Raw genomic sequence first — 144179 nt, 5'->3', positions numbered from 1 at the left:
TTAAATACAACAACCCAGATGGCATTTCTGACATCCGAGAAACAATTACAGCTGGCCTAAACTTTCAAAACCTTGGCATCTCTAACTCGGCTATCTGCAAGGAAATTCCTGCAGGCTTTGGGTTACATGGCCTCCTGCATCCTTCTCATACCATATGCAAGACTACATATGAGGAAAATACAGTGGTACCTAAAAAGTGTATGGTCCCAGCATTGCCACAGTCTAGACACACAGATCACCGTCCTGCCTTGTCTACAAAAGGAATTCCTGTGGTGGACCAAGGCATGTATTCAAAACAAAGGGAAAGCCTTCAGTCTGCCTCCAGCCAGCCAGATACTAACCACGGACGCCTCAGATTACGCACGGGGAGCCCATTTGCAGGGAAAATGTCTGCAGGGCCTTTGGCAAAGGATCAGAAGCACCTGCATATCAATTTAAAGGAAATGTTAGCTGTTCAGAACACTCTATTGGCCTTCAGGAAGCTTCTACAATCAGGACAACTACTGATACGGACAGACAACACCACAGTTATGTGGTACATAAACAAACAAGGGGGGGTCACACTCCTACCCCCTCTGCAGACTAGCCATGAGTCTATGGAACACAGCTCAGGCTTGCAAAGTGGACCTACAAGCTCAGTATCTACCAGGGAAACAAAACATCCTGGCAGACAGTCTGAGCAGGAACCTGTCAGACCCACACAAATGGATGCTGGACACAGAAATATTCAAGATGATTACAGCAGTCTGGGGATGCCCGCACATAGATCTTTTTGCATCCCACCTTAATCATCAACTACAGATTTTTTGCACAAGGACATTCCACAAACTAGCATGGAAAGTGGATGCACTCTCATTCAGTTGGAAAAACCTCTCGGGGTATGCCTTCCCACCTCTACCTCTTCTTCCACGGGTGTTATTAAAGATCAAGCAGGACAAGCCCAAGATGATAATTTTACTGGCCCCAAATTGGCCTCGACAGTTTTGGTACCCGACACTGAAAAACTTTTCTCAGGAGCCCCCTTGGGTTTTACCTCAGACTCCGAACCTTCTGTCCCAACACCAGGGTCAGGTTCTGCACTCTCATGTCAAAACTCTCAGCCTGGCTGCCTGGTTAATCCAGGGTCTATGATTCATTCTCTCCTACCCAAGCAGGTTATGGATGTCATTTTAGAAGCCAGATGCCCTAGCACTAGAAAATCTTATGCAGGGAAATGGAAAAGATTTTGCATCTGGATGCATGCTCAGGATTCGGATTCTCTTATTCCTAATATTCCTCTGATTTTACTTTACCTGACAGACCTATTACATAAGGGTTTCTCCTTCTCTTCCATAAAGATATATGCCTCTGCTATTTCTGCTCATTATAATACAGACCCTCCAATCTTTTCCCACCAGCTCATGAGACAGTTTCTCAGAGGAGCTAAGAATTTAAGGCCCCCTAGATCTCCACCCATTCCTGCCTGGGATCTCAACTATGTTTTGGAAAAACTCACCTTACCTCCCTTTGAGCCTGCTGCCACATCTGACATCAAGTTTTTATCATGGAAGACATCCATCCTGTTAGCTCTGACCTCTGCCAGGAGGGTTTCGGAGTTGCAAGCTCTCATGGCTGTGGAACCTTATATTATTTTTCATCAAGACAGGGTGTCTTTAAGTACTAATCCTACTTTCATGCCTAAGGTGGTTTCCAAAGTGTCTTTAAATCAAACTATTCACCTGCCAACCTTTTTCCCCAGTCCTCAAAATAGGGGGGAAAGGATCTTGCATTCCTTGGATGTACACAGACAACTACGTTTTTACCTGGACAGAACCAAGAACATCAGGAAATCAGAGCAATTGTTTGTTTCTTATGCTTCAAGTTCCCAAGGCAAAGCCATTTCAAAACAGACCATTTCTAAATGGATCGCTCATGGAATCAGATTTTGTTACTCTCACCATAGAAAGCAAATCCCAGGAAGTATTAGGACTCACTCTACCAGGGCTGCTGCCACTTCAGCTGCCTTCCTCAGGGGAGTTCCTACCAAAGACATTTTGGAAGCTGCAATTTGGAGTTCAGTGCATACTTTTTCTAAGCACTACAGTCTACCTTTCTACTCTAAGTCTAGGGCAGGCTTTGCTTCTGCAGTTTTGCAGGGCCTTTTAGCCGCCCCCTCTACTTTATGACCACCTCCCTTTTCTTCTGCTTTGGGATTCAACCCTACAGTGATGACTGCAACAGTGAAACACGACGAGCATAGTACAGTTGTGTACACCTACCATAAATGTAGATGTTCGAGTGTCTTCACTGTTGCAGTCTGGGTTACCCTCCCTCCTGTCCCCTCTAATTTTTTCTTTTGTGTGGTTCCCTTCTTCACCCTTCTTCTGAGGTGTATTTGCAAAGGGTATGGGGTTATACTCATTTTGGAACACCTGACATCTGGGGCAAGAAAAACTGGAGAACATGGCGTCGGCTGCCAGCTTTGTACTCCTGGCGCTCTGACGTCAGGGAGCATGGCTGAGCAGCCGACGACGGACCCAGACTTTGGGATTCTGGCTGACCGAGGACTGCCTGCCAGCAGGGGAGAACCCTACAGTGATGACTGCAACAGTGAAGACACTCGAACATCTACATTTATGGTAGGTGTACACAACTGTTATTTTTCTGAAGATCATTCATTAAGGTTACTGATGACAATGGGAAGAAATTTCTACTTTCCAGGGGATAACTCTTCATTATCCATGTGAGGCTGCCAGCCCAGCTAGCTGGAATTTTGTAAATTCTGTGTCATTTGTGCATATTAATATGATTCATATGCTTGTCTTACAAATGTAAGAGAACTATATGTTATGTGTATATTAAACTACTGATGTTGAACTGTATGTTATGTACTGAGCTTCAAGAATGTAACCACGGTGTACCCTTCAGGAAAAGAACAGAAATTTATACAAACTATAATTGGAAGATACAGAGTTAACTTGAAACCCTCAAGAAAATAAGTTGAGAAGTAAAAGAGTTTTACGACTGTGTTTCCGTGCAGCAAGCAGACACAATATCTAGAGCTAGTGGTTTTCCTATTGTCTTGAAACAGAAGTAATTACTAGGTTAAAATTTAAAGTGTTTTTATTGCTCAGTGAGTTCCTAGAAGCTGCACATCTGAAAGATGAGTATTTTTGACACAGAGGTGCTAAATTATAAGTATCTGGTTAGCCTGGGAACTGGAGGTAGATGACAGAGTGATGTCATCTAAAGCTGACCCAGCAGTAATGTTTTGATATTAATTTGGGAACTCTCTGAGACTGTGCATTTTGTATCTTGTCTTGGATCTGAAAACATCCATTTGGCACTTCTCATCTGCATTTGCCTTGCTCTGTAAGTACGATTTAGGTATACTATTTCTTTGAGATGGGTAGGAATATAGTAAAGATTAGTTTAGATGTTTCTGTATTTATTTGAGACTGTCCTGCAATGTTGCTTTAAAGTATTTTCTGTGATTCCTAACTCTGTAGTCACTGTGCTGAGTTATTGAGTATTGTCTTGTTCTTTTATTATTTTTTATTAAATATATTTAAATGTTTTAATTGTGGCCGTTTTTTTTTTAGAGATATTTAAGCTCTTGGAGTACTTTCATGTGTATGTGGTGACACTGTATGGACCACTCCAATAGCCTTGAAGGTCTTGGTCACAGGTACCATTTGGATAATAGTAACATCACACAGTAGGATCGGTCACCCTTTGGGAAGGGCCTTATAGTAGCTGATAAAGAGTTGGTTGGTGGCAGTGATAACTACCTTTTAGTCTGGGCAGAGGGGGTCATAGCTAGTAAACCTGTGCCAGCCTTTCCCAGGAGTGTGTGTGTTTGTATATAAATCAAATCTCAAGGAGTGTGTGTGTGTTTCTGCTATTTAGGCAGGGATATGAAGCACTGGTTGGACAGAGAGGGTGCTGGAGCTTTTGGCTTGACTGCTCAGATGAGATCTTAACCCTATAGCTGTGCCAGTGGGGAGTCTTATTGGGGATCTGACAAAAGAGGGAGATACCAGCCCCAGACTGACTGTGATCTATGTGTGCTCTTAAGGGAAATTGTACTTTACTGTGTGTGTACTTGTCATCCTCCCAATGTGCATGTCCCTCACTAGTGCTAGTGCTGAGTATTGAAGCTCCTTGATTACTGGGCCAGTGCAGGGCCGTCACATATTAATTGTTTGGGAGTGGTGGGATAGCCACATCACATATTAATTGGTAGACTGTGGTGAGATAGCCACATCACATATTAATTGACTTGTAGTGGCGTGGATACTGGATTCATGTAGCCTATGTACTATGGTCACTGAAGGTGTTTTGTACTCTAAATCACCCATGCAGTGAACATTCAGAGTTCATATCACAATTGTTTTATTTTTTTTTTTGATAGCTTAGTTAGTCAGGGAGAGCAGGCAAGCATGTCAGTAGAGGAGTATGGCAAGCTGAGAAGGAGCTAGTTGGCTGAGATGTGCCATGCTAAAGGACTGATGCATGCCAGCCTGACTAAAGCAGACATGATTGCAGCTTTAGTCACAGCTGCATCACAGAATAGCAGTGAGGAGGACAATCAGACTGGCCTTGGAGGTGTACAACTCTCAGAAAATGGACAGCTCAACCTTTCCATAGAGGACTTAAAAATCTATCTGGAGTTAGAGACTTAAGCTAGAGGCCAAGCGTTTGGAAATAGAAGCAGCAGAGAGACTGAGATGTCTGAAGGCTGAGGAGAATGAGAAACTGCGAAGCTTGGAAGCTGAGGAGAGTGAGAGGCAGAGACAACATGAAAAGGAGATGTTGATTCTTCACCAGAGTCATGGAGGTAATGAGGAAGGGAGTAACCAAACCCCAGAAGCAACAAAGGTCAGTGAATTTCTTCCACAATTTACAGAGGTGGATAATTTTGATAGTTTCATCCATGTTTGAGAGGGTGTGTAAACAGTATAATGACCAAGGGCTCTGGGTACAGTTCCTGACCCCTCACCCCATGGTAAAACTATGACTGTTCTTTCCAAACTGTCTGACACTGATTGTTTAAATTATAATATTGTAAAAAACTGTTTGCTAGAATGTTTTAAGTTAACACCTGAAACTTATAGGAAAAAGTTTCTTGAGCATAGATGCAAGACAGATGAAAATGTGTGTGAATATGTTGCTGAACTAAGCACTTATTTTCATAGGTGGGTGAGTGGATGTCAGGTCAACACTTGAAAGGCTGGCAGACCCTTTGGTGAGGGAACAAGCCCTTACCAGTTTGCCTGAGGACATGAAAATCTGATTTTTTAATGGACAATGCAATACTGTAGATGAGTTGGGGAAGAAGGGAGACCCATACCTAGCAAGCAGAGCATCACTGCACAGGAAAGGGATACCCAGTGCTGGAGTCTAAAGAAACCCATGGTTTTCCTGTTGTCTTGAACCAGAAATAATTACTAGGTTTATTGCTCTGTGATTTCCTTGCAGCTGCACATCTGAGATACGAGTATTTTTGACATAGAGGTGCTAAATTCTAAGTATCTGTTTAGCCTAGCAACTGGAGGCAGGTGACAGAGTGATGTCATCCAAAGCTGACCCAGCAGTAATGTTTTGATATTAATTTGGGAACTCCCTCAGAAACTGTGCATTTTGTATCTTGTCTTGGATCTGAAAACATCCTTAATTAATTCAGCACTTCTCATCTGTATTTGCCTTGCTCTGTAAGTAAGATTTAGGTATAGCATTTCTTTTAGAGATAATTAGGAATATAGTAAAGATTAGTTTAGATGTGTTCTGTATTTGTGAGACGGTTCTACAATGCTATTTTAAAACATTTCCTGTGATTCTGAACTCTGTAGTCAGTGTTCTGTGTTATTGAGTATTGTCTTGTTCTTTTATTTATTATTATTAAATATATTTAAACCTTTTAATTGTGGCTTGTTTGTTTAGAGATAGTTAAGCTCTTCGAGTACTTGCATATGTATTTGGTGACACTGTATGGGCCACTCCAATAGCCTTGAAAGTCTTGGTCACACTTGCCATTTGGGTAATAGTAACATCACACAGTAAGATTGGTCATCCTTTGGGAAGGGCCTTATAGTAGCTAATAAAGAGCTGGTTGGTGGCAGTGATAACTACCTTTTAGTCTGGGCAGAAGTGGGCATACCTAGTAAACCTGTGCTATCCTTTCCCAGGAGTGTGTGTTTATATATAAATCATATCTCAAAGTGTGTGTGTCAGCTACTTGGGCAGGGACATGAATCACTGGTTGGGCAGAGAGGGTGCTGGATATTTTTGCTTGACTGCTCGGCTGAGATCTTAACGCTATAACTGTGCCAATGGGGAGTCTTATTGGGGATCTGGAGAAAGAGGGAGAAACCACCCCCAGACTGACTGTGATTTCTGTGTGCCCTTAAGGGAAATTGTACTTTACTGTGTGTGTACTTTTCATCCTCCCAATGTGCATGTCCCTCACTGGTGCTAGTGGCAAGGATTAAGGCTCATTGATTACTGGGCCAGTGCAGGGGCATCACAATCCATATCAGACTTTCTTGTTTCCACCTGGCCTTCATCACATGCTGTTCCTGGGGTAATAAAACCAGTTCTCCTTTCCTAGTTGGGAAAGGGGTTTTATTCAAGGTTGTTTTAGAGCCAAATAAAGAAAATGTTTGGAGAAAATTTTTGGATCTTTCTTTCGTAAACCTGTTTGTGATAGTGCCTCAGTTCAAACTGATGTCACTTCACAACCTGTTACCTCTTTTTTCTTGTTCAGGTTTCCTGGTAACAGTAGATTTAAAAAATGCTTATCACATTCCTATTTATCCAGACTTCAGGCATTTCTTAAGGTTTTATATGTCTGAATCACATTATCAGTTCTCTGCCGTATACTTTGAAATATCCACTGCACCAAGAGTGTTCACAAAGTGTCTACTTCAAGTTATAGTCATTGCAGATTACTGTGTATCCACATTTTTCCATATTTAGATGACTTGCTTATCTTTACACAGTCTTTTTCAATGTTTTAGGAAACTCTTGGGTGAGAGAGATCTCAAACAAGCTGGGATTACAAGAGAGTATTCAATAGTCTTTCCTGACTACTACTCACAATATTGTGTTTCTGGGAAGTCCGCTAGACACCACAGTTTAAACAGCTTTTCTTCTGCAGGAAGATATATCTATCTCTATATCTAGATCACTTTCTAGGGTATTCTACTTTTGTCACTGTGAGGGAATACTTCAGGATTTTGGGTCTCATGGTTTTAACGATTCTCATGGTACCCCACATGAAAAAGATGACAGTAGTATCGGAAGTATGTTTGGTCCCAGCACCAACACACCACTTGTCTTTTGAGATCCCAGTGCTGTGGTTTATCAGAACAGAAATCACTTGGTGGAACAACAGATATCCCTAAATTCAGGTCTCACTTTCTCCTTCCCGGTTCCATAGCAGTCAGTCACCACGTATTCCTCAGACTTTGTTTGTGTAGCAGTTTCAGGAGCAATAAAACTGTAAGGTGTGTGGGACATCAAGGACAGACCAAGCATATAAATATAAAATAGATGCTTTCCTTGGTTAGGGCACTCATCTGTCTGAAGCATCTTTGGTCTAGTGGAGTTCAAGTTATTACAGACAATACCATAAGATTTGATCCAGCTTTGGGAAGCTCCTCAAGTAGATCTCTCTGCTTACTCTCTGACCTGTCAGATGGCAAGGTTCTTTTCCAGGACTCTTTGCAGGAAAGCCTGGAAGACAGATATATTTTCATTTCCTTGAACAAGAATGTTCCTGTATGCTTTTCTACCCTTTCTGCTAATATCCAGGACACTTCTGAAGACTCAGAAGGAATCTGCCAAGATCATTGTGTTGACAACCTTCTTGCCCAGATAACCATGGTTCTACCTACTTTTGGAAATGGCCATGGGAAATTAACACAAGCATCCTCACAGACTGGATCTAGTTACACAAGAACAAGGGTATTTGATACACCTAGACTCCAGTCAACTTCAGCTGATTGCCTGGATGATAGGGTCGTAAATCCATTCTAGGCACCTGTTTACTGAGGATGTGCAGCAGACACTAATGGAGGCAAGAAAGGCTGCTTCTAGAAAATAAGATATTAGCAAATGGAAAAGGTTTGTTAGTTGAAGCTGACGAAATAACCAGCACCCATTTTCTTATTTCTCTGTCAAAGTTCATTTATCGGCCATTTCAGCATGTCTGCCCATAAATACTTTTCCTTCAATGCATTCTCATGTCAAAATGTTTTTGAAAGGAGTTTTTCAAAAGTCGTCTCCAGGAAAATCAGTAGTCCGTCCTTGGGATCTTAATCTTTGCTCCTTTTAAACCAGCGAACCAGCTAACCTGGCTAACCTGAGGTGCTTAATATGGAAAACAGTTTTACAGATTGCTCTGACTTCCACAAGGAGGGTATCTGAATCAGCCCTCTCATTTTCCACAGGGACAGAGTTTTTTGAGAACTAATCCTCTTCTCTTATGGCTACAGTAGTATCAGAGTTTACTTAGCTCTCCATCTTCCCATTTTCTTTCCTGAACCAAAAAATAAGGGAGAAAGGATTCTTCGTACCTTGGATGTCCACAGACAACTCTGGTACTAGATCTTTCAGATCTGTGGATCATCTCACTTCTTATGAAGGTAAGAATAAAGGACAACCTGCGTCAAAGCGGATTCTTTCCAAATGGTTGTCTAAGGCTATTACCTTTTGTAAAACTCACCATAACCAAACATATCCAGGCAGGGTCAAGGTCTGGCGTCCTCTATGAATTTTTGGAAAAAGATGGATTCTAGAAATATTCTAGAAGCTGCAACTTGATCCTCTGTACAACCTTTTACAAAGCACTACAAGCTTGATTTCCTTCTCTAGGTCTAGATCTAGACCAGGTTTTAAAAGGACCATTCTCCAGCGGCTCCTGAAATCCTATCCTTCCACCTCCCAAATGTACTAATCTACCCATATGGCTTGAGTTACTGCAGCAATGATCAAAATGATGAACATAGTACAGTTTTGTAAGTAAGCTTACCATAAGAATAGATGGCATGGTCCACTGCTGCAGTAGCCACCATCTCCCACCTACCCCCTTGTCTTTTTTTTTTGGTGTATTGTATTTTATATCACTGGGGGTGGTTATTATTTTTTTTTTTTTTTGTTCTTCGTAGCATTATACTTTCTGGGCTCATCATCCCTCTCTCTTTTGACAGCAAAGTCTGAAGACCTTGGCACCCAAACTTGTCGTTTAGTCATCTCATTGTGCATCCTGGGGTGTCTTGCCATTAACTGGTTCCACCGGGGGGGGATCTGTGACCTTTCTTTTAGTATCCCCCCTTGCATTCTCCTGTTGCATTAGAGACATACTCTTCCATTGACCACACCTCCCTATAATGGAGTTCCTAGATGAACACCGTCTCTCCCAGGATGGGCACAGCTTCCTTCCATATCAGCACTTCAGACACCCAAGTCGCTAATCAAACTTTGGTAGCCTGAGCAGTGGTTAGGACTTTATCTATCAGAGATACTTTTGAATAACCATAGAACAGGATCAAGGATAAAGGAGTCTTGCTCCAGTCATAGAATGTGCATGGTCGTTCATTGCATTCACTTTGACCTGCAATCTTTCTAGGCTACAGGTTGCACAAAACAAAATCTACAGATTTATTACTGGAACACCTGGGAAGCAACATCATTGTTTGACAATCGATAAGGCTATTGACTTTGTGTTAGTCTTCGTCAACCATCATCATTATCGGTGTACTGCAGCTCCTTGTTTCACATTTGCTTTGACCTCATCGATATGTTTTGTAGTGTCATTAGTAGGATCTCACTACTTTTTATTCTACACTTTTTTTCTTTTGATAGCCAAGTTGTTTGGAGTCCAGTCAAAGTACAGTTAAAATTTTAAAACTAGTGATTTTAAAGGTACTGTCAGTGACATGCATATATATTCCTCTAGGTAGTAACCCGGCAGTTGCTGACAAATCATTCTTCTGGTTAAACACTTGTGTATGATCTGAGCAAGTCATCCTGGGATAAGTGAAAGTTGTCTGGAATCAGTCTGCTTATGGCCATACTGCAGGGGAGGCTCGTGCTATATAGGACTGCAGGACTGCACCCCCCCCCCCCCACTTGTAGAAAGAAAAAAGAAAATAAAACAAAACCAAAATCGCGAGTCTCGTAACTCCACACATGCGTGCTTGGAGTTCCTGGTCCTCACAGAACTCCAGACTGCTGTGTTAGGCAGTCCGGATAGGGGAGAAAGGCATCTCTGCCCTGTAGCCCAGAAGTCTGTGCGGTGATGACCGCATAGAACAGGACGACACCGGACTGCATCGTCTGCAGGCTGGAGCCTCCAGCCTACTTTCGCGGAGAAAACCAGCCAGCCGAACCGGAAACCAGCCGTTAGCTTGCACGGGCTGAGGAGACTGCTTTTACTGTGTAGCGGGACCTAGGAGACTAGAACTAATTCAGGACTGCTGCTTTTTAGCCGCTCCGTGAGAGACTGCGTTTTAGCCGCTATGGGACCTTTAGTGTGTGTGTGTTTGTGTGTGTGTGTGTTTAATGCCCCGGTTGCCATATACTGGTGGGTAAAGAATACTTCAGACTTGAACCCTATACCTTGGGTGCAGGTGGCAAGGGCCTGAATTCCATATCCACCACCATTTGTAAACAAATTGCAGATTTTTGCCTCATATTTGTTCTGTTCCTCATAAAGTCTGCGGTTTCTGTATGTTTGTTTTTCCTTGCAAAGTCAGTAGTGCAGTGGTGCACTGATAGCATTGTTGCCTGACAGCTACAGGTTCTCTGGTTTGATTCTTGGCTGGGGTGTCTTGTGTGTGGAGTCTGCATGTCCTGCCATCTTACAAAGACGTGTCTGGAGTGTTTCTCCCTGGGCCTCTGCTGAAAATTGGCTTTTGTTCCAAGTCAGACTTTCCTGGTTAATAAAATAAATAAAAATAACAGGCATTTGAATTTCAGACTTCCTATTCTTCAGAAAGTACACGGTAACACAAGACCTTTTATTCTAGCAATTTTCTAAGTTTAAAATGAAAAATAAAAAGCAGTGTCAGAATGAAGAATACAAACAAGTATATTGTTCCAAAGCCAATAGTACATTTTTTCTCAACATAATGTTTACCCATAGCATTTTTCATATCTGCATGTGTGATTGGATAATTGTGTTCATAGATTCTTCTACATACTTCTGTCTTGGTTCTCCCTACATAATATGATCTACATTCAAAACACATTAATAAATATACTACATTTTTGGCTTTACATGTGAACCTACCCGGGACTTGTACTACTGTTTTTCCCACTAACAGTTCACTACTGTCAGTAAATAAATATTGGCAGTTGTTACAGTTGTAACATTTAACCATCCCTTTCTTAGGCTCAACTTCCTTCACCTTATTAAATTTACTCTGGAAGTAGTCTTTATAATGCATGGCCCTTTTTTACACAAACCTGGGTTCATTTCCTATCTTTTCAACAATTTATCTGTTTCCTTTCAAAATCCCCCAATTTCTCCTCACAGTGTTTTTGATTGTTTGAATCTGTACTATTTTGTACTGCTAATGCTGTCCCAAAACTCTCTGCTATATTCCCATCTTCACTGCTATTGGTATAAACTGCATTGTTTTTTTCTTTTTTCTACTTCTTCTATAAGCAACCTTTCTACTGCTTCTTGAGAATATCCTCTTATTTCCATCCTTTTGCAGAAATTTGTAGCTTCTTGTTCAAACAACTTGTCTTTAGTCAAATTACTTATCCTTTTAAGTTGTCCCTTAACTATATTTATTTTAGTTTTCTTTGGATGTAGGCTGGAGTAATGCATATACATATTATTTTGAAAATCTTTTTTGTATATTTTAGAAATAAGTTTGTTTTCTTCTTTATATATTGTAAGATCTAAAAAATTAATTTTATCTACACTATAACTGTGACAAACTTTTATATAATAACAAACATTATTAATATAATTTAGAAATTCTTCCAACTCATTACTAGAACCATCCCATATTAAAAGAACATTGTCAATAAAACGTTAACATCTTTACTATATATTTATTAAACTCACTTTCTAATATATTAGCAGTTTCCAAGCCTTGCATGAAAACATTCGCATAACTTGGGGCTAGAGCTGCACCCATAGCAACTCCATTCGTTTAATAAATTTCTGCTCATAAAAATCTAAATAGTTATAGTTATATCACCAAAGGCGGAGGTGTGTCCATATTCATTAAGGATATCCACACCTCCAGGCTAGTTGCTCAGCATAATGCATCCGAGGTTATCCAAGTGCAACTAACTCTGGGCAAAACTGCAATCCAAATTGTAGCTTGCTACAGATCCCCCACCATGCCCCAGTACTTCTACTCCTCTTTTCTTGATGTACTGGAAAATATTAGGGTTCAACCAAACACCCTAATAATGGGCGACTTCAACTACCCCACCATTAACTGGGAAAACTTCTCGTGTACCAACTCCTTAGCTCAACGCTTTCTGGAATTCATAAACTCCAATACCCTAGATCAACTTATCCACACCCCCACCAGGGGCAACAATATCCTAGACCTAGTCATTACCAACATGAGTGACTGGTGTTCCATACCTGAAGTCAACTCCTCGTTGGTCCGATCTGACCATAAGCTTATCACCCTTGATAGCCACATCCCGCCCCCACCCCCCATTAAGGAAACCACAGTAAAAAATTTCTCCAAAGCCAACTTCATGCTTCTTAAGACAGAAGTGGTGAACTTCATGACACCCATGCAGATGGACAGTACAGTTACAACTGCTGAATCCTACACAAATGCACTCTATAAGCACTTACACGAGTGCATGGATCGTGCTATCCCAAACAGAACCAAGACGCTATCCCCCCAAAAAAGGAAGCCAATCTGGTGGTCCCCTGCCATAAACAAACTGTACAACAGAAAGAAGAAACTGTTGCAAAAGAGAGTAAAACTGCATAAGTGGAGGACCTCCCTGGTCAGCCTCAGTAAGAAGCTGAGATCCCTTATAAGATCCTCCAAAGCTAGCTATGAAAACAAAATCGCCACAAAATCCAAGGACAACCACAAAGCATTCTATAGCTATGTCAAGAATCTAGATGGCAACACCCAGATCTGCTCTGAGTTACAGCACAAAGTCACGAAAATTACAGAGCCAACTGATATTGCCAACATCCTGGCAGATAGGTTCAGTGCTAACTTTACCCCACTCACACCCCCTAAAGGGCCTGTATCTATACAGGAAGAATGCAGAGTTCCTGTAATCACAACTACGTAGGTAAAAGCTGCACACTCTAAAGCCAAAAACACAGCATCCATGGGACCGGACAACATCCCAGGCTGTGTTTTACACGAACTTCAGAACGAACTAGCTCCCACTTAAGCACCATGTTCAATAATAGCCTCGCATCAGGCTTTGTGCCCACTGAATGGCACACTGCAACAGTTATCCCACTCCACAAAGGGGGAGCCACCACTGATCCCAGGAACTATCGACCTATTAGCCTGATGAACCTGGTCTGCAAGGCCATGGAACGTATCATCAGGGAACACATAAACAAAGACATTGATAACCTCCAAACTATGGATCCCACCCAGTTCGGGTTTCTGAAAGGCAGATCATGCCTCCTGAACCTGATCGACGACTTTGAGGCAATCACCAAAGCTGTGGATGAGGGTAAGGTGGTTCACACAGCCTATCTTGACCTTGCCAAGGCTTTCGACACCATCCTTCATTCTGGAATTATAGCTAAACTCACTAAAAAAGGTATAAATCCCTACGTCACAAGATGGGTTGCCAACTGGCTCACTGACAGAACCCACACTGTAAAAGTTGCAGACTCCAAATCTGACCTCAAAGTACTGACAAGTGGAGTACCACAGGGTTCAGTCCTGGGACCTCTCCTGTTTGGTATCTACTTCTCTGAAGTACAGACTAACACAGAAGGCCTCTGGCTAATGAAGTTCGCAGATGGCTGCAAACTCGGAGCCATAGTCAAGTCCCCAAATGATGTGGACATCCTACAGAAGGGCCTCACTGAGACAGATGCCTGGTGTCAGAGCCATGGCCTCAAGCTCAATGCCAGAAGTGCAGTGTCATCCCCTTCGGTAAAAACTCTGTACCCATTAACTACCACATAGGCAGCAATCTACTTAACACCGAATGCGTGATAAGAGACCTTGGGACCCAGGTGGACAGTAGTCTCTCCTTTGATAGTCACATCGCCACAGTAGTCAGGAAGTCCTTCTACGTGGCACACCTCATCATAAAAGGGTTCTCATCCAGGAAAAAAGAGGTTGTTGTTCCCCTCTACTCGTCACTCATTAGACCCATTATAGAGTACAACACCCCTTTTGGAATGTACCTCACAAGACATCTGCAGCAGCTGGAAAAGCCACAGAAGTACCTCACAAAGAGGATTACTGGCCTCAAACAAATGCCCTACACTGACCGCCTCAAAAAACTCCAGCTTTACTCCGTAGCATATCACCTACTCCGAGGTGATCTCTGCCTAACATATAAAGCTATGTCAAACCCAGAGCTGTTGGACATGCTACACCTAAAGAAATCCCAATCCCTCCGAGCTACACGCTCTAAGGACCTAAACCTTGTCACCACAATAAACAGGACATGCTGGAGGGATAGATTCCTGTCCCAGAGACTTCCTGTACTCTGGAACAAGCTACCCATCTATGTCAAGCAAAGTTTTTCATTAGCACTCTTCAAGAAAAATCTTGATGAGTGGATGGGAAATAGGAAATACACCCTGGGGATCACTTCTGTGTCTCTGCTGGACAGTGACACAGGAAAATAATTTTCTTGGGTGGCGTAAGCTATGGAACCTTGCTGGCTAGGCTTAAGTAGGCCCTTGGGCCGATAGCCTAGTACGTACCTATGAACCTATAAGACTAAATCATCTCCATTAGCAGTCCAACAGTATTCAGGGAGAACTCTTTTGATTTTAATAATTCTATTCTGTTTCCATCCTTTCTTTGTTTGGAATCATAGTGTATAAAGAATTGATATCTAAAGTTGCTGATATATGTGAGTCAGATACCTGAATTCCTTCTATTTTCTTCATGCAGTCATAACGGCCTTTTATATAAGTTATACATTTCTGTACTGTCTTCTGTAGATGTTTATCCGCACACACTGACATTTCTTCAGTTTTGCTGTTCCTACTTACTACTATTGGTCTCAGAGGTGGTGAATCTAAGTTTTTATGGATCTTTGGAATTCCAAATATCTTACTTACTTTTGGGTTAGCGTTGGCTAGATTTAGTTTTGTTTTTTCATGTATTCATGTATAGAACCATTCTTCTCTACAGGAATCAATTAATGAATACCCCTTACTGGCCCCCTTCCACCTGTGTAGATTTAGCCAACTCGTTACCCTGGCAACTCGGATGGACAAAAACTCTGATCATGAACATATCTTTGACTGGGCTCTTATAGCAGTTCTTAATTAACATTATGTGGTGTAGAGTTATGGTTGACTGTATTGGTGACCAGCTGCATTCATTTGTTGTGTGGGGTCACTCAGAAATTCAGAGATCACTAAGGTATTATATGATATGGGTACGTCAGTGCTGCTGACTTCATCTCTGCCCTCAAGTCTGTATCCTGGTCACCTTTTTGCAGATCAGATATAGGAACATAAGTTACTAGGCAAGTAGTCAGCAGGTTTATAAGATGCCTATCCCTTAAACATGATTAAGAAAAACAAACTAATGGTAATGTTTTCCTCCTCTGTCTCACAAGAGAATGCAGTCAGTATTGGTAATTAACTCCAGTGGTGAGGGAAATCCAAACAAATTGACAGTTGTGGATTGTACAGTTATAGTTTAACAGCATCTTCATCAATGTCCTTACAAAATGGTATTTCTAAGGAAAAGATGGGCCTGCTCACTAAGTCTCTGTAGATTAACTCCGCAAGTAAAATACAAGATGAAAAAGAAGGATCGGTTGTGGTTTATAGTCAGGACCCCAAAAGTCACATACACCAGTCTAAATTTGCAGAAGTACATAACCGTATAAAGAAGGCAATATTTGTAAGCAAGACAGTCTTTTTATTTTCAGCAGTACCATAATAATAATCCTACTGGAATTTCACTTGTGGAATATTTTTCTTCCATCCTCCTCTCTACAACACTAAGAGCCAGATATGGGCAAACCTTTTGGCCCATCCTTCTACAGTTTAGACAAGAATCTGGTATTAAGACAACCATGATACAACTTCTGTTCAACCAAAAATTCCCTGATCATCAACATTAATAATAAAAACTGTTTCTGGAGCCACATTCCTTAATTATGAACAAAATTAATCTGGGATCTGTAGCCCTAGATAGTCTCACACTTGAATTCTTGAAAATAATAGCCAAACTTACTGCATATCCAGTCACCATCCAATAAATCTTTCCATAAAAGAAGTCTGTGTTCCATGCTGTACAAGGGCTTGTTGTTCCTTTTCAAAGGCTTTGAAGCTCTAGCAGTGAAGTTTTACTGTCTCATTGCATTAGCTTTCCAGACTATCAGAGATGTTAACAGCATCTGCTTAATGAAAACTTTGTCTCAGAATCCCAACATGACTCTTCCTCCGGCCATGATAAAGGTACTACCTTTCAAGATGAGATTGAATTCCCCTGCACTGAAATGGGAAAAGGTAAATGCATCTGTGCAGTATATTCTGACTTCTCAGAGGTAATTGATACAGTTAGCCATTCCAAGCTTCATCAAATAATGACTTGTTTTTGGACTCATCACAAGTATAGCCAAACTGTTCATTGATGACCTTTTCCAGTAGATCAGAAACTCTTAAGTGGAATTGCACCACTGTGCGTCATGTAATGGCTATTGATTGTGTACCCCAGGGATCAGTCCTGTGTCCCTTACTGTTTACAGTCTTTGCAAACAATATGTGCAGACACTTTGGCCAAGCCAAATGAAATCAGTATGTAGATGACTCAGACAACACCCTTTCTGAGAACTCCATTAACACTGTCAGTAATAAGCTGCAGCTGTGTTTTCATTTCTAATAGTCTAGGAAAGAAGACCTAAGGCTCTTAATGCTAATAAAACAAAGTCTAAGTTTGCCCCAAAAAGCCACCCGCTGTACCACAGTGCTTGCCGTAAAGCTATTGCCATCATGCTTCATCCAAACCTAATCTTGAAATTCACTGTTTCAGCAATTTGCCCAGTGAAGAATCTTCCTCAACTAAACTCCTAGGTGTCATCATCATTCACTAAATAAAATTTGATTGTACACATAAACAGTGTAGTATCAGTAACAAATCGGGGACCAATGGGTATTTGCACAAAGCAGGTCCAATACTGTCTCTTACCACAGAGTTATATACTGCACACATTTTTCCCCTCTCTGCTGTATTGTGCGTACCTTCTTATGGGTACCCAGCCATCTCAGCAACACAAAATGGCGCAAACATTCTAATAGGGTTGCCTACTTTGCTGTAAGGTGACAAAGGAAATCATAGTACTGTGTATCTCTTTGTATATTAAACTGGCTTGATTTTAATAATCATCTAACTTCTACACATTTACAGCTTGTGCATAAGCTACTTTGCAGGGATGATGGTCTCTTCATTATTATAAACTGGAGACAAACACACTTAAAGTAAGGACCACTACGAGTGACTTTCTTCATATCACCAAAACAAATAAGTATATTGACTATAAAGACCCTTTTTGTTGGAAGCATTGCATTGGCTTTTAGGGTGTGAGGAATTTTCGTCTAAACACAAGTTCAGGACCACAGTAAAAACTCACTGTCCAAGAAACTGGAACTGTGTTTTGGCATAATTTAAATTATGCATTCAGTGTTTGTACTAACCTTTTAATGGTGTCTGAAGTATGCAATCAGACTTGCTACTAGAATGTTCCTGCCTGCTGTACATTGTCATTGTGACAGCCTAAGTTCTTGCACTCAAATTCTTATTGTATATTTTTGTATATTAATGTTACTGCAGCTGTAAGACCTGTGCAATATTCTCTTTGCAAATATTTTGTTTTCAGTTGTACGTGTGTGATATATATATATATATATATATATATATATATATATATATATATATATATATATATATATATATATATATACCACAGGCAAAACTGATACTAGATTGAACATTGAAGTTATTGGCTGGGACTCCTTAAAATCAGGAAAAAAGAACCAAAAGCAAAAAGGTTGGCTACAGTTTGTAGTGCTTTTTTTCCTGATTTTAAGGAGTCCCAGCCAGCAAGGGTGGGAGACATCTTTATCCATTAAGTCTGGAAAACTATTGATGTTATGTTGTCCCTATCTCGCCTTCATTCTTGCTGGTTGGGTTCGGAGCCGATCCTCGGCTCTGACTCTGCCACATTCTAAAGCTTGAGAGCTTCCACTGACTCGAGGCTAGACCCTATCTCAGCATGCCTAGTGAGAGTTACCCAGATCTCGTTTGCCGCTTGAATCTTTGGGATTGCTGGCGGCTGGCTCAGGCTAAGTTGTACTGTCTTTTTTGCTTGTTTTATATAAAATATTGTTTTTTTTGTGGTATAGTTATCTCTGTAGGTCAGTAGAATCTGGTGTTTGTCTGTCCCTCTATCTACCGCCTTCTTAGTTGCTGTTTTTTGTTGAGGCAGTTGTTTTCTTCCCCTCTCAAGCCTACTATTCCCCTTCTACCTAACTAGCGAATCCATTTAAGTTAGAGGATTCAACCTTTATTTTCAGTCCGTTTAAGTTAGAGGGCATTCCCTTATCCCCCTTCTCTACTGTTGGTCTAAGGAGCTAGCCGTCTGAGTTAGAGGCATCACCTCAGTTGGAGAAGTTGTCTTTTGACTTAGAGACTCTCCTCCTTCCGCTACTCTCCCTTTCTTGCAAAAAAAAAAAAAAAGCCTTCACTGTCTGATTTTTGGCTGAGTGTTTCTTCCTTTTTGCTATTATTAGCTGCAGTCTTGTTATTGTACTTTGTTGTTGTCGGTATCTTTAATGCTGATAAATATGTCTAAGGAAGCATCGAAAGAATCCAAGCCTTCTGGATTCAAGAAGTATGATTCCTGCACCCAAAAATGTCTCTGACTGATGGACATACTAACTGTGTATACTGTTTGGCAGCTGTTCACCTGCAGGACTCTTGTTCCATTTGTCATGGATTCAGCTCTAGAGTCCTGCAGGAGCATAAGAATAAGCTAATTTTGAGAGTGTTATTGAAAGTGCCTTTTGAGGTATCGGCAGAAGGGAATCAGGCAGGAAAAGCTGACAAACCCTCCAAGTTGGCATCTTCGTCGGTTCCGACCTTGGAACCGTCGAAGGGAAAAGACCAACCTTCAAGTTCATTGGATCCAAAATCTGTTGGGTCTGACAAGGCTTTATCTCTTTCGGTTCCATCAGTGTCCTCGGAACCGTTTAGGAGCCATAAAAGAACCAGTTCTCCCTCCTTAGAACCGGTGCATTCCGTACCACAGTCCCCACTTCTCCAGTCTGTGGCGGGCAGTCACCGATCGTCCACCCATTCCTCTTGATCATCGAGGAGCCTTTCGGATGATGTAGAGAGGATGGTGAAGAAGGCTACTCAGGACACCGGCCTTGGCTAAAATTTTATTGAGCCCAGCCCATATTGAAGTGGAGCCGACTGTCCACCCTACTTTCTTGTCGATTCCTCCTTTGACTCACCTGAGTTCGGAGCCAGAGCGCATGGAGGTCATTGTGGTGGAACTGTCGGATCCAAAAACCTCCGGACTCTCAGGTCTGACATCAGCTTCGATCCCATCGATACCACCTTCTCTCGAGGGATCTGGGGGGAGACACTCCCTCGTCAGCTCTGGGGGGAGGGAGTGAGATCAGATCCTTGTCGGTCCTACTCTCCCACTCGGAGCTTCGGCGCAGGTGAGTTTGGTGCCTACATCGGTCTGAGAGCCATCACCCTCAATTTGGAGGAGATCTCCTGGCTCTTTTGAGCCGGAGACTCTATCAGACCGGGATTGTGGTGCCTTCGAGATGATTAGGAGTGTGCTGTCCTGTCAGACCGCTGCATCCTCGGCTCCAGTTCTCCTTCCGGGCCAGTGTCCACCTCTGAACCACCCCTCCTCCTCGTGTAGGAAACCAATGCCCCAGGACACCCCTTCGGGTGACCCCCCCCCCTTTCGAAACCTCTCCAGAGCACCCCCTCGGATGAGGACTTGTAAGAGGAAGCATTTGGACTCCCCTGAGTCTCTGATACCGGACATGGACTTGGAGGACTCAGAAGGGTCCCCACGGTCCCCTTCTGAGGATATCTCGTTTTCAGACATCCTGGAAATCTTCAAGCAGAGGGCTGGCTGGAAATCCCATCCCCCTTATGAAGACGAGTCCGTGTACCTGGACGCATTTGGTTCCTGACCCTCCACCTCTTGGGTGTGTCTGCCCTTCGACCCGCTGCTAGGTGTAGTAAGTCGAAAAGCGTGGAGCTCCTCAGAGGAGGCCCAGTAAGTTTATCACTGCACCAGAAGACAAACCTTTCCTGACTAAGGGCATGCCAGTTTATGCTATGGTGGTTGGGGCAGCCACAAAGAAGGAATTAGCAGAAACTTCTTCTTCTGTCCATCCGCCAAACAAGGAGTCCCGTACGATGGACAGATATGGGAAGCTTTTTTCTTCAGCGGCCTTTACCCTTAGGTCACTGAATTATTTGTTCCATTTTACTCATCTCCAGAGGGAATCTCCTGAAAGAGCTGGGAGATACCCTACAGGATCTTACAGCTGTGGGAGCTTTAGACAGGGCTCCTTCCCAGCTTGCAACCTTATCTTCTGTAGTTAACTTCTCCATACAGGTTATCTCCTACACAGCCGATGGAGCGAGCGGGGCAGCAGGCACAAGAATCACCTTACTGAGATATTCCTGGATGCACCTTTGTCAGTTTGCGGAGCCCTTCAAGTCCTCCTTTACCAATGCCCCATTTGATGGCTCGTCATTGTTCGGGCCCAAAGTAAAAGAGACTCTTATTAGGTGCAAGCAAGACTGCAAAACTCTCCCTGCCATGGGACTTTGTTTCTCCGCGTCTGCTAGATCTTATCCCAAAGGTCAAAAAGGCGGGAAAATGTGGTTCTGGAAATCCCAGGGAATTTCGCCTGATGCACTTGGTGACTTTTCCCCCAGGGGCAGAGGGGGAAACAATAATGGGAGATGCCACCCTCAAGCAGAGGGGGTCCGCAGAGTCAGGGTGATAGAGATACGTTCTCTAGTAGGCCCTTCCAGCACTCCTGTAAGGAGTCCTGCCTGTCCACTTCTGGAGGCAGTCGGGGGCAGTTTGTCACTGTACCCAGAAACCTGTCAAAGTATCGCAAAAGACACATGGGTACAGTGGGTAATATCCAGGGGATACAGTATTCCTTTCTCCATGCCACGGCTTCCCAGAAAACAAAATTCCATCCCTGATGTGTCACCCAATCTAAGGGAACAAGCAACCCTAGAAAAAAGGAGTCATCCAAGAAGTCCCCGCAGACCAAATCGGATCCGGAACTTACTCAAGGCTCTTTTTAGTTAAAAAAAAAAAAAAAAAAAAAACTGGACTGGAGGCCCATTTTGGATCTTAGCAGACTTAAGTCTGTCAAGAAGACAAAGTTCCAGATGGTGACACTTCAGTCCATACTTCCCTTTCTGGGAAAGGAGAATTGGATGTGTTCCATCGATCTCCAGGATGCATATTACCATATCAAGATGGACAGGCAATCCAGGAGATATCTACACTTCCGGCTGGGAGCCAGTCACTACCAGTTCAGAGCTCTGCCTTTTGGTCTCACCACAGCCCCAGGGTGTTCACCAAATGCATGGCAGTAGCCACGGCTCACCTGTGGTGTCTAGGATTCTGGGTGTTTCCATATTTAGACTGGCTCCTTACCGCCACCACCGAGCATCGACTAACCGAGGCAAGGGACACCACAATTTGCTTCTGCTCACAGCTGGGCATCACTATAAACTACGAAAAGTCTGCCTTGTTGCCCTGTCAATATATTACATTTATAGGGGTAGATTTAGATACAAAAGACATGATAGCAAAATTGCCTCAGAAGAGGGTGTCAACCATTCAACATCAGGTTTCAATCTTAATCAGGAGAAAAAAGATTCAGGCAAGATTTGTTCTCAAAGTCCTGGGCTCAATGGCAGCAGCAATAACACTAGTTCCCTTGGCGCGCTTCCACATGAGGATATTACAGTAGCTCCTTATTTGCTCAATGGTCCATGCAAGATCTACCCATGTCACACACACTTCTCCTCACGGAGACCTGCAAGAAGGATCTAAAATGGTGGCTTTAGTCTATGCAGGTGACAATAGGCAGGCCGTTCATCCTTCCCCCAACCAGTAGCCACAGTGACCACAGACACTTCCCAAATAGGGTGGGGGGGGGCATTATCTGGGACAGACTGTTCAAGGAACTTGGCAACAACATGAGTACCACTTACACATCAATGTCCTAGAGATGAGAGCAGTGCTTCTGGCGTTGGGAGCACTCTAGGGCTCTCTACCTACCGGGACCATCTCAATTCAAACAGACAACATGTCAGTAGTATGGTACATCAACAAGCAAGGCGGAACCAGATCTTACCCCTTGTGTCGAGAGGCTCTAAGAGTATGGCAGTGGGCAGTGTCTTCTGAATGCTTTCTGATTGCGACGCACATTCTGGGGAAATCCAAAATGATAGCAGACAAGCTCAGCAGGGCTATCCTAATGCCTCACAAGTGGTCCCTGAAGCAGGAAATTGCGAACCAAATTTTTCTCAAATGAGGCCAGCCTTGCTGCTACCTTTTTGCCACCTCCATCAATATCAAATGCAGCAGCTATTTTGCCCTAGGCCCCCAACTGGGACATTCACCCAGGGATGCACTTGTTCACGATTGGCCCCTGGGAATTCTTTATGCCTTTCCCCTGTTCCCTCTAATGCCCAAGGTTCTTCAGAAAGCAAAATATTTGGGTTGCAGACTAATCCTCATTGCCCCTTACTTGCCTCGTCAAATATGGTTCCCCTTCCTATGGCCCCATCTCCAGGAGGAGCCTTGGATCCTGGACCCAATTCCAGATTATCTGGTGCATCGGTCAGGTACGCTGCATCCTTCCATTGAGACCCTCAAGCTGATAGCTTGGTTTCGCCACTTCCCATCTTAGCCAGGCTTCCTGACATTTCCCCAGCAGTATGACATATTTTAATTTCCTCTCACAAATCCTCAATGAGAGAATTTTATGCTAGCAAATGGAAAAGGTTCTCTTGTTGGGCAGCCAAAAATAGTATTGACCCTTTTACTGCACTTGTTTCAAAGATCCCCGAATTTCTCACTGAAACCTTTAACCAAGAAGCAGCAGCAGCAGCTATCCGAGTTCAGCTGGCTGCTATTTCCAATTTTCATGTGGGAGAAATGGGTTCCATTGTTATGTCCCACAGGTTATGTAAAGCTTTGCTAAAAGGTACTACCCTCTTGAGACCCCCAATAAGAGAACCACCTCGTCCTTGGGATCTAAACTTAGTCCTAGCTGCCTTGATTCTCCCTTCTTTCGAACCAGCTACTATTTGTTCTCTGAAATTCTTGACTTGGAAAACTATTTTCTTAACTGCCATTACCTCAGGTAGGAGGGTATCAGAATTACAAGCTCTATCCATTCGTCCACCTTACTTAATATTTCACAAAGATAGTTTCTCTCAGAACCAACCCCTCCTTCCTACCAAAAGTTTGCTCAGAGTTCATTCTGAATCAATCAAACTACCTGTATTCTTCCCTAATCATGGCAACATGGCAGAATATAAACTCCACCAACTGGATGTTCATAGACAGTTACATTTTTACTTGCACAGGACAAAAGAATTCAGAAAGTCTGACCAATTGTTTGTATCCTTTTCAGAAAACAGAAAGGGAACTCCAGTCTCAAAAGTAACTTATCAAAATGGCTTTCAGACACCATCACTTATGTCTATAATTCACAGAGCAAGTAGCTGCCAGGAAAAATCAGAGGACACTTAATCAAGGCTTTGTCTACCTCTACTACCTTTCAGGCCAGACTGCCTTTAGACTCAATTTGTTCGGCAGCTACTTGGGTTAATCCCCATACCTTAATCACTCATTAAAAGATAGATGTGGCCTCCCGGGACAGGGCATCTTTTGGTTCTACGGTCCTAAAGAGTCTATTCCATTGAGCTACCCAAGAAGAAGGTGCTGGGGACATGGTCCCAACCAGCAAGAATGAAGGTGAGATAGGGATAACATAACATAAAGAAGTTATGTACTCACCATAACGTTCCAGGTTTGTTGCCCTTGATCTCGCCTTCCTTCTTGCATCCCACCCTCCTTTCCCCTTCCTGGAAGATCGAGAGGAATTATCCATCATTTGTCTACATTGGCTGTGATTTCCTTCCTGCATTATGGGTTGGATAGACTTGGAGTTCTTTTACTACTGTCTTGGTAGGATATATATAATATATATATATATATATATATATATATATATATATATAAAACTCAAGCAAAAAAACAAGTCACCGGTGAAACTGGATTAATGCCTGACACACCCAAGTAAATGCAGATTAAATCTAGCAGAAAGGTGTGTGGCAAAACAACGGCACTGCTAAAACTGCTCAACTAAGAAGTATTTTTATTCGAAAAATACTGAATAAAACGCAAGAAAAACATAAGCGCTTTCACAGTGTATCCCACTGCTTCCTCAGATGTATTTACAGAAAAACCTAGCAATTCTATTTAAATACTCCTGTTGTAGTCAATCAGTTAATTAAGTTAAGCTAAATTATCCTTCCTTAAAGGTACATACATAAAAACACTTTTGGATAATATTACTTGAGCATGAAAAGTGCTTTAAAACATGAAAGTGCTTTAAAATACATAATTTAAAAGGTACATAGGATATATATGACACAACAACATACGATATATATGAATGAAGATGATGATTATATATAGAAAAACTGTTAATATAAATATATGAATATAATTATATAAACCCCGAACCCAACCAGCAAGAAGGAAGGTGAGATCAGTGACAGCAAACATGGAACATTATGGTGAGTACAGAACGTCTTTTTCTTCACTATAAGGATATTTTACACAAATGCACGCAAGTCTATATTATGTGACAAATACACAGCGAATGTTGTAAACCACGAACAGCCACGTCCGTGAATTTTTTCCTCGGGAAAAATTCAGTTGGCCGTTATTGGGAATTCCCCTTTTCTTCTTCAATGTAGAGCGATCTTGGAGTTGGTATATTTAGTTGGGGGTGTGTGTGGGGGTGAAATCCCCCCACTTGATTAGTGTTTTAAAGTTTTTTTTTTGCAGCCATGTGAATTATTCCCTTGGGAAAAAATTTGCGGACATGGCCATTCGCGGTTTACAGCGTCCTATGTATATTTGTTGATTATTATATGTTTGAAGAGTAGACTCTGATCACATAATACAGTCCCACATGCGCACAAACACACACACACACACGTGTGTATATATATATATATATATATATATATATATATATATATATGTGTGTGTGTGTGTGTTACTTACATTGTTTATATATTTTTTTGTGTATGGAGATTTTCTTCCTGTGCTCCACTGACATTTTTTTCCCAGTAGGAGTATCTTGGATAAGAAAAATAGAATACATTTTCATTGACCGCTGCAAGTCTCTGCTTCTCATTTACTTTGAGATCATTCATACCCTTTGTACTCTGAATAGCTGGATGGTCACTACTCTTTATCCTGAACCCCTCATACATTTTTTGCTACTGGCCAATTTATTTGGAACTTCTTCCAGACTGCGTTTAGTTGCTTGAATGCTTGTATTCTTAAGTGGGCTTAAAGTTCTGCTGTTGCCAAAGATAGGGAACCCATAACAAGAAAAATAACCAGAGATCCTGTAGCTGTATTCAAGTTATTTCTTAAATTGTGTGAAAATTTGTACAAAGCAGAGAAGTGGGTAGATCAAGGAAAAAGAACAAATGGCATTATTTATGAAAGACTTAAATGTACCAGGGTTAGAGGTAGATGAGACTTAACAACTTCCAGTTAAGATAGGAGGAGATGAGATAAAAATGGTGATGTATAACCAATCTGCAGGAATGTCTCCAGGAATACATTGTATTCCAGTGGAAGTTGTGAAGCTAGACTAGAAGAAAATATAAAAAGGTCTGGAAGGCTTTGTTTAACAGTATTTTAAAAAGACCAGCGGCACCAACATCCTGGGTAAAAAAGCTGTAGTTGCTGTAATACCTAAAGACGATAACAGCTTATCTAATCTAGCTTGATATAGGCCCATTTCAATTTTGAACCATAATAATAAAGTGTTTATAACAGCTAAAAGAATGACAAAAGTGGTGCCAAAATTGATAGTTATGGATTAATGTGGTTTGTGAAGAGGAAGCAAACATTTGACAACATTACTAGAACAATGATGATCCAGAGGGAAGTAGAATACAAGAAAATAACACTCTTATTGATAGGTCTTGATACAAAGAAAGGTTCAACAGAGTAAGCTTGGATTTTAGGAGTAGGGCAGTAGAAGTATTTGCATTTCCTGCTACAATAGTAAGGAAAATTAGAAGGATATATCCAGGATCAGAGGCAAAAAATCTGTTACTGTCTATTGAGTTGTGTCAGAACAGAAGAACCAGGCAGGGGTTTCCCCTTTCTCCTTTGATATTTGTGTTAAATTTAGAACCACTGGCAAAGAAAATAAGGGACTCAGAAATTCAAAGATATAATTGGTATGGTATTCAAGAAAAGTTAGCTTTATTTGCAGATCTTATTTTGTACCTGATGGAATGAGAAAAGAACATCTCAGTACTGTAAAATATTCTGAGACAGTTCCAGGTTTTTTCAGGATATAAAATTAATGAAGATAAAACGTAAGCTATGGCAATAAACTATGTACTTGCACGTGAATGTGTTCAGCAATGCCCATATTTATGGGGAAATGATAAAATGAAGTATTTAGGAGTATGGATTAAAAAAGATTCAGTTATGGCAGCTAAGGATGTGTGGGAAGAGACTAAACAAAAAATAATACAAGAACTGAGAAACTGGAAGCCCTTGCCCAGGAATATGGATAGCAAGATACAAGCAGTAAAAATGTTTTCAGTCCCTTTAGTTGTATTCACAGGTCAGATGTATTTTTATTAACAAGCAAAGAAGTTGTGGATCATAATTAATAAAAAGTGTAATGACTTTATATGGGAGGGGAAGATAGCAAGAATCAAGTGGGTTAAGCTGATCCTTCCAACAGAACAAAGAGATTTAGGGTTATCTGGTTTGAAGGGAGATTTTAGAGCTATACAGTTAAGGCTCTTTTATATAATGGAAGTATAAAGCTACATTTCAAAGTGGAAAAGGATGATGATGCAGCAGGGGGATAATTCAAGAAATAAGGAGAGAATGGGATTTTGGATGTAGATCCTTGAGGTGAATAACCACAGTCATTCATAATATTATATTTATAAATTAGCAGCAGTTACGGCCTTAGGTCAGCTGGTGCCCTAGGCAAAAGGGCTCCATGGCACCCTCCACCACACCACCCAATGCCCCCGTCCTGGCCTACCTGCACGAAATAAATACTGAAAAGTGTCCCTGCAAGAGTGGCGCCCTAGGCAGCCGCCTAGTTGGCCTATGCCGAAGTCCGGCTATGAGTAGCAGAAAATCTACTAAGAACTAAGCTCACACAGGAATGGAGAAAAGAGATTCTGCCTGTAGGGATTATTGCTGTTAGAGGTACAGAAAATATACAAGAGAGGCTGAAATGTATTGAAGGAAGATGGCAAAGGAACCAAGGTATTGAGAACAGATAATTAGAGAAGGAAAGATAATAGAAAGGAAAAAGACCAAGAAGATTGCAGGCTATTGAGTCCCTTCCCTATCAGGGATTGATATCAGAGTGTAGACAAAGAGAAAGGGATGGGAGAATCCTAAATGAGCAACCTGCACTGGTTGAGTTTTTAATTGTATCTGGAACAGAAGCTACTGTTAAAGTGATAATTAGTAGGGTATATAAAATATTGCAAGAGGTCAGAAAAGATGGGAAGAGAGGTTATATATGCAATTCACAAAGAAACAATGGGAGGACAAATGTATGTCTCCCAAATATGCAACAAAAGATTTAGGATTTTTGCATAAATACTTTTATACCCCAAACAGACTCCAGAGAATTTTCCTCAGGTGGATGGCAACTGTTGAAGATGTGATGGGGGAAGAAACAGGTAATTGAGAACATATGATGTTAAGTTGTCTATTTCGCCTTCGTTCTTGCTGGTTGGAATCGGAGCCAATCCTCTGCTCTGACTCAGCCATCTTCTATAGCTCGAGAGCTGTTTACTGGCTCGAGGCTACCCCTTATCCCATGATGCCTGGCGCTAGCTACCCAGATCTCGTTTGCCACTTCAGCTGTGAGGTGTCGTTTTTCTGGCTCAGGCTTGTATTGACTTTTCTTATAGAATTTTTTTTTCTGAGAAATAGTCTTTTTTCTAAGTGGGTTTTGTTAACTTTCAGTTTATACTTGTTGTGGTAGTTAAGTGTATATTTGTAGTTCCTTCCCCCCCTTAGAACTCGTTTTAATTAGAGAGTTCTCCCCCTCCCCCTCCGTATCCTCTTCTTGTCAGGTTAGCCATTTTAGTTAGAGGCTTTCCTTATACTTTCTTGTTAGGCCAGCCATTTGAGTTAGAGGCTTCCCAAAAAAAAAAAAAAAAAAACTTTAGTCTGTATTATACCGTGCTGTCTGTGTTTTTTCTGTAGACTGTTTATTGTTTTATTAGCTTTTGCTGCCTTTTTTGGTTTCAGGATGTCTAAAGAATCTAAGGTGTCTGGGTTCAAATGTTTCTGACAGATGGGCACACTTCTTGCGTCTGTTGCTTAGGCGCTGTGCACATGCAGGACTCTTGTTCTATCTACCATGCAGTTAGTCCAAGAGTTCTACAGGAGCGTAAGAATAAGCTTATTCTTAGGGGCCTTTTAAAGCCCCAGGATTCACCGGCCAAGACCCAGCCTGTGAAATCCCCTAAAACTACCAAATCGTCGGCTCCAAGTTCGGAGCCGTCATTGGTTCAGACTCTACCTGCTACTTCGGTTCTGGCTGGAACCGATAAGACTATCTCCCCGTCGACTCCATCAGAATCTTCAGAGCCTTTGCGGAGCCACAAGAGGCTGAGGTCCCCTTCTCTGGAATCGATACATTCAGCTCCTTGGTCTCCCCTGCTGCAAAGCGAGCGCAGTCACAGATATTCTCACTCCTCTCGATCCTCTAGGCTTTCGGATCACGACGTGAAGAGCGGGGTCAGTAGGTTGCTAAAGTCGCAGGCACTTGCCAAGATGTTGTCCAGCCCTTCTCAACAGATGTCAGCTCCGTCCATTTCTATCGATGTTCCTCCTCCGACTCCATTGAGCTCGGAGCCGGAGTTCGTTGAGGTTCTAGTAGTGGAACCGTTGGCTCCGATAACCTTATCTCCTTCAGTTCAGTCATCGGCTCCGATTCCCCTCGATGGTGCCGTCCATTGAGGGATCTGGGTGCTGGGGCTCCCTCGTCAGCTCTGAGGGGGTGAGTGGCATCCCTTGTCTGACCCTGTTCTCCCTCTCAGAGCTTCGGCGCAGGTGAGCTCGGCTCCTTCATTTGCCTTGGAGTCGTCTCCCTCGGTGTGGAGAAGGATTCCGATTTCCTTGGAACCGGAGCCTTCTCTGCATCGTGGCAGGGACGCCTTCCATGTCATGAGGAGTGTGCTGGCCACTGAGTCAGCTCCACTATCGGCTCCATCCCCTGTAGTGCCTGTGCCAACCTCTGTTCCTCCTCCAGATCCCAAGCGTGGGGAACCCGGCGCTCCAGGGCAGCCCGTTGTGTGTTTCCTCTTCTTCCAAGGCCTCCCCTGATCATTCAGAGGAGCCGCCTCATAAGAAGACGTGCAAGAGGAAGCACATTGACTGCCCTAAGTCTGTCACTTCTGATACAGACAGATGACTCGGAAGGGTCCCAGAGATCCCTCCTGAAGATGTTTCCTTTTCAGACATCCTCGAAATGCTTAAGCAGAGGGGGAACTGGAATCCCCTAGCCCCTGCCGAGGATGAGTCTGTATTCCTTGATGCATTTGGTTCCCGACCTTCCACCTCCTGGGTTTCTCCACCTTTTGATCCACTTATGTCAGTGGTGGCTCGAAAGGCTTGGTCAGCCCCGGATACAGTGGAACCAACACCAAGGAGACCTGGAAAGTTTATCACTGCCCCCAATGACAAGCAGTTCCTTACCAAAGGTGTTCCTGTGGATGCCATGGTGGTAGCAGCAGCCACAAAAAGGAGTTAGCGGAAACTTCTTCATCTGTCCATCCTCCTAACAAGGAGTCTAGGACTATGGACAGATATGGGAAACGAATGTTTGCTTCAGCGACCTTTTCTATGAGGTCACTGAACTACTTATGCCATTTTACCTGGCTTCAGAGGGATCTGCTTAAAGAGCTCAGAGATACCCTTCAAGATCCATCAGCTGAGGGGGCTCAAGCTAAAGTGGCTTCCCAGCTGGCAACCCTTAATTCTGTAGTCAACCCCTCCATGAGGCTCATTTCCTATGCAGCCGATGGTGCGAGTAGAGCTGCAGGTACGGGTGTGGCCCTGAGGAGACATGCCTGGATGTGGCTGTGTAATTTTGCGGAACCTTTTAGAGCATCATTCACCAACACCCCCTTTGATGATTCCTTTCTTTTTGGACCACAGGTGAAAGACACTTTGACTAGGTGTGAGCAAGAAGGCAAGACTCTCTCTGCTGTGGGAGTCCATTTTTCCACTCCTTCCAGACCATACCCCAAGGGTCAGAAGAGTGGTAAAATGTGGTTCCGAAAATCCCAGGGAGCCTTGCCTGACACACGTAGCGATTTTTCCTCCAGGGGCAGAGGGGGAAACAACAACAACAGACGTCGCCCTCGTGGCAGAGGGGTCCGCAGAACCAGGGCAACAGAGAATCTTTCTCTGAGAAGCCCTTTCAACATCCCTGAAGGGTTGCCCGGCTGCCCGCCTCTGGAGGCAGTCGGGGGAAGACTTTCTCTCTACCCAAAAGCCTGACAAAATTTAATGCAAGACAAATGGGTACGGTCAATTATATCCGGTGGTTACAAAATTCCCTTCTCTCAACCCCCTTTAACTTCAAGCAAATCCCTTCCAGATGTTCCACCCAATCTGGGGGACCATGCAGTCATAGAAGTCTCAAAACTGCTAGAAAAAAAGAGTCATCCAGGAAGTCCCGGCAGACCAACACGGATCCGGAACTTACTCAAGGTTCTTTTTGGTACCAAAAAAGACAGGGGACTGGAGACCGATTCTGGATCTCAGCAGACTAAACAAGTCTGTTCAAAGAACAAAGTTTCGGATGGTCACGCTACAGTCCATTCTACCCTTTTTGGGTCAGGACAATTGGATGTGCTCCATAGATCTTCAGGATGCGTACTATCACATCAAAATGGACAGGCGCTGTAGGAGATTCCTTCGCTTCGGGCTGGGAGCCAGTCATTACCAGTTCAGAGCTCTGCCCTTTCGTCTCACCACAGCCCCCAGGGTGTTCACCAAGTGTATGGCAGTGGTCACGGCTCAGCTGAGACGTCAAGGATTCCAGGTGTTTCCATATCTAGATGACTGGTTTCTCACTGCTACCACCAGGCATCAACTTCTGCAAGCCAGGGACTACACAATCACAATCTGCTCCCAGCTAGGCATCACAATAAACTTCGAAAAATCTGCCTTGTTGCCCTGTCAATCTATCACCTATATAGGAGCAGACTTAGACACAAGGAACATGTCCGCAAGGCTACCGCCAGATAGGGTGTCTACAATTTGCCAGCAAGTTCAAATTCTAATGCAGAGCAAAAGGATCCAAGTCAGGTTCGTCCTTCAAACTCTGGGTTCCATGGCAGCAGCAGTTCTTATAATCCCTTTGGCCCGCTTTCACATGAGAATCCTTCAGTGGCTTCTGTTCACACAGTGGTCTTTCCAACAGCTGCCCATGTCTCACATGATCATGATTACAGAAGCATGCAAAAGGCACCATTCCTGGTGGATGGGTCTCCTCACTAGTGTCTCAGGGCAGACCCTTCATTCAGCCCCCTCCGGTTGCCACAGTGACCACAGACGCCTCCCTGATTGGGGGGGGGGGGGCATTATCAGGGCAGGACAGTCCAAGGCACTTGGCAGCCTCACGAGTACCATCTGCATATAAACGTCCTAGAAATGAGAGCCGTGCTCCTAGCGTTGCAAGCTCTTCAGCACTCTCTACCTTCTGGGACCATTGCAATTCAAACGGACAACATGTCAGTGGTGTGGTACATCAACAACCAGGGCGGAACCAGGTCCTATCCCCTATGTTGAGAAGCACTCAGACTCTGGTAGTCAGCGATTTCCTCCCAGCAGTTTCTGATTGCGACACATATCCCTGGGAGGTCCAACGTCATAGCGGACAGGCTCAGCAGAGCTATTCTCATGCCTCACGAGTGGTCTCTGAATCAGGTAGTTGCGAATCTGATCTTCCGCAAATGGGGACAGCCTTGCTGCGATCATTTTGCCACCCCCTTTAACAGCAAATGCAGCAACTACTTCTCCCTTCTTCCGCTTCCAGGTCACTCTCCCAGAGACGCTCTAGTCCACGATTGGCCTCAGGGACTCCTTTATGCCTTCCCTCCATTTCCCCTGATACCGAAGCTCATACAGAAAGTTATATTGTTGGGTTGCAAAATGATCCTCATAGCCCCCTACTGGCCTCTACAGACATGGTTTCCATTCCTGCATCATTACCTTCTTGAGCAGCCCTGGAATCTAGATACAATTCCAGACCTACTGATTCATCAATCTGGCGGGTTGCATCAATCCCTCCAAACACTCCAACTCACATCTTGGTTGCTCCACTTCCAACCCGAGCCAGGCTTCCCAGCATTTCCCCGGCTGTGCATGAGATTATTGTGTCCTCTCACAAGTCCACGACTAGAAAAACTTATGCTAGTAAATTATTTATTTATTATTTTATTTTCAGCTTGATTACCGGGGAAGTCCACTGGGCCGAGAAGTGCCCATTTTCAGTGGAGGCCCGGGGAGAAAAGCTTCAACAGCAATACAATACTATAAAGGTTACAAAATACACTAAAGGTTAGATAATGTAGAGGGTAAAATACAAGAGTGAGATTCATACATTCAGGAAACTGCAAAAGTGTAATATACATAAGACAGTGTAAAACATACAATTGTTTTTTTTTTTTTTTTTAATGGCTTCTAATCTTCTAATCCCTTTGGCCCGCTTTCACATGAGAAAAATGGAAACGTTTTTCTTGTTGGGCAGAGGCTAGGTACATAGATCCCTTTTCAACCCCAGTCCACAAAATTTTGGCGTTCCTAGCACAACTCTTTCATTCTGGGTCCGCTTCTGCTACAATCAGGGTTCAATTGGCGGCCATTTCTAACTTTCATGTTGGGTTGTCTAATTCAAACATTATGACTCATAAGCTCTGTACAGCCTTTCTAAGAAGGACTACTCTCCTTAGACCTCCAGTGAGAGAACCCCTCCTCCTTGGGACCTTAATTTGGTACTAACCTCTTTAATTATGCCCCCCTTTGAACCTGCAAAGTCCTGCTCAATTAAATTTCTATCTTGGAAAACACTCTTTCTGGTAGCTATTACATCAGCCAGATGCATCTCTGAACTTCAGGCACTATGTGTTCGTCCTCGATACTTGGTTTTTCATAAGGACAGGGTTGCTCTGAGGACTAATCCATCTTTCCTTCCGAAAGTCTGCTCAGAAAATAATTTAAACCAATCTATAGACCTTCCTGTGTTTTTCCCTAATGACACCAACAAGGCAGAATACAAATTACACCAATTGGACATTCATAGACAATTGCATTTCTACTTGCATAGGACCAAGGATACATGGAAGTCGGACCAACTATTCCTTTCCTATGCGCTAAGCAAACAAGGTCTCTCAGCTTCCAAAGTGACCTTATCCAGGTAGTTGTCTCACATTATTACCTTCATTTATGAATTGAGAAACAAAGAGTTGCCTATCAAACCGAAAGGTCATTGGACTAGGGCTTTGGCCACCTCTATAGCCTTCCAATCTAGATTGCCCATGGATTCTATTTGTGCAGCTGCCACGTGGGCAAATCCTCATACTTTTATTTCTCATTACAAGCTAGATATGGTCTCCAGGAGCAGAGCTGACTTTGGTTCCACTGTTCTGAAGAGTCTGTTCCAATGAGCCGCCCAGGATTGTAGGTGCTAGGGACGCTGTCCCAACCAGCAAGAACAAAGGCGAGATAGACAACTTAACATAAAGAAGTTATGTACCTACCATAACGTCCCATGTTAGTTGTCTTCATCTCGCCTTCCTTCTTGCGTCCCACCCTCCGTCCCCCTGTCCTATTGGATCAAGAGGAGTTTTGGTTTCACTGGCTGAGTGTTCTCTGGTTTGTTTCCTCTACTGACTTAGAGAGTATGATAGGTATGCTGAACCTGTTTCTTGGGCAGGTTGTTTCTCTGGTTAAGTCTGGGGTTAGCTATTACAAACGAGATCTGGGTAGCTAGCGCTAGGCATCATGGGATAAGGGGTAGCCTTGAGCCAGTAAACAGCTCTCGAGCTATAGAAGATGGCCGAGTCGGAGCCGAGGATTGGCTCCGATCCCAACCAGCAAGAAGGAAGGCGAGATGAAGACAACTAACATGGAACGTTATGGTAGGTACATAACTTCTTTTTTTGGTAGTGTAATGAGTTGGCAGACTTAAATTCCACACAGAGTGCTCTGTCAGAAGTACTTGGTGAGCAAATGAGTGTACCTAAGGAAATAATCTTTGAGCTGGGGTACAGAATCTGAATACAGTAAGGCCTTGTTAAGTCTAGTGACTGCCAAAAAAAATTGCTAGAAAAAGGAAATGTAAATCTAAACCAGGTATACTTGAAGTAGTGAATATTTTAACAGAGATAAAAGAACTGGAAGTGGGATTTTTAGAAAAGGATAAGAGTAAATTACATAGGTAAAAATGGAAATTGTGGGAATAATAGATGCAGAAAAAAATGTTTTGAAAAGGAATGACGTTTAGAGTGTGCAATAATGGAAGTATTTATGAAATGTTGCTTAGATTATATGATGAATCATATATCAATCCGTAATTAGTACAATACTTGTCTGTGTTCCCTCTTTTCTTCTTAAAGTTATAGTGCATTTTAAAACATATTCAAGAAATATAACTAAGTACTAAGCAGTCAGAAATGTTAGTGCGCGTCTGAAATGGTATAGTGTTGCTGACACAACTTCTAATATAATATAATTTTTCTAAAATTAAAACATTTCTGTAAATAAGAAAATCATGGCTACAGTATTTAGGATTCAAAGTCTTTGTGGCTTCAGAAAACATTTAAATTTTACTGTTTCATTAAGACTGGGAAACTTACGAGAGTAACATTTCTGATTGGTTAGTACTTATATTTCTTGAATATGTTTTAAAATGCATTGTAACTTTAAGAAGAAAAGAGGGAACACAGACAAGTATTAATTGGTTAGGGATTATCATGTGATTCATTTGATGCTCCTTTTAAACTTGGATTGTGTACTTGGTTTTAACTCTGATGAAGTTCTATTGAAAATACAAAGTGCGAAAGTGCTTAGTAGTTGAAACTTGCGCTTGGGACTCCTTCTACACTTGCCTTTGCAGGATTGTTCAAAGTTTACTTAGATTATATGATATATAACAATATATGTGATGCATACTGTTTGTAAATGTGAGTTTGTTAATATGGTTTGTCTCTGTCACAGTGATAATTTAATAAAGGTGTTTAAAAAAGATAAGAAAGTCTTGACAAAAGCTAAGTTAGGGGATATGAAAGTGTACTGATGTTATTATATGTGGAGTTCAGATAATTTCCCATATTTTTTACAATTTCAATGTAGTCATCTTGTTAATTAATTAACTTCAATTGTTTTCAGCACTGGCTTGGTAGGCTGAATGTGAGTATTTATGTTGTGGAAGTTTCATTATGGTTTTAAGGATCTGATGAAGCGCAGTTATCTACGTGAAAGCGCTTGTGTATTTTATCTGTGTTTTGTTTTTATGTTTTATTAAACTGGAAGCTGTTGCAGTGGTTGTCCTGTCGGGTTTTTTACTACTATTTTTTACAAGTATGGGTGTCTGGATCAATGTCTTTTGGTTGAGCTATGGACATTTTATAAACAAATGGGCTTGAAAGATAAGACAAAATAATGAAAGCCATGGAAAATGCTGAATTTCTTGAATCTACAAGTTATTAGCTTAGTTCTCCTACAAGCAAATGTTGTCAGTGAAAGACATAAGGTATGCAGCCAAAAGCAGCTGGCCATTCAACTGTGTACATTTTGTTCTAAAGGAAATGTACAAATGTTTATGCAAAGTTATTATCTGTTTCTTATAATTGCCCATAAGCTGTCTGCAGGTGCAAGCAATTAATTTTGAGAGTTCTGAGCAGCTGGTAGTAGAAAATCTCATACTGGCAAGTGGAAGAGATTTTGTACTTGGTGCCTGGTCAATAAACAGGACCCTATCAGAGATCATGTACCACTGGTGCTCAGATATTTGAGTTTCTAGCTCCTGGCCCATCATAGTCCTCTATCGTGGTACATTTGTTGGCTATTTGAACATGTCTGCCCATGGATCTCCCTCTTTCTTTTATATCTTCAGTAAAACAATTTCAGTAATGAGTTATACAGCTGAGACTACCACACAAACAAGTTGCTACTTCTTGGGGTCTTAACTTTGTGCTGGAAAGGTTAACCACATCTCCATTTGAATCTGCACATCAAGAAGATTTAAGGTTCATTATGAGGAAAGGTGTTCTTGTACAAGAAAAAGTATCTGAGTTGCAAGCTCTCCAGTTGGGTGAACCTTATCTGGTCTTCCACAGGGATAGGACATCATTAAGAACAAATCCCTTGTTCATGCTTTTTGACCCAACCACATCATCAAAACTTCCATGGTACATTCCTAGATACCAATAATGAAAGTAAAACATTGGGTAATTTTGTTTCCACCCTTTTCCTGGACTTGTCAAAAGCATTTGATATGGTCTCATATCAACTCCTCCTCCAATGACTATATCTTATAGTTGTCTCAACTTCCTCATTTAGGCTAGTTCACCAGCTACCTAAACAATCATATCCAGTCAGTAAAATAGAATGATTCCCACTCCACCTTCCTTCCAGTCACTATAGGAGTCCCTCATACCTCCATACCTACACCAATACTTTTAAATATCTTCATTCATGACATGCACAAGTAATCAAAACTTGCTACTATAAAACAATATGCTAACAACTCAACTTTAGTTTGCTCAGACCAAAATCTTACCAACTTAGAAAATATCACACAGGAAGCAGTCGCCCCTATAGAAAACTGGCATAATAAATCTCAGTTGCTCTTAGACCCCATCAAAACCAAACTCATCCTGTTCCTTCCTAAAACATAAATCAAAACAGCACTGACCTTAGTCTTATCTCCTCAAACAACGCAAAAATCACCAATAGAAAATTACTAGGAGTTATTGATAAGTTAAAATATGACCTGCACAGTGACTCTTCAGTTAAAAAGACACATTGCAAACTAGACTCTCTTTACAGAACAAAGCACCTGCTAAGTGATCATAGTTAAAAAAAAATAAATAAAAATAAAAGCTGCCACCTCCCTTCTCCTTCCTAGTCCCCATATGCCTCAGTAGTATTCAGAAGTCTCATGTCTTACACCAAACACAAACTGAAAAACATCTTCAGCAAAATTAGCAAATTTGCCTGCGGCCTCCCAAACCACTCCCATCAATACACGGCACTCATTACCCTTAACTGGCTTGAACTTCCTCAACACATCATCCTCTGCCAGCTACTGACAACACAAAAAATACTTAATCATCCACTTCAAACACCTCAAACACCCTCGCTGTTAAATCTAATCCAATGGCATGTACAAATAGAACCCCAAGACCCTCAGAACTTGAACTTTATCTAATAAGTCTAATAATTATGATGTTTACTCACTATTCTCTGTTGCCATCTCTAAAACATGGAACAAACTTCCAAACCACATTAGGCTGTTAAATAACCTGCAACAATTCAAATCTTCCCTAAAATACCTCCTTGTAACTAATAAAATATGCATCTGTACCACACACACAGTTTGACGTATGCATTCCTAACTCTGCCCACTATGTATACTATGCAGGTGCATTAATACTGATTTTGATTCTGTTCACAATATCTTGAAAACAAGTATTTCCTTAATATGATATGCCTTGTAAATAATGTTTAACTGCTTGCTTTGAAATATTTTCAAATATTGTTTGCACACTGTTTTAATTTTGAATTGTAATAAATGTATTTCTGTCCTTGGTTTGGAGCTCTTCTTCTGACAAAAATGAGCATTTCAGTTCCTAGACAGACTTTCCCAGTAAACAAAAGCAAGCAAATAAATGAATACATACATATTTTGGTGGTTATTTCTTGTTGGTTTTGATTCAAGATGAGTATGCTGCTGCTTAACTTTTATTTTTTTTAAACTTGTATTTATTTCCAACACAGTCTTTGTGCAATCATCATACATGGTGCACAAAAGGAGTAGTTTGTGAGTAGTTCCGCTCTAAGCTTTTCTTTTTCTAATATTTATAGCAACAACTTAAATAATCAGGTCTTAATATAAATATTAAACTACCCCATTGCCAACTTTGCAAGCGTCAGGAATACCAAAACATACAAAATGTCATATCTCAAAGGAGTAGGTCTGTTCCTGTTCTTTCCAGTATCCTAATAAATCTTCCCCCTTGCTCTATTATCTTCCTTTGCTGCTGTTTTTTTTTTCTTCAAACTGTAATAGTCTCCCATTTCAACATTACTCTCCAAACTCGCAACTTCTTAATGCGGTATTTGCTTTTCTTTCTCTTAATGTATTTTTCTTCATGCCTCCTAAAATCAGATAGAGCTCATATTCCTCATCTACTATCCTGTGATTCCCCCCTTCCTTCAAGGATCAAACTGTTCTGATTTACCTTACAGTTTGGTACTCTGCAAGTAATAACCTGGTCTCATCTGAGCTGCTGGAAAATCTTCTGGCAGGTCAAAGATCACTAATCCTCCTTCCTTGGTTTTACCAGTGTCTCCAGTCTCACTTTCAATTTTTCCCTTCCCATAAATAAACAGAAAGCAGCTTGGTTAATTTTGCCCATTCTCCTTCCTCCGGTTGATGTAAAAAGGACTGACCAAAGCACAGTATCAGTGGTAGAATCAACTTCTTAATTGCTAGTATTCTCTGGTCCATGTCCACGTTTACTGCTTTCCACCTCCTTAGCATCCCTTTTATCTGTCTCTCCTTTCTACCCACATTGCCTTAGGGATTCTTGCATATTAGTTGTGATCCAAACTCCCAAGTATTTAACTTTATAATGTCCCCATAGACTTAGGTAATTGTGAACTAGCTCATGTGTTTGTGTACAGTGCACACATGCTGCCTTTGTTTTGTCCTCATTTATTTTATAGTTTACTAATTCTCTGTAATCTTTTAATATTCCAGACAGGTTTAAAATCCTTGTCTGGGTTTGCAGAAGCATAGCTTCAGTTTATACCCTGCCTGTACTGAGCAGTTCATAGGTGTGTATTAGGGTAATGGCCCTGGAGCCTTTACAAGCCTAGCCCATAGGATTACCCTGGCATCATGCCACCCAACCTTAGTTCCCAGTACCTCTGTCGAGTAGAGCCACTGGAGTGATTGCTGGGCTGAATTTTCTATTTCCCATCCACTCAAGATCTCTCTTGAAGAGGGCCAGTGAGGTGCTCTGTTTGACATGTATGGGGAGTTTATTCCATAGCATGGGCCATCTCTGATTTATGAACCTGTTCCTCCAGCATGTTCTGTTGATTGTGGCAATGAGGTTGAGGTCTCTGGAGTGTGTGGTGCGAAGGGATTGGGATTTCTTTAGATGTAGCATTTCTAATGAGCTGGGTCAGACATAGCTTTGTAAGTCAAGCAGAGATCGCCTCTAAGTAGGCGATATGAGACAGAGAATAGTTGGAGTTTTTTTTGAGTCTGTCCATATGGGGCAAGTCTTTAAGGCCTATGATCCTCTTTATGAGGTGCATTTGCGGCATCTCCAGTTGTTGCAGGTGTCTAGTGAGGTACATGCCAAATGGGGCAGTGTACTTGATGACTGGCCTAATGAGGGAAGAGTAGAAGGAGACAATGACCTCTTTCTTCCTGGATGCAAAACCCTTAATAATGAGATGTGCCACATAGAAGGACTTTCTGACCACAGTGGCAATGTGGTGGTCAAAAGAGAAGTTGCTGTCAGCCTGTGTTCCCAGATCTCTTATAACGCCTTCTGTGTTCAGTGGACTACCATCAATGTGGTAATTCATGAGAATGGGGTTTTTCCCAAAGGGAATGGCTACACATTTTTTGGCATTGAGCTTAAGGTCATGGTTCTAACACCAGTCATTGGTTTTAGTGAGGCCTTTCTGTAGGATGTCAACATCACTTGGGGAATTAATAATAGCTCCCAACTTGCAATCGTCTGTGAACTTTGTCAGCCAGAGTTCCTTCGTGTTAGCCTGGACTTCAGAGAAGTAGATACCAAACAGTAGAGGACCCAGGACCGAACCGTGTGGGACTCCACTTGTGACTGGTCGGAAGTCTGACTTGGAGTCAGCTACTTTCACACTGTGGGTTCTATCTGTGAGGCATTTTGCAACCCACCTAGTGATATAGGGGGTGATGCCTAGCTTAGTGAGTTTTTCTATGATTCCTGAGTGGAGAATGGTATCAAAGGCCTTGGCCAGATCAAGGTAGGCTGTATGAACCACCTTGCCTTCATCCACAGCTCTGGTGACTGACTCAAAGAAGTCAACCAGGTTGAGCAGGCATGATCTACCCTTCACAAAACCAAACTGTGTGGGATCCAGAGTTTAGAGATTCCCTAGATCCTTGTTTATTAGGTCCATGATGATGCGTTCCATAGCTTTGCATATCATACTCGTCAGGCTAATGGGGCGTTAGTTCGCAGGGTCTGTAGTCACTTCTCCTTTGTGAAGTGGGATGACTGTAGCAGTGCACCATTCGGTAGGGACAAAGCCTGAGGTGAGGCTGTGATTGAACAGGGCACACAGGGAGGTGCCAGTTCACTATGTAGTTCATGTGGAACACAACCAGGGATATTGTCGGGTCCCATCGAAGCTGTATTCTTGGCCCTGGATAGTGCTGTTTTAACCTGTGCAGCAGTAATACTGGGTGCCTGGCAATCTACTGGTATTGTGTTTGGTCCTTTGGGGGGGTGGGGGGTAAAGTTGGCACTGAATCTGTTGGCATCTGTTGGCTTGGTATTGGAGGTACCATTGTGCAGTAGCTCAGAAGAGCAAATCTAGGTATTGCCGTGGAGATTCTTTAAATAACTATAGAAGGCCTTGTGGTTGTCTTTACTATCTGCTGCAATTCTGTTTTCATAGCTAGCTTTAGAGGATTTGATGAGGGATCTCAACTTTTTGTTGAGGCTGATAAGGGAGTTTTTCCAGTCTTGGGATTTTACCTTATTCCGAATCCGTTTCCTCCTCCTGTTGTAGAGTTTGTTTATGGCAGGTGATGCTTCCTTTTTTTGGAGGAGAGTGTCTTGGCTCTATTGGGTATGGCGAAATCCATGCTTTTGTGTACGTGTTCATACAGTGCATTGGTGTACGATTCGGCGGTCATGCAACTATTCTCCATTTGCATAGGTGCCATGAAGTTAGCCACCTCTGTTTTTAGGAGCCCAAAGTTAGCTTTGGAGAAATTTTTCATGGTAGTTACCTTTGCGGGGGTGGTGTGGAGGGGATGGGGATTTCCAAGGTGATTAGTTTGTGGTCGGATCTAACCAGGGAGGAGTTGACTATTGGTGTAGAACAACGGTCGCCTTTGTTAGTAATGACCAGGTCAAGGATGTTGCTACTTCTAGTAGGGGTAAAAACGAGCTGGTCCATGGCATTGGAATTAATGAATTTCAGGAAACGTTGGGCAAGTGTATTGGTCCTAGTTAATGGAGGGGTAATTGAAGTCGCCCAGTATGAGTGTGTTAGGTTAGACCCTAATATTCTCCAGGGTGCTTAGGAACGTGGAGTTTGAATCATGGGATGTGGTTTGGGACCTATAGCAGGCTGCAACCTGAATCACTGTCTTACCCAGTGTTAGCTGCACCTGAAGTATCTAGCAATTAGGTTTTAGTTAAGACAAAAAAAGATATATTTTTTTTACTTTTAAACTGGAGCAAACTGCTTGCTAGAATGTAGTAAGTCATTGCTACAGTTTAGACCACACACAGAGCACCAGAGCTTTCAGGTTTGACCACAAATGCAATACCTAATTTTAAAAGCTGGTATTGTAATAATGAAAGACCAGTATTGTCTGGTCACAGCCCCTTCCCCAAAACTTTGTACCCAGGGGAGTTGCCTGTCTTGCCCCACCCTAGCTATGTTACTGTGTTTTTTTTTTTAGGGGTAATATAACATCATCAGCAAACATGGCTGTTTTGTATTCCCTACTCCATCCTTTCCAGCCCTTAATATCTGAGAGACGTTTCTTATTCACCAATGGTTCTAGATACTTGGCAGACAACAAGGGAGACAGGTGACACCCTGGCTGGTTCTCCCTCATGTCTAAAACATCCTGGTTACTTTTCCATTAGATCTCTTTATTGCTGATTAGTTCATGCATATTTCCTTAACAATTTTTTGTCCATTTTCTAGTGCAACTTAGGTCTATGGATGGAAAACAGAAGAATTATCCCAAGGTTGCTCCCTGTACTACTAATGGACAGAGGCAGCTCCTAAATGCTCTATCACATGTATGGGTCCCCTCAAATTATCAGGTTATTCTTGCTAAGGGTGTAAAATATAATTATCAGCCATGTGGTGGGCAAAGCCAGTCTACAGCCAAATGGAGTAGCTTATCTTGAGAACAAAAAGGGGAATTGGTTAGGTTTAAAATGGCCCAAGGGCAGCTAGCCTAGTACTTACCTATGAACTGGATTAAACTAGGGGAAATAAGAATCCCTCACACCTTCCACATGTAATCAGAATGCACTCTGTCGAATGCTTTTTCCGCATCAAGTCCAGTCATCAAAAGTATTCTGGTAGCTTCAGCCTTTTGGTGTATTAAGTTAACTGTAATATGTTATCAAATGTTTGTCTCCCTTTTAAAAATCCACACTGGTCTCTAGGTAACGCCTTTGCTATTCTACTCGCTGTTATGGAGGTACACACTTTATAATCATGGTTTAAGACAGCAATGAGCCTGTATGATCCTGAGTTTGTAAGGTCCCTGTCTTTAGGTATGACTTATTACAGCTTTCTTTCATGTATCTGGGACCCTTTTCCCCTCCCTGATTGTGTTAAATAAGACATATCAAGTTGATTCACTGTATTTCTGTTTGTTTCTAAACTGTTTTGCATTTTAAAAGTTTGTTTTTTGCTTAAATTAACTGGTAGGCTACACACTCAAGTGCGCTAACCGATTTAAAACATTTACTGTTTGTTACTGTATCTATTTTTTATCTGTTTGTGAAAAAAACAAAAAAAATATCCTTGTTTTCCCACCTTTACTGAACTAGAATAGTCCAGTCTTCAGATTATGCTGATCTCTGGGCTGTGTCATAGTTCCTGTGTTGTCCATATCCTTATTTGGATAGGAGGAAGCTTATTTGCTCACCAGTGGGAGTGGGGAGCACTGAGCAGCCTATTTGTCCCTAAAGGAGTGGCTGCAGCCCAGCAACTTGTAGTTTATTGGCTGTTTTGGGCCATTTCCTAGCTCTTTCTAACCCCCTGCTATAAAGCCCGCTTTAGCCCGCTTTTGCACGATTTGTGCGAAGTTGCGCATAGCTTAGCATCGGGCAGCGCCGGTTAATCAAGTTTAAACTATTTCTGGCTCCGCTAAGTCTGATCCTCAGTTTTTCCCTTAGAACTGCTCTACTTTCAATCTAAACAGTCTATTCTCTATCCGAAAAGCCCAGCACTTGCTCCTAAAGCATTTTTACACAGGTAAAGCACCAACAAAAAGAAAGCACTACATCCACCTACAATCCCCTTGAGTACCCATTTCCCTATAGGTCCTTTCTGACTCAGTTACACAGCAATCCCTTACACTATTCTAGCATGTCGAAGGATCAATTACTGGCGTCCTCTCCAGTTCAGCTGGTGAATCTGGAAATCTTGAGGCAATGTTACAACTGCCTCATGTACACAGACAACCCTCTCCTCCTCCCAACAAATACAAATATATGTGAGAGATGCAACTATATTGCCAAACTGGAGGCTGAGCTCCCTCGACTCAGTACTGGCAAAACCAGTCAGGAGGAGAAGGTAACCACACACACCACAAACCCAGTCTCACATAGACCTATCTCAACTACAAACCAAACACATAAACACACAAAAACATACTCGGAGGCTCTAATTAAAAATCTACCAAAACAACAGAGGCCTCCAAAGCAGACATCCAAGCAACCACTACCTCAAAACATAGCACATGCAACACATAGTTCACAAAGTCAGTGTGCCAAACAGTCACAGCCCTTAAGGCCAAACAACATGCCTGATACACTTGTAATAGGTGACTCCATAGTCAGACACACAGAGTCCCACTCACCAGACTGAACAAGGAAAAGTTTACAGTAAGCTGCCTGTCGGGCGCTAGAATCCACCACATAACACAAGCACTCAGGTCACTCCAAAGCAAGTACAAATATGACTCAGTCATTGTCCATGCCGGTGTGAATGACCTGAGACGTACCTCCCTGGACTACATGAAAAGAGACATAGAGGAGCTCTCTGATTATGTAGCCCAGGCCGGTATGACCCTGACCCTGAGCAGCATCTTACCCTCACCAAGAATGATGCCACAGTACAAAGACAAAATGATCAGCTTTAACAATTGGCTCAATTACTGGTGTCATTCTAAGGGGATCCAATGTCTGTCTGCTTGGGATGACATGCTTGACAAGCCACGCTGCTTCGAAAGGGACGGCTTGCACCTGTCACCCCTGGGCTTCCGGATATTGGCCAAGGCTCTTGTCAACCCCATAGTGCCTTTTTTAGGCAAGGCTCAAAAGACAAACCCACCTCCCTAGAAAACACAAGTGGAAAAAAACTAAGGGTAATGCTGCTCAACGCCAGAAGTCTAAACCTCAAGATGCACGCTCTGTAAGCCCTCCTCAGTATGGAGAACATCGATGTCTGTGCAGTGACTGAAACTTGGTTCAAGGCTCCTGAGAGCACCCCAGCACTACCAGGTTATACCTCATATCATGCTTTTCGGCCTCAAAACTTGGACCGAACCACAAAAGGGAGGGGGAGTATCCATATTCATCAAAGATACCCACACCTCCAGGTTAGTGGCAACGCACAAAGCATCGGAGACCATCCAGGTGCAACTAACCGTAGGCAAAACTGCCCTACAGTTTGTACCATGCTACAGACCACCCTCTCAAACTCAGGAACCCCACTCAGCCTTCCTGAAGACACTGGAGAGTATGACTGTCTCTCCATATACCATCATATTGGGAGACTTCAACTACTCAAACATAGACTGGGAGCATTTCTAAAGCCCCAACACCCTAGCCCAAAGGTTCCTAGAATTCTTAAACTCAAATGTGATGGAACAACTAGTCACCACTCCCACAAGAGGAGATAATATACTAGACCTGATCATAACAAACATGGGGACACAATGCTCCACACCAGAAGTATACCCCTCATTGGTGAGATCAGACCATAAATTAATCTCATTGGAAATCCACATCCTGCCCCCACCCCCAGCACAAAAGACCACAGTGAAGAATTTCTCAAAAGCTGACTTCACACTTCTTAAGACTGAAGTCTTATCCTTCAAGGCCCCTGGGCCAGTGGAAACCACAGCCCACACCGCTGAATCCTTTATAAACGCTTTCTACGGACACCTTCAAGAATGCATGGATCATGCAATCCCAAATAAAACCAAGACCCATTCCCCCAAAGGCAGGCGTCCTGTCTGGTGGACCCCAGCCATAAACAAGCTTTACAACAGGAGGAGGAAGCTACTACATGACAGAGCAAAATCCCCAAAAGGGAAGGCATCTCTGATCAGTATTAGCAAAAAACTATGATCACTCATAAAATCATCCAAGGCCAACTTTGAGAGAAAAATCGCAAAAGACACTAAAGACAATCACAAGGCCTTCTTTAGTTATGTTAGAAACCTGGGTGGAAACTCCCAGATATGCACAGAGTTAGCCCAACATGACAAAAAATACACTGAACCCACAGACATTGCCAACATACTGGCAGACAGGTTCAGTGCAAATTTCTTCCCCCCCCTTCCCCCCAAAAGGAGAAATATCTATCCCAGCAGAGTGTAGCCTCCCTGAAATCTCAGACGCCCAGGTGAGAGCCGCCCTCTCCAAAGCTAAAAACACAGCATCAATGGGACCAGATGGTGTCCCGGGTTGCTTGCTACATGAACTCCAAGAGGAACTAAACCCACACATAAGGCTGCTGTTTAATCTTAGCCTTACTACAGGATATGTACCCAAAGAATGGAGTACAGCAACAATGGTCCCACTCCGCAAAGGAGGTGCTTCTACGGACCCTGGAAATTACCACCCCATAAGCTTGACAAGCCTGGTCTACAAAGCTATGGAGAGGATCATTATGGAACTCATAAACAAAGACTTTGGGGACCTACAGACACTGAATCCTACCCAATTCGGCTTTGTCAAGGGAAGATCCTGCCTTTTGAACCTGGTCAACTTTTTTGAAACGGTCACTAAGGCCATTGATGAGGGTAAGGCAGTTCACACAGCCTACCTTGATCTTGCAAAAGCCTTCGACACAATACCCCACTCAGGCATCATAGACAAGCTCACCAGCTTAAATGTAAACCCATATGTCATAAGATGGGTTGCAAACTGGCTCAAGGACAGAACCCACAAGGTCAGAATTGCTGGAATCATGTCAGACTCTAAGCCAGTCACAAGCGGTGTCCCACAGGGCTCGGTCCTGGGACCCCTCTTGTTCGGCATTTATTTTTTCAAGGTGCAAGCAAACATAGGAGGATTGTGGCTGACAAAGTTCGCAGATGACTGCAAACTGGGCACCATAACTGATACTCCAGCGGACACAAGCATCCTTCAGAAAGGCCTCCTAGAAACGGATAACTGGTGTCAGAGCCATGGCCTTAAACTGAACGCCAAAAAATGTATAGTCATACCCTTTGGGAAAAACAAAGTACCCACAAATTACCACATAGGTGGTAATCCATTAAGTACGGAAGAAGTAATCAGGGACCTAGGGACCCAAGTTGACAGTAACCTCTCATTTGACACTCACATTGCCAAGGTGGTTAGGAAGACCTTCTATATTACCCACCTTATCATGAAAGAATTCACATCTAGATCAAGAGAGGTCATTGTGCCCCTATACTCTTCCCTTATCAGGCCCATAATTGAGTACAATGTCTCATTTGGGATGTACCTTACCCGACACCTGCAGCAGTTAGAAAGACCCCAAAAGTACCTCACCAAGAGGATCAAGGGTCTCAAACATATGTCATATGCTGCCTAGCTGAAGAAACTCCAGCTCTATTCAGTCGCGTACCGCCTACTCAGAGGCGATCTATGCCTGACGTACAAGGCCATGTCCAATCTGGAATTAATGGACATGCTCCACCTCAGAAAATCCAAATCCACCAGAGCCATGAGAGCGAGAGATTTGAACCTCAACACAGAAATAAATAGGACATGCTGGAGGGACAGATTCATAACCCAGAGGCTCCCTACACTCTGGAACAGAATCCCAGTCCATGTTAGGCAGAGCCCCTCACTGACTCTCTTCAAGAGAAATCTTGACGAGTGGATGGGAGATTGTAGGTTTACCCCGGGGGTCATCTCTGTGTCACTACTAGACAGAGGCACAGTAAACTAAACCCTAAATGGGCATAGTATTCTCATTCCAAGGGGTGGCGAAAGCCACACACACACTGGCTAGGCTTATAAATGCCCTAGGGCAGATAGCCTAGTATGAACCTATAATTCCTTGTGTATATAATTTCCATATTTCCAGTGGAATCCCATCCTAACCTGCAGTCTTTCCCACTGCCTGCATTTGTATTTGTTGTGCTTTTTCCTACCTAAACACTGGGTTCATAAGGGATCCCCTCTCCTTTTTAGTTAGTCTGTCTAATTCTGTTCCTTCTAGAAATTAACAGTGAACAAATATAGCACAACAAATATATTTAATAAAATAAAATGCAAGCTTTCATGTAAAAAAATGCTTTCTCGAGTATCTGAAGAATCCATCGTACACATCAAGGTTTTTATTCAGGGATGTTTTAGTGCCAAAGAAAGAAAATGCTTGGAGACCAGTAATGGATCTTTCTTTCCTAAATCTGTGTGTGATAGTACCCAAGCTCAAAATTCTGTCATTTTACAACCTTTTACCCTTTCTTCTTCACTTAAGTTTCCTGGTAACACTAAATTTAAAAGATGTTTGTGTCATCCCTAATCATCCAGATTTCAGGAGTTTGTTAAAGTTTTCTCTGTCTGGATTACACCATCAGTTCCCCTGCTGTACTCTTTGGACTTTTCACTTCATCACGAGTGTTCAGAAAGTGTCTAGCTCCAGCTATAACTCATTGCAGGCTACAGAGTATCCACCTTTTTCTATATTTAGACAACTAGCTGATCTTTGTAGAGTCTCTTTTTATAGGGTCAGGAATCTCTCATTTGGGTGAAAGACCTCTTACGCAAGTTGAGATTCCAAGAGAACGTTCAAAAGCCTTTTTTTTTTTTAACTGCACACAAGATAGTGTTTCTGAAATGTCTGCTAGACACCTCAGTTCAAAGAACTTTTCTTCTACAGGAAAAATATATCTATATCTAGATCTTTTTCTAGGGTTTTCCACTCCTTCGGCCTCTGTGAGGGAATACTTCAGGATTTTGGGTCTCATAGCATCTATGATTCTCATGATTCCTGTGGTAAGACTCCACATGAGAAAGATCCAGTAGTACCTGAAGTCTCTCTGGTCACAACACCAACACCCATTATCTTTTGAAATCTCAGTTCTGGGGTGTATCAGAAGAGAAATCACTTAGTGGAGATGACAAATTTCCCTAAATCCAGGTCTCCCCTTCTCCATTCGTGCTGCAACCAGTCAGTTACCATGTATGCCTCAGACTTTGTTTGGGGAGCAATTTCAGGATGGGATAGAAGTGCAAGGTTTGTGGGATACCAAGGACAGATGCAAGCACATGAATATTAGAGATGTTTGCTCTGATCAAGGTACTCAACTCTCTGAGACATCTTTGATCCCCTGAACCACTTCAAGTGGTTACAGGCAATATCACAGTCATATGTTACATAATCAAGCAAGGGAGAACCAGGTCTTACCCTTTTTGCAGACTAGCCATGTTATCTTGGGATATAGTTTCATAGCACAATCTCACTCCACAGGCCTCCTACATCTCATCAGAGCAAAACTGTGTAACAGACAAGCTGAGCAGAGCAAAGGCAGGCCCTCAGGAATAGAAACCATTTCACAGGATCTCCCAAGATGTGATACAGCTGTGGAGAGTTCCTCAAATAGACCTCTTTGCCTGCTCTCTGAACAATCAGCTGGCAAATTTCTGCTCTAGAACTCTGTGCAGAAAGATGTGGAAGACAGAACCATTTTCTTTCCCTTGGGCAAGGATGTTTCTGTATGCTTTTTCCACCCTTTCCACTAATATCCAGGGTACATCTGAAGATTCTGAAGGAATCCCCCAAGATCATTGTAGTGGCTCCCTTCTGGCCCAGGCAACAGTTGTTCTCCCTTCCTTTGGAAATAGCCAGGTGCAGGTACCACAAGCTTCCTCACAGACTGGATCTACTCACACAATATCAGGGGTGTTTGATATACCCTACCCCAGTCAAGTTCAACAGACTGCCTGGATGACAGGATCTTACCTCCATTAATGCACCTGTTTACTGAGGATGTGCAGCAGGTACTAATGGGGACAAGAAAGCCTGCTACTAGAAAATAATTTATTGGCAGATGGGAAAGGTTTTCTAGTTGGTGCCAGCACCATATTTGGAATTCATTCAGTGCTAGTGTTTATGTGGTTGTCTAATATTTTTGTGAGGCACTATCCTATGGCCTTTCTTTCTCTTCCATGTATGTTAATTTATCGGCCATTTCAGCATGTCTGCGTATGAATCCTCCTCTTTCAAGGGATTCCCATGTCAAAATGTTTTTGAAAGGAGTTTTACATAACAGACCTCCAAGAAAAATTTTGTCTTCTCCTTAGGATCTTATTTTTTTGTTACAGAATCTAACACTTGCTGCATTTGCACCAGCTCATCTGGCTGACCTAAGGTTCATAACATGAAAGGCTGTGTTACTGATTGCTCTGACCTCTGTAAGAAGAGTATCTGAGTTGTTAGCTCTTGTGGTTAATCAACCCTATCATATTTTCCACAGACAAAGTTTTTCTTTGAGAACTAATCCTTTTATGACTAAAGTAGTGACTGAGTTTACTTTAAGCCAAACTATCTCCTGTTTTTATTTCTGAATCTAAAACGGAAAAGAGAGGATTCTCCCTACCTTGGATGTCGAAAGACAGCTCTGGTACTATCTTTACAGAATAGAATCTTTCAGATCTGCAGATCAGTCATTTATTTCTTGGGAGGGTAAGAAGGGACAACCTGTGTCAAAACAGATTATTTCTAAATGGTTGTCTCAGGTCAGGCTATTAACTTTTGTGTTTCTTACCACAGCAAAACAGGGTCAAAGCCCACTCTTCCAGGGCCTCGGCATCATCTGGGGCTTTTTAGAAAGGATTGTATTCTAGAAGCAGTGGCTTGGTTCTCTGTACATACATTTACAAGATGCTACAAGCTTGATTCCCTCTCTGTCTGGTATATCCACCAGGACATTGCTAGGACCATTCTGTCTGTATCAGACTTTGCTACGACCATTCTCCAGTGACTTCTGGATACTTCTGCTTCCATCTCCCAAATGTTGTAAGGAAGGGTAATCTACCCATATAGCTAAGGCTACTTCAGCAGTGATCAACTCAGATTTACTTGCACAGCTGTACTTTCTTGTGACATCTAAGACTGGCAGGGTCCAGTGGTATAACTTACTTTTCAGATAAGATGCAGAAGCTGCCAGCTTGGTAATGGTTTTGTACCATGGGTCAGAACCACTGGGTGTAGTGATTAGGGTGTCCTGATTGATGGTGAGGTAATTTCGTATGAGACGCGTTGGTTGTCTGAAGTAGTCTTTCCTAAGGAATGTAACTGGAATAAACCACTTGCTGTGCTTTAACAAATAGGTATTATCACTAAATGTCTTCGTTACACTAGGGCGTGAAAACTTCACATGGTATTCGATGCTGTCATTGGGTTGTTAGCAAATCTTCTTTGGTTATGTTCAGTTTCATTGGTCCCTGTGAAATCCACAGTAGATACCGCGAAGGTGAAGGATCATCGTCTAGGTTTCTTGTTTGCCATTAAGGCCTTATTTATTTGTTTGCTTGTTCATTCATTCATTCATTCATTCATTCACTGGGAGGGTAGACTCATTCAAGGACCTTGAAAGCCAGGATCGAAGCAGCAATGGATAATTACAGTTAAATGGATTTCATGTAAGGTATTAGAGTAATTAGCCCAATATGTTACTTTCTAATACATCAAGTAAATCGCATACATACACATAAGGGCAATTCCGCGGTGGTGCAGCGGTAGCTTTGTTGCCTCACAGCAAGAGGCTCTCCCGTTCGATTCTCGGCTTGGGTTGGGAGTGCCTTCTGTGTGGAGTCTGCATGTCCTCCCCGCGGTCGAGTGGGCGTTCGAAAGACATGCGTTGAATGGGTGTGCCTTCGTTGAAGGTTGGGCGTTGGTCTGGCAACTTGACACCATAAAAACCAACTGCCAATCATTAGCGGACCGGAGTTCCGATGTGGCGACCCCTAACCGGGAAAAGCTGAAAGACAAACAACAACAACAACAACAACACATAAGGGCAATTATTTAAATACTATAGTTCAGAGACCCAAGGCATTAGCAGCACTAACATTTTGAATGAATCTGAATTCAGAAGAAAGTGAGGAGAGTAAATACTAAAAACAACAAATAAATAAATAAAACACTTCTTGCTGCATCTCTTTTGTCAGTGCAGCTCTGTAACTCTTCTACTAACATTTTTCTAGCAATGCTGAGTTAAACATCAGAGCAAGAAATCAGTTATTTGAGATACCAGTTTATTTTGTTTGGACTATGTTTCTTAAATCTGTGATAGAGATTTCATTTGATATGATTTTTTTTAAGAATGTCTGACCTTTCAGTGAGTGACAGGTACTGAAGACTCAGGGAAAACTTGGTGTTATCAGCTGTGCTGTCATTTTGATTTTCAACTTACTTTAATAACTGGTTGCATAGTTGTGTATTGTTTTTGTAAATGTGTTTTTATCCTCTAAGACATATGCAGCTTCTAATATTAGCCACATCAACAAGTATTTTTACCCGCTGACTTCGCAGTGTGACTGTACAGTTTACAAAGAAGGTTAAAGCTATGTGCTGCTGGCCTTCATTCTGTAGTCTTAAGTTTGAATCCTGTAGTGGCCACTTGCATGCTATTTGACTCTGAGCAAGTAACTTTTCCAAACAATGTTAAGAAGTCACTACTAAAAAAATAAGTTTCTAATGGAGTTAACCGGTTAAATTAATGAAAATGCAGTCTGAGACCCACATTAGTTTAGGCTTTCTGTTAGATGTTAATGTAGAGACAGTATACAATAAGGGGAATGCTAGTGAATTTCATGAATAGAAACTTTCAGATGAGCAGCGGCAGGGCTTTTCATAAAAAAGGTTCTGCTGATCTAACCTGGTGCATTTCTGTGACTGTGTCATAACCTAAGTGGACAGGGATTCATTGAACACTGTCTAACTATACTTCAGCAAGGCAGTGTGTGCCACAATAAAGGCTGGTAGAGAAAGTAAAGGGGTTAATGGTATGGCTTAAGCCCATAAAGCATATAGAAAACTGGCGGACTGACAGTAATGAAAGGGGGAGAGTATGAGAAATGGCTAAATAGGAGTCATTTAATGATCTGTATGTGGACTTGTCCTGTTCAGCTTAGCTCAGGCTGGAGCCTTTGTGGGATTAAGACAAGAATCTTACAATTTACATGTGATTATCTGATTTTTAGTGATCTTAAGTATGATATCTCTATTACTTCAGGTTTACTTTACTGCCTTTAGAGAGGTTTCAGATCTCAAGGACAGTAGTGGTACCATAATGGAACTGTTCCTGTTAAATAACTGCTCTGCTGTCCCCTTAATCTTGGAGTAGATATCCTTTCAAATATTTATAGATGTACTTGCACCTTGATGCCTTAATGGTGGTAGAGCTCAGCCCTGAGCCGATACAGAATAGACTTGACTTTTGGGTGCATGCTTGGAAGAAGCTGTGCTGTTCTTGCTGAGAAGGGTCACTACAGATAGAATGCTTGTGGTACCTTTACTCTATCGCCACATTCTCATGCTTCCACCTGTAAATGATTATACAGGCCAGTATACTAGTTTATTTGGCAGATGAAGTGATGTTGCTTTACCTGTCTGTGCTGCAAGCTCTCTCTTTGGCTAGACAGATTTAGGCATACCTTACTGGGGATCCTGTTCAAATGCCTTTATAGTACATCGACTGCTAAGCTGTTATCAGACAGAATTACCTATGTGTGCAGTGTAGAAGTCATATCCTTAAATTCTTCACCCCTTGGAGTATAGGATGGTAAGTGAAATATTTTCCCAGACAGTTTGTGCAATATCCCAAAATATGAATTACATTTTTACCCATTCAGAGCCTCCTGAGAATTTATTATCACCAGTGAAGTACAGAAGTCAGCTTCTCTGTTACGGGGCTGTCTGTGGCTCAGAGTGGATGAGGAGCCTCAGAAGAGCAGTGGATGTGAGGAACAGTGCATATGATGGCTCTCTGACATCATACAGAAGGTGGATGGTCAGAGGGTTCTAGTCCCCCCACTAGCAAGCAATAGACGCAGTAGTCCAGGGGGGTGGAGTTTCTTTTGCAAGTATCTATATGTACGATAATTGCTTGCAAGATCTTGGATGAAAGAGTTGGCTAGTGCTCCCCACTTGCTCTTACAAGCCATCCTGGTGCAACAGACTTAAATGATGTGTGGGTCAGAGCAGAACTCCAGTGCTTCCTTGCCTTATGTAGTCATCATAAACCATTTAATGTAAGGAACATGGCAGCATATTACATTTTTTTCCTTCAGAGCCTGGGACTGACAGCATTAATAAGGATATGGGCGTATTTACCTGGGCACTTGATAGACTCAGACAACACATCCATATGTTTGAGAGCACTGTATTATTCACACATAAGTTAATGTGGACACCTGAGGAAAGTGTGTCAAAGGTGTCTTTACTTTGATCTCGTTAGGGGTTCAGGATTCTTATTGTAGGCATATATCATAAATTGTGGTTGTGTCTTCCAGTAGGATGACTTTTGGGAGACCTACCTACTTTGTGCTTGTTAATCCTGGTGTCTTCGGTTGCATGCAGTGCAGAAATAGCTCTGATAGAATTAATACCTTAAGGCATCTGTAAGGTTGAGCTGATCAGACTTTGGACAGAGCAGCTTATGTTGTCTCTGAGGTTTTATATTGTATCTAACTAGAAGACTCCTGAGCATCTTTTGGTCAACAAAATCTTAAATTGACTAACCTCAAAAGCAAAATGGCTGATGGGATCTTTTCTTCATTCTTCTGCTGCTGCTGCTGCTGGGTAAGTGCCAAAGGCAAACATGCATTCATTGTGAACAAAACTGTTTAAAACTCTGTCAGAGAGTATAGGGACTATGTTTAGTGTGAGCCTTATGTCACTGTTCTTAGGTCCATAGATTCATACTTAGCTGTTGTTTGGATAGATCGTATTTTGCCTGAGCACCAAAGGTCACACTACTTGCAGCCCTTGTTGAAAATGCATGATTGGCCAGAGGAAAGTGACTAATTACTTTGTCTCCATTCCTTCACATTTTTATTGAATTTGTTTTCAAGTTTCTGTCATATGTACTGTTGTGTATTGGTAGAATGTTTTGACTTGTTGATTTTTGTTGTATTTAAACTTGTATGGTTAAAGTAAGACTTGCCCTGTTCAGCATTTTTGTATCCAAATTCATAGTCATATTAGCAGAACCACTATGTTCTCATTTGGTGCCAAACTGCCAGATTTGAGAGATGGATGAGAAATACTTCCATCAGAATCTAAACAGGACTAAAATATGGGCATATAGGTTACAGATGAAATTCTGTAGAGAAAGAACACTTAGACACTAGGATGGTTACAGGGATTGCTGCATGAATGGTTAGATAAAATGAATCCAAATATTCTCTCCCTAGAGCAGAGACTGGAAGAAATGGACAATATGAGTCTGCAGTAGTTGAAGCTGGAAGCGGGAGGTGGACCTCAAGGGGAGGTTGCCAGGAAAGGGGAAGATGAGGTATGGGAGTGTGGATGGCAGCCGGAATTCAGTGTAGGTCAGACTTCCATCATATTCTTCACGAAAACACTAGAACTATGGTATGTCATATTAGAAGCTGAGATGAGGTGCATCGTGTTAGGGGGTATCTAGAGGACCAGAGACATTTGGATGGAAGGACTATATATATAAGGAAAGGAGAAAATGAGTAAAGGGCTCACAGCACACCCTGATGAACTTGATGAAATAGTGGGGTCATTTCCACTGGCCCATTTGTAGTGTAATCCATTTCATAATACTGAAGAATAAATTAAGAATTTGGATCTGTACTTGTTTTAGTTTTCTTTGCTGAATAAGGCATGTATGCAGACTAGGGAATACGTTCATGGTGTTAACATTACCTGCCATTAGACTGTTAGCTGGAGGAGTGTGATATCTAATGAATGTCATTCAGAGCAGGGTAATGTGCAGTACATACATGTGATAGTCATACACCTTGAGAGTGTCACTGTACTAGTTTGGTGCTAAAGAATAGCATACTAACAATGAGAGTCTTGTATCAGAGAAATCTGGGTTTGTGTCCTGCAGCTTGAAAGTATACCACGTGACTTGGGCAAGTCACTTAACAGTTATTGTGCTCCTGAGTCTCCCCTTGAAACATATATAAAAAGACTTGATAAATAAAATATGCCATTACTCAAGTCATACATATTAAATTGCTTCCTTCCCAGCTGTGCTAGTTACTGAGACCCCTATGATTTAAGATTCTGTAGGCACTGTACAGAATTGCTTTTTATTTACTCCCTTGCTGTGGATATCTGCTGGCTAATCAGATCACTTGATATTTTATACACATGTAGCAAAAAAACTGTTTTTAGTGACTTTTTACTTATATCGGCCTTATGTTACAGTATTTTTTGTGCACTTTCTGTTAGTGCCTTCTGTGATTTCATTCTACACTCAGTTCCACTGAAGCAGAGCAATCCCCGACTGCTGACATAATGCAAGACAGACAGGATCTGCAAATGTCTACTTAAATACTTTACTGTGAAATAACTGAATTTAAATTATAAATCATAAAGCTTCACTGTGTAAAGAGGTGAAAAAAATGCTAGTATGATAAATGGGTAATGTTCTGATTTTCAGTCTCAGAATTTTACAAATGTATGATTTTGCAGTTAGAATAGCTGTTGGCATGTTTTGAAACATAATCTTGTGCAGTAGAATAACATTCCTGTATCGTTAATACTTAAGGTTGAATGCTTTCAGCTTGCTGCTTGGCTGGCTTCACTCAGATGCTTTAAGTCTGTCAGTCATGCAGACTTAAATCCATTAATAAATGAATATTTCCCACAGAATGTATTCTGCCGTATGAGGTGGAGTGAAGACCTTCTCTACATTGTCTAAATTTGGAAGATGTAAAAGAAATTAACAATGAGCTGCACTCTCTCAGCAGACGGCTTGTCGTCATCCTTGGAAACAAGCTGAGAAAAGCACGTCTCTCTCCCACTTTTTTTGCTTGTTGCTTCAATATCTGTGCTACTTGAGCACTAATTACAGTATCCAACCAACACATGAGCAGTTGAACGTGGGTGTCAGCGTTAGGAAGAAAGTCTACATTCGCGCAAATGCTATTTAAGCACTTCTTTAATCTCTGATTATCCCAATGGGGGAGGGGGTATCTTACAACAGCACACTGTACCCTGAATGCAACCATAAGCCTTCAGATAGAAAATTGTCTGCAGTGAATTCTGCAAGAGAATCATAGCCTTTTTCCTTGTTTGGTGCGGTAATTGAGCGATTAGCGTGGCTGTTTGACAGCCAGTGCAGCGTCAAACTGATCTGTTCTTTTTATTCCATTTTGCAAGGCTGATTACACACAAAAATTAGTCTGTTGGAACTTCAACTTTACTAGCCTCCATAGAATTGGAGGCACTATGCTTATTCTAATGAAATGTCATTCACTAAGTTGTTTTGTGTATGTAAAGTGAACGCTGTGGCTGAAATTTTGAGAATTTCTTATCCCAGCCACTGCTGTACTAGTATATGTAATTTATAGAGTTTATTTCATGATTTTGCTGATATGGGATTATATAGTAGTTTACCAATTAAGGAAGGTATCCTAGAAATGAGGATTCATACTGCTCTGTGAATCTCATTGTCAGCATGTATGGTAGAGCAAAGCTTGATGTTGTGTCCCATAAATACTGTTTGCAATGAGTTAATGAAGCAAAAATAGACTGAACCAAATGATACCAGCCACCTGTTTTTTTTATTTTTTTGCCAACAGAGTTGACCTTCTGAAAGTTTAGCCAGTGATCAAGGTTTCTGCCTCCCACCTGTAAGGCCTGATTTTGTTTTGTAACCTTTGTCACTTTCTTTGTGAAGTTCATATGTGCTGTCTGCATCTTTTATGGGTTTTCTTAAGTTACCTTAGTTTCTTGCCACCATTCAAAAAAACATGCTGATTAATGGGCTACATTAAAGTGATCAAGGTTTCTGCCTCCCACCTGTAAGGCCTGATTTTGTTTTGTAACCTTTGTCACTTTCTTTGTGAAGTTCATATGTGCTGTCTGCATCTTTTATGGGTTTTCTTAAGTTACCTTAGTTTCTTGCCACCATTCAAAAAAACATGCTGATTAATAGGCTACATTAAATTGTCCCTGTTTATAATGTATACACTTTCATATGTATTTTCATATACACCGAAATGATCATTACAAAGTGTCTGAAATCAATAGATTTTGTTGAAACGTGAATTCATTGAAAAGTATAAAACACATCATGCACATAATTATTTGTGTTATTTATAACTGCTAAGTATTTACATTAAAAAATGCAACTGCTGCCAAACCAGGTAAACGTTCCTCCCCAAAAACATAAAATGTAAATAATCCAAGAAAACAAATGGGTCTGGAACGAAGCAAGTATAAAAGCAATATAATCCACAAAACGTAGAAACGGATAAAATCAGCAAAATTTATTGTCCAACAGATAAGCGCTTTCGCTATGTAAGCTTCTTCAGATCTTTAAAAAATTTTAAAACATTGTTCCAAATATATATACAAGCCTTTAAATCAATTAACCTATCAAATACTAATCAGCATCATAAAGAAAAAGGACATATCTACCAAGAATGTATGCATATTCGTACAACTTATATACAAAGTACTACTAAAAAACATCTAATAAAAACAATGAACACAAAAAATTTTGCATGTACATAAACTCCCAGAAAAGCCAAGAAACATATACGCCTATATATCTCATCTAACATTTCTACGTTTCCTCAACCTGGGTTTAATTGAGGCTCTTTCATTAAGTCCTAATCCACTATCTGACATTGTAGAAAAATGAGAAGCAATACCTCTGAGGACATATATTGCCAGGGTAGCAACATGTCTCTGTTAGGTCATGTACCCCTCGACAGACTGTTGACTATAGAACTTCAGTAAATAACAACATGGACAAAAAAAAGAAACTTAGCTCACAGGGCACATTATACCGCTGTCTTCAGGCAAGTTATTCTTCATGACTATGTAAGTGTGAGCTGAACTATATGTTATGATTCTTCATAAGGCTGCTTGAACAGGCTCTGAGGTAGTGAGCTTAATAGATAAAAAAAGCATCTTATGAGCATAGAAAGGCTGATAAATGGTTAATGCTTCACAAGATAAGACAGACTGATAGAAACAGTACTAGACAAATGATTATGGGAATCAAAATATGCTTAGCTATATAATACGGCTAGCTGTATACAACTTTTAAGTTGGAGAAGATGTGCTTTAAATTGAGGTCTTGACACCCTTTTCCAGCACTTAACAGTGCTCACCTACCAAATTGAATAGGCTGTACATAACCCTGGTGTAAATGTTCCATCTGTAAAGATAAACAACCCACATATCTTTGCTAACCAGAAGTTCAAGGTTGCAGTGTGTTGTCGCCTGAAGAATGACAGTTGGATTTTAAACAGTTATAGGATCAAGCACAGGGGACTGTCATCAGCTGGTCTGCAGCTGAAATTATTTTTTCTCCATTTCATTTTGCCATATTTTTCTTTGAAGCTGCTATGCTGGGGTGCATGTGCGCTATGGCAGCACATTCTGTGAAGCCATACACCAAGGTAGGAGTGTATGCCTAGCCTCTGAGCTTGACAGGTCTATATTACGATGTCAAAAGACGAAGTAACCGAACACGTCTTTATCAACATGTAAATGTTGACCTCTGCAATTGCCAAATGGCCACTTCAGCAAATTATTTCCCAGGGATGCCCATTCCGGGGGTGGGTGTGTGCTGATATGGGTGGATTTCTTGTTGAGCCCTGGTGGAGCCCAGGACTCAGGGAAGGCTAAAGAGGCATAGCTGTCCTAGGGCAAGGGATAGTCAAATGTTCACAGACCACACCTCACTGCCTGCCCAGCCACCAGAGTAGAATCAGCATGTTTGGGGGGGTGGTGTGGTAAAGCTTAGAAATGCATTGTTGCTAGCATATGTGGTGCTGTCAGATCTAACCTGTGCTCCTCTTTCTGAGCAGCAACAGTGGCCTTGCTAGGGGAGTTGTACTACTAAGATTCTGCAATCCCCAGTTTCCCTTCTGTCTCATAAGTTGCTACCAAGAGGAATACACAAGCCATGGGAAGAGCAGGTGGGTAGTTGATGGTCAGCTCAGATGGGGGTTGTGGGTGTCCTGAAATAGGGAGCATTCTCGTTACTTCTTTACAGTGTCAAGCACTTATTGTCCCGGCTCTGTGGCATAAATGGAGTAAAACAATGGCTACAGCCCAGACAAACAGAGTTGAAATAGCAGCCTGGACACTGAAGGAGCCAGACAGTGGAGTGAGGACTGTGCTGGAGGAAGGAGGGAAGATGGTGTTTCATAGTTGTCCAATTGCCTACATGCAAGAACAGGATTCAAAGACACCAGTAGCAGTGAATCAAGAGAATGTGGCCCTACTGGGTAGGTATGGATGGGTGGTTGGATGTGGGTGTGTGAGAAATTACTCTCATGTAGGGAAAGACCTAGGCAGAGGCATGTCCATATTCATTAAGGATATCCACACCTCCAGGCTAGTTGCTCAGCATAATGCATCCAAGATTATCCAAGTGCAACTAACTCTGGGCAAGACCGCAGTCCAAATTGTAGCTTGCTACAGATCCCCCACCATGCCCCAGGATTCTCACTCCTCATTTCTTTCTACACTGGAAAATATTAGGGTACAACCCAACACCCTAATAATGGGCGATTTCAACTACCCCGCCATTAACTGGGAAAACTACTCATGTACCAACTCTTTTGCTCAACGTTTTTTGGAATTCATAAATTCCATTGCCTTGGATCAACTTATCCACACCCCCACCAGGGACAGCACTATCCTAGACCTGGTCATTACCAACCTGTGCGACCGGTGTTCCACACCAGAAGTCAATTCCACGTTGGTCAGATCCGACCACAAGCTAATCACCCTAGACATCCACATCCCGCCCCCACCCCCAGTAGGTAAACCACTGTAAAAAATTTCTCCAAAGCCAACTTCACGCTTCATGAGACAGAAGTGGCAAACTTCACGACACCCATGCAGACAGACAATAGAGGTACGACTGGTGAATCCTACACAAATGCACTTTATAAGCACTTACACGAGTGCATGGATTGTGCTACCCCTAACAGAACCAAGATTCTGTCCTCCAAAAAAAAGGAAGTCAGTCTGGTGGTCCCCTGCCATAAACAAGCTCTACAACAGAAGAAAGAAACTGTTGTAAAAAAGAGTAAAATCCCATGATTGGAGGAAGTCCATGGTCAGCCTCAGTAAGAAGCTGAGATCCATCATAAAATCCTCCAAAGCTAGTTACAAAAACAAAATCGCCACTGGTTCTGAAGACAACCACAAAATATTTTATAACTATGTCAAGAATCTCAATGGCAACACTCAGATCTGCTCTGTGTTACAGCACAATGGCACTAAATATACAGAACCAACTGATACTGCCAACATCCTGGCAGATAGGTTCAGTGCTAACTTATCCCCCTCTCACCTCCTAAAGGGCCCATATCTATACTGGAAGAATGCAAAGTTCCTGTAATCATGGCTGCAGAGGTAAAAACCACACTCTCCAAAGCCAAGAACACAGCATCCATGGGACCTGACAACATCCCAGGCTGCGTTCTACACAAAATACAGAATGAAATTGTACCCCACCTAAGTATCATGTTTAATCATAGCCTCCCCTCAGGCTTTGTGCCCACTGAATGGCACACAGTGACGGTTATCCCACTCCACAAAGGGGGCTCCACCACGGACCCTGGGAACTACCGTCCTATTAGCCTGACGAGCTTGGTCTGCAAGGCCATGGAACATACCATCATGGACCTTATAAACAAAGACATTGGTAATCTCCACACTCTGGACCCCACCCAGTTCGGGTTTGTAAAAGGCAGATCATGTCTCCTAAACCTGATAGACTTTTTGAAGCAGTCACCAAAGCCATAGACGAGGGTAAGGTGGTTCACACAGCCTATCTAGATCTCGCCAAGGCTTTCAACCCCATCCCCCACTCTGGAATTATAGATAAACTGACTAAACTAGGTATAAATCCCTATGTCACAAGATTGGTTGTCAACTGGCCCACTGACAGAACCCACACTGTGAAAGTAGCAGACTCCAAATCTGACTTCAGACCAGTGACAAGTGGAGTACCACAGGGTTCAGTCCTGGGTCCTCTCCTGTTTGGTATCTACTCCTCTGAAGTACAGGCTAACACAGAAGGTCTTTATTAACGGTTCGCAGATGACTGCAAACTAGGAGGCATAATCAAAACTCCTAACGATGTGGGCGTCCTACAAAAGGGCCTCACTGAGACAGATACCTGGTATCAAAGCCATGGCCTCAAGCTCAATGCCAAAAAGTGCATTGTCATCCCCTTTGGTAAAAACTCTGTACCCATGAACTACCACATAGGCAGTACTCTACTTAAAACCAAAAATGTAATAAGAGACCTTGGGACACAGGTGGATTGCAGTCTCTACTTTGATCACATCGCCGCAGTAGTCAAGAAATCCTTCTACGTGGCACACCTCATCACAAAAGGTTTCTCATCCAGGCCCTTGTTCCCCTCTACTTGTCACTCATTAGACCCATTGCAGAGTACAAACGCCCCTTTTTGTATGTACTTCACAAGAAATCTACAACAGCTGGAAAGGCCACAAAAATACCTCAGAAAGAGGATTACCAGCCTCAAACTGATGCCGTACGCAGACGGTCTAAAAAAACTTCAGCTTTACTCTGTTGCATATCGCCTACTCAGAGGCAAGCTCTGCCTAACATACAAAGCTATTTCAAACCCAGAGCTGTTGGACATGCTCCACTTAAAGAAATCCCAAGCCCTCCGAGCTACACTCTCTAGGGACCTAAACCTTGTCACCACAGTAAACAGGACATGCTGGAATGATAGATTCCTGTCCCAGAGACCTCCCATACTCTGGAACAAACTACCTATCTATATCAAACAACACTCCTCATTAGCACTCTTCAAGAAAAATCTTGATGATTGGATGGCAAATAGGAAATTCACCCCGGGGAACACTTTTGTGGCTCTGCTTGACAAGCGCACAGGAAAATAATTTTCTTGGGTGGCAAAAGCCAGGGTAACTTTTTGGCTAGGCTTATATAGGCCCTTGGGCCAATAGTCTAGTACCTACCTATGAATCTATGATGCCTCTGTTTTCTTCAGTCACCTGGGGGGAGGGTTAGATCATAAAAAAATTCCTCATCACTGGAATGCCGACAAGAGCAGAAAGCACTCTCATGGCTACCTGAAGGATGAGCCCTTCAAACAGTTGTCACCCCCATGTTGGGGATACTCTTTACAGGGAATGAATAGGCTCTGGTGGAATTGGGGGAGACTTGATTTTTGGTAAGCATGGGAGCAAACTGCACCTAAGTAAGAAATGCACTTTCTGATTTTGACATTTACAAAAACACCAGAGCACCCCATGACTTGCCCGACCATGGGGAGCAGCCTCTTGAGTCACATCTTTATCTAGCACTGAAATCAATGACTCTGTTGCCCAGGACTCTCCTCTCATGTGGCTCCATCCAAAATGAGGAAGAGGCACTCTATCTTCCCATGCTGTGGTCCACAATTTATGTCCTGGACTTCAGATAGTTGTTGGAGGTCTGGTGGGATCTATCCTCACAGCTGCTGAAGTGCACGCTCAGGGTAAATAATGCAATACAATGTGGGGCCCAATGCTGGTACCTCAGGTCTCCACACTATCGTCGGCAGATGGGCCCTTGAATGCCAGCATCCTAATGCCGTTCCACTGAGCACGTCAAGTCCTGAACTGGTGCAAATGGGGGTTCCCTCCCTCGTGCCTCCTATGAGAAGTCAAATATCTGGAAATCATTAGCTCCTAGACAAAGGAGGCAAGACCTCACCACCATATAGTTCCATGCTGGATGACCCTTCTTTTAGAAAAACTTCAACACTTATGAGCATGACTGTGAACTATTGATGTAGAGCGATAAAGCCCTGACAGCAGAGCAGTGGTTCTTGGAAGAGCAGGTGAAGGTAAAGAGAGAGACGTGATGAAGCAATGCCTGCTTCCCTCTCTCAGGGAGGAGGATAAGTTGTACATGTCTGGGGTGTCCGTCCATTGTTGGAATTCACAGTGGAGACTGGAGAATAGTACAGGCTCATTAGCTCTAGGGATGAAATGCCTTCCTGAGGGGTCAAATTACACAAAAAAGCAAGTGTCATGTCTTATCTAACACCTGTTGCACACTAAACCCTGAGCATGCTTCTCAGCATGCAGAATTTGAATTAATGTCCCAAAATAATGGGTGACGGTGTCACTTTCATGAGTCACCTATTGGGAGGAATGAATGGGCTGTAGGGTTCTTTTCTCCTAGAGCAATACATGGTCAGTTCAGTGGGCAGACAGGAGACCTGGGGGAACTTCGAACAAAAAAGGAATCCTAAATGTGAAACTTGCCAGGGTACCATAAATGTAGCCTGGGGAGCACTTGGATTCTGCTCTTGTGGCTATCAAGGGTGGAAAATACTCTGCAATCTCCCAAGTACATGGATTGAGATCCCAGCCAGACACCTTCGTAAAGCAGTTTTCTGAGTGAGGTCTTAATTTCTGCATTGGATCCACTGGCCATAGCATATTGAGATTTTGCTGCATGTGATGGGCAGGAGTTTTCTTCCCTGTCATATTGAGGCTTACTCCCCTTATGTTATTTGTCTTGCTCTTGCTTGTTCAGGTTCCAGTCCTGTCTGGTGAATCAAGCACCAAAAAAGCTTTCACCCTTCATGCATGTGGGCATAAGGAAAAGTTGGTCATGTCTTTATCTGTAGCTTCCACAGTGGCCTTCCACTTGACCTACTCTAATTTTTAGCTGTGCTGAGACTGTGGTAAAGAGGATAGGCTAAAATGTGTGCCTGAGCAAATGGCATGGCTGAGACACTCCTGTAGAGATCAGACAGCCCACCCTGTGATGTCCTTTGCTAGGGTGAGGTTCTGTTTTACCAGACTTTAGGAAGTCCTCCATCAGGTCCTGTAAAGAGGAAGGAGATCTTTCTTTCTTTAAACTTAGCGTGCTGCAGAACAAAGACAAACACCTTTGTAGAGTAGGAGGGTCTCGTATATCAGATGGTCTTGCTATCCTATCTGGTGGTTCTAGCCACGTCATCCAGAAGAGTGACTATGCTGGCCCTTCTGTCACATTCCTATCGTGAGGCTGTCCATTGAGCTTGGTTCTGAATATGCTCTCTCTTATTGGATATGATGGAGGGATCGGTAGATTATCAGTGTAATCATAGATGGCCACATCTTAGAGCTGCTAGTTCTTCCCCCAGTAAGTGCTGTGCTGGCAGACAAAAGTGTCTAAACAGAACTCGGGACAGACCCAGAAAACAGAATATACTTCTCAGTGGATTCATAGACATTGTCCTGTCCTTGGAATGAGGCCAGAAACTTCATTTCTACCCTTCTTATTTCCATAGAGGACAGAAAGGGCTCCATCACATTCCAGACCTCAGTGACTTGAACGGTGACTCTCCATAGATTCATGCCTTGGATGCCACAAGCTACCTGGTTAATGCAATTTAACACACAGGTCTCTTGTTAATTCCTACTCAGGATTCTTCACAGAAGTTTCTGTCCGTGAACTCTGGTTAGGCACCACCTTTCATGCAGAATGGTATCATTTTGTTTCCTTCTTTTCTGCACCGAGAGTATTTACAAAGAATTTATCTATAGTGGTGTGGGTGTTGCCATAGATGGAACTCCGTGTCCTTCTTTACCTGGCCAGGTGGTTCCTGATGGCCATTTCAAAAAACTGTTTCATTGCATCCCTAGAGTGGTTGGTGCTGTGACTCTATCCCTGAAAGTAATCATAAAATGGAAGAAATCCTGCATGATTCCTCTCACAGCATTGTGTTTGTAAATAGTAGTGAGCTGGATATGTTGAATTGTCAGTCATTCCTGATTGCAGTGCGGGCCCAAGATGGATTTGATGGCCTGGGTAAGGCACATTGGAAGGCCCAAGAAATGTCACTGACTGTAGAGTCAACATGCTATTACTGAGCTGTTTCTGGTGGCTGAGATCTGTCATCACTTACTAAAGTGGTGGACAACTTAACAGCAGTCTTAAGGTAGTTCCCCTCTTTCCTGCAGCTGAACCTGTAATGAGCCCTGATGGAAGTTTTTCTATCAGTTTAAATGAACATCTTGGGCCCTCAGCAGTAAGCAAGCAAAAACATGGGAGTTGTAATTTGTTTGCATGAAGAGGATATAGCTCTGTCAGTGGGCCATAGGCAGGGGCATCATTTCCTCAACATTTCATATCTCAGGCAAAGTGATTGTTCTGGTGGACTGCCTGAACTATTTGTCAGTTCTGTCCTGAAGTGGCAGAAGCAGGACTCGTTGAAATTATCAGGAGGGAGTGGATGGAGTATTCTTCAGTCCATTTGCATTAAAGGCTTCTCTGTTTTCAGTCAGAGCAGCAGGGCAGGGAGGTTGTGGTTGATGCATTTCATCATTCTGTGGCAAGAGGAAGCTCTGTAGGCCTCCTGGCCATTTTCCTTATTTTGTGCCTAGTCAAGGCCAAACTTTACTGTTATCTTTCTCTTGGTGGCTAAGAATGATGTGGTCTGAGGCTGTCAGATCCCTCTGATACATGGAACTTTATCAGTCCTAGCCAGGAGTCTGTCCCTAAGTCAAAGTATGATTGAAGTTTTTGAAATTAGTATTGTTTCAGTCTTTGATGTCAGCCAGAAGTGCTTTTCACAGTACCCGCAATGTGCCCAGTAATGACTCCTCCTGCAATTCATGTGGAGTTTCATGTGTCAGTAGCATATGTAAATACGATTGTAAATTCTTTTTTTAAGACCCAGTGCTCCTACTACTATTGGAGCTGTCTAGGTATCCTTCTTCCACATTTCTGCTTGTAGATCCCGGTATTTTATGACTTCGTCTCTCTGTCTCTATGTAAGACACTTTAGTCACTGGGTGTAGGAATTTCATTGATCAGTGCTCTTTTTGTCTTCTTCACATGGACTACTATATCTGGTTTTCTCACATCTGTTTTTTGAACTGTTGATAGGTGATTCCATGTGATATAAACTTCATCATTTTCTATAATGCTTTGTGGCTCGTGTTTCTAGTGCTTTTCAGCTATTTCAATATTATGTTTGCACAATCCCCAATGCAACAGTCTTGCCACATTATTATGCCTTTCAGTATACAGTCCTTCTGCCATTAGTATGTCACAGCCAGCAACAAGATGTACAACTGTTTCCAATTCTGTTACACAAAACCTGCATTTGTCTGCTTCTCCCGCATGTTCAATGGACTTTGCAAACCAATGTGTACTTAGTCCACTATCCTGGGCCACCAATATTAACCTTTCGTCTTTTGGTTTAAATTCACATCTCCTTAATAATTCTTGCATTTGGTCATGTTTGACATCAGGTTGTTTCAAGAGTTTTCTCTACTTGCAACTATATTTATGCATTTTCCGCACTTCTTGCCTTCTCATCTGATCTTTTACCTTATATTCGTTCTTTTGTTTTTGGCACCTTCAGTTGCTGACTGGTTTTTATCTGCTTCTAGTTTGATTTTCATTCCGACTTTACACTTGTATGCTTCTGTTTAGACCTATTCCCCTCATATTCCAAAACTTTCACTACATCTGGGTCTTGTGAGGTCAGCAGATATGTATGCAATCCTACTACTGCAGATCTATACATGTATTCAATTTTGAGGATGTCCATACCTCCTTTAGAACAAGGAATATATAATCTTGGTATACACTGATTTTTCTAAATCAGTTGATAAGCATGTAGCGTTTCTCGTTTTCCTGTCCAAATGATCCAGTACCTTTTGGGTCCAGTCAGTCACTCCAAAACTGTAAGTTAGGACAGGAAGAGCAAATTGGTTTATAGCTTAGACTTTGCTTCTAGATGTCAGAGCTGTTTTCAGTGTTAATGTTAGTCTTCTAAAATATTCCCAAGTTTTATTTGCATTTGTTCATGTTTTATTGCTGACCCTTCATCAATTCCCAAATAGTTATACACTCCCTCCTGTTCAAGTTCCTTTAAATCACATTCCTGTCCCAAACTGATATTTTCTTGGTGTTGCAGCTTTCCTGCTTTAAAGGTTGCTTTTGCACAATCATCAAGACCAAATGACATTCTTATATCATCTGAAAAAGGTTTGACCACTTGTATGTGTGCTTTTAGTTCCTCATCTGATTAATTATACAGTTTTAAATTATTCACAAAAAGAAGATAAGTCTTTACACTTAGTTTTTTCTGAGAGCTAAATGGTAGCCACGACCTAATCACATTCCTGTCCCAAACTGATATTTTCTTGGTGTTGCAGCTTTCCTGCTTTAAAGGTTGCTTTTGCACAATCATCAAGACCAAATGACATTCTTATATCATCTGAAAAAGGTTTGACCACTTGTATGTGTGCTTTTAGTTCCTCATCTGATTAATTATACAGTTTTAAATTATTCACAAAAAGAAGATAAGTCTTTACACTTAGTTTTTTCTGAGAGCTAAATGGTAGCCACGACCTAATCTGTTAAGTAGATGGCTTAATGGGTTAAGTGTAAGACAGAAGAGCAGTAGAGACTGAGTCACTTTAGAATATCCCCCTTTGAATTTTTATCCCTGGAATAATAATTTGTCCTTTATCATGGCTTAACTGCAAAGTGGTTTGCTACTGTTTCATGGTCACTGTAATGTAATCAGTGTGGGGTGTGTCTTGTACATTTTTGTAGGCACTCATTTATCCATGAATGTGGGATGCTGTCAAATGCTTTTTTGTAGTCTATCCATGCTATACTTAGATTCTTCCCTTTTTTTACAGTTCTCCATTATTATTTTATTTTAACAGTAAATGATCCTTTATTCCATATGACTTTTTTTACCATTTTCCTCTGTTGCTACGAATGACTTTTCTTCTGAATGACTATAAACTATGTCGGCATTACTTTCAGTGCATAGTTTATACATCGTTGGAAGGCATCTAAGTGGTCTATAGGTTTTAGGACAGCTTTCAGGTTCACTCTTAATAGGAATATTGTTTTTCCTATTGTTAACCAGGTTGACATCTATTCAGGTTGAGTATATAAATAGTTCTTACTCCTGGCTAAATCATCATCATGTAAAGATGTTAATACTTTTAGCCAGAAGTTAGGCACTGTATCTGGGCCTGGGATTTTCCATTTAGGAGCTTTTCTTAATTTTTTTTTCAATTTCTCTGGCCATTAGTTCATCCCATTTCATATCCTGAACATTTGAACTTACTCTTACTTTTACTTCTATCCATTCAGCATCTTTATGTTCCACAGGATCATCATAGATATTTCTCCATAACATGTGTATTTCTTCTTTTTTTTGTGGTGTTTTTATTCCTTTTGCCTTGTTTCCCAGTTCTCTATAATACTTTTTTGGGTCATCAATAGATTGCTGATTTTGTACTTTTCCTTTATATTAATCTGCACACCTTCTAATTTGTTCTGACTGTGCTTATATCTTTAGTTTATTATTTGCAATAGTGTACGATAGATCCTGATCTTTTCTGATACTTCACACTGCTTTTATCACATGTAGCTTTCTGAGTATTTTTGTTGCTCTGTTCCCTCTTCTGTGCTGTTCTAACAGTGACACTTCTTGTCTTAATTGCTTTATACTTTTCTCTGTTAGATAATTCCATGATGGCATTTGATTTCTCCCCTTCCTTTCCCTTATTGTCCTGTGTTTTTGTGGTAAGACTTTAACTGTTATTAATTTAGTTGCACAGTAATATATCCTATTTACTTCTGTTATATTGCATGAATTTCTATGAGCAGGTCTGCTTACTGTGTTCATTGGTTTTATCAAACTTCTAACATTTTGGGTATTATTGACTTTCTGTAGTCTATTCCTTTCATTAATCTTAATATGTCTATCTCTTTTAAATCAAGCAACTCTTCCCCTAGATCATTTTCTTCTAAACTGAGGGCACATTCTTTGTTCTCTGTTTCATGTGGGCATTCTACAGAAAGTTCCAGAGCATCTTCCTTTGTCATATTTTCTTCAGTTTCATCCTGTGTCATATGTTCTTTCATATGGGAACTCACTGGCCTATCATTCCACGATATTTGCTGCATCAGGGTTGCCACAGTTTCCTGTTCCTTTCCCTTGCTGAGCAGCTCCAGCTATACTGGTTTCCTACTGAAGGCTCCAAAGTATCTTCATATGGCAACTGATCAGATGCTTCCTGCTCCACTGGTTTCTCCTTAATTTGGGGATGCATTATTCTACCCTGATGTGATGTTATCAGAGTTAGATTTTCGTCTCCAATTCCTTCACTTCATATGTAATCCATAACTTCAGTTTCTATTTCTTTAACTTTTCCATTAAAAATTTTCCTTTCTACTTTTCCTCTCTGCTTCCTTAGTTTTTTGTATCGTAAACTTTTCCATATCTGAATGCTTTTACCAGTATTTCTCTTCAAATGTCTTTGGTGCTGTTCTTTTTGCACTGATTAGTTTTGCTTTCTCCTTTGCATGAATGTTGCACCATACAAAGTCTCCCTTTCTTTCCTCATGTCCTTATTCCTTCAGATGTCTCCTGTTTCTCCTTATTTGGGGGGCTCATTGTTCCATCATGCTGTGTTATAACCTTTGCTAAAAACTTTCCAGTGTAAACCTGAAGATGTCTGACTAACTGACTTAAGTAACATACTTTTATTCATATCATCGAATGAGCCACTCAGTCCACTACTATCTACAAAAAGTTCCGGAATTTTTCATCAAAGTTATTTTTATTTATAATTAACTTCTATAACTTGGATATGCTTCCTTTGTAGGTCAATTCAACTTCAGTGATACCACTCATATACTCATTAATGGGGAACAGTGTTCTGTTCCTCTTCACATATATTACCTACAAATTAATTTTAACTCTTACAGCTTTCCCTTTTTCAAAACAGTCGGACCAAACTACTAACCCACTCCTTTTTAGTAAATTCATTTTAACATTGCTCTGAGTTTTCACAAATCTAGAGGTGTGTATGTGAGCGGAAAGCTCAAAAATTTGCATTTTAATATTAATGGTGTTTTAGTAACATATTTCTTAACTATTTTTAGAATTGAGTTCATTTATGCAGAGTCTAAAGATTGAAATTAATTTCCCTCTAAGGCAAGTGTTATTAATCAGATGAAAGACATATCTAATTTATCATATTTGATAAACTTATAATAATTTAGTGTAATCTGTTCCTGAATGGTTTTCTATTGACTAGTGTAAGTTGAGTGTATATTAGAGTTAAAATTTGCAGCAATGGAATAAGATTTTACTTCAGGGAAACCAATACCTCCATACTCCCAGTGTCTGGTATGATTTTTATAAGCAATTCTCAGCTTTTTAGGGTACCATAAGAAGTTAAAATTTTTCTGTTTTCTTTAAAATTTTCTTGTCAAGTATTAAGCTACTGACACACACACACATGTGTGTGTGTGTATGCTGCTGTTGTTTGTCTTTCAGCTTTTTCCAGGTAAGGGGTCGCCACAGCAGAACTCCGGTCCACTAATGATTGGCAGTAGATTTTTACGAAACGCCGAGGTGCCGGCTCGACGCCCAACCTTCAACGAAGGCACGCCCATTTACGCACGCATGTCTTTCTAACGCTACCCAACCGTGGGAAGGACATGCAGACTCCACACAGAAGGCACTCCCAAGCCAAGCCGGGAATCGAACGGGAGAACCTCTTGCTGTGAGGTAACAACGCTACCACTTTACCACCACGGAATGTGTGTATGTATGTATGCATATGTATGTATGTATATATATATATATATATATATATATATATATAAAATTGTAGGCAATATGATCATTCTAATAAACATTAACCTATACTCCAAAGTGAACAAATACTCGTTCCATTTTTAATGAGGAGCTACACTTCTTCAATTAGTTTTCAAAATTATGATTAATAATCTTACTCATATCTTAATAATTTTTCAATTCTTGTCCTTCCTAGTTATATTTATATTTAAACTTAAATCTAATAATTGATTAGCACTCAAGTTTCAGTTTTATTATTATTAAATTTAAGCAATGATATTTCTTGAAGTTTTCCATCTTCATCTGTTTCTGTAGTTGAATAATTTAAATTTCCTATAATTAGTAAAATATCATCTGCAAAAAGCCATATTTTAGATTGACAGTCTATTAATTGAAAAAAAACATCATTTTTATCATTGCTTCTTATGCTGTTAGATAAGGGTCCTATAACTAATGCAAATAGTAGAGGAGACAAGGGACCCCCTTCCTTTGTACCTTTGTTTAAAGTGAATCCTTGAGAGATGTAAGATCCAATTTTAATACATGCTTTAGAATCTCTATGCATGTTTTTTTATATATGCTAATAAATTGTTCTGCAAATGCTTCTAAAGTTTTAAATAAGTTCTGATCTACAGAATCAAAAGCTCTCTTAGTTTCTAAGCTAAATTAGGGTAGTATTTTGTTAATTTCTTTTGCTAAATCTAAGATTGTTACTACCATTTAATATTGGTATAATTTTTGTAGCTACTGCCAGAAGATTTGTACCTGTCTGACAGCAAAATCTTGCCATCTCCACAGTGACTAGTGGGTTTCTTCTTCAGGAAGGATGTCTGTAATGGTGCTATTTAAATGAGGTTGCCATCCATGGAAAGGAAGCAATCATTTATTCATTTAACATTTGTTTACTGGGAAAGTCCAACTTGGAGCGAGCCAATTTTCAGTGGAGGCCTGGGGAGAAACGCTCCAGATGCATGTCGTTGTAAAGTAGGAGGAAAATGGAACACCCAGAGGAAACCCACACAAACACAGAGAGGACATGCAGACTCCGCAGAAAAAGCACCCCAGCTAAGAATCAAACCAGAGAGCCTCTTGCTGTGAGGTGACAACATTAACCGCTGCACCACTGCGCCATCCTTGTGCAGTCATGCCAGATATTGTTGTCTTCATGCAGGGAAGTGAAGATAGGAAATTAACCATTTGTAATTGGGGTACAGCTTACAATGTCAGCTTTGTGCATATCCCATTCACAATATCATGTATGGGACTGCAAGGTATCTGCCAGCCTGCACTGTTGAACTAAGCAGTAAATACACAACTGAGTGATCACCCTTAGATTTTTGCTGCAGTTTCCAGGGCTAAAGCAAGAGTGCATACTCATTCACTGAGGGAGAAGTGTTACCATCAACCAGTGCATCCACCTCCTCCTGACCAACATCTCCAGACTGAGGAGACCTGTTGCTTGAACATTGGTCTTCTGGATCACACAGCCATACTTCTAACACCTTTTAAAAACATACATACTGTAGTAGTTCAGAAACACCTCTTCATGGTAAACTGTATCTTGAATCACTGCAAAGTAAGATCACCCCCTTTTTCTTAGCAGCCCTTTCAGAAAACCTCCAGTCACTGTCATGAGACCTTCCCTTGGTAGAGCATCCTTTTTCTTGGCTCCTGTGCCTTGGTTTGATAGATACCTCCGCTTCATTACATGATGGACAATACCTCAATTTTGCCACATCTTGGAGGAAATGTTCAGACTCTGATCACCTTCTCTGACTACAGATCAGTAGCAACAACCTTGTTCAGTCCATTAGTCTGTTTTCCTTGTGCTTTTCCAGTTTGTGTGCCTGCTGACTATGTAGCCTGTTTGTGAATGCCCAGTCATTCTCCATAACATGGTGAGAGCTGCACACAGCATGGCAGTCATCCAGAAACCCATGAGGGTTTTTTGTTTTGCCAGACATACATTTTTGTAAACCCAAATGCTGCATCTTATACACCTGTCTCTACAGTAAGTCCTGCTGCTGGAGAACATTGTAATGCCTACGTCTGCCCAAGATCTGCTTTTCTAGCACCCAGTTTCCTAGTTCAAACCATGTCATCTAGGTCACTTTTGGGACTTGGTGCTTCTATAGCACTGAGCTGACATTCCATTAGTCTTTGGCCATGTACATTTGGTTGACCAGTACTGGGATTTGTTGATATTGTTATTGAAATGTAGTAGTATAGTACCAGATGAACATTCTTCTGTCATTTCACCTTTTGTATCCGGGGTTTCACTCCTTTAGGAACCTTTCTAAGGCTTACATCCCACGTCAGTCATTGGGTCTGATTACACATACATTTATACATGTGTGCAACATATGTTTGTGTGTGTGTATGCACATTTTACACACAGACATATATATGTGAAATGTGCCAAAGTTTGCATGTTTATGAAATAATCTCAGCTTTATTGTAAAATGAATCAAAAGTTGATGGTGCAGAGCCTTCTCAGACAAACTTCAAAGAAAATTAGCTTTCTGTAAGGAGAACCAAAGAAAATAATGCAAAGTGTATTCTTTCTTTCAAAAGTCCTAGAGTCCCATGCACAAAGTGACTCAGTCAGTTACACAAAGTCTAGTCCACATCACATCAGTGCCTCTTTTTCTGTCTGGTTTCTTTTGTAGTAAGATGTCCAAGTCTTCTCAGCTGTAATCCAGAGCACTACTACTACTACTTGCACACTACCTAGAACCGTTGTTCGAAGCATGCATCCTCATGTAAGAGAGGCCAACATCTCTCAACTTGTAGGACTACAGTCATTTCTCTTGTACATGACGTAGTTACATAGTTGGTCTACCTAAGACCTTTTAAGTGAACCTACCTGTCACTCAATTTAAAAATGTTCTCTTCTTATATACTACCTGTATGATCGTCACTAACTGTTACTACCTTGGCTGTACTTACAAACATTGCATACTCTTTCTGCACATATCTAAGTTAAATGTCAACTTAAACTATGTAAATTATTTTTATGCTTTATGTTCCAACTTGAAAATGTTAATGTTTTGTTTATAATGCAATTTTCATTTAACATTTTATTATAAATTTGTGGAGCTTTTCTCCCCAGGCCACTGCTGAAAAAGGGCTATCAGCTCAGCCGGACAAACCGGGTCAACAAATGTAAAATAAATAAAATAAATAATAATCCTCTCTGCCTAACAGATAATGGCACTTAATTATTTAAAGCAACAGTTCTATATACAACACATATTCACAATACTAACATAATTTTTTAAAAGCAGCATTTCTGCTTACAGTAATTGTATACACTATTTGCATAATTTTGAGACTCCTTTCTCATAAGAACTGCCTCCCTGTGTTACGTGTGTGTATACACTCATGTGAACATAAACTTACATCTACATGTTTTTTTTCTAGAATCTCTGCACTTATTTATAGCTACTTTATTTGTTTTGCACATAGTCTACATGCAAGCACTTTCTGCACAGTTGAGGGTTTATTCCATTTCTCCTCCTGTATCTGCATTTCCAAAAGCTTGCATATAGGACAATAACTACAATATTTTTCTGCAGTCACTTATAGGAAACTGGGATAGATCTAGGGTTGGTAGTGAAAGGGACTTTAGGCGTAACACAGGGAAAAGGAAGAACTTGCTCTCAGGTTATCCTGTAGTCAGCTTTCTAATTGCTTCCACATTTGGAAGCTTTCATGTTGATTGTTTATTTCTAATGCTTCTAGAACTAAGAATGAAACCTCTTTTAAGTTAAGAGGGTACCATACTGATCCTTTAAACTTGAACATGAACTGTTACTGCTCATCAAAATGGCAAGTATAAGCTGGCTTGGCTGCTCTTACAAATGCTCCAAAATGCAAGTATGCATTAATTGTAGACAGCTGCCCAGCATTTCCACACACAGTGCATTTAATGAGGAAACTTTTGGCATTATAGTTGCTTATGATTACAAGAGTATCAAACTAAAACTTGTAATCCCTCTTAATTCTGCCAGCCAAGTATAACTGATGGTACATTTCTTATCACACACGACTGGGCTCCAGCCATCTCCCCATATTGGCTTTCCTCCTCCATAATTCTTTCTCCACATCTGATTTTAGTGCTTACTACAACATAATGATCTCTTTCTCTGCAAGATAATAAAAGTCAGTAGGTAAAAGAGGTACATACTAATTCTTTTAAGACTACGGACTCTCATGGAACCTGAGAAGTATAGATTGATCTTGTTTTACATCTCAAGTCAGCTGTATTGGAGCTTTGCAAAAAATACCTGCTGTTCAAAACAAATGCTTCCCAGTAGTAACAAAGCATACTGCGTTTAGTCCTCTTCCATAGTTATCCCCCGAGTTTAAAAAAGCTAGCTTTGCCTACTTTCAAAATACACATGCTAGCCAGAGTGACTTTGTTTCACCAGAAGTAAGTGCACAAATGATAAAGAAGTCAAGGATTCTCTTGAAGAACAGACAGCTGAGGTAATTTGGAAACCCAAGGGATTTCTGGAATCAGATGAATAACCTGACAAGACCCCCTGTTGTCCTTTAGGATTACTTGGACAGTGAGCACAACAGACGGGTTATCTTGGATCATGCAGCTGTCAACATTCTCTTTGCACGTTCTTTCAAAAAGTAGAATGCATCTTCCCTGCAAAAACAGTACTCTGATGCACTGTCTTGTAATTACCTTAAAGACTCCACCGCATCATTTTCTTTATTATTAGTCTTAAACCAAGGCATTATTCAAGAGTTAAAGCAACTTTGAAATTGTGGTACAGCAGGGTGGGATTGTTTAATATCTAAATTCCTAAAAAATGTCAGTGCCTTCCTGTTCTGTATGCATCTAACATACCATAAGTCTGTCTATCCTTATCTGAAGGTCATTTTCCTGACCTTTGGAAAACAGCCATTCTGCTGCCCAGGACAGACCCTATTGAACTTGAATGGTGCTGCCACCTTGTGTTTCTCTTAGAATGGAGTTCCTCCTCACAGTTACCCATTTACATGAACAGGTATGACCTCCTTTTTTAGAGAAGGATCATAGCACTTTATTTGCCACCTTAATTTTCATAAATGATATCTTACTAAATAAAGGCAAGTTAATTATGGCCATCTTTGTATTAATTTGTTAAAATCCTTTGACTGACTATGTTGATCTCCACTACTTGAATATGAAATTTCAGTGTTAATGTCTTTCCTCCTCTTAGCTTTAATAGTTGTATTTATTTTTTAGTTTAACTGGTTGGAATACTGATCACAACTGACATTTTGCTGGCTCAGTTTGGAGCTTACAATGCAAAAAATATTAAATAGTGCATACATTTGCAACTTATTTACAGAGTAACATAATCTGGAGATATAAAAAAACAGCTGAGGAGGTGGATGAAGACTGGTTCATGTATATTTAATAACTGTCATCAAAGCTGCTTAAGAGTTGAGAATCTCTCTCCATTTTAAACTGGTGAATGTGACTTGTCCCCAAGGAAAACTATTTACCACCATTCATTTATTACATTCCTCAAAGTATTCGGCATTTCTTTCTAAGTCTTCATGCAGATGAGATGATAACTAAGACTTTTTAGAAATTCCTAGGTATTTATTTATTTATTTTTACATTTGTCAACTGAGGAAGTGTACTGGTCTAAGGACCCTTTTTAGGCATGACCTGGGCCGTGAAGGCACAAAAATATAACATACACACCATAAAAGAACAACCAGACAAGGGCATTGACTACAATATACTGTAAATATAATATATTATGTGACAGATATACACACTACAAATGTAATAGCATGTTATAAATAAAGTAAGATTAATTAGTGATTTTAAGGATATTGCGTGTATATTAGACTAGATGTTAATGATGGATATGGAAAATGGTGAATGGAAATCTGTTTTGGAGAGTGGTGAAAATCTATTTATCACCCCCTTTACTTGGGTCTAAGGTTAAGATGAACGTACATGTTTTGGGGCTTGGTGAGTGATAATATGAAATATCTTTACTGTAAGTTTTGGGAACGAGTTTTGTGTTAATTGTTGAAGCCACGAGTCCTGTACCAAATTCCCTAAACCTACAGTATGAGAAATGTCATGCAATGAAAACTAGTGTAGGACCTTAGACTGGACTCCACAGTATAACACCTGTTGGAAAATGAAGCATCTTAGAAGCTGCAGTATAATAAGGGATGGTATGTTCACGTGACCTAACATGGTGATATCAAAGGAACCCACTGAGGATCAGTATGCCTTATGGCAAAGAAATCCTGTTACTTTAACACTGAAAAGTGTAAGAAGGAGCCAAGGTTAAGCTCACCTGTGTAACCTGTGCACTGACCACAGTAACTGGTATCATAAAGGATTATTAGCAGTGTAAGCAGGCAGGTTATAGGCACAACCACTTCTGGCTTACAGACGTTGATCTTTAGACAATGTGAAGACTAAAACAAGATGAGCCACAGCCTTTATGCCAAGTTCTTTGTAATCCTCAAATGTAAGTTTGGAAAATGTTAAGAGTAAAGGCAAGACTTAAGCATTGTACAAGGTGCATTACCAAGTGCTGTTGACATATAAAATGGTAAACATGGTGACTGACCCGATGGACATCTAAGAAAAAAAGGAGAATGTGTTGAGAAAACAATGCACACAAAATACATTCGACCTTAATGAATGACTAATCATGCAAAACTTCTCAGCAGATCACAACGTTTAGTTTAGTTGGAGCTCTAAAACTTAAAAATCCACAGAAGGACACCTACAGAGGTTATGAGAAGTTACAGACTGCATTAGCAGTCATGACACACTGGTTAGATGGAAAGTTCAAGGATAAATTGCATCTTCCTTGTTTCACTGTCTGTATTTCATAATAAATTCAGTGGACTAACCTGAAATAGGCTTTGGCGTGTATCAGCCATGTTTCCTGGTTTGTGGTATAGTGTGTAAGCTAAGAATCAGATGTAATATGCATGCACCTTACCATCTATACAGAGTCAAACAGAATTAAGATTAGTGAAGTGGGGTATAATTTGCTAATGTATCCTAAGAATGAAAGAAGTTCACTAAATCTGTTTCAATAGAACTGATGGGGATGAAATGAACTGTAAGAGAAAATACAAAGAAAGGATTGTTAAGCATCTGCACCTAAACATAAAAACTCCAAATGAAATGGATAATGGTAATACAGAAATGGAATAAAAATGTCACTGTCTGGAATTTTGCTGCAACTATAAGATGTGTATGCTGACAAGCATTAAACTATATATTTCATCTTAGATCAGTAGGCTGGACCCATTTGCCATTTCTGAGCCACAACCTGTCATAAATTACCATAATATGTTTAAAATTTAATGCAACAGTAATAAATATAAACATGATTAGAATTTTCTACTGAAGAACCAGCTATAAGATAGTACTAAGGGAGAATGCAGACAAAATTTAAATTACAAAGAGAATATTTTCACAACAAAAGGATCATAATACAGTGAGATGCTACAGTTGCACAGAGACTATGACACTGATGATGCAGCTTGGTTCTGAACTGATAGTAACATGAGGCTGTCCTGACGTACACCAGTAAAGAGTTTCAAAGTTTAAGGCTCAAAAAGAGAAGGCTGTGGTGAAACAGTTTATGGGGTGCTGGCGTACCAGCAGTGAAACTACAAAGGCAGTGAATACAGGACTTGGCCTTTAGCAAAATAAGTTAAGGTTTAACAGCAATTATGCTGAACGATAGCACACATCAGTAAGGAAGAAGCCAAAATGGCCAACTGAGTTGATATCTAATTTTAGATTGTGTGGTGGCAATGATGCTTCAACCTTTGGGTGTGGAAGGAGGGCTGTCTTGCACCACAAAGAGGAAAAATCTTATTTACATCTGCTTGAAGGCACAAACAGGTTGGGAAGACCCAGTACTAATCATAGGTAGCTCATACTCCAAAGTTGGTAACATAACTCCATTAGCTAGACCTTTGGCTTCAGATGCTGAAAAACTTTGGAAAATGTTCCCAGTGCATTTTATCCATTGATAATGTTATTATGCAAGGTGTAGGTGATGGAGATCTAACCAGAAATCATGTCAACTAAAGTGAGATATAACTTCCATATTAAAGAATTCAAAAAGTAAGGGGCACTAACATAAAGGGTTTTGGATGTCTGAAACATCATGGAAAAAAACTCTGGGTGAGTCCTAAGTGCTAGCTTCATACAGTTTTATTCCCAACCTCAACTACACCCTGTATGCTGATGAGATTGTCGTTACTAGGAAAGTCCCTCCAAAAAAGATATTAGCATTGACCTGGATATTGACTTTAAACTACTTTGGAACTGGATTACTGACAACAGGCTTATTATTGGGTTCCTATCACGTACTCGAACATTTACAATTTTGAACAACATATGGTCGAGACCATATGTTCGAATTTGTAAATGTTCGAGCGTGTGAATGGAAATATCCATAAATGGAAGTTTCCATTCACTTCAATGTGATGTGATCTTGGAGTTGGTATATTTAGGTAGCGGGGGTGTGGGGGGTGCAGGGGGGCTTGCCCCCCTGCATACAATCATTTTTATATTTGTCTGTTGTGTTTTTATTTTTTATAGCTAGTCGAAGTTCTGTAACTTCGGACATATGTGTTCGAACATATGTCAGTCGAAGTTACGGCACTTCGACTATGTGATATAGACCCCTTATTATTAACACTAAAAATCCACTCTGATGATATTTGGAACTGCTATGGAGGGTTGCATATGTGCAACATAGCCATACTTGGATCCTGAAAACAAACTGATACTTACTGTCACAAAAGACAAATACATTAGCCTGCTCTTAGAGCAAACTCTCTCCTTCCTTCCACACAATGAAAAGCAGAGCAACAAAGTTCTAAGACAGCTTAAAGTTGTTTATAAAATATCTTGCTTACTAACTAAACAAGATAGAAAAGCCATTGCTACCACGGTCCTGTTATCTAGGCTGAAATGTTTATTCTCTCTCATCTCCTTGCAGTCCAACACAAACTTACACATTCTTCAGACATGTGACAAAGTCTCAGGTATGTATATCTCAGTCCTCACTCTGAGCACACTGTCTCACAAATCATTAAATCTAAATGGTTCCGTGTCCATCACAGAGCTTTTTTTTCTTCCTAACAATCTCATCAGTGATCACTTGCCTTCTTTTATGGAATCTCCTACCACTTTAAGTTGTTCTTCTTTCGGCTTTTCCCAGTTAGGGGTCGCCACAGCGGAACTCCGGTCCGCTAATGATTGGCAGTAGATTTATTTTACGGTGCCAGCTTGATGCCCAACCTTCAGCAAAGGCACGCCCATTCACACATGACTTTCTTTCGAAGGCCACTCGACCGCGGGGAGGATATGCAGACTCCACACAGAAGGCGCTCCAGCCGAGAATCGAACAGGAGAACCTCTTACTGTGAGGCGACAATGCTACCGCTGCACTACCTCGGCTTAATCTCCCACACTTGAGGGTCTGACTAGTAGATTATCTATTGCATTCCTCATAGAATAAGAGCAATCCTTAAAATCTCTTACACTTTAAGGATTGCTCTTATTCTCTGAGGAATGCAATAGACAATCTACTAGTCAGACCCTCATACACTTTGTCTGTGGTTGAAAAAACATCTTCCTTTGGATATGGCTGCAAAAGCCCCAGCATACTAGAATACAATTAATCAAGAAATGAGAAGCAAAACCACCTTTATGAACTTGCATAAAGTCCTTAAGAGGCGCATGAGGGAGAACTTGAAATGCCAGTGGTCTGACTTTTATGTATAACTGCATTGTCAGCCACCCTGGTGGCATAGAGGGATAAAGCCCTGACTTTGACCCAATAGGACAAGGTTTGAATAGCGTCTCAGGCGACTGATGGGGCTGCAGAGAGGGAAGGATAGGCATGTCCATCTTTGGGTGGTATGTAGGCATTTCTTGAAGCCAATCTCTCTTGGAGGCCAAGGATGTCACCAGAGAGGGTGTGGTCAGCAGGTGGTAGTGGGCTTGGATGAGCTGCTGTGGAGACAGTGTGATACATTACTCCACCACACTGTGTGCTTATCCAGGGCCAAACTACTCTGCTACAAAGGGGAGGGGAGAAATGAGCAGGCCTCCCCCAGCTGGAAGTTCATGCATGCCATGCCCCACTGCCTTATATCCGTGACAGGCCCCAGGAATAAGTCTGGGGGGGGCATGGAGTGGCTGGCAGACCCTGCAGGGACAACGCACAAGACCTAGGGCCTGTAAAAATGATTGAAGGATGGGAGGAAAAAATGAAAAAAAAGTATAAACTTATTGTCTGCTTGACTATTGTACTTCCATATAATTTGTATCTGTTAGCTTTTCATTTTGTTCTTATTGTTACTACTGTACTTCAGATCTCATTAATTCAGTTTATGCTGCTGTTCCCTTTTAGCCTCCTTTACTCTAGTTCCTACACCTCTCCTCCTGTTTGTCTTTTATTTGTTTGTAGTGTGTGGACAGATGTGATGCTGCTCCAAAATCATTGAAATGATAGACTTATTAAGCATATTTCTGATGTCAGAAAGGTGCTTCGCAGTTGTTATTCACTGGCTCAGCACTGTTGAGCACTAGAGTAATGCTTAACAGTGCTCAGAAGCCACAGAAGAGTGGTGGGAAGCCATTAAAATAACTTTAAAAAAAGTCCAAAGAAAGTGACAAGTCTGAATGAAGTTCTTACTGGCTTCCAGATGGTCCTCCTAAGTGGCCAATCTGTGCATACCTCTCAACTGCCCCTGATTTTGCAGAATGTCTCTCTGTATTGCTTCATATTTTTTGTTCCGTCTCTTGTAATTTTTTTTTACATGCTGGTAAATCATTCAGGATTACAGTCAGTTGATAATGCAGACATTGCAGCTTCATACCTCTTATCATTTAGAAAACCAATGATGATACAAATCTAGTTCTTTTATAAACTTTTAAAGAATTAGAGCAGTATTTACAACTGTCCCTGATTTTGCATAATGTCCCTGTATATTGCTTTCTATTTCTTGCGCTATCCCTTGTAAAATTATTATTATTTTTTTTAACTTTCTGGTAAATCAGCCAAGATTACAGTCCATTGGTAATGCCAGACTTCATACTCACTGATCCTGGATTCACTGCTGGGCATTTAGCACATCAGGCAGCAAGTGCCCTTCAGCACTCGTTTCTGTAGCAGGTGTGGGTTTTACAGGGTCGGGTTGCTAGCCCGAGGGCCAACCCTCCTCAGAGGGTGCACCACATACTCACACTTACGACCAATGTAGAGTGTCCAAGCCACCTACTGCATGTCTTTGGAATGTGGGAGGAAACCAGAGCACCCAGAGGAAACCCACACGAATGCAGGGAGGACATATGAAGACTCCACACAGAAGGCACCCCAACTGAGACTTCAACCTGAGAACCTCTTGTGGTCTCATTTTTTTAATATCGGAAAAACCTGTGCAAACTTTTTATATCCACTGTTTGTTTGTTTCTTTCGGCTTTTCCCAGTTAGGGGTCGCCACAGCGGAACTCCGGTCTGCTAATGATTGGCAGTAGATTTTTACGTACTGGCTTGCCGGGCCTAACTCACAACCTTCAACGAAGGAACGCCCATTCATGCATGTCGCCACACAGAAGACGCTCTAACTGAGAATGAACGGGCAACGTCTAACTGTGAGGCGACAACGCTACTGCAGCACCACCACCGCGGGTCTTTTTATATCCACTGTAATATATATATATATATATATATATATATATATATATATATATATATATATATGGATTTACTTAAGTTAGTTGACCACTTCTTTTGTCAACATCCATAATGTCGAATCAAATTGATTGGCATTATGTATGTCGACACGCTCTTTAAAATCACTTAATTAATTTAACTGACGATTACAGTGTGTGTATAAGACCTAATTATTATATACTTAGCAACCATTACCAGTTCCCAGAAACAATGACCATATGCTGATAGAGATTTACTAGATTGCATGTTTTATCCTTAAAATTGTGCATGTGTTTTGAATTTTTATTTTATGTGTTTTGAATTTGTACTTTATTGTGTGATGACATTTTTCTTATGTATTGCATTTTTGGAACATTTCTCCCCGAGCCTCCGCTGAAAATGGACATGTGTCCAGTCAGACTTTCCCGGTAAACAAATGTAAAATAAATAAAAAAATTGTGTGTGTGTGTGTGTGTGTGTGTGTGTGTGTGTATGTATGTATGTGTATATATATATATATATATATATATATATATCTGTTTTTCTTCACCACTCTCCATACTTTTAAAACACTAACTTTACTCAAAGCTATACCATATAGCTTATGTAAGTCACTTGCTTGCCTTACTGTTCTTTTCATTATATTTATTGTCCTGAATTATTAAGAAGTGTTTTCCTTCATTATACTGTTTTATAAGCACTATTTTATAATTATTAAGAAATGTTTTATTTTCCATCACTGTACAGTTTTATAAAGATGTTAGTTCAATTTTTATCGTAAAAATAGTGTCAGTTTTATTGTATGTGGAGCTTTCTCCCAAGGTCTCTAATGAAAAGGGGGCTACTTTTTCCCAGTCTGACCTTCTCGGACAACAAAAGCAGATAAATACATAAATAACTGCCTTGGCTAAAGTGTGATATATTTTTGTATCACCACTCTTCCAAGTCATCAGCCCATTTTCTCCATTTCTACAGAAGGTCAAGGAGTCATGCCAACGGTTGCCATGGCTCTTGATTTAGAGTCACTCTCATACTTTTTTCAACTGTCATGCTGACTGTTGCATGTAGTCTTTCACGCAATCGACCCATCTCTTGGTTGGATTTCCTTATTTCATCTTGACTTCTTTCTGTTTCATATCTTCTTTACAAGAACATCATCTACTTTCCTGAAGTATGTGGCCAAATCACTGTAATCTCCTTTCCTTAATCTTCTCTGTAATTGGAGTGACTTTGGCTTCTGTTGTGATGTTTTCATTTATTTGTCTGTCTCACAGTGTGACATCTACTACCTGTTTCAGGTACTTGTCTCCATTGCCTCAAGCTTTCTCAGCTGCTCTGCCTTCATTGTCTTGGTTTCTGTGCCCTACAGAAGCTCTGGCCGCCATATCTCTCAAGTGTCTAAAATTTTGCAGTGTCTAGATTCTTGCTTCTTATTTTGTGGTTTTATGGCAAGTTGTAGAATACTGAAGTCACTAAATAATGACAGATGTTTGACCTTCAGACTTTATTTCCTTTCAAAAATGCATGCTAATGCAAAATGTGTTATTCTAGCTAATGGCCAAGATCAAAATGTATTCCTGTGTTTAAGTATTTGTCCTCCTATATATTTTGGATTTGTGAATATTTTGTGCAGTAAGAAATTAAGACTTAAACTGATCACACCACTGTTTTGTATACTTTACATTTCAGCTTCTTTGGCATTCTTCGGTCGAACACTAACTGACATTTTGTGCCATTTGGCTGCAGCACCTCTGATTTTGGCTTTCAATTCCTCATTCAGACTTCCCTTCTTCATAACCACACTTCCTAGCTGTTAACTTTTTCCAGTTTTTTGCCTTCTATGTTCTCTCTGTTTTCAGCTGCTATGACCACTGTCTTGTCTGTACTCAGTTTCACCCCATGTGCCTTCAGTTTTGAATTCCAATCCCCTGTCAGTTGTTGTGTTCCTGTTTGATGTCTGCTTGTAGTGCCACATTATTTGTATGCAGCAGCTTTGTTGGTCTGTCCCTTGCAACCTGTTTCCTAATGTAGTTCATCACCACTTAGAACAGGAGTGGGCTTAGAGATGAACTGTTATGCACATCCACTACCACTAGGTATCACTCTATGAATTTTAACACTGTTCGTATCTGTGTGACTGGATCCTTGGTCACTGCTTCAGCGACATTAAAACATTGCAGAACTGTCCAAATTACCTTTCTTGGGACCTTGTTATATGCTTTCTCTAGTTGTAGGAGTGCCTAGTTGGACTCTTTCCTGATCTCCAACAACCTTCTCCATTATTTGTCTCACTGCAGACACTGGGCCATTTGTACTGCCTCCTGATCTGAATCCGAACTTCTCATCTCCTATTTTACTTGCACCTTTTTTGTGTATTTGCTTATCAGTCAGCTCTGTTTACAGACAGAGCGTGCTGTAAGTTACTTGACCAGGAATATGGTATCAATGCTGTACATTACATGAAAAGAGATAAAGCTGTGACAGTGACCCAGGCAACCCAAGTTCAGCTAGCAACTTGAGCATCTGCTGCCACTGGCAGGTGGGGAGAGAGAGAAATGGGAATGAAGGGGCTTCCCCTGCTTGCCTGTCTTGGGGGGGGGGTGTAGAATGTTTGTCCAGGTTTACACAGCTTGATGTGATTTCTCCAGTGGAGATACTGTAGAGTGCACATAGGTGCTTGTCTGGTTTGAAAGGGAGGGATGTTTAAAGGCTTATGCACCTCCTTTACACGCACATCTCCGTAGCATATGTGGTGATTTAGAGCCAAGAACAAAAAAGTCAACCTAGCTGCCATGAGCAGCAATAGTGGCTCTCAGGTCCACATCTAGCTGTGGAATCCACACACCAGTATGAATAGGGCTGGTGGTGGAAGTAACAAATATTGGCCAACCCGCTGACAGTGCACGGTACTGGAAGGACTACAATGTTTGGAAAGCCACACTGCCATGGCAAATCAAGACCACCCACTGGGAACCACCAGGTAAAAAATTAAGTAACCAAAATAGAGATCCATTTACACTGTAAGCTTGTATTACTTGGCACAAAACGTTACAGAATGATTTATTTTCTGTATGCATAGCTATTTATTCATTCAACCATTTAGTCACTCATTGGTGTGAGTTGTGAAAACTCAACACACCAATCAAAAATTACTCAAAAGAACAGGCTAGCTATGGGTTTGTATTCTAAGAAATAACAAATGTTCTTTTTGGTTTAACACACGTGAATATTTTTATACTGTGACTTTAAAGAGTGTTCAGCATGCAATCATCTATAAAATGTATAATGTTTCACCTAGTTAAGTACTTCACTTTTTATTGTAATGAGCAAAAAGTAACAATTTATTTTTTTATATTTCTTAATTTCTTAAATAAATGTGTGTAACACAGCAAAAGACACCAAGGAACTGCAACCTCAGTTGTTCAACATTTGTGAACAAAATTAGTGGTATTACTATGCCTATACCTTTTAGTTTTCTATAAATTGGCAAAAACGTAAACAGAATCAGTTCCCCTTTATTTTCATCACATTAATTATTACTTTAAAAGCAGATGTCAGGCTAATATTGGTGCATAATTTATAGTAGACTTTTAGATTTCTATTTAGACATTTAAAAAAAAGCAAGAAAGACACTTGCTTATTTTGTGCTCCATTTTCTTCCACACAAGCAGTATAGTTAATCAATAAATAAATGAAAAAGTAACAAACCCAGCCCAGCCACTGGGGATGCACAAGCCAGTGCATTCCTTTGTGCCTGTCCCAGGCCTGGATAAATGGGGAGGGTTACGTCAGGAAGAGCATCCGGTGTAAAACTTTTACCAAATGACATGTGCAAACAGTACAGATTTCCATACCAGATCGGTCGAGGCCCAGGTTAACAACGACCACCACCAATACTGTTAGCCAACAGATGGTGGAAATTGGGCTACTATTGGTCCAAGCAAAAGGAGAAGAAGAGAGGGAAGGCATGCTCGAAGGCAGGAAGAGTGGAGGAAATTTAGGAGTGTGGTGGTGAGGTTAGGAACCATGAATGTTGGCAGTATGACTGGTATAGGGAAAGAGCTAGCTGATATGATGGAGAGAAGAATGGTTGATATATTGTGCGTGCAAGAGACCAGATGGAAGGGGAGTAAGGCCAGGTGTATTGGAGGCGGGTTCAAATTGTTCTAAAATTGTGTGGATGGGAGGAGAAATGGGGTAGGGGTTATCCTGAAGGAACAGTATGCCAAGAGTGTTTTGGAGGTGAAAAGAGTGTCAGACTGATGTTTATGAAGCTTGAAATTGATAGTGTGGTGATGAATGATGCTAGTGCATATGCTCTGCAAGTTGGTTGTGCGATGGATGAGAAAGAAAAACTTTGGAGTGAGTTGGATGAAGTGGTGATTAGTGTACCCAAGGGTGAGAGAGCAGTGATTGGAGCGGATTTCAATGGGCATGTTGGTGAAGAGAACAGAGGGGATGAGGAAGTGATGGGTAGGTATGGTGCTAAGGAGAGGAATGCAGAAGGGCAGATAGTAGTGGATTTTGCGAAAAGGATGGACATAGCTGTGCTGAATAAGTATTTTAAGAAGAGGCAGGAGCACAAGGTAATGTACAAGATTGGAGGAAGATACACACAGGTGGATTATATCCTATGCAGGAGGGCCAGTCTGAAGGAGTTGGGAGACTGTAAAGTGGTGGCAGGGGAAAGTGCAGTTAGGCAGCATAGGATGGTGGTCAGTAAGATGACTGTGATCAAGAAGAGCAGGAGTATGAGGGCAGTGTCAAGGATCAAATGGTGGAAATTGAAAAAGTGTGATTGTGAGGTGGAGTTCAGGGAAATGTTAAGACAGGCACTGTGTGGCAGTGAAGTTACCGAATAGCTGGGTAACTACAGCAGAGCTGATAAGGGAGACAGCTAGAAAGGTGCTTGGTGTGACATCTGGACAGAGGAAGGACAAGGAGACCTAGTGGTGGAACTAGGAAGTACAGGAGAGTATACAGGGAAAGAAGTTGGCAAAGAAGAAGTGGGATTATCAGAGAGATGAAGAAAGTAGACGAGTATAAGGAGATGAGGCGTATGGCGAAGAGAGAGGTGGCTAAGGATATGGCGTATGGAGAGTTCTGTGAGAGGTTGGACACTAAAGTGGGAGAAAAGGACCTGTACTGATTGATTGGCTAGACAGAGGGACTAAGCTGGGGACTGAGCTGGGAAAGGATGTGCAGCAGGTAAGGGTGATAAAGGATAATGAGGGAAACGTACTTAAGTGAGGAGACTGTGTTGAGCAGATGGAAAGCGTACTTTGAGGGGCTGATGAATGAAGAGAATGAGAGAGAGAAGGTTGGATGATGTGGGGATAGTGAATCAGAAAGTGCAATGGATTAGCAAGGAGGAAGTAAGGACAGGTATGAAGAGGATGATGAATGGAAAGGCTGTTGGTCCAGATGACATACCTGTGGAAGCATGGAGATGTTCAGGAGAGATGACAGTACAGTTTTTAAGCAGATTGTTTAATGAAATCTTGGAAAGTGAGAGGATGTCTGAGGAGAGAAGTGTTTTGATACCTATTTTTAAGAATAAGGGTGATGTGCAGAGCTGTAGTAACTACAAAGGGGTAAAAATTGATCAGTCACAGCATGAAGTTAATGGAAAGAGTAGTGGAAGCTAGGTTAAGAAGGGAGGTGATTATTAGTGAGGAGCAGTATGGCTTCATGCAGGGGAAAGAGCACTACAGATGTGATGTTTGCTCTGAGGGTGTTGATGGAGAAGTACAGAGAAGGTCAGAAGGAGTTGCATTGTGTCTTTGTGAACTTAGAGGAAAGCATATGACAGGGTGCCTAGAGAGGAGTTGTGGTATTGTATGAGGAAGTTGGGAGTGGCAGAGAAGTATGTAAGAGTGGTACAGGATATGTATGAAGGTAGTGTGACAGTGGTGAGGTCTGCGGTAGGAGTGATGGATGCGTTTAAGGTGGAGGTGGGATTATATCAAGGATCAGCTCTGAACCCTTTCTTATTTGCAGTGGTGATGGACAGGTTGAAAGATGAGATCAGACAGGAGTCCTTGTGAGCTATGATATTTGCGGATGACAATGTGATCTGTAGTGACAGTAGGGAACAGGTTCAGGAGACCCTGGAGTGGTGGAGATATGCTCTAGAGAGAAGAGGAATGAAGGACTAAGACAGAATATATGTATGTGAATGAGAGGGAGGATAGAGGAATGGTGAGGATGCAGAGAGTAGAGCTGGCGAAGGTGGATGAGTTTAAATACTTGGGATCAGTAGTTCAGAGTAATGGTGAGTGTGGAAGAGAGGTGAAGAAGAGAGTACAGGCAAGGTGGTGTGGGTGGAGAAGAGTGTCAGGAGTGACTTGTGACAGACGGGTACCAGTAAGAGTGAAAGAGAAGGTATACAAGAGGGTAGTGAGACCAGCTATGTTATATGGGTTGGAGACGGCGGCATTGACGAAATGGCAGGAGTCAGAGCTGGAGGTAGCAGAGTTAAAGATGTTAAGATTTGCATTGGGTGTGATGAGGATGTACAGGATTAGGAATCTGTATATTAGAGGGTCAGCTCAGGTTGGATAGTTTGGATACAAAGCCAGAAAGGTGAGATTGCGTTGGTTTGGACATGTGCTGAGGAGGGTTGCTGGGTATATTGGGAAAAGGATGCCAAGGATGATGCTGCCAGGGAAGAAGCAAAGAGGAAGGTCTAAGATAAGGTTTATGGATGTGGTGAGAGAGGACATGCAGGTGCTTGGTGTGACAGAGCAAGATGCAGAGAACAGGAAGAAATGGAAACAGATGATCTGCTTTGGCGACCCCTAATGGGAACGGGTGAAAGAAGAAGAAGAAGTAGCATAAAGTAACACCCTAAAATGGAAGCAAGTTAGATAAATGGAACATTTTGGGATCAGCAGTTACAATTTTAGATGTAATAATTGTCTGTGTGAGTTGTGTACATAACTTATTGTTTTGCTACTCATTGAGTACAGTATGCATACACCCTGTAGTTCAAAGAAAGTTTTACCCAACACATTGTACCGTACACAGATGCACATTTCTATGTGTAGGTATGTATGTATGTACTTAACACGCACACATAAAAAAATAGCTGTACGCATAGCTGTTTATTCATTGATGCATTTAGTCACTCGTTGGTGTGATTTAGGAAAACACAACACAGCAATCAAAAATTACTCAAAAGAACAGGCTAGCCATGTGTTTGCATTCCATGACTGGTCCATTCTGAACCTAAAAATCACCCTTGTGCCACTTCCATGATGGAGAGAATAGAAATTACCACTGTGTTCTTTCGACTGGTGGTATACTTTTTAAACCCTTCATAACCATTTTAAAGTCATCCATAATGTGTAACTAGTAGAGTACTGCATTTAAGATCAGCAACATCTAAAAGAGAAAATGTATGAAACTAATCATTCTGATTACTGTCGTAGAATGTCGCATTCAGTCCAGAATGTTTAGTTTTATGCATCTTTTACTGTTCAGGGGAGAGAAGCTTGAAATTCATACATGCACACATGAAAAAGAAAACATAAATACTTTCCAAACACTGCAACAATATTATAGTGGCATTCATGCATGGTTAGGGTGTAGTTGATTGTATAAAGATATTGATTCTGCTGTTCTTGGTCACTCGCTCCTCTTTCTAGTAACAAATCCCAGTACCTTGATTATGTTATAGCTTTGTAATACCTAGTGGGGTGAGAGATGAGAAGTGGATTTCTTGTCAGGTATTATAATGGTACACTGTAAGAAAGCTTAATTTTTAAATTGCATTTGGTATTATTTCTGCATTGTTTGGGTGTTGACTGTGCTGCATTTGATTGGGAACCGGAGACTAAATGTTTAAACCCTGTGGGAATGGTATTATTAACTTCAGATTGGGCTGACTTTGAAAGTAAGACTGTTAACTAGGTACATGGAGTGGTCTCCAAGAAATGGCTACCATGTTTTAATTTTTGGCCCCATGTCTTTTGGAATTGCATCATTGAAATTTCCAAACCACAACATGTCATAATAGAGCTCCCTTAGTAGTAGTTGAGGATCCTCTGCTGGTCAGTTACTTCTCACAAGTACTCAACAAGTAAGTAATAGCAAGCTCATATATTACTGTCTATCACTGCAACCACTGTCACTTATGCAGTCATAATTACACTGTTATTCAAACCTGTCTGTTACTTTATATGGTAAACAATTAAGCTAGTAAGCAATTAACACGTAAACAATTTATTAGATTCTCCCTAAATACATGTGCAAGTGAGAATCACAAACCCTTTATAATTTTATCAGCAGATAATCTTTGTCTGCTTTCCAGGTCTCACAACCTGTGAACATTAAAGATTATAGCACTGGCCTTTTAAAAGTCATAGCAGATGGTCAGAAGGAGGATCAGTTTCTTATTTTTCAAAGTAAAAGGTCTTTATATAATAGACACTATATAATTAGTGGTAGTGAATCTTTAGTATGGTACTTTTCCGTTATCGGGGCAACAGGAGTAACTCGCATGCAATGATTGCACATTGCATAGCCCTGAACCACTTGTTTTGAAAGACAAAGAAACATACATGAAGACAAAGTACCCTTTTTACTGACTTGTAACGAGTCAGTCTGTATAACTTGTCATACGGACTTGATCAATCCCTCTCCCCAACAAGTAAAATTGGACGGTACTTCCAAAAGAGCAATGACAGCACACATTCCACTCTCTGATTCTGATGTTAATACAAATTCCAGCAGCGGGGATTACTCAACTGCTGAAATACAACCAAAGCTAGCAAGCCCTGGTTATGCCTGTTTCTTTTTGGTAAGTGGTGTATTGGTAAAGTTTTTTTTTTTTTTCTTAGTTGCTGTCACTTCTGTAAGGAGAAAGTTGAAGCTTCATATCATATCTGTTGCACTGTACTTAATCATCCATAAAAAGTTTCTACAAGAATAAATCTGTCTTTTATCCCCAAGGTAGCCACAGTGGCTTCATCTAATTCAATTGCTAGTATTTGTCCCGAATGACACCCATAAAGGAGAATACTTGTGCAGTGAACTGCATGTTCACAGTCGTCTCTGATTCTACTTGTGTAGAACCTAGTCCATCACAAAAGAGTCTGTTCTTGTCATTTGTCCCAGTTACATTGGGAAAGAAAGTTTCTAAGATCTCTTCTAAATGACTAATGGACTGTAAACCATTACTTTACACAAGTAAGAGAAGACTACAAAGGAGTGGAGTTCATGTGTTACTGTTTTGTTGTTTACAGTGAATTACATGTGAATGCAACTATAAGAAGTTATCGTGGTCATTAGACCTGTTGCCCCGATAACGGAAAAGTACTGAATCTTTGTATTGGCTTAGTATACATAGTGGTGCAAGGTTTGATTCCCTCAGCCACCTTTGCCTAACTGTGTGATTCATGGCAAGTCACTTAACCAGACTCAACTCCCGGGCTAAGTCTGGAAAAGGTCCATGGAGATCAGTGCTCTGCTCCAGGAAACAAATACACAATAAATGCAAATGTTTTTCTGTTCAAGTTTGTTTATTTAATAAAGCATGTAATAAAGCAAAGAGGTCTAACTTTGAGAAACATTGTAAATCTAGGAGGAGCAAGGCTGAATCACAGCCAAAATCATAATGATATGCCTAAATCATAGCAATTGAGAGGTAAGCTGCAGTCCTTTTCAGCCCATAGGCAGAACGGCATTGTAATTGGGAATTCATCAAAATTTTGAACTCCTGTTCTCCATATGTGTACCTTTCTGTAGGCTAAGGAATAATCCGTAAGATTATAACAATTCAGAAACATAGTTGGAATAGAGTAGTCTGTTTTATTTTGATTATTATCTTCACTTAGGAACGATAAAATTAAAATCAAAGCAGCCTTCACAATACATACATGTATAAAACCCACAATGCTCCTCTTTATGCTTAACAAAATTCATTCTCAACATTCCACATAATGCTGTCATTTGTAGGTATAATTTACATGTTCTTATCAACCAACCTAAGAGTTGTATTGTTTTGAGATGTTGTATTACTGCATTTTGAACATGTACATGCTTTACTTGTTCTCTTTGTGTAGCTATGACAGCTGCAAGTAATTCTGTGTGTTGCCAGTGTATATACCATGACATGCCTTTATTGTGGTTGCCTAGATTCATTTTTTTAAATTTCATTACTTGGACTGTTTCACAAATACTACACAGTCCCTGATCCTGTAAAATGCTGGACCCTGATCCCAATGCCACTGCCTGTTACATAAAAGTGACAGTGTGTAGTTAGGTACTCTTAGATGCAACTTTCACTGCGATGCAGATAAAATGAAACCACTCTACTAATTTGTAAAATATGGACTGATTTTAATATGTAAGTGTATTATAAAAATAATGCTGTGCTGGTAAACAGGTAAGCTGTGGGAAGGATGGTCTTTGGTATCTGTAGTAATTTTGCAGCACTAAGAAAAACTTGTCTGTCTCAACTCTTAGCTTTCTTCTAGCACTTTCCAGTGAAATAAAATTAGATAATGCACAGACTAAATTGTGGATTCATTATACTGCATGAAACATGCAGGCTAAACCATTGATTCACTATGCTAACTGAAACGGCCATCCCTTGGCACATTGATGTTCATCATACTTATATGTTCATGTCATAACACAGACATCCTTCTCAGAAACTGACCTATGACTTTCAAACCATCAGCTCATACTTAACCCAAATAAAACAAAAGTTATGATCTTCCAACCCACGAGATCCTCTCTTCCCCCTTCGTCCTTCTCCATTACTGCCAACAATAAAATAATCTGTCCTGACTCGCAGACAAAACTACTAGGAGTCACAGTGGATAACAACCTACAATTTGACCTACATATATCCCACACACTTAAAACAATTCACAAAAAATGGGCACCTTGTATGGAAACAAAAAGTAACTGACGCCACTAGGGTAGCCATTGCAAGAATCCACCTCCTGTCAACTCTTCTTTATGCCTCCCCGATTCTTATTAACCTTTTAACTGGAAATGTGCTATAGTAAAATTGCTAAATTTGCCAGAGATTTCTCACCACCATTGTCATACCTTAAAAAAACATGCTTGTTAGAACTACCACACCTACTATCGTACAACTAATTTACTATGGCACACAGACTTGTATACCAGCCAGAAAAAAACCCTGTCCTACTAAATATTCTTAAACCCCAAACCATCAACCGTAACTTGCGCTTAATCAATAAATCTCTACTACAAGTGTCCTTATTCAATAATACCACTGGCAACTCCCTATTATCACACCATGTAACAAAAAACTGGAACTCCCTCCCTCATTCCATTAGATCTACTTCCAAATTCAGTCACTTCAATGCTGTAAAACAGTTCCTTAATGACTCTTGGCTTTGTCCCTGCACCAGCTGACTTATGACTTAACTCTTCTTTTAAAAGGGAGCGCATTTTTGTTTCTGTCAGTTTAAAAGTTGTTAATACAGTGTAAAACTGCATTTTTCTGTGTAGAAACTGTGTTTCATTTTCTTTTCTTTTTTGGGGGGGATGGCAAAGTGTATTTAAGTGCGTTTTACTGCATTTTAGTGGAGAGAGGTTTCTTTTAAGTATAATATATTTTTTACTGGCTTGTGCTGCTTAACGTCCTTGGGAAAGAAGCACCATTTTCAGCTTGACCATGGAACCAAACTACCGGTCCCATGGTCAGTCCTTCTTCCATCCACAAAAAGAACAAATTAAACAGCATTTGCCACCACAGCAAACTAGCTGTTTGTTTCAGCCACAGGTGGGTGACTCTTCTTTGGCCGAAGCTGGTTCCTTAGACCACACATCTTTTTCCATGGATATCTCTGGTTTTGTCCATACAGCCACTATAGACTAGGGGATACACATGCCCTCTCTGGCTGTTGAAGGTGACCTTAGTGGGCAAGGGAGAGACACTGTTGTTGGTTTTGGGAAAAGGAGCAAGGGAAGGGCCCCTGCTTAGCCACAATGTTATGCCCATCTTTTGGGGAAGCTGTTGCTACCATTAATAAACCTAGTTGTTCCAACTTTGCTGTCAAAAAGAGACAGAAAGCAAAAAGTTTATCTTCTCCTGCACCTGGTCCTCTGGACAGGATTGGTTTGCTAAGACTGGCTCAGGGTCTTGTACATGCTATTTGACCCTTCTTTTATGGTAGTTTCTGGTAAAAGAAGAGGAATTCCTCTTTTAATGAAAAGTTTTAAGATATTGAATCTGTAGGGGAGATATGATGTACCAGATGCAGGTTTTTCTCCTCAGATTTCTGTTTCAGAGGATAGCATGGTATCAGAGACTTCCTTTGAGGGTTTCTCTTTCTCTGAGATTGTTTCCAGAACATGCCAATGTTTTCTGTGAGAGTACACTGGGGTTTCTCAGTCTTTCAGAAAATACTATGAGTTGTTACAACTGGAATTCCCAAAACCTTCACACATCCCTCCACTACTGTCAGCATCAGAGGATGTGTTTGTCTCGGCCTCTGGTTTCTGTGGCAGCCAGCCTGCTAAGGTAAGAAAGCATATAGAATGTACCAAGTTTCTCAGTCTTTCAAGTGTTTATCCACTCATCCCAGATCTGAACCACCAGCTATATCTTCAGTAAATAAAACTGCTATCCAACATTTATTTAATTTTAATCCTTCCCCTTCAGAAGTGGATGCTAAAACAATTGATAAGTTTGGGAAAAGGTGTATGCTTAAGCAACTTTAATTTTTTAGAATTTTGAATTGCCAGGCTCATATAGTTCATAGTTCATAGTTTAGTACTAAGCTAACTGCCCTTGCGAGCCATTTTAAGCCTAGCCAATTATGCCTTGTGAGACTCAAACCCTGCACCTTGTGTTTGTAAGGCAAACACCTTATCCATTAAGCCACCCTCCCAACCACTTAAAGTTTATGCTAATTTTGAAAGTACGGTAAATGCTTTATAATCCTGTGAGGTAAAATCTGCTTTGTGTGGTTTAGTTTTTTTTCCTGAGTGTTCTATATACCCTTAAAATAATAAGTAATGACCTGAGAAATGAAGATACTGTGTCCAGGGCTGTGGCAACTGGTATTGTGTTGATGAGGTTTGTCTGGCTACATTCTCAGAACCTCCAAGAAGCTGTAAACTTGAGATATTAAATTCTCCTTTTGATAAAGATTTAGTTTTTGGACTCTGTGCTGCAGAGGTCCTCAAAAATGGAATTCAGGGAATCTCTCATATTTTTCAACCCTCTTCCTCTAAATTTTCAAAGGGATTAATGTTCCATCATCTGGTTTTGGTAAGAAACAAAATAAACAGTCTCAGTCGAAAGAAGGGAGGTTCCAAAAAGAAAACGGGAACCCCCCAAGAACAAAGGGCAGTCAAATAAGGCAGAATGACTGTAAAAGGGACCTTGCCCCCCCCTTCCCACCCTGGCAGTCCCTTATCCCTTCAATAATGTCCTGATCTCCATTTCTGTCTTTGTCGGTGGCGTGTTACAGACAAATGGCTTCTGATGGTGATTCAGCAAGGTTACAAGTAGCAGTGGGAAGAAATGCAGACTTTCCAGGGAATTATTACACATCTGACAGACCAAAGCCCTTTTTTCTCCCATCCTGCAGCACATGCTATCTGAGAGGGTAATAGAAACGGTTCCTTCTTCCCAGTTTGGAAAATGATTTTATTTAAGAATGTTTTAATGCCAAAGAAGGAAAGAACATGCTAGAGACCAGTTTTGGATCTTTCTTTCCTAATCCAGTATGTGATAGTGTCCAAGTTGACAGTTATTTCACTTCACAGCCTCTTACCCTTTCTTCCTCATTTGAGTTTTTTTGGTAGATACTTATCACATTCTTATCCATCCAGATTTCAAGTGTTTCTTAAGGTTGTTTGTGTAAATCACGTTATCAGTTCTCTGCTTTACCGTTTAGTCTACCCACTGCTTCAGTAGTGTTTATAAAGTGGCTAGCTCCTGTCATAGCCCATTATAGTGTACCCAAATTTTTCTATATTTTAAATGACTTGTTTATCTTTGCAGAGTGTAGAATACAGTGTGTGTATGCTGCATCTGTAAGAAGTGTTTCAAGGATGGCACGTGCATATAAATGGCAACCGCATGCTAGCTTCAGTGCCATTTTGAAGTGTAGCAAGAGAGTGAGCATGTATGAGTGTAATAGCTAGTTTGTTTATAAGTTTATGTACGTTAACGTTATTAAGCCTCAATCCTGATGTGTTTTACATAATAAAGCTGCTTGAACAGAACCCACAAATACATGTCTATTTGATCCTGACTGGACGAGCAACATGGTGTCAGAACTGGGATTCCAGAGACTGATATTCAGAGCATACCTCTCAACTGTACAGATTTTCACAGAATGTCCAGATTTTTGTCTCGTATTATTGGTACGTTTTTCATAAAATTGTGGTTTTTCTGGCAAATTAGTGGCAAATCATTAAAGATTGAACTTAGAAAATAATTTCAGACAATTGAGTTTCAGACTTCATAGCCTTTAGAAAATTCATGCTAATGTAAAGCCTGTTACTCTATCAACTTTCTAAATTTGTGAGAGCAGTATTTAAAAATTGTCTCTATTTTTGGGCCTGTGTCCCACTTTTATTTATGGCTTTGTCCAGACTTCTTGCTGTAAGAGGTTGAGCGGTATGATTCAGAGCTATGAGGTGCAGAGTTAAATGAGCACAAAAAAAGGGGACAGGAATGAACTAAAGGTAATGAAAACTTGCACAAATGGTTTATTTTATAAAACAGATAGAGCATTACAAGGGCATAAACTGCATTATTAAACAAGTGAGAGGCACAAAAGGTTTATTAATTAAACAAAATGTTTAAAATTAAGATATTTGATAAAACGATTATCAGAAAAGCACATATGGGGTTTGGAATTACCCCAGAATTGCAAAACAAGCATGTTTAATCTAAAATGGGCATGTTTAGACTAAAACGAGCAGAAAAAAAGTGCAATGGGCATGAGAAGTGGTTACACTAGCAAAATGAATATAATAAGGGCAAAAAAGGGCACATTAAGCATAAAAAGCAAGTCAACTGCATGTTTTTTGACAAAATACTGTGTTTTGGCATAACTACTACTTTGCATTGTATGACGGGTGTGTAAAGTGCTTGCAGTGTGTGCTTGTTACTGTGAATTTATTCCAAAAAGTTTATTTGTGTGCAAAGTGCAACTGTTTCACGAAGTACAGTCAAAATACATCCATTTCGAAAGTTTTGTGTGCTGGCTGTGTCGATTTGCAAAGTGCCATCATTACAGTGTGTTTACTGCACTGTAAAGAGTTATTTAGCAAAGTACTACCATTTTGGGGAAGCTTCAATGTGTATTCGCAAAGTGCAGTTACTTTGAAGTGTTTCTTACTCTGAGCTTCTTCTGCCCAGCTTATTCGCACAGTGCAGTTATTTTGAAATGTTTCTTACACTGATAAGAGGTGATTTGTTACAGTACAGTAATTTCAAGGGTATCGCAGTGCCCGAGAGACTTATTTCGCAACATTCAGTTATTCAGAGGTTTGTTGTGCAATTGGGCAAAGTTACAAATATTGGCATACATTTCTGGCATATGTATATGTGTGTGTGTGTGTGTGTGCATACTTGCAAAAGCCTTCAGTGTTATGTGTTAATATGGCAGACAGATTTAAAAAATTCTGACCACTTGTATTTTATCAGAATATTGCAGAGAATTAGAGAATATTTGAACAAGAGTACAATATTTTTATTCAAGCAGCTTATTCTGACAAGGATGCATGCATCAGAGCATTCATTTTGCTAAACCTAACTGGGTCAGAGGCCATTGAAAGAGAGTGTTCATTTGTGTTTGCACAAGCAGTATATTAGGGAGAAGGTGAAAGCCGTCATATTGTTGTACAGGCTGAATCAAGGGAAGACCCAAGTGTCTGAAGTACAAATTCAGAGAAATGTGCAACTCCCAGACAAATATTACACCAGAGAGGCATTTGTTTTATACAAGAGTTCAGAAACCAGGGGAAACGTTTGCAGCTTCTATAACTAACCTGAGAAACAAAGCTAAAATGTCAGTTTGGTGACTTAAAAGATGAGTTGATAAAGGACAAGCTTGTGTGCGGTATTAATAGTGCTGCTGTGAGAAAGATTTTGCTTTGTGACAGTGATTTAACGTTGAGTAAAGCTATTGATATTTGTCAAATCCATGAAGTTACAGAAAGGCACACAAGTATGCTTGCTAGTGATAACAGCATGATTTCAACAGGCTCCAGAGCAAATGTAGACAGCATGCAACATGTGGCTAACAGAGGAAGGCCTAAGCACATTGTGACTACAGCCCCTGTGGGTTGTCATGGGAAACCACATAGTTCTAAGAAAAGAGCATGCTCAGTGCAGTACAAGGGTGAGTCAGAAAAACCCAAATACATCTTTACTGTTAACTGTCGCAACTGTGGTGCCAATCATGAGTCTAAGAGAGAGAAATGCTTAGCATTTGGACAGCAATACCACAAGTGCAAAAAATTGAACCATTTTCAAAAGTTTTGCAAATCAAGTAAGCTTCACACAGTTGTAAAGAAGAGTCACTCGTAAAAGCAAGTTGATCATATAGAGAGCTGCAATTCTACTTTTTATGTAGATGGTGTATCAGTAATTGGTGAAAAGGTTGATGCGGTGAATTTGTTGGCAAAGAACAAAATGTTTTGTACTGTCCAGATCAATGGGAAATCCACCAAGTTCAAAGTAGACACTGGTTCAAAGTGTAATGTTGTATCAGCAGACACATTTGCTAAGGTGAGACCTGGTGAGCAACTCAGTGTGGCTAGTTATGCAAAACTTGTTGCTTATGAACATGAAGAAATTTAAATGGAAGGCTCAGTAGCGCTTTTATGTTATTATTTCAGAGACAAGTTGGGCAAACTTTTAGTTGTGTACTCTGAAGTTAGACCCAGAGATCAGTCCAGTGGTCAGACCAGCAAGGAAAGTTCCGATAGCTATGCAGGATAAAGTCAAAGCTCAGTTGGATAAAAATGGGGCAGCAAGGTGTAATTTGCCCAGTTACAGAACCAACTGAATGCGTGTTATCTATGATAGCAGCCCACAAGAAAGGCTCAGACGAAATCAGAGTATGTATTGACCCAAGAGATTTGAACAAAGCATTAAAGAGACTGCATCATCCAATGCGTACAGTCGAGCAAGTTGCAGCCCTTACACCAAATGCCATTGTTTTTCTGTCTTAGCTGCAGAAAGTTAATTTTGACAAGTGATGCTTGATTGCAAATCCTCATTACCGACTACTTTCAGTACCCCGTTTGGCAGATATAGATTCCTAAGGATGCCATTTGGAATAAATTCTGCAAGTGAAGTCTTTCAGCGTGGAATGGAGCAATTTTTTCATGTAATCCTTGTGGCGTAATAGTAGATGATTTATTGGTTGAGGCAATGGTGAAGCAGAGCATGACAGAAACCTTAAAGTTCTAGACAGAGAACATGAAGTGAACTTAAAGCTCAATCCTCTAAAGTGTAAATTTAGTCTACCAGAAGTTACATATGTAGGTCATTTATTTACCAGCACTGGCTTGAGACAAGACTCATCCAAGCCATTCTTGAGATGCCAGCACCAGATAATGTTCAAGTAGCATGGTCAACTATTTAGACAAGTTTATCCCAGACCTCAGTGAGATGACAGCATCTTTGTGAGAGCTGATGGCCACAAATGTAATGTGGTCTTGGTTGGAACAGCACCAGAAAGCATTTGAAGACCTTAAGCAGAAAATTGCCACCCTACTTTCATTAAGATTCTATGATGTCAATAAATGAGTCACTCGTTCCTGTGATGCTTCAAAATTTGGTCTTGGCGCAGTTATTCTTCAAGAGGACAGACCAGTAGCCTATGCATCTAGAACTCTTACCAAAACTGAAATGCAATATGCGCAAATTGAGAAAGAACTTTTGACAATAGTATTTGCATGTTCAAAGTTTCATGATTGTATCTATGGTTGAGCTGTTCAGATTGAAACTGATCACCAACCTCTAGTTACTATTTTAAAGAAGCCTGTGCATTCAGCTCTAGCGAGATTACAAAGAATGATGCTCAAATTGCAAAAGTACAATTTCAAAATGGTCTTTACAAAAGGCAGATTTCTTTATCTGGCTGATACCTTATCCAGATCACCCAGAAATGCAACAGAACAGCTTCATGTAGAGAATTTTGACTTTGATGTCATGGAAGTACATCATTTTTCTACCACGAGACTTGATGAGCTGAGAGATCATACAAAGACTGATCCTATTTTGCAAAGCTCAACCACTACATTAATGTTGGATGGCCGTCAAAACAATTTAGTGTGCCACCTGTAGTGCAACCTTATTTTCCTTACAGAGATGAGATGTTGATAGAAGATGGTATTATTTTCTAAGGTCCTAAAATTGTTCTTCCTTACAAGATGAATATATCCAGATTTTGCGTCGTGATCACCCAGGTTCCAAATCTACTAAAAGAAGGATGAGAGAGCTAGTATTTTGGTCTTCTCTAGTAAAAGACATCAATGAAGTACTTTCTTCTTCTTCAGTCTGCAATAGTACTAAACTGGATTTGTGAAAAGAACCACTTCAGCTAAGTCAAGTTCCTGAACTACCTTGATAAACAGTAGCCACTAATATATTTGAGTGGAACAATCACCATTACTTAGTGTTGGTAGACTCTTATTCAAATTGGTTTGAGATTGATTTACTACCTAATCTAACATCCACTGCTGTTATCACCAAGTTGAAACATCATTTTTCAGTATTTCTGACAAAGGTACTCAATTTTCTAGTCAGTTGTTTCAGAAGTGTGCAAGAGAATGGGACTTTGTACATGTCACTAGTAGTCCAGAATATCCACAGTCAAATGGACTAGTTAAACGTGTAGTACAGAGTGCAAAGCAATTACTTGAGAGGTCAAAGCATGGTAATACTGATGTCTTTTTGAATTTACTCAATCTCAGAAACATACCCCGTGATGATATACTTGGCTCGTCTGCTCAGAAACTTCTATCTAGGCAAACCAGAACAGCATTGCCTATTGGTCCCAGTTTGTTGAGGCCTAAAGCTAAGAACAGCAGAACAATTAGAGCCCAATTATTCAGAAAGAGTTCTGTCTAGAAGTCCAGCTATGATAAATCGAGCAGATTTCTTTGTCCGTTGAAAGAGGGAGAGACAGTGAAGATACAAACAGCTAAAGGTTTTGACCGGATTGGACAAGTAACAGGTATATGTACCAAGCTGAGATCCTACTTCATAGAATTTGAGGGTGTGGAGTACAGCAGAAATCGCAGACATCTTCTTCCTGTACCAGAATCGATATCGCAACATTGTTCCAGTGATACACAGTCTAGATCTCAGAGCAATCCAGACAATGTTCCTTGTTACAGAACATGTCTTGACTTCTACTTCCATTCCTAATGATGTTCCTAATGTCCTTATGGTTGGACATTCAGCAGAGACCATCCCAGTTGCTAGACCCAATTCTTATTTTTATGTCACACAGTTTGGTTGCATTTCCAGACCTAGTGTGAAATGCACAGCAACCTGGACATGATTGTATATATGTATCTAGTTCTGTATAATTGCATGACAAATAATTATTTGTATTGATTGCATGTCAGCTGATGTCATCAATATTGCATGACATTTCACAGAGAGAGGATGTAGAATAGTGTGTGTGTGCGCTGCATCTTTAGGAAGCGTTTCAAGGATGGCACGTGCATATAAATAGCAAGCATGTGTTAGCTTCAGTGCCATTTTGAGAGTGCAGCCAAAGAGTGAACATGTATGAGTATAATAGCTAGTTTGTTTATAAGTTTATCTAAGTTAAATTTATTAAGCCTCAATCCTGATGTGTTTGATAATAATAAAGCTGCTTGAACAGAACCCACAAAGACTCATCTAATTGATCCTGACTGGACAAGCGACAGTCTTTTTAAGTATGTCAGGAATCTCGCTCTTGGGTGAGAGATCTCATACACAGGCTGAGATTCCAAAATAACATTCAAAAGTCTTTTTGACTCCATCACACAGGATTGAGTTCCTAGGATGTCTGCTAGACACCTCAGTATGAAGAACATTTCTTCCACAGGAAAAAATAGATGTATGTTTAGATCTATTCCAGGGGTTTTCCACTCAGTCTTTTGTCACTGTGAGGAAATAGCTCAATATTCTGGGTCTTATGGCATCTGTGATTCTCAGGATACCTTTATTTAGTTTTGTATTTAGCATTTTTTTACTGGGAAAGTTCAACTGGGATGAGAGGCAATCTCCTTTTCAGTGGAGGCATGGTAAGAAAAGCTCCATAATCAATTTACAAGTTGCAAAGATTTTGTACAAGTTATGTACAGTTACAGAATATGTCCTTCTACAGTTATTACAAATACACTCTCTGTTATAGTAGTGCTAACTGGATTTAAGCTATAAATGTGTAAATTAAATAGTTGTTTATAGATGGAAATTAATTAGCAGGACAGGCATTTGTGGCAGGAGGGTAACGAAGTAGAGTAGATAAAAGAGTATGCGATTACAGGTATAGGGATTGAAAGTGAGGAGATCATGCTGGTTAAGATGCAATGTAGAGAGACATTAAGGAAGTCTATGCAAATGCAGGCAGCAGGAGGTAATAGTAGATTAGGTGGGAAAATAGTGGAAACAGTGACAGAATAAATGTAAGTCAAATATGGAGTATTTTAGCTAGTCTGGACAGGGTCGTATCCAAGATTTGGACAGGTGCTCACAAGGTAAAGGTTTGAAGTATTGCAGGTTTGGAATGACCCTTAGGTGGAGATGGATGATGTTCCATAATTTAGCGACTAAGTTGGCATATAATGAAGTACCTGCTGAGGTATTAGCTTTGATTGTCATAAGGAGAGATTGATTACTTGATTGTAGATGTCTTGGTGGTGAGTAATAGTACAGAGTATTTCTAAGGACAAAGCAGTTTATATGTTGATAGAAAAGGGTATGGGTGGCGATTAATTGTATATAAATAAAATTAGTGGCACATTTTACAATTTTCTTGTAAAATGTAATTCATTTGGTTTTTACATTAGCATATAGGTTGGTGAGAATGGAAGATGCATAGAGTAGAGATGGCAGTAAGTAAGTGGATTGCTAAGTTTTTTTCTGGTAAGGCCAGTCAGGTAAAATTTGGATATATGTAAAGTCCCAAGTTTTTTTCATGTGTTCTTTATGACAAGTTAACTTGAAATTTGACCATCATGTATCATCTATTATGACTCTAAGAAGTTTGGTTGGGATACAAGTTGTAATGGAGTGGTATCAGTAGAGATGATGAAACATGGTGTTTATGCTCTGTCATAATTTTAGGGGTAGAACGAATAAATGTAGTTTTACGGGGTTTAGTAGAAGCTGGGAGTTGGATAGCCAGGCTTCTGTAGAAGAGAGCGAGTCCTGTGTGTTTTTTGTAGAAAGGATAGGGAAGAAGCTGAGCAGATGAGGGAAGAGTCATATGCATATGATTTGGAGAGGTGCTCTTAAGGTAAAGTTTTGAAGTATTGCAGGTTTGGAATGACCACCAAGACATCTACAATCAAGTAATCGATCTCTCCTTATGACAATCGAAGCTAATACCTCAGCAGGTACTTAATTATATGCCAACTTAGTTGCTAAATTATGGAACATCATCCATCTCCACGTAAGAGTCATTCCATATAGTGGCATTTTTGAAGTGGTGTGACGAGAGTTGGTGTATATGTTAAAAAGTAGTGGACCAAGGATGAATCCATACCTGTGGAGACAAGGAGGAAAGAGGAATATGTTTGCTGCCATTTGACTGCCTGAAGTCAGTTAGAGAGGGTAGTTTTGAAACCATACCAGTACAGAATGAGAGATATTTAAGGAAGGAAGTTGAAATAGTTTTTGATGTGAAACAGTTTCAAATGATTTAGATAAGTCTGAAAAGACAACTGAAACAATGTTGTCTTTATTTCTTTCATTGTTAATCTTGTTAAAAAAGCTAATAAGTTGTACTATGCTTGGGTCTAAAGCTGTGTTGTGTAACTGGATTGTTCTTGATAAGAGAGTTAATAAATTGTGAATGAATACATTTTTTCCAGGATCTTGGCCAAGGGAAAAAGTATTGCAATGGGCCGATAGTCAGAGGGTTCTGTAGATGTTCTTTCCTTGTGTAGGGGAATGATATATGAAGTTTTCGATAGAGTAGGGGTATGATTTCAGCTAGGGAGTGGTTCATAAGTATTGACATTGGATGTATAAGGATTCTGCAGCAATACTTGGGTATTCTGAGAGGAAGGCTATAAGAGTTTAGTTTTAAAAAAGATTGGTGAAAGAAGTAGGAATGGTTTGAAAGCTAAATGCATCATTATGGTTTACGGCAATAGTTGGGAGAGAGAGATTTCTAGGGTTACTTTTTAGGAGGTTAAGGATGGATTGGATAAAGTGAAAATTAAATCGGTCAGTTAATCATTCTAAGGTGCTGGTAGTTTTAGGTGATGGTGTGGTGGTTTGTCCTGGTTTGAATAGCTTATTAATATATTTCTGTAGAATAGTGTATGTGTGCGTATTGTGGGTATTGTAATGTCTTTGCTGGAAAGTAAAGTGATAGGTTTGTTTGTCAGTTTTTATTTGATGCTTGCTGTAGATCAGTGTGTGTGTATGTACCCTTAAGATGCTATCCAAGGGCTTGCCCAAGTGTATAAATACTGAGAATGTGTAAGCCTGACTACCATTTTGTAGTTAGCTGTTGAGATACAAGCATGTATGTATGTCAGGTCTGTCTGTTAACCCGTTCATTTATATTTTATGATGCTGCTATCCAGCCTGATGTGTTTTTATGTATTAAAGCATCTAAACGAAATACCCTGTTTGTCATCTATGTTAGAGAAAGACGAGCTACATTTACTAAGGTTTCTCAGTTGCCTGAAATATCATGAGATGTCCTACCATTTCACTGTTTCAGTATTCATAACATTAGGGATCCCCTGCTTAGGGCAGCCTGACATCTGGCTAGTACACCAAAGCCTTAGGTTGCTTTAAGGTGCGCTGTATGCTCCTCGCATAGCCAGTCCGAACACTATCTCTTGATTGTTGGTCTGAATGCCTGCATTCCGTTGCTGGTTTCACCGAGCCATTGCAGACAAGTCCCCGATTGAGGTTCGATTTTTAGTTGTCTCTTTTTTTGTTTGTGGGGTTTCATGCAATCCAAGAAGGGTAAATGCCAGTGTGAGAGACAGATTCCCCAAAAAGACCACCACGAACTGTGTCTGTTTTGCCTTGGCACCTCGCACGACCAGACATCCTGTTCCATCTGTCAGACTTTTGTACCTAAAAAGTTTGTGTAGTAGACTTTCTTCTTTGGTGCTGTATCTTGAGAATCAGAGACTTAAACTTCTTGTGAAAGACAGGATGGAGGGAACTTCCTGCCCTGTGGGACAGCCATCAGGGAAGAAGGAGAAGGCGGCCAAGAAGTCTATGCTGGACTCTTCCTCTATTCAGCCTTCACCGGATGCTTTTCCTGAGATGAGTGAATGCTTGGAGGTTCGCCTGGCTTTGTTGTCAGATTCCTCTGAAGCGACCGGGTTGGAGGTTGGCTGGATCTGACTTTAAGCATGGCCGAGGAAGCTTTCCAGATGTCCATTTTGGACGTTCAAGGAAGCCACAGTTGATCATTTCCTAGGGGCCTAGGGGTATTCCTCAAATTTTTATAGGAGAAGAAGTCCCTGCTACTATTATTGAATGCCACCCTAGTTCAGAGCCTTCCAAGTTTTATAAGGCAGACATTCAGTTAAAGAAAAAACAGAAAACTAAATATGATTCTCCTGCCCCTAAGGATCCACAGAGTGAATGTCATGCCTTCACTCAGGGTTTGTTTATTGCTTTGATGGCATTTTTGCTTCCTCAGGGTGTTTCAGTTCAAGCTCCCTCTTGGTCCTCCACTCCCCTTAGAAAACCCAGGGAACAGGATTCCTCTGAGGAGGAGCTGGATTCGGATGAGGAATTCCTTAATTATTCTTCTCATATTCCTTCTCCTTTGGACTGTGGGTCAGTGGAAGAGGAATCTACCAGTTCTGATGCTCCCTTTGAAGGGATTTCTTTTGGGGACACAATTTCCAGGATGATGGCGTTCTTTAAATGGGATTGTGCTCTGGTCTCTGAGATTCATAAACGGTACTATGAGTTGTAGATGGAATCTCCTAAACCTTCTGATGTTCTTCCTGTTTTGGCTGCTTTGTTGGATGTATTTTCCAATGCCTCTAAAGCTAAAGATTCTTAGCCCCTGCTCCAAAGAAACTTGATAGGTTTTATAGGGTGTCTGAGGACTGTAAATGTTTGTACAGATGTCCTGCTGCTGACCCCTTAGTGGCACCTGTAGCCTCTGACAATCCCTCTCAGTTCCTTTCTTCACCCAAATTACTGCCCGCTGATAAAGACAGCAGAACCATGGAAAGGCTAGGTGAGAGGGTTTACACCTCAGCTATCTTAGCTTTAGGTATGTTAATTATCAGACTCATGTCCATGTACATGATATCTCTCCTGTCTCTAGCTTTTCAGGTTATATCTAATCTTATAGACTGTGACAGCAAAACTTCTGCTCTTTCCCCATTAGGGACTTCCTCCTAGGTGGCTCATCATTCCATCAAGTGTAGTTATGGTGCAGCAGATGCTTCTTCAAGGGCTGCTGCTTCTGGCTTTGGCTTCAGCCTTTCCCTGATGATATTAAGGCTAAGTTGATGGATGCCCATCTTGATAATAATCACTTGTTTGGTGAAGCTGCTGTTGATTTAAGTCCCTTCAGGATAAGGGAAAGGCTTTACAGGAACTCAAATGTGTTGGTTTCTCCTGTTCCTAAATTTCAGAGAAACTACCCCAATAAGCCAACCTTTGTTCGCAGGCAATCTCTTCCTCCTAATGAGGGCAAAATGCATGGCAAGTGGGCTCCTCCTGCTAAGGCTACTCAGACTTCAGGGCCTCAGAAGCTTTCCTTTCCAGATCAACCAGGTACTGTCCGACTATCCTTTTCTTCCCAGCCACTTTCCTCTTTCTCTTTGCCTTTCATTCTCTCTCTCTATTTGGCTACAGATAACTTAGAATTCCTGGGTTCTGTCCGTTATTCACCAGGGTATTTCATGTTGTCGAAATATCTTCCCCTTTTATGGATAATCCTCAGCTCCTTCAGGAACAAATCCTTTTCTCCCCAGAGGTGCTTCAGGACCTTTTGACTCTGGGTACTATTCAAGAGGTGCCTGTATTGCAAGGGGGGTGGGGGGTTTACTCCAGGATGTTTCTAGTACCCAGAAAGGAGGGTACTTGGAGACCAATTCTAGACGTCTCTCATCTAAACACTTTTCTGAAGGTGCTCACTTTTCGAATGTTGTTCCTTCAGATTTTATTCCCTCTTTTGCTCCCTCAGGCTTATATGGTATCTCTGGATCTCAAAGATGCTTATCTCTATATTCCGATCCATCCCCTTTTTAGGAGGTTTTTTCATTTCTCTGTTGCTTCCTGGCATTTTCAGTTCTCTGCTTTGCCCTTTGGCCTTTATACTGCCCCAGTGGTATTCACCAAATGCCTCATTCCACTGATTGCTTTCTGCAGGCTTCAGGGGATCCAAATAGTTCCCTACTTAGATGAACTGCTGTTTCAGACATCCACTCCAGAGATCCTGTTGCAAAATCTCCATTTTGCTCTCTCTCTTCTTCAGAGCCTGGGGTTTACAATAAACTTCAAAAATCTTCTCTGAATCCTCCTCAAGATCATGTTTTTCTTGGTTGCAGGATTCAGACAGTGCATTTGCTGGCATCCCGCCTTCTCCCAGGGCCTTTGACCCTCATCTCCTTCTTTCAGACTCTTCTTCTCTGGCTTCCATTACAGCCAGGGAGTTTCTGAGAGCTCTGGGTTTCATGTCATCCACCATCCCTAAACTCTGTCTGGCCACACTTCACATGAGGAAGTTTCGCTGATTCCTGAAGTCAGTTTGGCTTCAGCATGCTCATCTCCTAGACTTAATAGCCCTGCTTCTACCTTGCCTCAAGAAGGAATTCTACTTTTGGATCCAGCAGTTGTCCTTAAATCCAGGGCTCCCTTTTCTTCCCCCTCTTCCCTCTCAGGAGCTGTTCACAGATGCTTCAGATGTTGGATGGGGAGAAGCTTTTGGCTCCCTAAGGGTACAGGGGGTCTGGTCTCCTGTTCAACAGAAGGAACACATCACTCTCGAGGAGATCACATCCTTTCTGCTGGCTCTTCAGACTTTTCATCCTTTCTTCTTCCTGCGACCTCTCAAGGTGTTTACAGACAACACCACGATGAAGTGGTTTGTAAACAAATGGGGGAACAAGATCTTATCTTTGCCAATTGGCACTCCTGGTATGTCCAGTATCAAGTGATCTTCAGGCAGTTTACATTTCCTCCAGTCAAAACATTGTGGCAGACGCACTGAACAGGTCCTTATGTCAATCCCATGAATGGATGCTTCACAGGGATGCATTTTTGGGCATTATCCTCCACCAGTGGGATGCTCCTGTAATAGACTTATTTGTCTTCCCTCTGAACAGACAACTTCCTCTATTTTGTGCCAGAGTCACAGGTTGTCTGGTGTGGAAGGTGGATGCCTTCTCTTTTTCTTGGAAGGGGATGTTTCTTTATGCCCCCCCCTTCCCCTCATTCCAAAAATGGTGTTCAAAATTCAACAGGAACCCCCCCCCAAAAAAAAAATAAAAAAATTGTTGGTGACTCTTTTTTGGCTAAGACAGTATTAGTTCACCAAAGGCATTCATCATGAGTTACCTCACAGGGTGGACCTACTCACACAAGACAAGAGATCTCTCGTCTATCTCCACATGTCCACTGTTTACCTGACTCTGTGGGTGATAGAATTTTGATTCTACATAGACACATTTTTTTTCTGAGGATGTGCTTAGGGTCCTCAAGAGGCCAGGAAACCCAATACTAGGAAATCCTACTTATCCAAATGGAAGAGATTTTCTGTTTGGTGTCTTTCTCTTAACCTGGATCCACTTTCTGTGGATTTTGCTTTGGTTCTCTGTTATCTGTGTGAATAGCTCAATGCTGGGTTGGCTCACTCTTCTGTTAAGGCCCACTTATCAGTCTGCTTGTCTACCTTTATCTCCTCCTTTAAGTTCTAGGTTTGAAGTTAACAATTCCTTTAAAGATGTCCATATCAGGCCTCTAATGAAGTCTGTTCCTCTTTCCTGTGATCTTAATTTTGTTTTGGAGAAATTGACTCTGGCTCCTTTTGAGCCTGCAGCCACAGCTTCCTTGCAACATTTATTTTCCATTCCTTCTGCTAGACAGGTATTTGAGCTTCAGGCCCTTATGACGTGTCCTCCTCTTTTGATGTTTCTTAAGGACAGGGTGTCCTTGCATACTAATCCTTCTTTTATGGCCAAGGTGGTGAATGAATTGTCCCTTAATCAGTCTATTCATTTGCCAACTTTTTCCCTTCTCCACAATCTGCCAGTGAGAAGGTGCTGCATATATTGGATGTGCACAGGTAACTCAGATTTTATTTTGATAAGACTAAGACTATTAGAAATCTGATCAGCTCTTTGTTTCCTTTCATTCCCAGGTCCTTGGGAGTAGCAGTATCCAAGCAGATGGCTTCTTCTTGGATTTCAAAAGCTATTTCTTTTGGTATTCTCTTCATAGTAAGAGCCCTTTTATTCTATAAAGACTCATTCTACCAGAACTCTGGCTTCTTCTGGTGTTTTTTTTCAAGGATTTGGATACCAACTCTACTCTTGAGGCAGCTACCTGGACTTCTGTGCATACAGCTACAAGTTGGATGGAATTTGCAGAGTTAGAGCTGGTTTGATAGGGCCATCCTTCATGGCTTGCTAGAGAGGCTCTGCTGTTCTTCCTCCTCCCAAGTTTCTTCCCGAGTTTTGGCACTCTCCCTAATATTTATTTTATTTTTATTTTATTTTACATTTGTTAACCGGGCTAGTCCAGCTGGATACATGTCCATTTTCAGTGGAGGCCCGAGGAGAAAAGCTCCGCTACAGTACTAAATAAACATATAAAGATAAAACTAAAATATTTTCAAAATATACAGAAATAAACTAAAGTAAAATGAAACATAAAAATTACCAAGGTATGATAGAATAAACATACAAGTTGAAACTACTGCAATTATGTATGGCATATAACTACATTTCTAGCATGGACAGAGATTAAGTTAACGTTACATACACAGTTGCAATATAAGGAAGGTTGAAGAATAAGTTCTTTTTGCGAATGGAAAAACAGCAGTCAAGCTAGGAGAGGAGGTCTAATTTGCTAAAGTGAGGGAGTAAGAAGAAATGGGTATAGAGGGAAAAGATAGTATGGGAATAAAGGAAAGGAAAAGAAAAAAAGGGTTAGTCAGGGTTATGGCAAGAGCATAGCCAGTGGATGGAAAGGAAGAGTTTTAGGTTAGTTTTGAATAGTGGGAGAGATGTAAGGGAAGTAAGGTAATTTGGTAGTAGGTTCCATATTTTACCCACTGAGTTGGAAAATAAGGTGTCACCTGCTAAGTTATTAGATAAAGAAGTATGAATCAATATTTTGTTGGATGAGCGTAGGCTCCTCAGATTGTTATAAGGCTTTATGAGGGTGGAGAGCATAGGAGTGTGTTCAGGGTGGTAAAGGGCTTTGTGGACAATAGTAAGTTGGTTAAATGTTATTAGTTGAGGTAGCTCTAGCCACCCTAGTTTTTTTAGGTTTAGACAGTGGTGAGTCCTATATGGAGAGTTTTGGGCAAATCTGGCAATATTGTTATAGGCTGTAGATAGTTTGTTGAGATTATATTTGGAGAGATTAGTATAAATGGGGGAGGCATATAATAGGGTAGATATTAAGTGGGTTCTAGCTATAGTAGTTCTGGCTTCAGGAGTTAGGAAAGATTTGATTCTGTGCGACGTAACTAGTTTTCTGTTAGTAGATTTAATTGTAGCGTTTATGTGGTTATCAAATTTTAGTTGATTGTCAATTGTAATACCTAAGAGTTTGGTGGTAGGTTCTGGATTGATAAGGGTACCATTATTGGATGTAAGTATGAAGTTAAGGGAGGGAGACAAATGAGTGGGTGTAAAAAGCAGGAGTTTGGTTTTCTTAGGGTTGAGGAGGAGACAATGGTTAGAGAACCAATGCTCAATAGTTGTGAAGGTCTTTTGTGTAAGAGAGTGAAGTTCAGATTGTGTTGAGGCAGAGCAAATAATGGTAGTATCATCTGCATATTGAATGCAAGTTGATAGAGGGGTGGCTAGATGGAGGTCGTTAATAAAAATGGAGAACAGTAGAGGACCTGGAATAGACCCCTGTGGAACCCCTATAGAGGTGGGGAGGAGGTCAGAGAGATGGTTATGCCAGAGAACAGCCTGTTTTCGGTTATCAAGGTAGGATGTGAACCAGTTTATGGCAGGATTGTCAAGAGAGAGAGATTTTAAATGATGGAGGAGCAGTTGATGATTGACCATGTCAAATGCTTTGGACAGGTCTACAAAGAATGCTGAAGAAAGAATATTTTTATTGCGGTTGATGTTGATAGAGTCAATGAAGGATAGTAAGGCTGTGGAAGTACTATGGAATGGCCAAAAGCCATGTTGGCAGTTGGTTAGGAGGTTATGGTGTAATAAGTGGTTTAGTAGCTGCTTGTGGATACATTTCTCCATTATTTTTGCAAGAGGGGATAGTAATGCTATGGGGCGGAAGTATGAAATATGAATACTGCAACAGTGACATAGAAGGACATGGTACAGTTTTGTAAAATCTTACCATAATGGTAGATTTCTTTCTCTTCAATGTTGTGGTATTTAGTCCCTCCCTCCTCCAGCTGGTCCAGTTCTCTTCTGGATGGACTGGTTACCTCTTGGTTTTCCTTAGACTGGCATTCCTACTGGGACTTTCAGTTCTGAGGATGGTATGTCCGAACGTCACCTTTATTCCCTAAGCTACAACAGGAGCATGTGTGTGATGTATGACGTACCTTAAAGTAACTTAAAGTTTTAGAATACTGGCAGGACGTCGAGCTGCCCTGGGCAGGGGATCCCTAATGTTATGAATACTGTAACAGTGAAGAGAAGGACATCTACCATTATGGTAAGATTTTACACAACTGTACTTTATTTTGAGTTTTGTTTTATCTCCAAAGTTTCCATGCCCTCTCTCTTTTTTTGCAATAGCTGTTTTGTTTCCTTTTAGCTGTGGTACAGGGTTAGATTTTATTTATTTGTTTTTTAGCTCTAATGGGGGATTGCTGATCTAGTATATTAAGGAAAGTGGAGTTAAATAGGTGAAATATGTGACTGCTTCATTATGTGGAAGAGTTTTTATTATTAAATACATTTTTGCAGAATATTGTTAAGTTGTGTACTCTATTATAGTTCATTATTTTGTTAAGGCTGTTGTATTGTCTGAGTATAAAAGTAAGGAAATGGTCACTTAAAATATCAGGTAGACAGTTAGAGCTGTACTGTTTTTATAGATGCTGAACTGATTTTCTACCTCACTTTTATTCGTTCTTGTAACTTTATAAATAACTTGAGAGAAGCAAGTTGATAGAGTTTCAGGCTAGTTTAGAGTTACATGTACTAAATGTTAGTGTTAAACCGCCTAAGTATAACTTTCATTACAGCAGTGGTTTTGCATGATAGAATATATATGCTTACAATACATATAGTTTTTTTTTTGTGGTTTCTTATGAGTTGAGTTATTAGAAGTTCAGCATTGTGAAAGCTGTGAGTCTTTGCTATGATAAAGTGTTTAAGTGTGGTGTATGTTTGTGTATAATGACAACACCTCCTGCTCTCTTTTTGTCAATCAAGTCTAAGTATCTTGTATGTGGGGGGGGGGGACTTTTTGTTCATGTTTTGTATCACTTTTTATTGCTGAGGCTTCTTATATTTGCATTTAGTAGTATGATGCCACTATGTCTATTTGGGAAGAAAGAGTAGTTCATGCTAGTATTGGCTGATGTGGAGATCAAGGGTTGTAACTATTAGTTAGATCCAGTGTTGGGGTGTATGTCTCCACAATAACTTCAGAAGTTTGAAACAGGATAGTTTAAAAGGGGAGGTTTGTTTGTTTGTTGATATATTTATTAATTATTTTCGAGTGCTGTAGAGGGGAGTATGGATTTGTTAAGAGAAATTTGGGATCGCTGTTATTTGAGAACTGTATTTGTAAGTATACAGAGATTATATGGACTGAAATGGAATAAATCTGGCAATATGTTATAATACTGGGTGTTATATCTTGTATGTTTTTGGGATTTGTAGGAGAGGTAAAGTGCTGTATTGGTGCCTGAACTATTTGAGTTGAGAAAGTTGGAAGAAATAAAAGGAAGATAAAATAGTATGCTATTTGGCAACATGATGTCTTAAATAGGGAGGGGTAGGTGTAATTATAGTACAGTAGGAGGAGTTTAGATAAGGAATCTAAGATGTGATGTAAATAATTTGACATTATTTATTGGATGATTGTTGGAAATGGGTGGGGCTCTAAGAGTATAAAAGTATTGAATGTAGAGGTGGGTGGGAAATGGGATAGGGGCAGAGTGAGCCCAAGCATAGTGAGGGTGAATGGAGTGGACTGAATCTAAACAATAGACAGGGCATGATGCAAAATATTGTTTGAAAGAAATATCAAGGTAGGTAAATCAGAATTTTAGGGTTCGTTACCCTCTGTTGGAAGCATCTACGAGCCAAAACTGACCATAAGGTTTAATTTTAAAGTCTGTAGGTATGGTGTTTGCTTTTAGATTTATTAGTGCAGAGTAGAGCAACTCAGCTATGCAGTTACAGATGCATGGGAAGTTTACACACATTCTACTTTATTATTAAGTGGCTCTGATGGGAGAGAGAGTTAGGTAAACCACTTCCAACAACTGAGGAAATATCTAACATTAACAGCGTACAAGCATGGTTAACATACCTAGTGGGTTCTCTTGGATTTAACAGAAGAGTGAACTTCCTTCTTGGCATGTTAATTTAAGGGAAGCAGTGGATCTCCATAAGGGAAGATTATGTACTAATATTGTTCCTTTGCAAATGGTACTGGAGGACAGTTACTAATGCAGTAAAGAAAAGAAGTAAAATAAAATAAATTGTAAGAATATGCTTAAAGAAAAGGGTGGAAAATCAGCAGTGTAGAGAGGGATGGAATACATTAAAAAATCTCTGCAAGTTATGATAACTGAACTATACAAGTAATAGTAGATGTAATTCACATGATTTCTTTTAAAACCTGTAACTATAATTCATAGTGCTTAATGTGAGCGCAGCTATACAGAAGTTATAATATGTGGGTTAGGCTAATATTACACAGGTCTGATCTGAGTAGATGCATGAAGATGCTAATCAAATTATTATAAATAGGCAATGTCTACAGATAAATTAATTCAGGATTTCATGTAGGAATCTGATTGCTGCCTCCAATTGATCCAAGTATGTTAATTTCAACAGTGCTGGATTGTTAGTCTATGTTACTTGAATACTGATAAAGTATTTGGGTTATAGCATATTTAAATGTGTCATGATCATTACTTGGAAAACAGCATTAGTTACATAAATTCAAATAATACTGAAGAATCAAGAATATTGGCATATAATCACAGAACTTATTTTGAGCACAGAGCAATGACTTGCACATCATCTACGATTCCTTTTTGTTGTGGTATAGCGATTTGTCTGATCGGAAAGCTGTACTTTTGCAAGGAACTGGACCAGCATATGGATATAATAATCAAATCAGATCATTAGTTGCAAGAATATTGCCAAAATGTAACAGTATTGATTACAATTATAAAAATAAAGCAGTAGCTTATTTAGAATATTTCAGTTTTTGGAAGGGAGGGTTAGAGATGAGCAACCATTCCAAGAACAATTTGAAAATGGCACCTGGAAATAAGGAATGCCAAACACTTTGTAGAGTGGGAGTGGAGAGAACTTCAACTGCAACATTTATGTCACTACTACTGTACCATAACAATAGGTAAGACATGCTACAAAAAATTTTTCAAAGAAATATCAAGGTTGTATACCAGAACTTTAGGGTTTAACGTTATTCTGTGAGCAAAAACTGACCATACTGTTTAATTTTATAGTCAGTCAGCTTGGTGTTAGATTTTAGAGTGGAGACTAGAGTAACTCAGAATTATACTGTGTGGTTCCAGGTGCATGGGATATTGATTTGCATTGCACTTTATTAATTTATATACCTTATGTACTCAAGAGTAGTGTATAACAAAATATTACAGTTGTTGGAAGGGAGAGGTAGAGGTGCGTAACCATTCCAAGATGGAATTGATGCCTCTTGAAAGACTTTGCATGATAAAAGATACAATGATATCTGAAGTCTGTTATGGTCCAAGAACAAAATAATAAGCACCAATTCATGGATAGCATTTTTCTGTTTTTTCAGAATTTGTGTGATTTACTCTTCTAGTAAGGTTCATTTGTCAATCATTTCAATTTTACTTGCAAACATTATACATCACTTACAACCTATTCAGTCATCGTCAATCAAACCATAATTCATTCATATCCTGGCTTCTTTTAAGCCTCATTCCTCCTCTGCATGTATTGTTCCCCAAATTCCCATTTTTTCTATGTAATTTTCTCCCACCCTTTTGTAAAGATTCCAATTCCATTTTTTTTTTATCTTTGTTACTATATTCGCTGTGATGAGTACAGTTGGTTTAGGCTTTGATTTCCATTTTGTAGTAGTCTTTTTTGGCAGCCACCATAATTAGACTCAGCAAGGCCTTACTCTGTCTAGGCAGTTACGATTCTGCATCATAGCTGAAAAAAATGATTTCCTTACATACACCAATTACCACACCCAGTATCTCTGACAAAGTAATCTGCATGAAATCTTTACAGTCTGCCAACTCATTACACTCCTAGGAAAATATGTTCCCAGTTACCTTCCTCTTCACACTTCCAATACTTGCTGTCTACCTGAGAAAATATTCTTTGGAGTCTACATGAGGTATCAAAATGTCTATGGAAACACATCCAGGCAAAGATCCTAAATCTTCTAGACTGTGTTGCATATTTGTGAGACATCCATATATCTCCCAATTGTTTCTTTGTGAATTGCTTATTCAAGCTCTCTTCCCAATCCTTTCTAACCTTCCATGATTGATTCTTATAATGCAATATTTTAAATGATGTACTATTTATTCCTTTTTAACAGCAGCTTTTGTTCTGGATTCTACTAAAAACTCCACCAGTGCTGGTCTTTCACTTAAGATCTCCCTATTCTTTCTCTTTGCCTGTACTCTGATATCAATCCTTGATAGGGAAGGCAATCTCTGGCCAGCAGCCCAAATAAATTATTGGCCCCTTCCCATTCTATTACATTTCCCTCTCTAATTACTTGCTCTCAATACCTTGGTTATTTTGCCAGTTTTCTCCAATAAATTCCAGCACCCTCTTGCATATCATCTGTATCCCGAATTGCAATTATCCCTATTGGTAGAATCTCCTTTCTTCATTCCCATATTGGCCTAGCTCTTATAGTACTTTCTGCTACTTTATGAATATAATATTTTGTATGATTATTGTTACTCTCCTTAAGGATCTGCATCCAAAATCCCAGTCTCTCATTGTTTCTTGAGCTTCGATGTTTTGTTATCATCCCTTTCCACTTTGAATTATAGGTTTCTGCTTGTGCTGGGTATAAGAGCCTTAACTGTGCAGCTATGAAATACCCTAGATAACAAATTCTCCTCTGGTTGATAAAAATAAGCCTGCCTGACCTGTATATAAAACTAAAGGGACTAAAACATGTTCATTGTTTGTATCTTGCTATCCATATCCAAATAACAGAGCTTCCAGTTTCTCAGTTTTTGTATTATCTTTTGTGTAGTCTCTTCCCACATATACTTACCTGCCACACCAGAATTATTTTTAATCCTTACACCTAAGTACTTAATTTTATCATGTTCTGTTAAACAGGGATGTTGCTGAATCAGTTTGTGCATGTGAACATAATTTACAGCTATTGCGTTTGTTTTAGCTTCATTAATTTTGTGTCACAAAAGGATTTGAAACTGCCTCAAAATGTTCCACAAAAGTGAATTGTCCTTTTTCTGGTTTTATCAGGTATAAAATAATATCATCTGCAAATAGGGCTGTATTTTCTTGACTACCATACCAATTATATCCTTTTGAATTTCTGAGTCCGTTATTTTCATTGCCAATGGTTCTAAATATAATGCAAATAACAAAGGAGAAAGAGGACACTCTTGTAAGGTTCCTCTGCTCAAACAGAAATTTTCAGAGAGGAACACACCCACTTATTTTTTGCCTCCGATCCCTTATATGTCCTCCTAATCAAAATTTTATCAGGGAATGCAAATGCTTCCATTGCCCTACTCGTAAACTCCCATCTTACTTTGTCACATGGTTTCTCTATATTAAGACCCAGCAACACAAGTGGTATTTTCTTCCATTCTGCTTCCCTGTGGATCATTAATGTTGTCAAATGTTTGCCTCCCCTCCATAAAACCACATTGACTCATATCTAACAATTTTGGCATCACCTTTGCCATACTTTTAGACATTATAGACATAAACAGTTTATAATCATGGTTTTGGATTGGAATGGGCCTCTATGAATCTGGATCTGATGGGTCTTTACTCTCTTTAGGTATTATAGCCACCACTGATTTCTTCCAGGATGTTGGTACTTCTCCTCCTCTTACAATACTGTTTAACAAAACCTTGCAGAGCTACAGGAGTGTTTTCCCTCCTAGCATCAAAACTTCCACATGAATACAATCTATTCCTGTGGACTGGTTATATATCACTATTTTTATCTCATCTCCTCCTATCCTAACTGTTAGTAATTGAGCCTCATCTACCTCTAACCTTGGCATATTTAAGTCTTCCATAAACATTTCCGTTTGTACCTTTTCATGATTTCCATATTTCTCTACTTTATATAGACTTTCATAACATTTCTGAAATATTTCTGGTACTTCTATAGGATCTCTTGTTATCTTCATTGTTATAAGCTCCCTAAGCATGGAAACAGCCCTTTCTGTTTTCTGTTGCCCAAGTCATTGTGCTAAAAGGTTTATGCTCTGGAGTTGTCCAAAAAACAGTTGCTAACAGCAGTCTTTGTAAACTCATGCATAATATCAAGGTAATCCGTTATTTTCCATTTAGCATTCTGCAATTGCTACTCTTCTTGTTCTGAGATTCCCCCTATTGTGCAGTACTTTAACATTTGTCAGTCCCTCTAAATAATTCTTGTTGCTTCTTAACCATGTCTCTCCCTGTTTTCAACAGATAGGTGGGAAAGCGACAGTGTCTTATTTTTATTTCATTACCCTGTGTTTTTATTTTAGCTATTATTGACGCATGATCTGAAGTAGTTATTGCATGTGTATCAAAACTTTCAATTAATTCACATGCTCCTGTGAAATGCAAGTTCTGTCTAGCCTAGCCCAGTTTTTGTATCTTGGCAAATAATGTGTAAATTCACTCCAAACTCCTACTACTGAATTCACAGATAACTGATCCTTTTGTGCCTAAAGTGCTGTCTGTGTTTGCTTTAAGCCAAATTGTCCATATATCTGTGCATTTTCCTGAACCCAAAAATGAGGAAGAAAGGATGCTTCATAAGGGTGTCCACAAACAACTCCAGTACTGTCTTTGACAGAACAAAATCCTTCAGTTTTTCATTTCTTGTGAATGTTAGAATGGACAACTTGTGTTAAAACAGTGGTTTTCTCATGCTTGTTACCCTTTGTTATTCCCACTACATCAGGACTCTTCCAGGCACGGTGTGGCTCATTGTGCCAGGACCTACGCTTCATCTGTTGCTTTTTGGAAAGGGTTGGTACTCAAGTAGTCTAGAACCAACAACTTAGTCCAGTGTACATACTTTTATAGACATTGACACATTAGATTCCTTGTTTAGATCTAGGTCAGGTTTTGCTAGGACCATTCTCCAAGGGCTCCTGGACCCCTCCTTCTATCTTCCAGATGTTCTAAGCTGTGGTAATCTGCCTGTATAGCTTAGGCTACTGTAGCAGTGATCACCATGATAAACGTAGTACAGTTGTGTAAGTAAACCGTCCATAACAGTCGATGATCACTGATTCAGTAGTCACTCACTCCCTCCATCCCCCCTTGCTTTTTGCCGGTAAATGGAAATTTACTTTTGTTTTCGTTCCTAGCAATGTCTTTGCAAGGCTTAGCATCCCTGTCTCATTTGGCATGAAAGCTCTGAAGGGCTTGACACCCAAAGATGTGTTTTATCCAGCTCAGCTCAAGCTGCCTAATGGTCTGGGTGCATGGAAAGTGCCCTAAAGCTTTGGAAACTGGCCGGCAGTTATACCCTTGACAGGATAGAACACTTATAAGTTAGGGTACTGCAGCAGTGATTATAAGAAATCTACCATTATGATATGTTTACTTAAATAACTGTACTTTCTTCTTCTTGGTGGAGTGGTTACTTCTGCTCATCTTAGCCATTTATGTCAGCACTTCCGTTATTGGGAAAAAAAGGGTTGTTGTTGTGTCTTTTGGCTTATCCCAGTTAGGGGTCACCACAGCGGAACTCCGGTCCTGCTAATGTTTGGTAGTGGATTTTTACGTGCCGAGTTACCAGCCCTGATGCACAACCTTCAACAAAGGCACGCCCATTCACGCATACCTCCACACAGAAGATGCTGTAGCTGAGAATCAAACACGACAACGTCTTGCTGTGAGGCGGCAACGCTACTGCAGCTGGGAAAAAAAGGGTATCGGGTATAAAATATGGCTGAATGAAAACTCCAGTACAACAAATAAGAACACAACAAGGTCACAAGCTGAAGAACTGTTTGTTCAAAACTTCAAATATACTAGAGTGTGATATTAAAAAAAAAAAAATCACAGAATAGCAATTTAAGTACATCGACATTGCATTACAAGACTAATAATTCACTCACCTTGCTTTCAGCAGTGGTTTAATACTATAGGGGTCATTAAGCTTAGGTATTTGGATCGCATTAAGTTTGGTGATCTAATATTCTGCCAATTCAGTGCATGTTATAAAATCACGAATTCTCATATCTTCTTCAGTCAGCTGTGTGACGATTGGGGAGGGATGGACGAAGGCTGCCAGCCTAGTCAAATAGAATTTGATATATAATTGTAAATAAATGTAAAGTACAGGCATGTTTTCTTGAGTGTAAAAGAACACTGTGAAATGTGGAACTGCAAAATATGTGACAACATTGCACTCTGCTGGCCCAGTGAATTATGTTGTGACCCTTTCATGTTAGAATTCGGCTCCAGTGCAGCTGGATGAAGGTTTCATGCCCATTGTTTTAAGGCTAAAGTTTATGACCAGAATTTAGATGTGGAATGTGCTTTATTGCTCTAGTTTCTGCTAGAATGTATATGTGAAACACCTTGTATTGTTGTAAGTTGCTGAGTAGGTGTTAGATTGCTAGATAATGCAGTTTGTGGCCTGAGAACTCAAACCAGGTATTAAGATGATGCAATATGAATACTGGGAAAACCTAAGTGTCATAAATGATGTAATTTGGGAGGGCCTTACAGACATGTTTGTTAGTAATGCTTAAATACGATTTCTCACAAGAGACTGAAAGCATTTTGATCTTGATATCCAACTTATCAGCACTGTGTCTTGTGCTCACATGTAAGTTTTAGCACTGTGATTTCTTGTAGGAATAGTTAAAGCTAGTAAAGATTAATTATTATTTTTTTAAATCAGACCTGTCCTACTGTATTATTTTAAGTTTCTGTGTGATCGCTGAACTCTTAGATATCTCTGTGGTGTAGTAGTTTTGTCTTGTGTTTTAATTATTTATTATTAAATATTTTTAAAACCTTCTACCTGCGCCTGGTTTGTGTAGAGATAAGCTTTAGAGTGCATTGCATATTTATAGGTTATTGTAATAGGCCACTCTAAGCCTTGACTGTTAGTCATACTACCATTGGATAATAATATTGCACAGTAATAATTGGACACCCTTTTAAGGGCTTTTAGAAGCTGATATTATTAGTTGGGTGGTGGCAGTAATTACTACCGTATAGTCTGGGTAAAGGGGCACAGCTGGAGAATCTGTGTCAGCCTTTCACAGGAGTGTCTGTGAAGTTGTATAAATATGTATCTCAAAGTGTGTGTTGTGTCAGCTACTTGGCAGGGACACAAAGCACTGGTTGGACAGAGAGGGCACTGGAGGTTTTAGCTTGCCCAGCTAGGCTGAGACCTGGACCCTATAGCTATGCCAGTGGGGAGTTTTATTGGGGACCTGGTGAGCAAGGGAGCAACCAGCCCCAGACTGACTGTGATCTCTGTGTGCACTTAAGGGAAATTGTACTTTACTGTGTGTATTCGTTATCCTTTCCTCTTCTATGAGATGACCTCCCTGGTGTTAGTGGTGAGAATTGAGGCTCCTTGATTGCTGAGCCAGGGCACTGTTGTCGCAAGCTGTATTACCATGCATTTAAATGTATGTGTTTGAGTACCTAGCACATGACTTCCAAGAGCGTTCTTTTCATTCCCTTTGCTAATATCATAAATATGTTATTTGTTCTCTCAATGCCTTATTTGTTTTTGTTGCATAAAATGAAGTGCATGCCATGCATAAAGCTATATACACCAAGTTCTTACTTTTACAATCTGCCCAGCTATAACATTTGTGGATAGTCATCATTCGGAAATGTATAAATGTATCTGTTGTTAGCACTCATTTACATGGGTTACAATTGTAGCATGTAAATGTTCCCACTCAGTTAAAATTCCTTCTATCCAAACATTGAATATCTTTATAACAGAATTGTTTCTTAAGGTTACTTTTATTCTTAAAAGCATAAAAAGTTATGTCATCTACTATTTGCATAATGTGGCTATCACTTGTCAAAACATGCCAATTTTTATATTAACAGTATCATACATTTCTTTTGCATTCCTTGAAAATTCTAAGGGAAATTTAAGTTTCATTTTATCCTGAATGTGCACAGTTCCTGTCCTATAGACTTCCCATTTTGGGAAGGACTATTCACGTGTTTCCTTACGTCTTTTGATTTTTTTTATTTCACACATTCTACTACATTCTTATTGTCACGTTTGTTTAATTCTTCACCTGACTTATTCATAGCATCACATAACTTTTGATTAGTTAGTCAACTCCTTTCATGTAAACAGACCTTTCAGAACACTCTTAAAGACGTGAAGGATTCCGAAGTATGTATTCCTTTTACAGATATTCTGATAAAAGGGTAGTACTTATAGATCTAATAGCTTCTTTATGTAAAGTTATAGCTATAAAAAAAAATCACTTGATATATCTGACTTACGCAATGTAAATATAAGACAATCAGCAGCTGAATGCAGGTATTTTGAAAACAAATTCACTTCTGTTTCACTTCCAGTCCACATCCCCACAAAGAAAATATTATCTAGAATTCTGTAATATGATTGTAAATATTTCATACGTTTTTTCTTGTTCAGTATTTTTTGATCTTCCCATATGTACATCACTATGTTTGCATAACTATTTGCAAATATGTGTGCCCATTGCAAAGCCAGTCTATTGTAGATAACATTTAATGTTAACTAAAAATTCATTGATGTTAAGTTGTCTATTTCGCCTTCATTCTTGCTGGATGGATGGGTTCGGAGCCGATCCTCGGCTCCGACTCGGCCACTCTAAAAGCTCGAGAGTTGGTTCCACTGGCTCGAGGCTCCCCTTATATCCCACAATGCTATGCGGTAATACCTCAGATCTCGTTTGCCGCTACAGCGATCGAGGTGTGTTGTTTCAACCGGCTTCAGGTTAGTCTATTTAAAATAGTCTAATAGTTAATTTAAACCCCTTTAAATTAGTTTTTACTCTTTATTCCCGTAGTTAAGTGGATTTTTATCCTTTCCTTCCTGTTTATCCACCCTTTTTACCTCAAGAACTTATAAGTTCTTCCCTTAGGCCTTCGGGCCCTTCCATCCCCTCTTAATAGTTGAGTGTATGTGTTTTTTTGTAGGGATTTAAAAAAAAAAAAAAAAACTAACTAGCTAAATTTATTAGTTAATTTTAGTTTTAAACCTTAGTGGATAGTGTAATCAGTGTGCGTGTACTTGTGTGGTGATTACACATTTTTTTCTTGAAAATGTCTAAGGATTCAAAGGTCTCAGGCTTTAAGAAGTTTGACTCTTGCTGTCAGAAAATGTCTCTGACAGACGGTCACACTTCTTGTGTGTACTGCCTGGGACCTTTACACCTGCAGGACTCTTGTGCTGTATGCCATGGCTTCAGCCCTAGAGTCCTGCAGGAAAAAAAAGAAAAAAATAAGCTTATTTTACGAGGCTTATTGAAACGTGAGGGTCCCCCGACTCTTTCTTCGGGCAAACCCTCCAAGCCTTCTAGGTCGTCGGCTCCAGCTTCTGAGTCGACACCTAAGGCTTCGAAGTCTGCTACAACATCGGCTCCGGCTGGAGCCGATGAGACTCGAACTCTTATTTCTTCGGTTCCCTCGGCTCCGGCCGGAGCCGAGGTATTGGATATCACTGAGTCGGCCCCGATAAGATTATCGGAACCGACAACTAGGAAAAGGTCTAGGTCACCGTCTCTTGGCTCCGTTCATTCGGCTCCAGCATCTCCCTTGCTGTCTGAACGGAGCCATAAATCTCACTCCTCTAGGTCGTCGAGACTTTCGGACCATGACCTTCAGAGGGTAGTGAGTCGACTTCTTAAGTCCGAGGCACTGGCCCAAATGCTTCAGAGCCCGACTCATCAGTCGATGCTTAACCGTATTTCTCAAAATGTTCCTCCTCCGATTCCTTTGAGTTCGGAGCCGGGGCGCCTCGGACCCGAGACTGTGGCAGCGTCGGAGCCGATACAATTGTCTTCGGCGCCATCGTCGGCTCCGATTTCTTCATTGGAAGAATCTCGGTGCCGGACTTCCCTCGTCGGCTCCGAGGGGGTGAGTGGCATCGGACCCTTGTCCAACCCCGCTCTCCCTCTTGGTGCTTCAGCGCTGGTGAGTTCGGCTCCGACATCGGCCTCGGAGCCATCACTGTTGGTGCCGAGGGAGGTTTTCAGCTTTTCGGAGCGGAGACCTCTGGCTCTGCCTGACAGGGGTGCTTTCGAGGTCATGCGGAGTGTGTTGGAACCTGGTTCAACTCCACAGTCGGCTCCGTCCGCCCCTCCCACCTCGGTGCCTCAGGTAATTTCTACTCACTCCCTCATCCCAGACAGCAGAGAGCCAGCTCCTCAAGAATCCCCTGTGGGGATCTCATCCTCTTCCGAGGCCTCTCCTGAATTGGCAGGAGAGCCCCCTAGGAAGAGAAAGTGCAAGAGGAAGCACATAGACTCACCTGAGTCTGTCACCTCTGACACAGATTTAGAGGATTCTGAAGGTTCCCCCAGTTCCCCCTCTGAAGATGTCTCCTTTGCAGACATCCTGAAGATCTTAAAACAGAGGGGGAATTGGCCAGCCCTCAACCCTTCGGAGGATGAATCTGTGTATCTTGAGGCATTCGGCTCTCGCCCTTCCACCTCCTGGGTGTCCCCCCCCTTTGACCCCCTTATGCAGGTGGTAGCAAAAAAGGCTTGGACGGCTCCTGACTCTGTGGACCCCACCCCCAGGAGACCTTCAAAGTTTATTACAGCACCAGCAGACAAACAGTTTTTGACTAAAGGAGTTTCTGTGGATGCTATGGTGGTAGCTGCTGCCACCAAGAAGGAACTAGCTGATCCTTCAGTGCCTGTCCATCCCCCTAACAAGGAATCTAGGTCTATGGACAGGTACGGGAAGCGGATGTTTTTGTCAGCGACCTTTTCCATGCGTTCGCTGAACTACCTCTGTCATTTCACTCGTCTTCAAAGAGACTTGATCAAGGAAGCGAGTGAGATGTTAAAGGATCCAACAGCTGCGGGTTTTCAGGATAAGATGAACGTTCAGCTGGCAACCCTCAATTCGATAGCTAACTCCTCCATGCGCCTTCTTTCATATGCGGCTGATGGAGCGAGCAGAGCCGCAGGTACAGGTGTGGCCTTACGCCAGCATGCCTGGATGCGGCTATGCAATTTTGCGGACCCTTTTAAGACGTCTTTCACTAATTCCCCGTTTGATGGATCGTCCCTTTTTGGTCCTCAAGTGAAAGAAACCCTGACAAGGTGTGAGACGGATGGCAAAACTCTTTCTGCTGTCGGAGTCCGTTTTTCTACTCCTTCTAGGCCTTACCCCAAGGGCCAGAAAAGTGGAAAGATGTGGTTCCGCAAGCAATCTCAAGGGACTTTGCCTGACGCACAGAGTCGGTTCCCCTCTAGAGGCAGAGGGGGGAACAATAATGGTAGACGCCGCCCTAGAGGCAGGGGGGGTCCGCAGAACCAGGGTAATCGAGAAACCTTTTCTGATAAGCCCTTTCAACATCCCTGAGGTGTTGCCCAACTGTCCACCTTTGGAGGCAGTCGGGGGAAGACTATCACTGTACCCAGAAGCCTGGCAATCTCTAACTCAAGACAAGTGGGTACAGTCCATCATTTCCGAAGGCTATTCCATTCCGTTCTTTCGCATTCCAAATCAATCAAAAAAGTCCCTTCCAGATGTTCCACCCGCTCAAAGGGAGCAAGCAGCGTTAGAAATATCAAAGTTGCTTGCAAAAAGAGCCATTCAGCCAGTTCCAGCAGACCAGCTAGGATCTGGAATCTACTCCAAATTCTTTTTGGTTCCAAAGAAAACAGGGGACTGGAGGCCCATTTTGGATCTCAGCATCTTGAACAAGTCTGTCAAGAAAACAAGATTTCGGATGGTCACGTTGCAATCCATCCTACCCCTATTGGGGAAGGAAAACTGGATGTGCTCTATAGACCTCCAGGATGCGTACTATCATATAAAAATGAACAGACGCTCCAGGAGATTTCTCCGCTTCAGGCTGGGAACCAGTCACTTTCAATTCAGAGCCCTGCCCTTTGGACTCACCACAGCCCCCCGGGTGTTTACCAAATGCATGGCAGTGGTCGCCTCTCACCTGAGACGTCAAGGATTCCAGGTGTTTCCATACTTAGACGACTGGCTCCTTACAGCTCCCACCAAGCATCTTCTACTACTTGCCAGAGACTACACTTTTCGCATATTTCGAAAGCTAGGTATATCAATAAACTGCGAAAAGTCTGTTTTGTCGCCTTGTCATGCTATTACCTTCATAGGTGCAAATCTAGACACAGTCAGCATGTCAGCGAGACTCACAGACCAAAGGATAGCAGACATACACAAACTAGTCTCTCTTCTTTTCCACAGCAACAAAATCAAAGTCAGACTGGTCCTGAAAGTACTGGGGATAATGGCGGCTGCTATCCCTCTACTTCTATTAGCCAGATTTCACATGAGAATCTTACAATGGATGCTCTTCACACAATGGTCATACCAACAACTTCCGATGTCCCACACCATTGTGATAACACAAGCATGCAGGAATCATCTTCTTTGGTGGATTTCATCCCCCCAGCTCTTCTTAGGAAGACCCTTTGTCTCTCCCCCTCCGGTTGCTACTCTGACAACGGACGCCTCCCTGATCGGGTGGGGGGGGCATTATCAGGGCAGGACAGTCCAGGGCATATGGCAACCTTACGAACGCCACTTGCATATAAATGTTCTAGAATTGAGAGCAGTGCTTTTAGCGTTGCAGGCCCTTCAAGACTCTCTTCCAATGGGAACGATAGCAATTCAGACGGACAATATGTCTGTAGTGTGGTATATCAACAAACAAGGCGGAACCGGATCCTACCCCCTATGTTGAGAGGCACTCAGACTGTGGCAATGGGCGATTTCTTCTCAGCGGTTTCTGATAGCAACTTACATCCCCGGGAAGTCCAATGTCATTGCGGACAAATTGAGCAGAGCTATTCTCATGCCTCACGAGTGGTCTCTGAAAAATTCTGTGTTGGAAAAAGTTTTTCTGAAGTGGGGCCAGCCTTGCTGCGACCTTTTTGCTACTCCCCAAAACAGCAAGTGCAAAAATTATTTCACCCTCTTTCCCCTACCAGGCCATCCCAGCAGAGACGCTCTAGCCCAAGATTGGCCCCGGGGACTTCTGTATGCCTTTCCTCCCTTCCCACTAATTTCTCAAGTGATACAGAAAGCCATCGCTCAGAAAGCTTCCTTGATCCTCATTGCCCCTTACTGGCCTCGACAGGTTTGGTTCCCTTTTCTACACCGTTTTCTGTTGGAGCAACCCTGGCATCTGGACCCAGTTCCAGATCTTTTGACCCATCAGTCGGGTCAGTTATATCGCTCCCTCCCCTCTCTGAACCTCACTGCTTGGTTCCTCCAATTCCAACCCTAGCCAGGCTTCCTCTAATATCTCGCTCAGTTCGAGATATTTTAATAGCTTCCCATAAATCCTCCACTCGGAAGATTTATCTCAGTAAGTGGAAACGTTTCTCCTATTGGGCACGAGGAAGGGACATTGATCCTTTCACTGCTTCCATTCAATCGGTCCTTGATTTCTTAGCAGAACTATTCCACGCAGGTTCGTCTCCTTCTACTCTTAAGGTTCAATTGGCAGCTATATCTAACTTTCATGTTGGAATCTCAGACTCTGCCATCATGTCTCACAAACTTTGCAAAGCCTTTTTGAAGGGAGTTTTTCTTCTCAAGCCTCCTATTAGAAATCCTCCTCCTTCTTGGGACCTTAACTTAGTTCTCACATCCTTGATTCTTCCCCCCTTTGAACCTGCAGCTTCGTGCTCAATGAAATTGCTATCCTGGAAAACACTCTTTTTGGTAGCCATTACTTCAGCTAGAAGAGTCTCTGAACTTCATGCACTCTGTAGTCGATCCCCTTACCTTTTGTTTCATAAGGATAGAGTATCCTTACGGACCAACCCATCCTTCTTACCCAAAGTAGCCTCTACGGCAAACCTAAATCAAAACATTGACCTTCCTGTGTTTTTTCCTAACTATTCCAACAGGTCTGAACAGAAATTACATTGGCTAGATGTTCATCGACAATTAAGGTATTACTTAGACAGGACCAAACAGATCAGAAAGTCAGACCAACTGTTTGTTTCTTATGCAGAAGGCAGAATGGGCCTTCCAGTTTTGAAAGTATCACTCTCCAGATGGCTTACATCCTTGATTTCTTTTGTGTATGAGATTAGGCATCAAAAGTTACCAAACAAACCTAAGGCTCATTCAACTAGAGCTTTGGCTACTTCTATAGCTTTCCAAGACAGGCTGCGTATTGATACGATTTGTGCGGCAGCTACATGGGCTACTCTTCACACTTTCATTTCTCATTATAAGTTGGACTTAGCTTCTAGACACAGAGCTAACTTTGGTTCCACTGTACTCAAGAGTCTGTTCCGATAGGCCACCCGGGACAAAGTGCTAGGGACGCGGTCCCATCCAGCAAGAATGAAGGCGAGATAGACAACTTAACATATAGAAGTTATGTACCTACCATAACATTCCACGTTAGTTGTCTTCTTCTCGCCTTCTTTCTTGCGTCCCACCCTCCTTCCCCCTAGCCTGGACAGACCTAGAGGAGTTTGATTGTGACCTTATTTTTCTACCACCTCTATTTGTATATATGTATATACTGTATTATGTATATATTCCCTCATCAGGTTGCAGGTCACCTTCTTTCTGTCATTTTATAGAGGTGGGTCTCCCCTTTCCAGTATTTTTTGATTTTTTCCTGGCTGGGCCTAGCTTACAAACGAGATCTGAGGTATTACCGCCTAGCATTGTGGGATATAAGGGGAGCCTCGAGCCGGTGGAACCAACTCTCGAGCTTTTAGAGTGGCCGAGTCGGAGCCGAGGATCGGCTCTGAACCCATCCATCCAGCAAGAAAGAAGGCGAGAAGAAGACAACTAACATGGAACGTTATGGTAGGTACATAACTTGTTTTTCTGTAAAATCAGTTCTAAGCATCAGCATACTAAGCATTAGATATATTACTTGTAGACGGAAGCTTCTAACGTTGCCCATCACATTCTGGTTTATTATTTAATAATTATAAATACATTGGTTAGTAATCGTAAGCGCCTCCAACAGGGTTCATACCAACACAGCAGTGAGGTATTACAGTGATACCTGCTTTCTGTCTAGTGCAATAAAAAGGTGAATGGCATTCTTTCAAGGGAGCAGCCGAAAAAGTAAGTTATTTTGTAACAGCCACCAACATTGGAAACTTGGTCTTCCTACCCCAAAGTTGGTTTTATTTCTTAAAGCAGACTCATATGCAAACCTCTGATCACAGTATGGAGTTTCTATTTTCTCCCTGATATCTGTGTATGCTTTCTGTAAGGACTCTGGTTTCATTCCATATCCAAAAAGTGTACTGTGTGGGTGATAACTGTGTGTGTGTGTGTATGTATATATATATATATATATATATATATATATATATTTTTTTTTTTTTTTTTTTTTTTATTTAACATTTGTTGACCAGGCTAGTCTAGCTGGACAAGAACAGACAAAATTTAAAAACAAATTACAGTTACAAGGTATTTAACTTCAGTAACAGATATAAGATAAAAATACAGATAAAATACCACATCCCTTATTTTCAGGTTTGAATCTTTTTTTTTTTCCCCCCATAGAAGGTAAGTAGCAAGAAGGAAGAGGGAAATTCTTAGAATAGGGTCTTAGTAAGGAGTTGGGAAAGAGACGAGGAATAGAGGAGAGTACAAAGAGGAAAAGGAGAGAGAAGTAAAGTGAAGTGAGCTTCAAGTAGAGCAGGAAGCAGGTGGTGTATCTGTTAAGTCTAGCTGGGTAAGCTAAGTCCAACTTTCATGTAAAGTGACCTTTAGAATATGAAGAATATAAGGTGGAATAGCTAAGGTGAAGTAACAGGAGAAGAGAGTTTATCAGGGTTGCTGTTGTATTTGCCGATATCCTTATCACCTGGGATTTGGATGAAAAGGATCAGAAGGGGACCAATACAGCAACCCAGCTAACAAATTTAAAATAAATTAACAGTGGATGAAAAGTGGATATCAGTAGTCTTGTAATGGTGCAGAGATGTAGTTTTCTGGGCACTCTTTCTCACTTTTTTTGTAATATTCAACCAAACGAAGCACCACGAAATTCACAAACCAAAAACCAGAAGTCCAAGGTGAGTCCTCACCTTGGACTTCTGTTTTTTGCAATATTGTCTTTTGCATTGTATTGGTTTTCACTAAAGCAGGACAGATCATTACAGCAGCAGAATGTAGTTCAAGGGTACCCCTTTCGCACATGCAAATTACATCACAAGAAGGTGACATGGTTTCTGTTTCTCTGCATATTCATCTTACTTTGTATTCCCCAGTGTGTTGATTTGCAGTTCTGTTGTTATATAGTGCTACTGGTGTGCATATTCACATTCCACATCCATGCTTCTTTTACAAGTACATTGTTTTTTTTTTTACCACATGGGAAGAACCATCTGATATTTGACTGAAGAATTGTCAGGGCAAGATATTCATGAAGTTAGTCTTGCTCTCAAGTAGCTTAATCCTACGTTGCACCAAGACGTTGTGATTTACCTCACAATATTTAATTGCCTGTATCTAGTGGTAGTGAATGAAGAACTTGTGTATTGCATTTATTTTTTGTTAGTTTGTTATCCAGGTAGTTTGACCGGCCAGTGGACCTTTTTCAGTCATGATCTGCATCATATAGATTCAAATGCCAAAATGACACTGTGGAATACATGGTCAAGATTTAATGTCTTGGCTGTTTCTGTTTTAAGCTTGTGGGCTGCTCTGTTGAAACTTAGTTCTCCCTGTGCCCTATTTCTCCAAATCCATGAGCAGTATTTTTATGAATAACCTGGCTTTTAACATCCGCTGAGCCAAGGCCACTAGGTCCCACTCCAGCAACAACTGGTCTCGTGCACAAGTTGGGTGACTATGAGAAGCCATCTCTGCTGCTTGTACAGGGATGGCTTACCCCATTGTACATGCTGACATCCTTGAAGTAAACTAATTGGGTAAAGGCAGAGTGGCTGTAGCAGTATCCCTATTTTGGGCGTTTGATCAGTGATGCCTCCCTGGTCCATCCACTCACCCATCCCAGCAGGCCTTTTGAGCCTTAGTCTGCACAGGGGCTCTTGTAAAGTTTCCCACCCTTGCCAGCATTTCACCCTCATCCTTTCCCCCCTAAGAAACACAAGCAGGTAAAGCTGTACCATTCCTTTCTCTCCTAGCCTGGCCTAGCAAGCATCCAAGCCACTACTCAAACATGGATTGCCTGTGACTTAGGTCTTTATCCCTGTATTCCAGTGGGTTTGGTTTACTGAAGATTTAACATTTTACAGCGTTGTTTGTAGAGAATGAACTGCTTTTAACAGGGCAGTAATTGCAGAAACATGTCGGGAATTACTTCGCTAATATGATATATTCAGCAGTGCTGTTTGAGTCATCAACACAAGAGGGTTGTTCGATGAAAGTACACCATCATCCTATTAATTTTTGTTCCACTAACATTTGCATTTGTAATATTTTATATATGTGTATTTCAAAAACTTCCACAGTCTATCTCATTTCTCACTTGTTCGAGTTGCCAGTTCCAGTTTGTAGGTGAAATTTTAGAAGAGAAATTTTCTCCTATTGAAAACTGAAACCTTACTGGATGGTGAATGTTTAGTTTGTAATGTTATGGCTGGGGGTGTAATCATGATGTAGACGTGTAAGTATAATATTTGCTAGGAGTAGGTTTACTCTGACAGTTTGAAGTAGCCAGCTTGTTTTATCTGGCAGGCTGTAGTGCTCTCTTGGGATCAAAAGGGGAAGAAGCAGATGTCTGCTGTTACCCTTTTGAAGAAGAACTGAATGGAGAACTTGTAAAGCATTTTCAAATTTTGAGATGAGGAGATTAATTCCTGTCATTCTTCTAGCTTCCTATGTTAAGGGTTTGGAACATTTGTGTAGCTTAACTGAGCAAATTGTCTACCTTCATCTCAACTTGAGCCTTAGGCTGTAGTAGAAGAATCAGTGAAAGACGGTGCAGTTTAAGGGATTTCACAGTTGAACTTGTGAAACATCTTCCTTGTTTTTTGTGGTCTACCAAAGTCATATAAAGTTATCTCTTGGTGTTTGCTCCAAGTGTGTTGTTATGTAGGTGGAGTTAAAATGTGTTCACGTATTTTTGAATAGCATGAAATGATCAGGCAGATGAGATCCTTGCTTACTGTGTATAGCTGCTACTAGAATCCCAACCATTGCCCAGAATGAAATAAGACTATTGTATAATTAGTCCCAAAATACAAATTATTTAATCATGAATAATAATAAACAATGAATAAAATACAGTACAAACCACATCAGTGTAAAGAATGACTGAATTGTATTTTGGGATTGTCTTCATACTAAACTGCAAGTGTTTGAAGTCCTAGAACTGTATGTGTATGCATATAGATAGACACAGTTATAGATAATACCCATTTGTTAACCAGGTAGGCCAGCTAGTCACACAGTCCTTTCTCAAGGGCAACCCAAAAGCAATGTCTAGTTAAATCACTTGTTCGAGGTCAGACACTAAGCAAATAAGGGTTGAAGGGATCACACATTGTTCCACAGGAAGTATAGGTCAGAGTGTAAACTTTCAGCTACAGCTGTCAGACTTGTATGCATACGCGAGCGCATACAGACACACACACACACACACACACTGTAGTGCAGGGTTTAAGTACATTTCTGAGCTGGGGTGCCTTCTCTGTGCAGTCTATATCTTCTTTGCAGCTCATTGAGTTTTCTGTTTCTGGTTTCCTCCCACATCCGGAAGAGCAGCTGTAGGTTAATTGAAGTTCCTCCAAATGTCTCTAAGTATGTGCATAGTTTGAGACTGATGATGTGAGTGTATCTTGTGACAGATTGCTATCCCTTTCAGGATTAGTTACTCTGCTTTGTATTCCTCCTTCACCTAATACAGTGAGTGAGAAGGTCACTGAAAAACCAATCAGTAAAACAAAATGAAAACTCTAGCAAAGCTAGAACTTCCACTGATTGACTTCCCAAACATCCTGTGTCAGAGGCACATGGGATATATGCAAATGATCCTTATGAACATCAGGTGTTTCAGCTAATTGACTATTCTGAATGCCCATGACTTGTTTTGTCATTTTAATGGACAATTTCAGGCCAATAAAGCCAAACCCCACTAGCTGTGGATATGCATATTTCGGCCTGGGAGGTCACTCAGTGGAAATTTTAGCTTTGCTGGAGTTTTCAATTTATTCCTCCTTCACCTGGAAATGGATTAACTATGAACTGCATTGTGTATAGAACACCACAAACCTTGTAGGCTAGCTTTTTGTTACTCCATGTGATGACAGAGGAGGTATTTCAACTGACCATTCATACGTGACACTGAGGCTTTATTTTGTGGTAAGACACTGCCGAACAGCCAGTGGCTTCTGAACCACTTGCCTCTGTCAGTTCATTCTGCTTTCAAGAGGTTTGCTGATTTTAGTGGTGAAAATAATGTTGCAAAAAACAGGCTCGATATGAAACTCTCGTACTCAAGCTGCATTTTTATACTGGAATTGTTAGAGATCTGCAATGAATCAAAATGTAAAATTTGCCGTTTGAAAATATCGGGACTCAAAATGACAAGTCTCATGATGTGTAGCTGGAAAAATCTGGACTTTTATATACACAAAGTTTGGGGATTGTCATTTTCTCCAAATATTCCTTCTTTTCTGTGTATGGACTCGGCATTGTGAATCCAGTCATTTTGATAAGAAGACAACAGACCACATATTTGTGGATTGGTATAAGGATGCCTATGATAAATGTGGGAGGGATGGGTGGATGTCATTTTAGGAGCAGCTTCTAAATAGGTGCTAGCTGCAATATTCAGGTAGGCTAGATAGATTATACATCATTTTCAGGATCTTCAAGCTTAGAGATGGTCAATTGCTTCTTACGATTTTCAGAAAGCTGTGGAGGTACTAGCTTAAAATTTGATAAGACGATTATTTCATCACTGTAGTTAAGGTAGGTAACCACAGATTTGTGTATAATTGCAGTAATTTCATGTTGAAGAAAAGCCTGAAGAATATTTTAAGTTATATACATAAAGGCCTGATTGCTGTGTCTTTGAAATTTTCAGAAGAAATACTTAAGAGGAGGGTGAGGATCTTAAGCAATGGAATTTTTGAGATAGAAGGGTTGTCGTTTTATGGAACAGAGGAAGTATAAATGCCTGCCGATTGTGAGTCATTCTGTTTTTAAGTGTCCAGGAGAGTCACTGGATGCACTGTACATGGACTTCATTAAGAATTAGAACGTTTCTTGCTTTAGCATGCTTACTGTAAATGTTTTTATAGGTGATACGTAGTATGTAGAGTGCTGTACTGTGAGAATTCATCTGCTCTTTTACCGCCATTGTAGCAACAGTAATAATCTCCTAATAAAGTCCTCAGCTAATCCCAGCATCTGCACTCAACCTCCTCCCTTGCCTCATTCTTTCAGAGTGTAAGGTAGTTTCTCATATGCAACTTGTGTGTATGAGGTTTTGATACAGGCCCTAACTTTAGATAGGATATGCTCCTATAAACTACATACCAACTGACTGACTGAGAACCAACCTGATGTTATGAAAAAAGGTTGTGTAAACCAGCCAAAGGAGAACAACAGAGACTGAATGTTAAACATTTATTTTACAAAAAGAAAAAAATGAGTGCTTTCGTCAAATATATCAAAAGACTTCCTCAGAATTAAAACACAGACATCTGATGCCATTTAAATAACCCTCTCCCAAATCACATGTATAGGAATCCATCAATCACATTAAAAACCTACTTTAAAAAAAATAACCATATGTTATATGAACGTAACCATAGGACACTACCTAGGGAAACACCATAATTTAAACCTGGGATTGTCCATGCATTTAACTTAATTTGCCATCTCATTTCAGAAAATTCTAATAATTAGTGTGAGTCAATTGCTGTTTTAAGGGTGTGCTCCTGCCCTTACTGATCCAGTGAATACAGACTCCTGGCCACTGACTCTGGTGTAACACCTCTAATGTCATTATGTAGTTGAAACAATTGTGGTCAGAACAGTAAATAACCAGTTTCTGCCCTGCCTTTTTTGAACACACTGTGTGGATCCCCATGAACATTGCTTATTTTCTGATTCATTCTGCAACAAGTCGTGCTTTGATTGTTGAACATTGTGAAATGTAACTAGAAAAAATATCAAAACAGAAAAAAGTGTGCAAAGGGCAAGGCCCCCCCCCCCCCCCATAAACTCCACATTCACACTACAAAAAAAATGCTGAGTACTGCTGGCTGACAGAGTGCTTTCATCAATGTGTGATCAAAAGAAATTATATGAAAGCCTCTTAGAAAATTCTTCAAAAAAGTACATGTATACCATTTATAATACATCTCTACATGAATCCAGAGCACAGTGGACCCACTGTATTTTGTACTGTTTGCAGGAATTAAATGATGGCTGTACTGCTGAAATTAAATAGTTTTTAGAACTTCCCAAACTGTTCAGTCATTCTTAGTATCACAGATGCCTCTTAGACAGGCTTTGGAAATAAAGTATGTAATTACCCTGATACTGAATCATATGACTCATAAAGGTAGTGAAAAGGTTTTGTCTTCAGAGAGGAAAATCATTAAGTAAGATGCCATTGCAGTATGTACTGGGAATATTCTTATGTAGCTTGTCTATCTTTGATAATACCCACATTTACGAGAGCATGGTTACAATGTCTTTGGTAATGATTTGAAGACTAGTGTATGGGAAGTCAAGCAGGCTGTGATGATTTATAAGGAGAGGCGAGTCTAAGTGTTAAGGCTAAGACCATTAAAGTGATGCACTTTAGGAGAAGAATTCAGGGAAGAAGTATAGTAGGTGGGGGGGTGCAAAGATACAGAAGGACCCAAACATGACAATTATACCCAAATCAGTCATATTTAGTACTATGTAAGCGTGTCATTAAAAAGAGCTGGTGGATTGGTGTGGTTCATTACAAGAGCTGTGGGTGTAAGAATGGTCGCTGTGTAGATCACTTTTTGAAGTTTACCTGGAGTGCTCTGTACAGGTTTTGTGGCCAGAGATTAAGAAAGACATATTTCTTTTGGGTGGGACCAAGAAGTTTGTTTAGATAGTGAGGTTATTTATTTAGGAGAAAAAGGAGAATGAACTATGATATAGGCACACTGCATTGTTAGAGAGATGCAAAGTGAGGGAAGAAGCAGTTGTGATTGGATATTGGGAAAGAGTAACATAATTATTTGATGTCAGAAAGTCTTTAATGAGCATCCATTATCCATTTGGCAAATGGAATATCCCGCTTTGAAGTGTGATGCATAATACAATAAGTAAGAGCCTGGAAGATGAAATTAGAAACATTTTGGAGAGGTAGCAACCCATGGATTAGTAGTGAAATTACACAGACAGTAGTTACACAGAGTATCAAGATTATATTCTTAATGTGCAGTTTAGTATTTTTTTTATTTCCTATCATCTCCGTGGCTTGGAAAAAGGAGATAATTCAGACTTATTTCCATTATTTGAAAGTTACAGATCAGCAAGTGTCACTTGACATTTGTTCCTAAACTTCCTTTGTTCCCTGTCCTACTCAACAGTCTTAGCTTGGTATTTTTTGATGGCTTACCTTTTGAAGTTCTTAACAAGTCTGAGATTATCACATTTTGCATTTTTTTTTGTGCAACGTAACAGCATCACAAGTGCATCTCCTGCGTCCCTAAGAGCCTGGCATGGTTCACAGCTACACTTCAGTTACTTTTGGACTAATTAATGGTAGTGGAGAAAGAACTCTGCATCTCTTGGAGTAGCTGTATCCTATCTTCATGGTAGTAGCCTACATGAAGACAACTGTAGAAGGCATGGTCTACCACTGCACTATCACCAGCCAGCACTTGGACACCCCCACAGTCTAGTAGTGAGACAGATGATTCAATGCAGTTTATTATTGTGGCTCAGTGGAAGATAATCATTGAATCCCTGAAGTGGTTGATGTTACTATTAAGAAAGGCATTCTCTAATATGATTGCCGGTATGGGAAGTGGAAATTTAGGTCAGAAACAAGATATATAAAAGAAAAAAAGAATAAAAAAAACATAGTCAGATTTTCATGGAAGCATCCCCATGGCTCAAGACGGATGGACTCCTGAATTACAAGTTTTAAAATAATTTTTTCAAGTGAATACAGCCTGAGAAATACTCTGTCCTTCAGAATTCAATTTCCCTTTTAAATAAGTGCTTTTATTTTCAAAATGGCAAGTATCTTGCAGTCCCCATGCCACTTGCCACTTCTATACACGAAACCCAATATCTCACTTTACCTGTTAGTTTAATGCTTGCCTTTTCTTTCCACTTTGTGATCCTAGAATTCACATAAGAATATTGGTTCAAGCTGAAGCAACAACTTAAGACTTGTTAAACCTGCCATGGACCCTCTTCTTAAGTCAGGACTTATTTTACATTAATTAAATCATTATTGTTTCATTCCTTGATGTTTGCTATCAGTGCTGACATTGTACCAGATTGAGAGCATAGCATGGATGTGTGTATACACGAATATATTACTTTCTTCTTTTCATTCTTCAGCCGATACTGTCATTAGTAATATTTTTGCATAATACATTCCACACATCCGAGGTTAATTAGACATCCCGAGCTGCCTAGGCTGCTTCTTTTTAGGCAGCCATTTAATTACACTGATCATAGCTGGGAAAAATGTCAAATGGTTGCCTGATTTAATGCAGGTGCACAGATATTGTGTTGACTGTTTTTACTCCTGGGTAGGAAAGTTGTACTGCTTTGACAGACCGAGCAGAATTTATTCTCTAATCCCACAAACATTGGAAATCAGGCTGATGTACAGTGGATCACACCTTATGAGTCATGTAAATGTGCTCTGCTGAGGCATAAGCTCTGTCCAGACAAGCCCAATTGTCAGCTTTTGGAGAGCATTAGATATACCCTAGATCTTGGGAAGCTAGACCCAACATCCTCCAACCTAAACAGTCTAAAGTACTGTTTTTTAGTAATCTCCCTTGATACTGATTTGTTTTCTTCTTGGGCCTCCCATGACATCCCCCTCATAGTCCTTTGTTTATCTGTTAACCCACTTACCTTCTAACATTCTCCCAACAGGATGTGAACAGATGTTCACATTGTGATATCACTTCATGTTGCTTAGGTCATCCCCCCACCCCTGGATCTAGCCAACCTGCCACCAACTTACCCGTCCTAGTTGATCTACTCCTCCAACTTTCTTGCCCCTACTTCAACTCTCTCCCACCATAGTCTTTCCTGCCTGCTCCCCACTTACACCATTCTATCACGTTCACTTGCTTATCCTTTCCTCTTCTTACCAAACATCACACTACTGCACTGTCTTTGTACCTCTTATATCTCTCAATGTTCTCTCTGTCATCACCTCCATGCTTTCTACCATCATACTCTTATTTTGTTTTCTTCTTTTTCAAAAATAGGACTGTTTAATAGACAGACATACTTAACATCAGCTGTCAGTAGTGTAAATAATATACATTGTGGTTTCTTTTTCTTAAACTCTGCATTAGTAATCTAAATAGGTTAATTCTTGCAAGTATGTAAATGTTGTCTTTTATTGTGTCAGTGCAAATGTGCTGTTATAATTTTTTTCTTTTTTGTATGAATGCAAAGTTGCTATTGTAAGGAGCTTTTCTACCCATCCTCCACTGAAAATGGGACTGTAAGCTTAAATGGACTCTCATGGTCAACAGATGTCAATAAATATATAAATAAAGTAGTACGAGTCCCAGATTCACTGCAACCAGTACACAATTTCTGGGAGTTTTTGCCCATGGCTTTTTCACTTCTCATCTGTTTATAAAAATATTTATTCATGAGTTATGCTTTACAATTCTCCAAGGGGTAAATTAACACCTTACAAATTAGTCTTTTATTGTTTTCTGCCTCAATGCTCTCCTACACTGAGTGTATTTAGCAACACTGCTAATCTACTATACAGAAAAAAGGATTTCACACCCCTGCTGCATTGATGCTGTCCGAGAATTCTTTGTCTGAAACTTAAGTGATTTTGATGCTTTCCAAGATATTCAGTAGTTGTTTCATGTGGAGCCTCAACATAGCCTCCATTTTACATTGAAAAAAGGGAAATGGATCAGCAGGTTTGCTGTCTGAAGGAACAGAAACTGCAGAATTCTGATAGTCACCAGTGAACTCTGATCCCTTCAAGCTATCTCTGCCTTCACATGCTCTCTCTCAGGCAAGTCTCAATTCCTCCAATATTTACTATAATCCAGAAAGTTTTTATTTTATCCTGTTAGGAACATATTCTCAAGGAAGCTGGGTACAACATGCAAAATCTCAAATTCAGTTTATACAGTATAATGGCTGGGATAATTTTATTCCTCTTGCCCTATGTCTCCTGAGAGTATTCATTGTTTGGGAAGATCCTGGAAGAGCAAATCATTACTTTTCTCTCCTGTCACAAACTGTAAAGAATCTTTTCTTTCAGGCCATACAATTGAAATTTTGCTTTTATAGGACAAAGGTCTTCATTGTTTCATTGCCTAAGGGACATATACCCGATGTGCCCTGTCAATAAGGATCTCACTTTGTGGGAATACTGTTCAAACACTTAATTGCTTCTGTAGGTGAAAGCCTTGCAGTCCTTTCCTTCCAGCTTCTAAGAGACATCATCGAATCTTATAGGTTCATAGGCTGGTACTAGGCTGTCAGACCTAAGGCCTGTACAAGCCTAGCCTTAACAATTCCCTGGATATTTCTTCCCACAATATTTACTTACTGGACCCCTGTCTAGAAAAGGTGACTGTTGTGATCCCTGGGGTGAATTTCCTATCTCCCATCCAATCATCAAGGTTCCTTTTGAAGACATGTATGGGCAGTCTATTCCAGAGTCTGGGGAGTCTTTGGGTCAGGAACCTATCCCTCCAGCATGTTTTGTTCATTGTGATGACAAGGTTTAGATCCCTGGAGCATGTGGCTCTGAGGGATTGGGATTTCTTTAAGTGGAGCATGTCCAACAGCTAAGGGTTTGACATGGTCTTGTAAGTTAAGCAGAGATTGCCTCTGAGTAGACGATATGCTACAAAGTATAGCTGGAGTTTTTTTAAGACGTTCAGCATAGGGCATCTGCTTTAGGCCTGTGATTCTTTTAGTGAGGTATTTCTGTGGCCTTTCCAGCTGTTGCAGATATCTTGTGAGGTACATACCAAATGGGGCGTTTACTCATAGGTACATACTAGGCTATCTGCCCTAGGGCATTTATAAGCCTAGCCAGAGTGTGTGTGGCTTTCACCACCCCTTAGGATGAGAATACTATACCCATTAGTTTGCTGTGCCTCTGTCCAGCAGTGACACAGAGATGATTCCCGGGGTAAACCTACGATCTCCCATCCACTCGTCAAGATTTTTCTTGAACAGAGTCAGTGAGGGGCTCTGCCTCACATGGACTGGGATTCTGTTCCATAGTGTAGGGAGTCTCTGGGTGATGAATCTGTCCCTCCAGCACGTCCTATTTATATCCGTGTTGAGGTTTAAGTCTCCTGCTCTCGTGACTCTGGTGGATTTGGATTTTTTGAGGTGGAGCATGTCCATTAATTCCGGGTTGGACATGGCCTTGTATGTCAGGCACAGATCACCTCTGAGCAGACGGTATGCGACTGAATAGAGCTGGAGTTTCTTCAGTCGGGCATCGTATGACATATGTTTGAGCCCCTTTATCCTTTTGGTGAGGAACTTTTGGGGTCTTTCCAACTGCTGCAGGTGTCGGGTAAGGTACATTCCGAATGGGGCGTTGTATTCAATCATTGGTCTGATAAGTGAAGAGTACAGGGGTACAATGACCTCTCCTGATCTGGATGTGAATCCCTTCATGATCAGGTGGGCAATGTAGAAGGTCTTCCTAACCACTTTGGCAATGAGTGTCAAAAGAGAGGTTACTGTCAACTTGGGTCCCCAGGTCCCTGATAACTTCTTCCATGTTTAATGGATTACCACCTATGTGGTAATTAGGGGTTACCTTGTTTTTCCCAAAGGGTATGACTATACATTTTTTGGCATTTAGCTTAAGGCCATGGCTCTGGCACCAGTTATCCATTTCTATGAGACCTCTCTGGAGGATGTCTGTGTCTGATGGAGTGTCAATTATGGTGCCCAGTTTGCAGTCATCTGCAAATTTTGTCAGCCACAATCCCCCTGTGTTTGCCTGCACTTCAGAAAAATAAATCCCGAACAAGAGGGGGCCCAGGAAGACCCATTATAGAGTACCAGTGGGACAATGACCTCCTTTTTTTAAGTTATCCATGTGGTCTTTATTCTCCAGGTCAGTCAGCTGGGCCTTTAAATTCCCCTGCATTGCTTCCCATTCAACCATTACGCCTCTTACTTTGACTTCAGCTGGATATCATGTCCAGTTGTGAGCTTAGGGTCTCTTCCACTGCATCAAGCTTTTTATTGTTTGACTTAAAGTACTCCTCTGGGCAACCACTTATTGTCACATTTTAGAGTACATTTGATCCAGCATACGCTCCAGCTTACTTATGCTGGGAACATCTGATGTTGTAGCCATGTTATCTCTTGTGCTTCTTTTGCCGACCTCTTTCTTTTCCAAATTGGGGTTGTTTTCTTTCTGTTATTTTATACTTCCCTTTGGCATTTACTCTACCCTTGAAAAGCTCCTCTGTAGCATTTGAATGCACATTATTGCTTATTTGTTGGATTTTCAACTGTGATCACTTTCCTGTGCTTTGAAAGGAAAGTTCAGAACTCCACTCTAGCAGCCACATTACTGGTAGTCGATCCTTCCATGCACATCTTTTATCACTTAGGGCATCTGAGCAATGTGTTGTGCATCTGTTGGGGTAGTATATGCCTGTGCTTGCTCAGACAGTATATCACTTAAATGCACTTTCTTGCTTTTTTAATTTTGTGTGTCAAGAATGCACCTACAGAATTCTTTGATCACATAGTATAGGTGTCAGTTAAGTTTTTTTTTTTTTTTTTTTTTTTTTTTTTATAATTATTATGATTTTTTTTTTAATTGCTGCAGATTTTTGTGCTATGTGATGTAGTGCTCTATATTTTTTGATTGTAGAGTTGCAGAGAATATGGTGGCCGCAGCATTTATTTTTAGTGACTAAAGGGATTTGTTTCAGTTTTTGACTAATCTCCCACTGGCAATGCCAATTTGCAGTGGGCATGCTGATTGCTGTGTTCAATCAACAAGCACATTTTGAATACTAATTAGGGTGCACAGTATAACCTTTATTAGTATGCTCCCAGGATTATTGGAGCTACCCTCCTCCCACATTGCTCTGTCTTGTTTGCAGGCCTTACTTTTAATTATGTTTCCCAGTCTGCAGGACTCTGATTACTAGGTATTGTGACTGTTTCAGTGGGTAAGGCTACCTTTACCTCTTTTTGTCCTTTGATCTGTTTTCTTACCAGTTAACACTGGATGCTGCCACACGATCATTATTTCATGTTTCAGTATTTTTTATGGGTTTTGATTTCAGTAAATATCAACTTCTATGTTGTAATGTTTGCACAGTTTCCAGTATGTCAGTACTGCTGTGTTGTCCTAAATGATAAAGTTCATATTACTTCGGATCACCCATTACCAGCAGTTCAAAAAATAGATGCAAGAAAAT

The sequence above is a fragment of the Protopterus annectens genome, chromosome 1.part2 (genome assembly GCF_019279795.1).
Source record: "Protopterus annectens isolate FY-2018-M chromosome 1.part2, PAN1.0, whole genome shotgun sequence".
NCBI classification, from domain to species: domain Eukaryota; kingdom Metazoa; phylum Chordata; order Ceratodontiformes; family Protopteridae; genus Protopterus; species Protopterus annectens.
Note: the sequence above shows the minus strand (reverse complement) of the source record.